This window comes from Carassius auratus, chromosome 23 (assembly GCF_003368295.1).
Source record: "Carassius auratus strain Wakin chromosome 23, ASM336829v1, whole genome shotgun sequence".
Taxonomy (NCBI): domain Eukaryota; kingdom Metazoa; phylum Chordata; class Actinopteri; order Cypriniformes; family Cyprinidae; genus Carassius; species Carassius auratus.
Window position 1 is genome coordinate 4,419,588 of NC_039265.1, and position 121,785 is coordinate 4,541,372.

The 121,785-nt window shown below is 38.2% G+C and overlaps 4 protein-coding genes and 2 long non-coding RNA genes across 8 annotated transcripts; 2 read left to right on the forward strand and 4 right to left on the reverse strand.

Moving 5' to 3' along the window:
- Positions 1-1,933: 1,933 nt before the first annotated feature.
- LOC113041719 (uncharacterized) lies at positions 1,934-3,126 on the reverse strand. The gene is made up of 3 exons (XR_003275446.1): positions 2,869-3,126; positions 2,128-2,251; positions 1,934-2,034 (listed from the first exon to the last, which is right to left on the reverse strand). It is a non-coding gene; the product is annotated as an uncharacterized LOC113041719 (long non-coding RNA).
- An 8,182-nt stretch (positions 3,127-11,308) lies between these two features.
- LOC113041043 (bone morphogenetic protein 7) lies at positions 11,309-68,114 on the reverse strand. The gene is made up of 7 exons (XM_026199322.1): positions 67,393-68,114; positions 25,886-26,078; positions 19,891-20,039; positions 18,205-18,408; positions 16,634-16,710; positions 15,093-15,203; positions 11,309-11,838 (listed from the first exon to the last, which is right to left on the reverse strand). The coding sequence occupies exons 1-7, from the start codon at positions 67,790-67,792 to the stop codon at positions 11,689-11,691; spliced, it is 1,284 nt and encodes a 427-aa protein (XP_026055107.1). The 5' UTR covers positions 67,793-68,114; the 3' UTR covers positions 11,309-11,688.
- Positions 68,115-76,537: 8,423 nt separating this feature from the next.
- On the forward strand, positions 76,538-86,811 carry spo11 (SPO11 initiator of meiotic double stranded breaks). 3 transcript variants are annotated; one of them, XR_003275336.1, is made up of 13 exons: positions 76,538-76,774; positions 76,859-76,972; positions 78,309-78,397; positions 79,723-79,789; positions 80,292-80,400; positions 80,515-80,601; positions 80,885-80,921; positions 81,635-81,744; positions 81,815-81,914; positions 83,095-83,132; positions 84,015-84,125; positions 86,199-86,310; positions 86,392-86,811. XR_003275336.1 is itself a non-coding variant. In XM_026199323.1 (13 exons), exons 1-13 carry the CDS (start codon positions 76,683-76,685, stop codon positions 86,509-86,511), a joined length of 1,152 nt encoding a protein of 383 aa, XP_026055108.1. In that variant the 5' UTR covers positions 76,538-76,682; the 3' UTR covers positions 86,512-86,811. The 3 variants fall into 3 exon arrangements, 2 of the variants coding, with proteins under 2 accessions (XP_026055108.1, XP_026055109.1); XM_026199323.1 differs by having other exon boundaries at positions 84,015-84,091; XM_026199324.1 differs by lacking the exons at positions 86,199-86,310; positions 86,392-86,811 and adding an exon at positions 84,888-86,180 and having other exon boundaries at positions 84,015-84,091.
- A 7,768-nt stretch (positions 86,812-94,579) lies between these two features.
- On the forward strand, positions 94,580-111,457 carry rbm38 (RNA binding motif protein 38). The gene is made up of 4 exons (XM_026199326.1): positions 94,580-95,110; positions 98,604-98,727; positions 103,348-103,402; positions 109,611-111,457. Exons 1-4 carry the CDS (start codon positions 94,901-94,903, stop codon positions 109,921-109,923), a joined length of 702 nt encoding a protein of 233 aa, XP_026055111.1. The 5' UTR covers positions 94,580-94,900; the 3' UTR covers positions 109,924-111,457.
- Positions 111,458-113,376: 1,919 nt separating this feature from the next.
- LOC113041045 (lens fiber major intrinsic protein-like) lies at positions 113,377-115,391 on the reverse strand. Its single transcript, XM_026199325.1, has 4 exons — positions 115,032-115,391; positions 114,622-114,786; positions 114,449-114,529; positions 113,377-114,369 (listed from the first exon to the last, which is right to left on the reverse strand). The coding sequence occupies exons 1-4, from the start codon at positions 115,389-115,391 to the stop codon at positions 114,184-114,186; spliced, it is 792 nt and encodes a 263-aa protein (XP_026055110.1). The 3' UTR covers positions 113,377-114,183.
- Positions 115,392-117,155: 1,764 nt separating this feature from the next.
- LOC113041047 (uncharacterized) lies at positions 117,156-118,965 on the reverse strand. The gene is made up of 3 exons (XR_003275337.1): positions 118,911-118,965; positions 118,621-118,701; positions 117,156-118,354 (listed from the first exon to the last, which is right to left on the reverse strand). It is a non-coding gene; the product is annotated as an uncharacterized LOC113041047 (long non-coding RNA).
- Between the last annotated feature and the right edge of the window lie 2,820 nt (positions 118,966-121,785).

A 121,785-nucleotide genomic window follows, 5' to 3' on the forward strand; every position in this document is an offset into this window, starting at 1 on the left:
TGGACAATAAATATCTGTCTATAATATAATATAACATATTTTTTGAAGGCATGGTTTGAAATAAAAATATCTAAATTAAAATAGCTTAATAAAAAAAAAGGATAAAAAAATGCTAAGTGAGTTATGTCATTAAAAAGTAAGTAAAATTTTAAATGTAATTTTACAGAGTCCAGGTTTACTTTGCTTTGATCAAATCTTTGTGATATATATTTTATTATTATTTATCACTATTATTATTTATCAATATTTTATTATTATTTTTCAAATGATTACTGGTATTATACATATCAATATGGCTATACAATATTAGTAATAATAATCATCTCATTGTCATGGTCTTCATCAGTGTTATTATTAATGTTAAAAATAATAATAATAATAAAGATAAAAATTGTAAATAAAAACAAAAAAATAATATTGTAGTATTTCACTGTAAAATGTAATAAAAAAAAATCAAGTGTTAAAGAATAAATAAGTAATAAAAATATTTTTTTTGATTTGCATTACTGTGAAATTACAAAACTAATATTTATCATATAATATATCTTAATTTCTTTATTTTCAAACATTAAACCATAGTATTTATTTATTAATTAATTTATTTTATTTTGTGTGTGTGTGTGTGTGTGTGTGTTAAACAGCAATTAGCCCTTAAGCTTCTCTTTTGTTGATTTGCATGTTGAATGCATGATTTAATATTTAATAATAAAACTGCACTGAAACAGCTTGATGTTGGCACACACTTTGATAGTGTTACAGTGATACATCTTCCATCAAGCTGGTAATAAGCACTGCTGCCCAGAAAACACATCGAAACAGATGCACTAAACACGCACACATACATGTCCCTCATCAGTAACAGTAACATGACTCAGTTTACATTCATGTGGCATGCTGCAGCAGGCTCCGTCCTGATGACTATCAGTGTTAATTATCAGTGACCGATATAGGCCGCAGCTGCACAGAAGCTTTCTCCTATTACACACCGGCTTCCCCAGAGTCATTCAGCGCTTCGAATCCGACGAGAGCCAGGGATTCACTGTACCTTTCCACTGCCACACATACAGGTTTCGTCCTTGTTCTCTCTCTCCTCCATCTATTGTGTTGCCACAGTGCAGGCTTGATCTTTTTGTTTTATTTTCATTAGTTTCCCTCACTTTATGTGATGTATGAAGCTCATAGTGCTGAAGGCTTGGGGAAATAGAAAAGAGAGGCTGTAGACGGCTGGTTTTGCCCTACATGGTATGGAATGTGAGGATACCTCGCACACTCTTCAGGGGTTCATTAAGGGCGGAAAGCAAGATCGCTTCACCAAACTCAGCTCTGAGCCTTACCATCTCTATACATAAACAGAGGGAAACATTTATCCTGAGATATATATAATGGGCAAATAATGTGAGAATTTAAGGATAATAGATCACTTTAAAACAGATCTTCTTCTCCTGGGCCCAAAAATCTCATCCTATATAGACTACAGACAACTATGCTGCAGTGCCATCTAGTGGTGCGAAAGTGTAATTATTTTTGAAAAGGAAAGGCCAAATTGTAAAGGTTTTAATTGACCTTCATAGGAAATACTAAGATACTTAGGAGATGGAGATTGTGATCTCTCAGAATTAATCAAAAGTACCTTAATTTGTGATCTGAAAATGAATGAAGGTCTTAATCAACCTTGAATAGTTAATGACTGAATGTTTATGGCCGTAAAAATTCAGCCTGCAATTAGCACATACAGCAAAACTGGTAAAAAAGAAGAAAGATTCGTAAAGATCTACAAAACAAGTGCTTTAAATGAAAGGGGTCAAATTTACAATTTCAGTAAATGTCGTTGACATTGCTATTCTTGTGCTTCTCACATAAGCAATGTATAAAATATACAAATATGCTGTATGTTTGAAACGGCGATGACGAAACACACTAGTGGTACCTGAGTGAGCTCAGCGCTGAGATTGCGGTCTTCAGTCTGCTGCTGTGTCACACACACATCCCAGGAACCGTGAAGGATGTTGTCATTTTCATCTGTCCACTCAGACTCTGTCATCGATAGACAAGAAATCAGTATGATGATGACGATGCAGCTTATGTAAATCATTGCACACTTTGTCAGATCTTGAGGTGCAGTAGTACCAATGCAGGAGAGGTGAGTCCTCAGACTCGGGGTGAAACCACACGCTCCTTTAACTGATGATGATGAGAGGCAAAAAGATGACCTTTCAGGTTTGCTTCTTGGTCTTCTTTTCCAGTTTCCTTGCTTTGGAGAACGAATGAATCACTAAATGAATCAAAAACATACTACCACAATAAAAACAAATCTATAAGTCACACTTTAGTGTCACAGCTTTCAGTCAACGGCGGATTATAGGTGCGATGCTGCTTTTAAACAGTTAATAGAAGTTAATAGTGAATAACTGACACTGAACATACTGTAATATTGTATCAAAATCTCCAAGTAACACATGAGGAAAAAGCATACTTTTATAAGCATACATATAAAGAGTAATTATCATGGAAATAAACACACTAGTTGAAATTATAATCAAGTATGGCATGAACTTTAGTATGTTAGTCAATGCATCAAAATAAGTGTACTACAAATGACAAAATATTATTAAACCATTTGAATTTAAAATGTTAAACTTCACAAATCTTTGTAAGTGTATTTAAATGTGTTAAGCAACAGTCGTGAACGTGAACTCTCTTTAAATACAAAAATAAACGCCTTTTTATTTCAGTAATATTATGCCATCTGCAAATATACGTTTGGGGTCACTACATATTATGTTAGGCCTTTGAATAGATGTGATAGAGCTGATTATTCACACCTGTCACTGTTTCACACGAGTATATGTCATATGTTTGTGCTGTCACCTCATCCGGGTGTTCACACGGGTGTCCGTCCCTCAGAGACGGGCTGGGGTCGGTCGTGTCCTCGGGGACTCTTCTCTGGAGACACTGCCCCTCCTCGTCTGCGTGCAGCTCCAGCTTCGACGGGCTGAAGCTTCTCTTTGCCTCCAACAACTCTGAGAGGGTAACTCCCTAAAAATAAGACGATTAAAAATGAGAAGAGACTCTATCTGATGTGTACACACCATAATTCTGAATGATAAAACGCAGCATACGCGGTCAAAACAGCGGTTAAACTAGCAAACTGGCGCCATCTTGCGATCCATAAGAGTTACTGACTTGCTAAAATGGCTTCAAAGGATTGACTTTTCATTTCCTATTGAGAATAATGCATGAATAAAAGACTTTTTTCTTGATTTTAAATAAAAATAATTGCTCAATTAAATGATATATTAACAATGTTGCACTAGTGATGCAAGATATTTAAAGGGTTAGTTCACTCAAAAATGAGAATTCTGTCATTAATTACTCGCCCTCATGTCGTTCCAAACCTGTAAAACCGTTCATTATCTGAACACAAATTAAGACATTTTTGATGGTATCCGAGAGCTTTCTGACTCTCCGTAGACAGCGAGGATCCTACCACGATCAACACACAGAAACTAGAGCATCATTAAAATAGTCCATGTGACAACCAGCGTTTTACAAAGCTACGAGAATACTTGACAATCGACTAATAACATAATTAAACTTAATTTGTGTTCCAAGGATGAATGAAGGTCTTATGTGACATGAAGGTGAGTAATTAATGACAGAATTGTAATTTTTGGTGAACTATCCCTTTAAGCTTTGCATTAATGCCAATTACTAGCTGACTACACATTAATCCTTATTTGAGAGAATATGTAATCCAGTGTAATCAGAGCATAGACTCAGAATCATATTCATCCTTTCCTGTGTGATCTGTGATGTTGACTGTGTCTATGTACATCAGACCTGTGTAGCTCGTCGAGTCTGTCTGGCCTGCCGTGATTTGGCCTTCCTCTGAGACTCTGCCTCCTCATCCCTCACTGGGACCATGTGTGTCCTGAGACAGAATACAGAAACAACTGATGAATCACTGAGAATATATCTTTACTGTGAAAAAAAGGATAGGAAAGTACCAAATTATAGACCAGTGGCCTATAGAATGTTAATTTATTTCTGCCCCTGATTAAGTATGGATTATTTGTTTTAGAATTAACCGAAGTTGCAAATACCATTCTTTACCATTTGTAATTTAAAAATTGTAATTATAAAACTCAGTTTCTTCAAAAATAAGATGCGCAGTCTGCAGGGATAAACTGACATATCGAGCACACAATAAGTCAATTAGGTGTTTATACTGTATATGAATGAATGTTTTTCTTCAGCAGGGATGCATAAATTCAAAAGCACCATCTATGTCAAATATATATATATATATATATATATATATATATATATATATATATATATATATATATATATATATATATATATATATATATATAAACATTCTATTCATCAAAGATTTCCTTAATAATATGTCTCAACTGCTTCATGATTGATATATAAAAAGAAACGTTTCTTCATATTAGAATGATTTCTGAAGGATCATCTGAGACTGGAGTAATGATGATGCAGACAATTCAGCTTTACATTATAGAAATAAATAACATTTTAGATGTATTCAAACAGAAGATAATTATATTTGTTAGAGTATCACACAATATCAATACTGTGTTTTATATATGTTGTGTTTTGGATAAATGCAGTCTTGTTGAGCAAAAGATACTTCTTCAAAAACATTACATTTTACTGACACCAAACTTATGCACTGTAGAGTAGAGTACATACAACACACACACACACACACACACACAGATACACACACATATGCACAGACATTGTAAAACTTTAGATTAGGGAATATTTACTTTAGTTACTTGTTAGCATGCATATTACTAGCATATTGGCTGTTTATTACTGCTATCATTACATGACCTTATTCTACATCCCAATTAATTTTGGGGCAGAAATATAATCTTATGTTCTTGACAGGATTTGTGAGATTCATCCAGTGATGTATGTGCTCTCAACAGATTGTTTCATGCTGCACAAGAAGATCAATATCTATAAGTGTTGAATTTCCCCACTGAAAGCACTAGAGGCCAGACAACATGTCCCACTCAGATCAGCACAAAGAGATGAATAAGCATTCTGACTAATGGCCAAATCGGACCACTTAGCACTCCGCATGTCCCCCACCCTTCCTGTGCAGCAGAGTTATCGATCGACATGTGGCCATGAGCCTCCACAACCATATCAGAGCATTACTGATGTGATGATTCATTTACATTCAGTTTCCTTCAAACTAGTAGCGCTGCAGTACCTGCCGTCTGCTCACTCTCCAGCTGCGTGTGCTGACAGTTACAACCTACATCGAATTACAAATTCTGCAGAAATAAAATAAAAAATGTGTTTCTGAAAACACAATTTCATTTTAGCACATCTGTCTGAACACACTCAAAACATGTCTGATATTATCACCTAGTGTATTATAAATAATAATAATACCAACATTGTATGCATGTGTGTGTATGTGTATGTGTATATATATATATATATATATATATATATATATATATATATATATATATATATATATATATATATATATATATATATATATATATATATATATATATATATATATATACACACACATGTGTATGTATAAACAATATTGTCCAGTACACAATATAATACAATATACTATATCTACAATTTTAATATACAATGGTATTCTAATATACAGTAGCAAATATTGAAAAAATAGCATAATAGTATATTCTTCTTCTAATATAATCAGACTAATAATGATAATATTAGTGTAATAATAATAATATTATTATTAATAATAGCAAAAGTAGTAATAATAAACAATATTGTCCAGCATATACATAATTAGTTTTTAGTTTTTTTGTGTATTTACAATTATAAATCATAATATACAATTATTAAATACAATGGCATTATAATATACAATAGCAAATATTATATGCTTCTAATATCACCCTAATCAGACTGATAACAGTGTTGATGATGATAATAATAATAACAATAATTTATAATATAGTCTTTTTCTGATAATACAAAAATATAGTGCAGTATTGATGATTATAGGTTACCAATATGTTGTGCTTCTTATAATGACATTCACTCCATAACAATAATAAATAAATGATTAACTTTCATGCTAAACTGACCGTTCAAACTGCTCACATGCAAAGAGAACATAACATTATGTATTAATTATGGCATATTTGTATCATTATGAATACCGTGAATGATTTCAAATCTCCTATAAGACCTAATCTCAGAACATGCTGCTCAAGCAGTGTCATAACTCCTGGAAAAAGCACAGTATTGAAGACATCATTGATTTGCTAAGGCCACGGACACAGCAAAGTGATCTTACAAGTGTATCAGCGATGATAAAGAAGGAGCATGCAGCTGTTTGAGGGAGATAAAGCAGATGAGAGATCAGGCTGAATACTGTACCTGAGCAGACAGTCCTGCATCGTCCGGCCTGACACTACACGACTCGTGCCGATGCCAGCGGAGGAGAGAGACTGCAGCTGTGATGAGAAGAGAAGAGGAGTGGAGGGGGGACAGAGAGACAGGACACGGGATCAAGGGAGGAGATTAAATAGCAGAAGAACAGAGCAGTCTGTAACTGACAGAGAGATACAAGCATAGAGACCAGTCGCATGATGCTCTTTTTATCTGGATTTACACAATTCAAAAATACATTAACAATGCAATTCACAGAGACAATGGTTTGAGTTTTTGTCATTTTCGTTTCTGTGGCTCATGTTTTCAATTTCTTTACGTTTTTGGCATATTAAATATTTTATTGCTATTTAAATAATAAATAAAAACTAACTTAAAATAATGTGTGCATTTCAATTAGTAATTCAGGATTTCTTTTTACTTTATACTTACTGTACATAATTTGTGTGTGCGTCATTCAAAGAAAATTTAAGTCGAAATTATTTGATCTAAAAAAATGAAATAATAACAAATAGAGTTAAAAACATGGCATACCATGTCATAATTATGAAATTATAAAGTTTAAATTATGAGTCATAAATTCAAAAATAACTAAATGATTATGAGTTAAATGTCATCAGTTAAAGATTTTTATTCTCAGAATTTTGACTTTTTATCTCATAATTTTAACTATTTATGTCAATTATAATTTACCTTTTTTTCTTTTTGTGACAGAAATTACTTTCCATATTTTTGCATTCTGATACAGCCTTATTTGTGACATATTTTTCTTAGAGACATACTGACACACCTGTATCTTGTTGAGTGAAGCACAAGAAGTTCATGTAGTGACACTTAAATACCTGTAGAGGTCAGCATTATTCTCTCCTCCAAACACAACTTGTTGGTAACATGGACTCGTTTCTTCAGTTAGATGTTAGATTACTTCACAAATAAGACACAGGGTTTCTACTATGTAACGGGAAATGTACAAATATTTATAGCATAATATGACAGCACATGTTTCTTTAGTTTATAAGTCTCTGTGATTTAAAGGTGAGCTAATTCTATGTATGTCATGTTGCAATTACCGAAATTGCAGGGATTTGAGTTACAGGAATAAAACCAGCATATTAAAATGCACAAAGCAGTAATGTCAAATGAATAGGATGTCAGAAAGCTCAGTATTTATGACACAGTAGGTGGACAGATGACCTGCATGCACTGATTCAAACTCAGCTTAAGTGGCTTGTCATGTGTCATTTCTACAGGACAACAATCATGACACTTTACCAATGGAATTAAAAGAAGAAACAGCATAAATCACATATTCACAAATATATATATATATATATATATATATATATATATATATATATATATATATATATATATATATATATATATATATATATATATATATATATATATATAGTTTTTTTTTCAGTTACACTGAATACTTTCACTGAAAATTCAGCTTTACATCACAAGAATAAATTACACTTTAAAACATTCAACTAGAAAACAGTTCAAATACATGCATATAGTTTAAATTGTACAATATTATTTTCACAATCATACTATTTTTACTGTATTTTTTATCAAATAAATGTAGCCTTGTTGAGCTTAAGAACCTTATTTTCTTTTTCTTTTTTTGTAAATTTGTAAGCAAATTATCTGTAAGTTTAATACGTTTATTAATTGATACATTAAAACAAATTGTGTTTGTTAGCCAGACGTGACCACATATGTGTGTGTGTGTGTGTGTGTGTGTCTTTATCTGGACTCGTAGAGGTCAAGGATCAGCACTTTGAGGTGGAAATAAATACCCACCATTTCTCATTCTTCTCATCAGTTTTGGGAGTGAGCAGGAGACCCATGGGTTTGCAGAAGAGAAGGTCATAAAACAACATGACACTGAGAGGAAGTGCTGAAAGATGACAGTAGTTGTGAGCCTGCGATGTTAACGGTTTCTGGGGGTTGGTGAGGGGGGTTAGGGGGGGAGTGTTAATGTAGAGATTTTCCCTCTTAGTCCCACATTACCACCCCATTAACCTCTGACCCCGTGCTGCCGAGAGCAGAGGTTCAGCGGAGGGTAGAGCGACGGAGAGGAGGCCTCTCGGGCAGAATGTGCCCCTGGCCTCAGAAAGAGAAAGTGGGAGTGCGGCCCGTGACCTCACGCACACACACATGGTCTGCATTTGGATGTCTGCGGGTGGCACGGAGCTAGCGCTAATCTGAAACAGCCTCCGCTATAAACAGGATGTCAGAGAGAGAGAGAGAGAGAGAGAGAGAGAAGGTGAGCAGGAGGAAGAGCTCATCTTGATAAAGGTGTTGGTTTGGTCTGAAGTCTCACAACTTTTTTCCATATTTCAACTTCATTTAATTAAACTTATTTACTTAACATAGCTTTTTACTTCAACTTTACTTATATCTCTAAATTGCAAATAATGTTGGCATTATTTCTTATAATTGTGACTTTATAATTTAAAGTGTGAAGATGATATATCTCGCAATTCAGAATTTTACTAATTTTTATAAAGCTATTTGTTACAGTTGTGAAAACTTTTTTGGTAATTGTTCGTTTACCATCATTGCAACTTTTTTTTATATTGCAACTTTTTCTCACAATGTGACTTTATATAATTGGGACTATTTAATTGCAACTTTGTGTTTTTTTTGTAAGTGTGAAATGCATTTCTCATAATTGTAAATATATCTCAAAATTGTAACTTAATTTCAGTAAATTCCAATAAAAAAATGTGGCCTTATTTATCTATATATATATCACACTGTGAATATATCTTATAATATTAACTTTTTTTGTGTGATTATTTTTCACAATTGTGAATAATTCTCATAATTGTTATTATATTTCACAATTACAATTTTAATTTTCGTTGTTGCAATTATTTCTTACAAACTGTATTTTTGCAATGCTTTTCTCATAATTGCACATTAATTTATGCAAATTGCTATTATAATAATTGCTGCATTTTTTCTCATAATTGTGACTGTCACTTCATGTTTTCCTCACAATTATGAGTTATATATTGCACATGGTGTGACTATTTCTCAGAATTTCAAATAATTTTCAAAATTGTGACTTAATTTCTTACAATTACAACTTCATTTTTCATTATTGTGACTATTCCTCATAATGTGACTTTGTTTAACAATTTGACTTAATAGGTGACTATCTATTTTATACTTCATCTTTTTTTTTTTTTATGATGTCCCAAATGTAGGTTCAGGAGGAGCCTAATCATTCATTCCTGTCAATCATCATTATAAGCCTATATAAGCAGCTCTCATTGCGCCGTCACAGTGTCAATTCTTCCAGCATCCTTCTACCTCCCCATCTCCACCTCTATTCCTGTTTTTTCACCCTCTAGGTTGTACCACAATGAGGGGTTAAACATTGGGTTTGAAGGACATTAAGCCAAGTTCATTCACAATCAACCATCAGGACTGAAGACGAACTCATGAAATCATCTTTCTCATACACATACAAAAGTGTAAAAACTTGAAATGTACATATATTGTCTTTTATAATATAGAATTCTTACATATAAACCAATTAACATGTTGCTGTTAACTGTAACCAGTTAAGTAATCAATTGGTATATTTACTACAGTTTGTACAGCTAACCAATTAACTTGAGCACACATGTGCACAATCTGCTGTCAGCACGACTGCTAAAGCCACACTAAAGCCCTGCTGGAGCGAGCTTTCGGTGACAAGCCAGGATCAGCCAGTTCTCCTGATGCTCCACAAACATGCATTTGTGATTAGCACAGGAAACATCTTGCATGCAAATGGCACACGAGTTCTCCCTTAAATTACGTTACCATTATATGTTTGTTAGTGTTTCAAATTTATTTGGTGTTTGTACACCACCTTTTTTTCCAAGTAGATTGCAAGAGGAAAATGCTAAGGGAATTTCTATGTACCAATACACTGAGGAAAAAAGATATAAACCGAGTTTCCTCATTTCAGTTTATCCATCAGGATCTTATTTGCTTCTAAGATACTATTAGAGGATTCTGGTTTGATCCTATAGGAGTTATTGCAAATTATATATGGATAGAAATGCCATTAGCATACCTTTAGGATTTTATGTAATGGGAAAATGTGGGCAGCATAAACTGAGAGATGTTCTGTGTGCGTGTCCTCACTAATACACACACATGTGGCAGCCGCAGGTCTCAGGTCACCGTTGGGCTATGAGGTGCTTGCTGTACTGAGAGAACAGCTTGTGTTTATTCAAACTTATTTATTGGGCTAAGCCTGCAGTAAAACACTATCAGAGTCTGGAATGATATCCTTACCTCAAATGCTCCTAATAAACGCCCCTCTGTGGAAATAACATGAAGGGAATGTACTCTTCCTTTAACTTAAGGCAAGCGAATGCAATGACAATCGCATCTTCTAATTATAAAGAAGTATTTATGGTCAGTACATTTTCTTAAAGACATAGTTCACCCATCAATGAAAATTCTGTCATCATTTACTCACCCTCAAGTCCAAACCTGTATGAATTCCTTTCTTCTGTTGAACACAAAGATACTTCGAAGAAAGTTGGTAGCCAAACAGATGACGATAGCCATTCACTTCCATAGTATGGAGAAAAATAATATGGAAGTCAATGGCTGCCGGCAACTGTTTGGTTACCAACATTCTTCAAAGTATCTTTGGTTCAACAAAAGGAATAAACTCTTGTTCGGAACAACATGAGGGTGAATAAATGATGACAGAATTTCGATTTGGCAGCCGGCAATCCCATATTTTGGAATTTTATATTATGGAAAGATTTTCAAAAAAGTTTTGGACAATGTCTTTTTTAAGACAGTGTGGACACATTAAAAAACACACCAGACGACAAGGATGTTTTAGACTCCATGTTGGAAGACCAGGAAAATAAATACACTTTTGTTTCTTTCATTGAAAAACTATTTACACAGTAGAAAGCACAAGTATCATATAGATGTGTACATGTGAGCATGTATATGTGTGCGTACATATGTTGGTGTATGTGTAAGAGAAGTGTTACTTTCCATTCACTTTTGTGCCATATTTAGATATTAATCTTTGCACACATAATATAGTTTGCATATTGTCCTTGGTAAACAAAATCCTGAAATTGGCCTGAGATCTTCATATGGTTTTGCTGGGAACTTGTTGGTGCTCCTTTTATAAGCAAATGAGGAGCAGTATAACGACTATGTATGTGTATGTGTGTGTGTGTGTGTGTGTGTGTTAAGACTCTAGTGGCAGCCACACGCTCTGACCACCATGTTGCGGTATTTCTTCAGGATGACATTGGAGCTGTCGTCGAAATAGAGAACGGAGATTGCGTGGAGTTGTGTAGGAGCGCAACATGGTTTTGGAACCGTTTCAGGATTGATGAAGTGAACCTGAGAAAAAAAATAAGGTCAAAGTTGAAGGTCTAAACAAATGTGCTTTACTTACTGTAGATGTTAGTTTTATGAATGCCAGTATTACATGGTTTAAGTCAAATTGTAAGAAAGACAGTCTGACTCTTGAAATACTTGATTTAAATAAAAAAAAAAAATCTGTCACAACTTGTGTGCATTTCTTATTCAAAAATTTTATTTAAAATATCTCCAGAGTTATGCTTAGAGACGGCAATGAGCTGGTCTGAGGTCCTGAAGTTTTGTGTCCGGTCTACGCAGCATCTCAATGCTCAGATGGGACAGAGCAAAGCCAGAGCTGGGTCTGCCTCCTCTAGGGGCAGCACTTGCAGGTTCACCACTTGGTCTTTGAAGGGAGTAGTGGGAAACTTGGGCACGTAGCCAGGCCAGGGCCTCAGGATTACCTGGGAGTCAGCCGGCCCACACTCTAGGCACGAATTGTTGACCAAAAATGCATGCAGGTCCCCTACCCTCTTGATGGAGGCCAGTGCAAGTAGGAGCAGACTTTTCAATGAAAGAAGCTTTAGCTCAACTGAATGCAAAGGCTCGAATGGGCCCTGCTGTAGCATTTAAGCACTAGAGTCAGGTCCCAAGAGGGTATAGAGGAGGGCCTGATGATGAGGTCATGCTTACCCAAAGACTTCCCATTCACGGGATCATGGTACACAGCAATAGTGCCAACCCTGGAATGGGGTTGAAGGAGACAGCCTTCGCTCCAGCCCTTGCTGCAGAAAGGAAAGCATGACCGCAACCGAGCATCTTTGGGGAAGAACACCACTCGACGAACAGGTTCCACTTCAAGGCATAAGCGTGTCTCGTAGATGGTGCTCTTGGTAGTGATGGTGTTCACTACCTCCTGAGGTAGGTCACCTAGAACCTCCACGTCCTGTCCAGGGACCAGACATGGAGTTTCCAAAGGTCTGCATGTGGGTGTCAAATGGTGCTCTGTCTCTGAGTCAGTAGATCTTTCCTCAGAGGGGCTGCAAAGGAGGGGCTGTAGCGAGGAGTACTAGTTCGGGGAACCAGGTCCGAGTGGGCCAATATGGCGCCACTAGTAAGACTTGCTCCTCGTCCTCCCGGGCTTTGCACAGTGTCTGTGCGCGAAGGCTCACTGGTGGAAATGCATAGTTGCATTGGCCCCGCGGCCAGCTGTGTGCCAGTGCGTCCGTCCCGAGAGTTCCCTCGGTCAGGGAGTAGAAAAACTGGCAGTGTGTGGTCTCTGGAGAAGCAAACAGGTCTACCTGAGTGGCTCCGAACCGTTTTCAAATCAGCTGGACCATCAGGGGATGGAGTTGCCATTCTCCCGGGAGCATTGCTCGAGACAGCTCATCGGCTGTACAGTTGAGCAGGCCAGGAATGTGAACAGCATGAAGTGTCCTCAGAACCTTCCGACTCCAAAGGAGGAGGTGGCTGGTGAGTTCTGACATGCCACGGGAGCGCAGACCACCTTGTCGGTTGATGTACACAACGGTCGCTGTGTTGTCCATTCGGACCAGCAAATGCTTGCCTCGTAAGTGACCTTGGATACTGTTCAAGGCAAGGTGCACTACTAACAACTCTAGGCAATTGATGTGCCCCTGCAGCTGAGGGGCCGTCCAAACCCCTGAGACTGCATGCCCATTGTACATGGCCCCCCAGTATCCGTGTAAACCACAACATGCCTGGAGATCTGCTCTAGGGGCACCCCTGCCCGCAAAAATGCAAGATCTGACCATGGGGTGAGGGTTTGGCGACAGGCCGGTTTAACTTGGACCTGGTGAGTGCCGCACTTCCACACCCACCTCGGGACTCAACCATAAAGCCAGTGCTGGAGCAGTCTCATATGTAACAGGCCAAGTGGTGTAAGTGCTGCTGCGGCTGCCATATGCCCCAGGAGCCCCAAGTTTCAGTGGGACCGCTGTTCTACCCTTGAACGTATTCAAGTTCCTCTGTGAGCCGTGCTGTCTGTTCGGCTGAATCAAACTCCATTCTGAAAAAAAAGAGATCCTCTACATCAGCGAGAGTTTGCGTTTTTCATAGTTGACCCGAAGGCTAAGGGTGCCAGAGCACTGAATCTCTGTGCTCACACAACTGATCCCAAGATTGTGCTAGATAACGCTGAACTTGGGTGGATGCCGGGCGACCTGAATCGCATAGCTCAGCAACTTCCACGACTCGGTGAGCTCATTATGCACTTCCGGGAAGAAAGGCACTTGGGCGGGGTGCTGAGAACCAGCATGGGCCATCCCAAGAAACCAATCATCCAGCCTGGATGGCTCAGGACACGGTGGATGGTTCCACTCGAGCCCTTACCATCTCGGTGGCCTGGGAAAGCATAGCTGCCATCTCTGGATCTGACTCAGGCTTCATCAGAAAGCTCTGGATACCGCTGGTATGCTCTTTAAAGAAGGCCCAGCACGTTCCATGGGTTGCTCCACTGGATCGGAGGTGCAGGAGTGATGGTCCCCAGAGGGTTGGTTCCCTGTGAGGTTTGCCACCACTGTAATCCTCAAACCACCCACGCTACTGCTGGAAGTGGCGCTCATCTGTCGGCCGCCAGAACGAGCCCCAGATCACGGCAGCGGCAACGGGACTCCACCCCCCAGAAGGTAGCAGAGCCTGGTTCGCAGCTCCGAGATGGTCATCTTCCCGCAGTGAGGACATGACTCATCCACGAAAGCCACCTCAGCGTGCTCGACACCCAGACACGTGAGGCAGCGATCGCGACCATCACCCGTTGCCAGGTAACGATCGCACCCAGAAACGCATGGGTGAAATAGCATCCGTCGTCTTTATAAAGACGCACCCGTGAAGCTCTTTTAGAGAAATTTACTCTTTAGGAAATGCTCTTTTAGTGCTGAGGTGCACAGGGGAATTGACCGCTTACAACATGACAGGGGGTAGTGCAGCCTGGAGTGTGCAATCCACTCGACACAGGAACGACCGCCGCTGAAGCACCGTCTCGCCAACACACAAAGCTTCCGAGATTGTGCTGAACTCGTAGTTCACAGCAGACACGGCTGAGCAGAACGGTACTAACACTCGGCTCCGAAGTGAAAAGCTGGTATGCATTGCACCTGCTGCCTTCTTATACTCACGCTGTGATCAACGGCAGCTGGATGCAATAATTGCATGCCAATGTGCATTGGCTCGTTTAGTTTACACTCAGTAGATCGGTCTATAGAAGCGATATCCCATTTTACGCCGGACAACCACGTGGCATTGAGATTGACCGACTGAAAGAGAACCAGACTTACCAAAGTTTGTACAATGGCATGGTTTGTGGCATTCATGTAGGAATTGAGAGGAAAGGCACATTCTCCCATACAGTAATATGCAGCGTATCCTTCAGGAGCTATAATCCAGTCCTTAAAGATGAAAGACAGAGCACAAATCTGTTAACATGACATCCACCTTCAATCATAAAACTTGAGCTAGATCTTTCCCAAACAGAAGGTCTTCAATTTCATAATGCATTGTGCAACACTCAGATAGTGAACAAAAAGATCATGATAAAGCATAATTTTATTCTGCACCCATGTTAAAGTATGTGTAAAATGTTATGATTAAAAAGGGAATTTGAGGGTAATATAAACCCACATGCTGGAGCCAGGGTCTCAGAGTCCTCGCCAGCTACTCTGAGTGACTGTTTATGTGCTATGATCCAGTAGGAGAGACAGATATGCTACAGGTGGCAAGATTATGGGTGTGTGGACAGATACAAGGCTCTCCTATCTCTGCTTGAATGCTGGTGCTTGTACTCTTGAGGTAATGCAGCCTAATGGACAGACTGACTTGAGCTAAACAGACTCATAAAATGGTTTTAGCCATAAACACAGTAAGAGATAAAGTGGAATGTCGAGTGAGAAAGAGAAGGGACAGCTAATGAAAAAAAAAACCTGATTTAGCTGGGTTTTTTTTAGCAAGTTATTTGTTGGTTCTGGGCTGGTGGTTTATTCATCCTAAGCAGACTGACTAAACCTGCTACTGCCAATACATTCATAACATGGTGATATAAGCATGTAGAAATACTGCTGCTGCACATATGTGACCATATGGACCACAAAGCCAGTCATAAGAGGGCCACTTTTGAAACAGATTTATTCATCATCTGAAAGCATAAATACGTTTTCCATTGATGTATGGTTTGTTAAAATAGGACAATATTTGGCCTTGATACAACTTTTTGAAAATCTGGAATCTGAGGGTTCAAAAAATAATAATCTAAATACTGAGAAAATCGCCTTTAATTTGGTCCAAATGAAGTTCTTAGCAATGCATATTACTAATCAAAAATTAAGTTAGGTAGGAAATTTACAAAATATCTTCATGGAACATGATCTTTACTTAATATCCTAATCATTTTTGGCATAAAAGAAAAAAAAATCGATCATTTTGACCCATACAATGTTTTTTTGCCTATTGTTAAAAATTTACCCAAGCGACTTAAGACATACATGAAATAACCCAAAAGCAGATCTATACAGGTGGAGCTGGGGAAGTGGAGAGTTTCTGAAGCACACCTCAACTGCTACAGCAGGCTCTAGCTGAGTATTTGAATGTTGAACAAAAAGATCATTGGCTACTGATGCAAAAAAATTAAAAATAAAATATGATGATGTAATTATATCAGATTGATTTAAAAAATATCGGCCTGCGCCATCTAGAGTTTCATGACAGTACTTCGTATATATGAGGGATATCATTTTTTTAAAAGCAGAAAGTAAGAATGAGAGAGATGACTAACAAAAAAGAGAGATGACAGAAGAGAGAGATGAAGGGGTGAAGAATAACACACCTGCCATCCAAGGTCTCGAAAACTAACGTACAACTCATGTTTCTTACAGGCCTGCTTCTGATCCGCACTGCTGTTCTCTAAAAACAAAGACAGAGAGAGAGGATTGCTGTATAGAAACCTTTTAAAACTCAATGAAATCAAAAGTTTGCATGATTAGATCTATGTCTGTTAGTTTTAAGGTCATCTATATGCAAGTGCAGTGATCTTCCAACAATAATAAAAATATACAAAATAAAACACTATGGGAGTGATATGCACTTTTAAAATGAACCAGGTTTACATATTAATAAATGATCTTGTTCAGAGGAGTTTATATAAAATTATTAAAATAAATTATTATTATGATTATCTGTGATACAATACTTTGTTATATTATAATATATTACGTTATATATTAATATTATAATGATTTTTAATATTATAATATTAATTTAGAATTAAGCATTTGATTGTTTTTAATAAATATTCTCTAAAATGAGAACGTCCTCTTCTCCTAATACCACCAGTCACCAACTGGCAATATCAAGTTGCAAATCATGGCTCATGGCTGTGACATAAACAAAAGGCTGTTTGATACTTTAACAATATTGGAATGTATAGTCCATGTGCTGGTGACATGCTGTCATTGCTCTTAGAATAATTTTTACACAGAATTTTTTCTGCTCAAATAGTATTTCAGATATGGGCACTGTCTGACTTTTAAAATATGTGAAGGGGTGTTGAAGCTAATGTTAAACTGTGAGTGCCATGGAGAAATATGAGGAATTGGTTATTGAAGTCGCCTGGAAATGTTATAACCCTCATACCTAAGCAGAACATCGACCCAGATTCATTTAATATCCATTTAACACTGTAATGCTATTACTGTGCAAAATGACCTGCAGAGAATTACACAGTAATAGGAACCACATGAACACACACACTGACGCACACACATTTAAGCTGGGATTTGTCTTCTCCTTAAAGGGACAGTTCTCCTTAAAATGAAAATTCAGTCATTGTTTACTCATTTCATGTTGGATCACATCCTGCATGCAGGGCCGGCCCGTGGCATAGGTGACATACAGTAGGGAGTTGCCTAGGGAGCAAAATTACTGGGGCATGCCACAGGAACTTAATTTATTTATTTAACAATTTTTTTTTTTTTTTTTTTTTTTTGATGGCTCTTGACACATCGTGTGCTCCTACACCCATATATTAAGCAAAACAATTCTGACAGTTAACATAATTTTATTACCGATCGATGATAAAACTGATTAAAATTAAATTTACATTAAAAAAAATCATATGATTTGACAACATGTTGGCCTAATTTAAACACTTTCTGCGTCATGAGTATTATACATCATCATAACGCATTAATTCTTAATTAATGTAATTAACTGCACTTCTTTTCTACAAGGGATTTCTAGTTTCTAATAATGAAACCATCAAGCAAAAATTATCATGGTATTTTCATGTTTTTTGGAAATGCATCTGTAGTGAGTTTACCTTTCTTTCTGATTTATTATTTCTATCCTTGCATTTGTCTTTCTTCACACTTTTGTACTCAATATATTGAAAACACACACCTGCGATATTGGCTACACGCAGTGCCTCCTGGCCCTTGGCGGTTTTGGAGCGGTTGGGATTGCGCTGCTTGTTGCCACCCTGTGCAGAGCGGATGCTGCGGATGTGGACCTCCGTGGCTTTGAAGAAGGCCACCATGAAAGGTTGTTTGTTCTGTGGGCCGCTGCGGCCCACCAGCCCCGCCACCCATGGGTTCACACTCTGACCTGCAGGAGGAGACAGAGAGACTTCAGACACAATGCATCATTCATTTACAGTTAATTACTCTTTACTGAGATCTGAGAGGAAAGAAACACATTGTTAGTAGCAATGCTGACAGGTCTCTTGAAAGACATCTTTCACCTTTGTAACAGGAGGAAAATTATTACATTTGTGTTTCTGTGAATCGGTTCCTAAGAGAGACCCAGATTTCACTCAGTGGGACAGTTTAGCAACCTTTTTTTTCAGAGCCCTGTGGCCTAATAAATCGTGGAATATGCATTATATAATAATCAGTTTGTGTTGGACACATTCTTATAAATCAAGAGGATTGTGTAAGAGAGAGAGAGAGTGTGTGTGTGTGTGTGTTCTCCAAGAATATGCAACTTCTGATGTTTATTTTGTGTAATCTCTCTCGCTCTCAAGAGCACTTTTAGTTTGCTGTTTACTCAGAAAATTCCTGCACTTACATCTGTTTCTGTCTCTGTGCCATTCTGGAGTCCTTTTACCTACACACCGGCTTCAATGTGTGTGTGCATGTGTTTCTTACAAAAAGGAAGGAATGCTCTCCCTGTCTCTGCGCCGAGGTAAAGCCGGGTTGCCGGTTGCCTACAGCGACAGGGTAGGCATCCCGCAAGCATGTCTCGACAAGCTCGTTGATCTACGTGAGCCCCATAATACACTGCACCTGTTTTCATGCTAACACTTAAAACCTGTAACATCCTGTACACACACACACACAATGTCCTACTCACACAGATTCAGTGCAAAACACACTCCCACTGTGGCTGGCAAGAAAGTTTGTGAGTGAAAAACAGAAGATTTAAATCTGCATTAGTTAGAATGTATGTAGGACATCCAGACCAAGCACTGACCTTAGACTAAACTACAGCATTAATAGTGAATTCTGCTGTAACTCCAGACTGAGCATTAGTGATCAGCGCATCTGAATTAGGACGGATCAGTTCTGTGCATTATCTTTTATTATTGGTCTTGATTCTCAAGGTTAGTTGAGGAAAAGTCAGATCTACCATTAGCGCTTCTCTAGGTTCATGTTTGCACATTTGACTGGATCTTCCTATTTAAGGTTGTATGTATACAGCCGGCTCTAAATGTTTGATACTACACTGAAAATCAAATTGAATTCCAAATTTGGGAACGCTGATGCGCTTTGGATCTTAAATAATAGTAGTAGTAATAATAGTAGCATTTCTCTCTTGGTCTCAGACTTTTGGATCCCCACTGTAGATGTTTTCTTTAAATGGGCTGTAAATGCATTATAATAAATTGCCCTTCAAAGACACTGTAAACATTTACTGAACTGAACTACATTGAACTTAACAGCGCAAAAAAGCAAAACAGACTGAGTACTCAGCAGTGTGGCCTCAGAAATGGTTTCAATTCTGCAGCCTCTTTTCATATGATAAAACACAATGTACATGTTTCATATTATGACCCCTGTGACCTGAACCATGTGCACATCCACTTACCGTCCAAACTTTCCAAAGCGAGCTGCAGGCCCAGATTCCTGCCTGGGTTCAGCACCCAGTGGTTACTGATGGCTGTGATGTCGAACACCAGCCAGCCCTCTTCTGCTGCCCAGATCACCCGCGAGTCCAGCAGGAACAGATCTGAGTCCCTGAAGGAGAGAGAGAGAGAGCATATGAGCCTGCTGAAAACAATAGCCTATCATACATCTCATGAACAGCTGTTTGCACAAGAGAAAAGTAGCATATTTTAGGTTTTATTTAATTTCTTTTAAATGAGGATGTGGGGTTTCATTGTTAAGCGGTGTCAAAACTAGATTTATTACTGTTGTAAAACTAAAACCAAACCCATCCATCCAACCATCCATCATCTTCTGCTTATCCTGGGCCGGGTCGCGGGGGCAACAGTCTAAGCAGAGACGGCCAGACTTCCCTCTCCCTAGCCACTTCTTCCAGCTCTTCCGGGGGGACCCCGAGGCGTTCCCAGGCCAGCCGGGAGACATAGTCCCTCCAGCGTGTCCTAGGTCTTCCCCGGGGCCTCCTCCCGGTGAGACGTGCCTGGAACACCTCCCTGGGAAGGCGTCCAGGAGGCATCCGAAATAGATGCCCGAGCCACCTCAGCTGGCTCCTCTCGATGTGGAGGAGCAACGGCTCTACTCTGAGCTCCACCCGAGTGACCAAGCTTCTCATCTCTAAGGGAGCGCCCAGCCACCCGACGGAGAAAGTTCATTTCGGCCGCCTGTATCCGGGATCTTGTCCTTTCGGTCATGACTCACAGCTCATGACCATAGGTGAGAGTAGGAACGTAGATTGATCGGTAAATCGAGAGCTTTGCCTTACTGCAGAAGCTGATCCGTCTGTCAATCTCACGTTCCATCCTTCTCTCACTCGTGAACAAGACCCCAAGATACCTGAACTCCTCCACTTGAGGCAGGAACTCTCCACCAACCTGAAGTGGGCAATCCACCCTTTTCTGACTGAGAACCATGGCCTCGGACTTGGAGGTGCTGATTCTCATCCCAGCTGCTTCACACTCGGCTGCAAACCGTCCCAGTGCACGCTGAAGGTCCTGGTCTGAGGAGGCCAACACGACAACATCATCCGCAAAAAGCAGCAATGAAATCGTATGGTCCCCAAACCGGACACTCTCCGGCCCTTGGCTGCGCCTAGAAATTCTGTCCATAAAAATTATGAACAGAACCGGTGACAGGGTGAAGGGCAGCCCTGCTGGAGTCCAACATGCACCGGGAACAGGTCTGACTTACTGCCGTCAATGCGAAACCAAGCTCTTGCTCCAAACCTCTTTTTTTTTTTTTTTTTTACATTACTAAATCTTACAAATGAAAATCTAATTCCAAAACATTCACAAAAGCAAAAAAAACTATATATATATAAATAGCACAATATATATATTAGTGCTGGGCAACAATTAAAATTTTTAATCACGATACTGTCTGCGATTAATCACAATTAATTGCATTGTTATGCACAAAACTAATAATGCATTCAAAATTAGTGTATTGTGCACTTTTAAAAAAAAGTAGGCCTACTGCTTTATGAACAAAAGAGTAATAACATTTAGTTTGCAAATACTTAAAAAAATAAAGTGCTTTTAAAGCAGTATTCTCTTTACATATTAGCAGTTAAAATATCTATTGTAGCCTAAATCTCAACTTATAACATTAATGTAATTATATTAAATATAAAACAAGCTATTTGTCACTGCCAGGACATCAAAGCTTTTATAGAAAATTACAGAAAAACTAGTTATGCTCAGAGTCCAGAGCCTCGATCATAACATTATAACAGGCATCTTCCTATTAGAGACCTGCACAATCACAGGACCCATCGCAGCAGAGTGTGGCGCGGGTTCAACACTTGATGGACGGGTAGAGACTCCTGTGTGCGGGATGCATTAGAATAATTAGGATGTGCTCACACTAGGCAATCTTAACCCCCAAAGCCTGGTTGGAAAAGAGGTGGGCAAGAGCACGGTTCAGTTATATATAGATCAGTGAGTATCTTCTGATATGTGCTGCATGATTGCGTGAATATTTCTGAGCAGCAAAAGCTATATGACTCAAAATAATAAACCACAAAGTTAACCAAACGATTCACTCCACTGTATTGAGCGAGAACACTTCTTTGCTGTCTTCATGTGTTATCGGAAACTTTTTCCAACTTATCATGATTACGAGCTTGTTGCATTCTTTTCTATTAAAAATAACAGTGGACAGTGGTTTGTGAATGTTGATGCTTAGCCTAAATAATTTGATCGGGAGCATCCTGTGACCCATGATTTGTCTGTATGTGTACTCAGAGCCAGTGAGCAACGGACTTTCATAATAATAAAAAACTGTGTTAATCAATTGATGCGTTAACGCGATAATAACACTTTAACTTGCCCTGCTCTAATATATATACAATGGGTATGGAAAGTATTAAGGCCCCCTAAAATTTTTCACTCTTTGTTATATTGTAGCCATTTGCTAAAATCATTTAAGTTGTTTTTTTCTCATTAATGTACACACAGCACCCCATATTGACAGAAAAACACAGAATTGTTGACATTTTTGCAGATTTATAAAAAAACAAACAAAAAAAGTAAAACTGAAATATCACATGGTCCTAAGTATTCAGACCCTTTGCTGTGACACTCATATATTTAACTCAGGTGCTGTCCATTTCTTCTGATCATCCTTGAGATGGTTCTATACCTTCATTTGAGTCCAGCTGTGTTTGATTATACTGATTGGACTTGATTAGGAAAGCCACACACTTGTCTATATAAGACCTTCCAGCTCACAGTGCATGTCAGAGCAAATGAGAATCATGAAGTCAAAGGAACAGCCCGAAGAGTTCAGAGACAGAATTGTGGCAAGGCACAGATCTGGCCAAGGTTACATGTCTGCTGCACTTAAGGTTCCTAAGAGCACAGTGGCCTCCATAATCCTTAAATGGAAGACGTTTGGGACGACCAGAACCCTTCCTAGAGCTGGCCGCCCGGCCAAACTGAGCATTAGTTATTGCTTGGGGGAGAAAAGCCTTGGTGAGAGAGGTAAAGAAGAACCCAAAGATCACTGTGGCTGAGCTCCAGAGATGCAGTTCGGGAGGTGGGAGAAAGTTGTAGAAAGTCAACCATCACTGCAGCCCTCCACCAGTCGGGGCTTTACGGCAGAGTTGCCCGACGGAAGCCTCTCCTCAGTGCAAGACACATTAAAGCCCCCATCGAGTTTGCTAAAAAAAAAAACACCTGAAGGATTCTCTGGTCTGATGAGACCAAGGTAGAACTGTTTGGCCTTAATTCTAAGCGGTATGTGTGGAGAAAACCAGGCACTGCTCATCCCCTGTCCAATACAGTCCCAACAGTGAAGCGTGGTGGTGGCAGCATCATGCTGTGGGGGTGTTTTTCAGCTGCAGGGACGGGACGACTGGAATCGAGGGAAAGATGAATGTGGCCAAGTACAGGGATATCGATGAAAACCTTCTCCAGAGTGCTCAGGACCTCAGACTGGGGCGAAGGTTCACCTTCCAACAAGACAATGACCCTAAGCACACAGCTAAAATAACGAAGGAGTGGCATCACAACAACTCCGTGACTGTTCTTGAATGGCCCAGCCAGAGCCCTGACTTAAACCCAATTGAGCATCTCTGGAGAGACCTGAAAAACTTGTTGCATCTTTCCCAAAAAGATGAATACTCATAGCTGTATTAGATCAAAAGGGTGAAGATTTCAGTTTTTCCTTTTTAATAAATGTGCAAAAATGTCAACAATTCTGTGTTTTTCTGTCAATATGGGGTGCTGTGTGTACGTTAATGAGGGGAAAAAAATGGCTGAAATATAACAAAGAGTGAAAAATGTAAGGGGGTCTGAATACTTTCCGTACTGACTGTATAACAAGTATCCAGCTCCTTCCCTAAGGACATGACCCCCTAAACTTTGTATTTGCCAACGAAACGCCTCTGGAATGTCTGTGACCAGCTAACTGCTCCACTATTTGTGCGAGACAACTGAATCACAGTGACAGATACCTAGAATGACATTCATATTCAATAAAAGAGGTCCATAGATGGAGCGCTAATTTAGTGAACCACAAGAAAATTACAATCAGTGGCATCCTGATTATCTGAATGATAAAAAGATTATGATATAATGATATAAAGTCGATGTGATGTTTGATTTATCCTGTTAATACAACAGTTTGAATACTGTTTGTATTTACAAAGAATACATACAATACATACAATACTCATAATAGCTGTGAATATCATTCAGTGGCTTCATACAGTAACCGCACAAAGTGATACATGTGATACAAACACTGACAGCCAATCAGAATCAATCCTGTTATAACAACCTGGAGAATTTAAAGCGGGATACGAGCATGCACTTAGAATAACAGACAATATCATCTGATGGTGTGGACGCAAATATCATTATCTTCATAGTTATCATTCTTGGTGTGAACGCGGCTTTACAGTGAAAGACGGAAAAGGTTGCAGACAAACTGAAACAGAGGGAAAAAGTTAATAAAGTGGAAGAATGGGAGAGCGAGAAACAGAGCCTTCACTCCAGATGGTAAGACCCTGGGGAGCACTTCATTTCCTTAATTGACAATAATGGCTTTATAAACGGCTGTTGATCTCAGTGTGGCTGCCCTGCTCTAAATCAAACAGAGGAATTTAGAGAAAGAAAAGACAACAGCGTAAGAACAAGACTGAACGGCAGTATACAACAAAAGACACAGGGATCGCTGCAGGGAGAAAAAGCAGAGCAACTGGGAACACATTAACACACTTCAGACGTTTCAAAGACTCAGAGCAGTTCAGGTGCTCAGTGTGTGTGATCCAAACACCTGTTCTGCTAAACATCTGATGCCTCAGCCTAATCCAGTATCATTTATCCCTCCATTTGTGTCTCTTCTCTTTTCCTGATGGGAGCACAATGGGCTGTGTTGTTCCCCACAGACCTGTCGAGACAACTGAGGCTTTCAGTAGGGGTCAAGCAGTACGTAGGAGGAGCAAGATGTTCTTGAACCCAATTCACAGCATGGGTCACGCCAATATTCTAGAAGGTCCCAAATGTGTGGTGAAGGGAAGCCCTGTGGCGCACAACTGATTCTTTGAGAGGAGAGCCGCTGAGTCGGAATAGGAAACATGGTGTGGTGCGACAGTAAAGTTTGCATTGGGATGCTTAGATAGAGTGAGCACTGTGTGTGCGGCAAAAAGAAATAGAAGGAAAGGAAACACAAATCAAATGTGTCCAGCATTAACAGCCCTCAAGAGGAAAGGATTTTCCTTGGAAAAATGTCATAGACAAGAAACACCCACCATAAAAAACAGTAAAGTATATCCAGACCCAGATGAAAACTGCTGACATTTTCCATATTTTTTATTATTTTTTTTTTGGGGGGGGGGCAAATTCTTGTTTTTGATGTTAAATCCAATCACCTTTTCTAGTGCAAATTCAACTGTCACTTGGTAGAAGTGTACAGGCTGAGTGGCTTGTCTGCAACCTCATAAAATATGAACAAACCTATACAGTAAACTAATAAACACGGAATATTGTTTCATTGCCAATGATCTCCAAATATATGTAACAGTAAAGAATGAAGGCAACTCCTTAGGGACTCTTCTTGGATGCTTAAAGGACTTGAAATCATGGTTGGCTGTGAATTTTCTGCACCTAAATGAATGTAAAACTGAGACTATTGCATTTGCACCCTCCAATGCATCTGGGTCCATTAATATTGATTTAGGCCTTTTATCTACTTATGGTAAATTTATAGTAAAAAACAAAAAAAAAACAATGAAAGTGTAATTTTTGATGATGCCTTGAAATTTGAGAACTAAGCAAAGGTCAAGCCATTTTTATCATTTTGTGATTCTGAAAGGGTGATGCATGCTTTTGTGTCTTCTTGCGTGGACTATTGTGCTACACTGTATGTAGGGTGATTAGTTCCTAGACTGAGACATAACGTATATTGTGTAGATGTACCTGTCTGAATGTTCTTCCAGCACCTGGTAGACGCTGATGCGGAAGGTCTCATTGTCAAAGCGTTCTGGAACAAAGTCCTTGTAGATGCGGAACTCTGCAGCAGTCACTGCTTCACCCTCCGGAATCTTGGACAGATCAAATCGGAATTCTCTGTGATGGCGCCTCACAGGCAAAAACTCCTTATCATGTTCAACTGTATGAGACAAACAGTGAAAGAGATGCATCCATGTTATATCAGTGCTTCAAAACAGTGTCAAAATGTTCAGTGAAAGGTTAGCTTGACATTTACACCGTTAATTCAAATGTCATCTTAATTTGCACTATTGCCGCCCGCAGGCAAGTCAAGCCGCCCCTTTCTGTTTTTTCATGCATAAACAGAGCACATTTCTAGACAGATGTCTGAACTCTCCAGAGCCACTGATTGAGACATAGTCCCGCAGACAGCTTTATGTGATTTTTATTCTCAAGACCTTTTACACTACTTCCTCCATCATCTGGACTCTGTGAGGCAGTAGGTATCTCTCACATTTTGTAAGCTTGGGACTGACCGAATTGTGTTTACATTTTATCATCTTGAAATCTCTGAATGTTTTTCGCAAAGAGGGCAGATTCTGACAGTGTTTTGGTAGACTAAGAACTTGAATTAAAGGGATCATTCAACCCAAAAAGAAAATTCTGTCATCATTCACTCACCCTCATGTGTTTATAAACGTATATGATCGTCCCTCTTCTGATGAAGTCAAAATATATTTTGATGAATGTTCACAAGCTTAGTGGCCTTTCCCTTTAAAGTGGAATCATTACTGATTTATCCTTTCTTTACTTTACCAACACTGTACACTTAAAAATAAAAGTCCCAAAAGTGTGGGTTTGCAGAGATGCCATAGAAGAAGAACCATTTTTTGTTTCCCAAAGAACCAGCCTTTCAGTGAATGTCAAGTTTTTTTTTATTGTAATTATTATTCTACTGGTTGCACACAGTGGCGGCTCTTAGGGGGCGGTACAGCTTCGCTAAAATGTTGAGGTGAAAATGGGAGGAAGACGATTTAATGTTAATAAAATTCACAATTCATTTCAGTTCATGTCTCAGAATTTGTATTTCTTGTTTATAATTTCACAGCTGTAATACCATAGCATGTTACTGTAGTTGGAACACGCCTCTTTTCTATTGTGAAGGTACCAAATATGCTGATGTAATTACAACCACTAGGTGATAGAAAAGGGGAGGAGGAGGCCAGGAGAGAACTGAGCTCTCGTGCCACTGCTGGTAAAAATAAATACAAAATTAGCCAATCAGCATCAGTGTTCACTTTCAGCGCTGAGGAATGTTGAGAAAAGAAACCTTGCAAAGAAGGCTAGTCTCCCTTCTGGTATTCATAGCTTTCAGTCACGTGACTGACTCGAAGACATGGAGGGCAAAACATCCAGAGAACTGCAGCACAAGCCTATCAGTTGCAACTTTGCAAATTGCGTTTATATTCCGCCTTCATCTGCTTGCCTGTACAAAGTATCCATAATCAAAAAGGTGTTTACTGAATTTCTGCTTTTAATATCTGCGTTTTAATACATTACTACCTAATGTAAACTGCATAACAATAACTGGCGTTCAGCGGGGCAAAGTTTCGTTTTGCCCTCCACGTACTCCAGGTACTCCAGGTAGGCGTTCCTATAAAGTTGTGACATTTTTATTGCAGCTTTATATGCTGTACAGGCTTAATGTATTTGGTGTGCAATGTGTATACTGTGTATGTGCACAATAATATTTCAGATTTTTGCTGAGATGACGTATGAAGACCGTGTCTATGTATACAATGTGTTGAACTCTCACTTTTCAGTGATTGATAAGCTCTGTCAGGGACTGAAGATAGCTTTCTGGCTGTTCTTCTGTCCTTTATCACTGTGTGAGAGTGCTACACACACACAGAGAGACAATAGCAGCCTTGTTGACTCTTCAGTCAGTGCATCAGAGCCAGAGAGAGCAGCTGTCATCCTCATATCTCTACTGAGAGCCGTGAATCATGGTTTGAAGAGCCTCCACTGTGTGAAAATTAAGCTGTATGTTTCTCTTTAGACAATACCACAGAGTGTGATCTAGGGCTGGGATAAACGATTATTTTTTAAACTATTAATCTAGCGATTATTTTTTCGATGCATCGATTAATCTAACGATTAATTTTTTCAGACCGATTCGATTTAGATTATCTCCCCATTAATTGACTACTAACAATTTATACATGTTGATTAACATATTTGAATGAAAAAAACATGAATTCCTTAACATTGCAATATATGTTTATTGCTCTTAAAATGACAAAATAAAAGACTGACTAAGAATGCATTACTTTGCACTTGTATAGAGATAGCATTCAATAAAACCTTGAAGCCTTAAAAACACATAGCTTACTGAAACAAGCTTACTGAACACATAGGGCCTAGCTTACTGAAAAAAGTTCTTTCAGATGAAAATAACAACAACTTGATGTCTAGCATGACAGCCTGTCATGGAGAAAAAAAAAATCTCTGAATGCTCCACGTGAAACTTTGGCGTTCCGCCCTTTTTCTATTGTGTCTAATGATTTTGGTTAATATGCACGAGGGGGAGAGAGAGAGAGATAGAGAGAGAGCAAGGCAGCGCTCGTGTAGTTTAAAGACTGTGAGTGCGCGTGAAACTTTGGTGTTTCGCCCTTTTTCTGTCGTGTTTATTGATTTTAATTAATATGCACAAGGGAGAGAGAGAGCAACAAGCGCTCGTGTTATTTGAAGACTGTGAGTGCGCGCGCACAGACGGGGCTCTCTCTCGTACTGTCAGGCTCAGCAGTCATTCTATTCTACATCACTCACCGATCAAATAAGGCTTTGACAGCCGCCAAAAAAAAGATCAATGCAGAAAAACCCCTGGATTGGTTATATAACGTTGGACAGAATGTTGATCTGGCCATCGCGTATATTCAGCGCACATAAGGTAAACGTTTTGTAAACGTTTTTTAGAGAAATAAAAACAGGTCGACGAATCAATGCGCATATTTTGTGTCGACGTATTTTTGATGACATCGACGCGTTGTCCCAGCCCTAGTGTGATCTATTCTGGTGCTTCCCAACTGCATTTGCTCCAGGATCAAGATTTTACATTGGTCATCAAGTGGTGACCCAACACAGTACCAAAATGATTTGGGTCAATGGCATATAATACATACACACACAAACACACACACACACACACATATATATATATATATATATAGTAGGGATTAGGTAACTCTAGCTCCCTGCCATGCTTCGGACACAAGATTCAGACAAAGAAGTAAATGATGTGTTGTCCCATTGCTTGTTTATAGTCGCGCCGGTAGTGACGTCAGAGGCTGTCACCGGCCAACAAGTTGGTGTTTTTTCAATGTACAGTATGCTTCAGAGACGGGTCACCACGAGGTGTTCCCCATAGCGGCCCCTAAAGGACGCAGTGTCTCATTCCCTACTCAGGGAACTATGGTTACATTCGTATATATTACCTATACATTCGTAAATATTACCTATAAAGCCACAGCAGAACAGCTGTGCTTAGTTTCTGAATGAATCCTAGTCTTGAATGAATCATGTGAATCAATGACTCAAAGACCTATTCATAAAAACTAATTAATTTACTTTGTTCCCGAGTTGATCACCCGTTTCAACGAATCGTCTCAAAGACATTTACCGCAACCTGCTGGTAATTTTAGATTCTTCTTAAGAGTATCATTTTCTTTAAAGGGGTCATATAATGTTGATAAAAATAACATTATTTTGTGTATTTGGTGTAATGAAATGTGTTTATGCAGTTTAAGGTTAAAAAAACACATTATTTTCCACATACTTTACATTATTTTTTCTCCTCTACGCCCTGCCTTTCTGAAACGCAAAGTTATTTTACAAAGTTCATCGGTCTGAAAAGTGAAGTGTGTTCTGATTGGCCAGCTATCTAGTGCATTGTGATTGGCCAAATGTCTCAGGCATGTGACGTAATTGTTACACCCTTCACCATACTGTGATGAGTGTCCCTGTCAGAACACCTGCGCTACAAGACAAAAAAACAAACCATTTCCGTTTTTACGCATTGTATCGCGCCGCATAAACATAAAAACATTTTTGGTTTACATTTTTGATCGGAGAAACGACAAACAACAAGCACTACTCTGTACCAGCAGTTCTTAATTTCAGTCCTTGCGCACCCCAACTCTGTATATTTTGCGTGTCTCTCTTTGTGAACACACCTGATTCAGCTCGTTAGAAGTGAGCGCCGTGCATTTACTGTGTTCCTGTTGACATGTAAATACCTCTGTGTTGCACTATTCCTTGCTCACCTCATTTATCCTCAGTGACTTTATATTCCTCCATCCATTTCTCTCTTCTCCTACTCCATATCCTTTCACCATCTTTCCACCAATCCTTTGCCCTCTCCGTCCACCACTACCTGTCCTCATCCTCCTTTCATAGTGCCTTTAGAATGGCAGCAAACAGCACAAAGACCCTACTGTGCAGTAAGGTGAAAGAGTGCGCATGGATCCAGTTACCCAGCAGTGACGATTAGCAGGGGGCATTCCGTGTCTCATTGTCCCGCTCTTCCCAGAGGACTGGAATTGTTTACACACCGTTCTAATTCAGAGCTGCCCTTCCATTGAACCCCCAGGGTGCCCCCTCACAGGGCAGACGCAACACCAGGGCCACCTGTGCCCGCTTGGCACACAGCAACGCCTCTCACAGAGATGCCCAGACCTCTACAGCAGCACTTAAGCTCCAAAACAATGATGGCTCTTTCTTATTATGCAGTACTTTATGGGTTCAAAGCCAGAAGAGAATAAAACACTGTATAGAGTTATTGCACATCTGACAGCTGCACTATAACCTGTACCATTCAACACATGCTGAAATGGATTCTAAGGAATATGGATTTACACATTCCCCATAGTTCAGCAGTTCACACCTACAAAAAGTTTCATAAATAATTCTAAAGGCCCGTTCACACTAAGAGCGAACTAAAGTTAAAAACACTGACCAATCAAAGCTCAAGCATTTAACCCTTGTGCTGCTGAAACTGTCTACTTCCTAATTTGGTGTCAAAAATGAATGGCCTTTTAAAATATACTTGTAAATATATTATTGTGCTATATTATCACCAAACTGTGGATTAAATTGTTTTGTCAACTTGTTTTCTTTCAATAAGCACAGGTTTTGGTTTTCTTTCTGGAACTGATTGACTGAAGACTTCATTTATCTGAGATTATGCACTTCGGTTTTTAATGTGAATAATGCACTATTTATGGTTAATTTAATGAATAATTTTATGTATAACGGATCAAATTTGGTAATAACATGAGAAATTTATAAGCAATTTTTGTAGCAGTTATTTCTGAAAGGGAACACCACAAGTGTAACCAATCTGATAAACTATATAACTTTTTTTTTCTTTTCTGTGGGGTATTGTTTGATGTATTTATCAATATTTCTTTGGAAGTTTTTTTTTTTTTTACCACAAGGAGTTGCAAATTGAATTTTGTTGTACAAATCGTGCAATGACAATAATTTTTATTTTATTTTTTCTGTGGTGTATTTTTTGATGTATTTATCAATCTTCCTTTGGGAGGTTTTATTTATTTATTTATTTATTTATTTACCAAAAGGAGTTGAAAACTGAATTTTGTTGTACACATTTTTTTTTTAATTTACGAATTTGTAGTGCAATGACAATTAAGTATTCAAATTCAAATTTACTCGCATTTTCAACAAGAAACAATGAACACAAATGGATGGTTAAAGTGGCAGATGAGATAACTTTAGCACATGCTCTTAATAAATAAAACATTAACAAACTTTGGTGTGGATGCTAATATAGCTATTGATATAATTATTATATATATATATTTTTTTTTTTTTTTTTAGCTGATCAATGATACAAAAATTGACAACTGACATTAAAGCAAGAAGTGGTATACAGAACATTATCCTCCACTGGCATGAATGCAAATAAAATCCCTTTTAACTGCTAATTTCTTTTCTTTTTTAAACATACAATATTTCCAAATGTTTCTAAATACAGATTGTTCTCATTTACTTAAGATTGTTCTCGAGACATCTGAATCTGAGACAAGCTCTTATATTTTCTTGGACAAGGCTAATTAAAATCATGACAATCAGTAATAAACTCTTGTCAAGCCAGTTGCAAAAAAAAAAACGTATGCAAATGCAACCTTATCATTATAATAAGGGCAATTTGCAGGCAGAAAAAAAAGATGAACTGCAGAGTATTTTCAGCATCATCTGCCATACAATCAGATAACACCAAAGCCTGTAAAAGGATTTTAAAGAACGATTTAGATTTTCTTGAGAAATAATTTAAGAACTTCTCAAGAATTTCACTCCTTATGAACATTCTTACAAACTTCGAATAATTTATTTTTCATAAGAAGACTTGAAGAATGTGAAACCAGCCTCAGAATGCTCTATTGACATACAGTAGAGTGTGGTCAGTTGACAACTAAGAACATGTTAGAGACCACATAGCAATGCCCCAAAAAACACCCAGAACTCCTTAGCATTGTTTCAGTCAGTATTGCACTCACATTTTCTTCCTAAAGTCTAAACATTTTGTTATTGTAGAGAGAAGAGAGAAAATTATTCAAGATTCAAACTCACTCTGCCCATATGAGCACCATGGACTAACATGAATTTTGGAACACATGTTTACTGCTAAGCCACAGATCCAAAGGATGCTGGCCAATTTAAGGGGGAGAAATGGGATAAGAAAATGTTGCAAGCTATAATTGAACTTGATTTGCTTAAATTAGGCTATACTGATTTAGTAGGTGCATGCAGATTTTAGCATCCTTTTAACCAACTAAAGAACAGGGAAATAAAATAAAAAATATAGTTCATTTACAGAGCTTCTTCTTCTTACTTTTCTTTTTACCTTATTTATTACATTCTGAAGTCAATATTTAAACTTGGGATTTATATTTTATTTGTGCATCAAAGGGACACTTTTTTAACAACTCTCTCTCTCACACACTCTCTCACACACATCTCTCACTTCCTGTTTTCCACTCTCTGTCTCTCCCTGAGTCTTTCTGTACTTCTGTCAGGGAAGATCAAACATTTAGCTCTAAGTGCTTTTCCATTTCTCTGTAGATTTTAATGGACGGCGTGTACAAAGCTGTCATTGCTTCACCCTTACACCATTTAAACATACTGTACCTCCAGGAATGTGCTTAAACAACACACACACACCTGATAATGTAGACCAGAGCACAAACACCGCTGCAGGAAGCATGCATGTGTACACCAATACAATCAACCCAACAAGCACTGGAACACACTAACAGTAAAACACAATTAAAAGTATGATTTTAAATGGATTTTACTGATTAAACACAAAACAAACCATTTAACATAAAATAAGTTTGTAAAGTCTTAATGATAAAATGTTAAATATATTGTTCAAAACTAACACAAAAAGTGTTATAACGTTGCGGTTGTCAAATGTTGTGGAACATGTTCAAAGTTATTATGACTAATGCTCCCTTCAGTTATTTTCTGCTTCCCGCTTCTAAAGTCATAATTACAAGTCTGTCACATTCAAGTGCTTTGTTGTTCGAAAGAGTAGAAATCATGTACCAGGTTCATTCTTGCCTATTTCTTGAAGAAATCATTTTAGACCTAAATGCGCAGAAGATAATTAGTCGATATCCAATGTATTTAAAATTAAATTTACTGTAGAATCCTTTTTGTTGACAAACATATAAATGTATACATTTATCGCATCTTTACTTTTGGTTCAACGAATGCTGTTTTGTTGAAAATACATACAGTATGCATTATGTCTTACAATATATAATCTGGTAATTTGTATACATAAATATAAATGACTAACACAGTCTCCAGAAAGTTTGTAACTTTTTTTACAGTTTTACAGAATTGGTGACTAATTCATACAAATGTGCATGATCTCAGTCATTACTTTTTGTACATAAAACATCATACGATTTCATACGAAATCGCCACCTCACAAAATATTTATGTTTACATAAAATAATACGTTTACGTTTTCTTTTGACATGGGGTTGAGAGTGTAATGGCAAGAGAAAGCAATGTTAAATACAAATAAAACTTAACAGTAACTACAGCAATAGTTCTCTTGGAACTCAAAATGAGTTTCCCAGTTATAAATACGAATTGTCCAATTTCTGACTAGGAAACTATTTACAATAATTCTAAAGAAAAAGACAACATAAGTACTAGGACACCTGTGTGAACTTGTGGAGAACTGACTTCATACATCCTCTAAAAAAACCATCCTGACATCAACTGGAGAATATGACATTAATTCTGAGAATCATTTGCAGATGCCACATTTTGTCATCTAATTCTATTCATTTTTAGTGTGGCCAAATACTTTTTGGATCCACTGTGTTTATGCATTTCTAGAGGAGGTCCCATGAGAATTGGAATCTAGGTGACGCAATTTGGCTGCATCTTCAAAATTACACAGTGTTCTGAATGCTTTCGACTGAACCAGAAACAAATGATTTAAATGGCCACCTGTTCATCAATGGCATCAGCAGAGTGAGACCAGAGGGGTGTCATAGTTGAGATATTTAATAAGAGCATCTTTGCATTTTTCCCCTAGTTAATTTGGCTTCATTGTCTCTGCACATGTGAGGCTTAACAGTAAATGAGATCACACAGACATCCACACATGGCTAAAAACACAATGCACGTGGCTACAGATACATCATGACAAATCTACTCTAAGAAACATCTGCAAACATGGACACACACATAGAGTGAATGATTGCAGCAGTTGTTCTGTTCCACCCTGTAACCAATAAATAAGATCTCCAGGCTCAGAGAAGCCAGAAGTGATGACACAAGTAAGCATGCGTCGCCCATCCATAAAGCCCTCAAAAGCCAAAATCCAGGCTGTACCCCAAACACGTGTCCCAGTGCAGGTGCGCTCCCACTGCGGAAAAACACACCCTCCCTGAGCTTGGTCCACGGCAGGCCCTTAATCTCTCTGTTAAAGCTTCCACATTAAAGAGGACTTTATGGACCGTGTGGAGCAGATGTGAGGCATGATGTGACTCCTCTGCAGCCTCCTTCAGTTCTTTCACAGAAGTCCTGTGATGCTGTTTTGTATCATTTTAAGACTTTAAATTAACATCAAAAGCAGCAGAATTAAAAATGTGTAGGTTCAACAAATATTGACTAAAGGCCCATTCACACCAAGCACGATAACGATAAAGATATAGTTCTAAAAATCATTCTCAATATTAAAGAATAGCGGAGTCCACACCACAACTATAACGATAAAGGCATAGAGAAACGATATCGTTGGAATCACTTTCAGAACGATTTTTCTTTTCTGATGAACAATAAAAACATTGCCAACCAATCAGAATCAATGTGTGTGTCAGTCACTATCTGTTTGAGAATCTTATTTAATGTTGTTTGTCCACTGATAAGCTCCATTATGTCAAAGCTTCAGTGAAGAGAAGTTTGGGCGAGAACTTAAGGGAGTTGACGCCCCGTGATACGAACGTTTGTTACTGCTCTGCTTCACTCTCAGAAAGCTTTCTTTAAAGCTGCGGTTGGTAACTTTTGACGCTCCAGCGGTTAATAAACAGAACTGTTTGCATCTTGCGGAAGAACATCGTAGCCGGAACTACTTCTCTCTGTTTATGTCTATGAAGAATCACAAAGGGACTGGGTTACTCCGCCGCGGTACCCCCGAAGCAATCTAAAATAGTCCGAATATAAACACTTATTATACAGTATGTGCACCCTAGTGATTCAGGACAAGCTAAAAACACGGTTTAGAAAATGGATTCATGGTGTACTCGCTTATTATATAAATTTTTCTACATTTTGAACACAAACAAAGTTACGGACCGCAGCTCTGATTGGTCTGGCGTTTCTCGCGGTGCCGGTTGTAACAGATTTAAGCTCAAAAGGGAAATGTTTAGTAATAATTACAATTAATTATGATTAATTACAATTATTTATATGAGGTGCCAGTAGTTACTGTAGCAGAATTAAATTGTATTAAATTAGTATTAATACACTAGAGCATGTAGCAAAATCTGAAACGTAAAGGGACATTTATTTGTAAAGCAGAATCAGAAACTCATATAATTTGTGCACAAAAGTTTTATTAACTAAACACTAACACAAACTAGTCTAACAAACAAACAAACATACAATCAATCAGGGGAAAGGGCAAATGAGATTTGACAGATGATATCATCAGGAAAACTAGAGAATTAAGCTATGAAAAGAGTCAGATAACCACCTGAGAAAAACCATCAGCGCCATTTATTCTTCTGTGGCTCTCAGCGAATTTTCTCCCTCTTACCTTCCCTGCTTGCGCTCTCATCACGTCTATTGTCTAATACTTCTGAGAGACTCTTTCTGCACTGCTCTCCAAACTGAAAAATCATGGATTTGATCAACTGGTCTCTCAATGGAATTGACACCATCTTCTCAATGAGAAGCATGGGTTCGGGGAAACCTGACTGCCCTGCTGGAACATTCACAGCTGGCTACACGATGGACGCTTGGGAGAGGTGGTGGATCGTGTCTTTGGCGGCTCTTTCTGTGGAGGACATTGAAGACGGAACCATGATAACAGGTCTTATGCTGATTGGATTAGGCTTTGCCCTGGGTTATCAAAGAATTCAGAAAACGGGAACAGCTGTCCAAAGCCTCAAAAGGCTGCCAGTTATGATTGAAGCACTGAGACTGAGACTATTAACCGCAATATGGATACCATCACAGAGAAGCTCACGGCTTTACAAAGGAAAATGGATGGATTTGGAGACCAGAATGGACAAAGAGAGTAAATGGCAAATTAGAATGCTACTTTTCACCCTAAGACCAAACAATCGCAATCTTATCTTCTTTCGGCTCCCCTCTACCAGCACAGGTCTAGGCTAAGGGGAATGTTGGGAACAACAACCCCTGGAAGAGCACTGCAGCAAGACGCTCTTGCGTTCCTCCCCCACACTCCACAGACACCTGCAGATTGTTAACTTTGTCTAGGACCTCACCAAGGCTGTCTTCATGGCAACTTGCTATGTTGCTATCACAATCTGCGGACTGAGGCACCTAGATTTGAATGCCAGCTCTCCAGGCCTACAAATCCACAAACTTTTACATACATACACACACACATACGCACATATTTACAGATATGCAGCCCCCATCCCTCGCCTTTGCCGCTTTGTACCACCAGTCTGACAAGCGGGTCTGTGTCCAGCGCCGAGAATGGCTGCTTGACTGTGCTGGATTACCTCGACCCCCCCACTTACCCTGCCATGTTGCAAAGTTGTGTGGTTCTGCTGTATTGATTATGTGCTTTTGTTGCTGAGGTGTTTTTCCTGTTCTCACACTGTACTCCCAAAGGAGCATAGTCTGGGTGCTGTTTTTTATTCCTCGCTTCCCTAATGTTATGCTGTATTTCTTCCTCAATTCCCTGTCTTCCTGTCCTGTCTACCCCTTTGTCATATTGTATGTATGTTGTGTATATACAGTATTGTTCAAAATAATAGCAGTACAATGTGACTAACCAGAATAATCAAGGTTTTTAGTATATTTTTTATTGCTACGTGGCAAACAAGTTACCAGTAGGTTCAGTAGATTCTCAGAAAACAAATGAGACCCAGCATTCATGATATGCACGCTCTTAAGGCTGTGCAATTGGGCAATTAGTTGAAAGGGGTGTGTTCAAAAAAATAGCAGTGTCTACCTTTGACTGTACAAACTCAAAACTATTTTGTACAAACATTTTTTTTTTTTCTGGGATTTAGCAATCCTGTGAATCACTAAACTAATATTTAGTTGTATGACCACAGTTTTTTAAAACTGCTTGACATCTGGGTGGCATGGAGTCAACCAACTTGTGGCACCTCTCAGCTGTTATTCCACTCCATGATTCTTTAACAACATTCCACAATTCATTCACATTTCTTGGTTTTGCTTCAGAAACAGCATTTTTGATATCACCCCACAAGTTCTCAATTGGATTAAGGTCTGGAGATTGGGCTGGCCACTCCATAACATTAATTTTGTTGGTTTGGAACCAAGACTTTGCCCGTTTACTAGTGTGTTTTGGGTCATTGTCTTGTTGAAACAACCATTTCAAGGGCATGTCCTCTTCAGCATAGGGCAACATGACCTCTTCAAGTATTTTAACATATGCAAACTGATCCATGATCCCTGGTATGCGATAAATAGGCCCAACACCATAGTAGGAGAAACATGCCCATATCATGATGCTTGCACCTCCATGCTTCACTGTCTTCACTGTGTATTGTGGCTTGAATTCAGAGTTTGGGGGTCGTCTCACAAACTGCCTGTGGCCCTTGGACCCAAAAAGAACAATTTTACTCTCATCAGTCCACAAAATGTTCCTCCATTTCTCTTTAGGCCAGTTGATGTGTTCTTTGGCAAATTGTAACCTCTTCTGCACATGCCTTTTTTTTAACAGAGGGACTTTGCGGGGGATTCTTGAAAATAGATTAGCTTCACACAGACGTCTTCTAACTGTCACAGTACTTACAGGTAACTCCAGACTGTCTTTGATCATCCTGGAGGTGATCATTGGCTGAGCCTTTGCCATTCTGGTTATTCTTCTATCCATTTTGATGGTTGTCTTCCGTTTTCTTCCACATCTCTCTGGTTTTGCTCTCCATTTTAAGGCATTGGAGATCATTTTAGCTGAACAGCCTATCATTTTTTGCACCTCTTTATAGGTTTTCCCCTCTCTAATCAACTTTTTAATCAAAGTACGCTGTTCTCCTGAACAATGTCTTGAACGACCCATTTTCCTCAGCTTTCAAATTCATGTTCAACAAGTGTTGGCTTCATCCTTAAATAGGGGCCACCTGATTCACACCTGTTTCTTCACAAAATTGATGACCTCAGTGATTGAATGCCACACTGCTATTTTTTTGAACACACCCCTTTCAACTAATTCAACTAATTGCCCAATTGCACAGCCTTAAGAGCGTGCATATCATGAATGCTGGGTCTCATTTGTTTTCTGAGAATCTACTGAACCTACTGGTAACTTGTTTGCCACGTAGCAATAAAAAAATATACGAAAAACCTTGATTATTCTGGTTAGTCACATTGTACTGCTATTATTTTGAACAATACTGTATATATATATATATATATATATGTATATATATATATATATATATGTATATATATATATATATATATATATATATATATATATATATATATATATATATGTTTGGACAGGTTGATGGCTAATTTCGCTGGTACTTTTGACTAGTGACAATAAAGGGCTACGATGAATTCCAAAGATGTCCTGACTTGACAGTGATTGGGAGTTTCTTCTCAGTGGAAAGTGAAAAGAGCTAAGAGAGACATCAGCTGAGATCCTAAGATCTTTGGTGAATAAAAAGTCAAGGGATGAGGCCTGGTGCAGACTTAGGGTTCCAAGAGAGATCATCCTCCTCATCCCCTTAGGATCGAAAAGAACCACAGACTGAAGGTGGGTCACTGATGTGAGCCCTTTAAGGTCTGAGAAGGATACAAGCAATAAAATGAAATATTTATCTGACTATGAGAAGTTAGACATACAGGGGCTCTTGGGATAAAAATGTCTTGAGTGAGAGCATTTGTTTATATCTATATTATATGAGGAGGTTGAGACAGTCATCAAGGGCTGCTTCGCTGGAGCAGTCCCAACCCTACCGTGTTCCAGCCCCTCGTGCTGGGGGTGTCACTTCTCATACTCCGTCTTGATTCAGAGTGGCGCTCCCTGGCCAAAGGCTTCTAGCGGAAGGTGGTTTTGAAGAGACAATTCAACCGGCAATTCAATGGGGTCTTTCCCACCTTGGTGGGCCCCCGAGCCAGCTTTGGTAATAGAACAGAAGTAGATACTCTCTGAGGCCATCGAGGTGGTCCCTCCACACATGCAGAGTCTGGGTCCTACAGCCAGTACTTCACCTCTCCTCATCATTGTTGACGTTCTTGATGTTTGCGTTTGGGGCAAAAGCCTACTAATACCGGTTATTCCTCTGGCCTTGCATTCTAACCCCACACTTTCATGACTCAACCACATTGACGATTGTTTGATATTAGCTCCAGCTGTATTTGACACCCCTACAGTGGTGGCTCAAGACCAAGTGGTTCTCCGCGAAGGGAAACCCACTTCGCATGCTCAAGGTCACACGGAGGTGCCTACGTGCATTAGACATGTGGAGGAAACCTTGGTTCTTGTCTCAGGGCCCGGTGCTGGGAGCTCCTTGTCACTGCATAACGCTAGCGATGGACGCGATCCTCACCAGTTGGGGTGCAGTCATGACTGGCCACCCTGCCCGCAGTCTGTGGAGTGGTCGCCATATGACATAAACTGCCTGGAGATGCTGGCTATGCTTCCAGCACTAAAAAACTTTCTGACTTGAAAGACATGGCACTGTCCACTATGGTTCTCTCTCTGACTCATTCAGTTCCACTGGGGCTCTGGTTACATGTTTCCTCCACGGTGCGCTAAGGCTGAGGCCTCCGGCCAGAAGAAACTTATGCCAAGTGGTGGATCAGGATGCTTTCCTAAAGCCTCAATTCTTCTGATCTACCCTCTCTTTGGGGTCAATACTCAGTCCTTCTGAAGTTCGGCCATTGTGCAGGATGTCCCCGATTACTTGTCAGGCCTCTGACTCCTTCTCGCATTTAGCAGGCTCTTCCACAGTAGGCAGAGATTTGAAAGTCTGGCGGTGTGGGCATAGTCATACCAAAGCGTCCTCAGATGCAGCTTGAGTTCATGAAGAGGAACGTCTCAGGTTATGCATGTAACCATGGTTCCTCGAGGGAATGAGACGCTGCGTCTCGGGACCATACTTCCGGCATTTCTGCCGGTGCTTGCTTCATTCCTAGAGGCTTATGCCAGTGTAACGGAAACAGGTCAATTTAGCTCAAAGGGAATGATTTAATAATTTAAAGGGAATTTGAACAGAATCACTGTTTCACGGCTGATCACTGAGACGCCCTGCGATTTACTGAACGAGCCGTTTAACATCAAATCTGCGCTGGATATTAATATCCAAACTATAGTGAAACACTATCAATTGGCACAGTAACAAGATCGGCAGTTTAAGACATTAACTTGTACGCACAAAACACAAGATACTTCTCTTTTCAATATGAATAAGGCTTTATTAGATAAATCTAAGACATATAAACTAATCTAACACATAAACGCACGCACTCACACATTCACACAAGTTGCAGGAAGATCGAAAGTTAGGGAAAGATGAGTTTAAGAGAATTGAAATATGGAATCCCAAGTTTACAGCAATACGTTAAATTGCATAGACATGAGCAACCATCAATCACTTAATTAACACTCGCATTTAGTTCCTCAATGGGGTTAAAATTATATTAGATACACCAGCACAAATGTCTGAGGGTACATTGCCTTGGTTTCCTGTGAAAGGGAGTCCCGTTGAAAGGGGTATCCCGGTGTCGCTGATTGGCTGGAAGTTCAGTAGTGGCTGAAGTGACGTCTTGGGAAGCCCGTGGTTGTTGGGCGTTGGCTGAAGGTGCAGAGTCGTGTGTGCTGGTTGAAGTTGAACGGGCACCCGAGGTCAGGCGTCGGAGACTCGACGTTACAAAACTTAACTCAGAACACGAAACTCTCAAACGGAAAAGAAAAGAAATAAAGTTTGACGAGACAAGGTTGTGTTCCTTCTCATCGTCGCTAAGTAGCAGCAGGCTTGCAGGCCGAAGCATGCTGGAACCGTGCTCAACGAACAGTGATGACTAAACAGCATGGCTAGAGACTAAAAAGCTGGCATGACCGATAGCAAAAGCAAGGCTAGAACTAAAAGCAAAGATTTTATTGTGTCCTAAGTATTTAAACTGGCCTTTTGGCCACACCTCAAATGTTGTCTTGACCAATCAGATATTGTCTTGGCTTGGGGGTATCATAAATCATATGTTTATCTTACCAAGCATGTGGTCTGAATTTTCCTGCCTTGCAGGGTCTAATTTTGGACATGATTCCTATTACAAGGTTATGATATATTTAACAAATAAATGATTGTCAGGACAATATCAAGCAAGCAGATTCAATTAAATCAATACTAGACATGACTATGTATCCTATAGTTATCAAAAGACATACACAATAAGTGATTATACATGATAGTCGAATGTGTAGGTTACATATAAATGAATATGGAGTTAAGCGATGGAATGATATTCATTTAGAAGTCATTTTGGAGTTCATTTTTGGTCCATATATATGTACAAAAGACAGTTTCTTTGTCATTCTCTGACATTGGAGACAGAGGTTACAAGTCCCCCCCCCCCCTTAGGAATTTCAGTCTGGTCCTGCTAGGTGGGGGGAAGTCAATGGAAGTGTTTAAATCGATCTCATGGGTTTACATGTGATGTCCAGCGTTGCATTTCCATTACGAACAACACATTTGACACCAAATTTCTCTTCTTCGAATTGAAATTGTAAATAATTGTTCTAGTGGTGTTAATGTTGAAAGCTGTTGTGTTAACAAGTTGGTTGCTCATCTTGCTTGGGACTTGTGGCACAGAATGTTTTATGACTTTCTGAGGAATTCGGCTCCGTGTTTCAGACACAGCCCTGATAGACTCTTTAATTCGTCTGGTTCGAGTCATTTCTGATACACCAGTTTCACCGCAGGTGCTTTTAATCTTCCTGGTCGCTACGTCACCTCGTCCTTGATGCCTCACCCATCCACTGGACTAATTAGACACATGGTTCAGAGCTGGTCACGCTCAAGGGCATTTTGCAAAGTGTCCTCCAATGCAGCATTTCATTCCCTCAAGGATCCATGCGTAACCTAAGATGATTTGGTCTTAAAGCTGCAGTTTATACGTTTTGCCTCTTTGTCGCCGTCTCTGTTTGAAAACCTGCAATTAAAATTATTTGCGCAATTTAATACTGTACATGGGTTGTGCTTCGGCACAGCTCCAAATCTGAATCTAATGTTTTTTAGTGCCGATTTAAAGTCAGGCACGTCGGCGGGCAGCCCCGTGTTATTGGTGCGGTGGAAAGTGCTGCTGCTGCCACTGCATGTGAAGCACCACAAGACAAAACTTTTGGAAGATTCAACAAATGCCCTGGGAGATAAAGGTAGTCAGAGAATTTCACTCTGTAAATGGGGTGGAGAAGTTGTCAGCTCTTACAAACACTGCAGCGTGATTGAAGGCTCCGTTACTCCGCCTCGCTCACAGACAGCACCGCGCTCGGAGAGACAGCTGTCCTGGAGCTGCCCAGAACGGTGAATGACATTTGTTCGGAAGCATGGTTTGATGCAGACAATAACCATTTTTCCATCCAACTCATTTGTATTTAGGGATGTCAATATTCGATAATTTCCATGATAGATCGTCTTTTAAATTAACGATCAATTAATATGCTGCAAAATGTGTCTGCAGCGGTATAATTATTATGTGCAAAAGCCACTTGGAAAAAAAGCTTTCTCATCCGAATTAAAGGGGTTTTAGTCTGAATAAAATGCTAGTAGCAGGACTGTAAAATGAATAGATGTTATTATGATAATTTGATGAAATGAAGAGAGCGTGCCATACGTTGGAGATCATTTATCTTTGTTGACTGTTTCTCATCGAGGAGACCGCTGAATGCGCTTCTTTAAATGGTTTTGTGGTGCTCGTTGTTGTATTTTAAAACGCAACTGCAATGTTTTCAAATGACACTGTAGTAGTGGTGCAACGGGTCATCATTGATCCGTGATCCGTTCGGATCAATATCTTCGGTTCGGCACAAACGTGACCCGCAAATTCATTTATAAAAAAAATAATAATAATTGCACATGTTCAGTCCACACTCAGCGGTCATGGCGAGCGGAGGAACAGAGGAGCTTGAACGCCCTGCGCATTTTGGCTTCCCTGTCAGATATAATGATGAAAGAAAGACGTTAGAGTGAAAAGATTGTGCCAGATCTTTATGAACAAGAGAAGAAAAAAAGTTGTGGATAAACTATCCCGAGCATCCTCTGTTGAGCTCACGACAGACGGGTGGACGTCCAGGGGACGGAGAGCTCTGTGACGAAAACTGCTCAGACTGGAAGATGAGAAGTCCGGCTATTATTTTAGAAAGAAGATATTATGCCATGTGCACTTTAAGTTGATTTCATATATTTGAATTAAATAATTTAATGTTAATAAAAAAAAAGACAAGACGTATGTTTATCTTGGCCTTTTTTTTTTTTTTTTTGCTGATCCGAAAAATTATCCGATCCATACGAGGACGAGCGAGCGCAGGTTTGATTAGATGTATTTGGAGGTTATTGCAAAGGTCTCGTTCTGCGCATATCCAAATGTTTCCACATTCGCAATGTATCTGAATGTTACACTATAATATTTTTTTTATTTTTTTAAACTTTACGGAAAATGTCATCCTCTTCACAAGAGCAAAAACGTCCTTGGAATAACAGCAGAGTGGACTGGTGTACTACGGTCTATTTAAAGGGTTAGTTCGCCCAAAAATGAAAATTATGTCATTAATAACTCACCCTTATGCTGTTCCAAACATGTAAGGCCTCCTTTTATCTTCGGAACACAGTTTAAGATATTTTAGATTTAGTCCGAGAGCTCTCAGTCCCTCCATTGAAGCTGTGTGTACGGTATACTGTCCATGTCCAGAAAGGTAAGAAAAACATCATCAAAGTAGTCCATGTGACATCAGTGGGTCCGTTGGAATTTTTTGAAGCATCGAAAATACATTCTGGTCCAAAAATAGCAAAAACGACGACTTTATTCAGCATTGTCTTCTCTTCCGTGTCTGTGTGAGAGAGAGTTCAAATCAAAGCAGCTGGATTTCCGGTTCGCGAATGAATCATTCAGTTCACCAAATCGAACTGAATCGTTTTAAACGGTTTGCATCTCTAATACGCATTAATCCACAAATGACTTAAGCTGTTAACTTTTTTAATGTGACTGACACTCCCTCTGAGTTCAAACAAACCAATATCCCGGAGTAATTCATGTACTCAAACAGTACATTGACTGAACTGCTGTGATGAACACCGAGCCGAGCCAGATAACGAACAATAGACTGACTCGTTCACGATTCAGTTAGATTTGGTGAACTGGTTCAAAAAGATCCGGTTACATCGAATCAGTGTTAATTTCGTTGACTAAATATTTTCGTCATTATTTTCGTCACGAATATATTTTTGCGGACGAAAACGAAACGAAAACTAAAATAGAAGGCACTGATGGAGACTAAAACTATGACTAAATTGATTGACATTATCGTCAACGAATAAAGGACGAGACGAAAATAGACTGTGCCGAAAATCAAATCAGCAGACGGGAGAGATGCAAGGAATGAGCAAAAGAACCGGCAAAACAGAACAGACTGCATGAGAGAAGAGAACCAATCCGAGCCTGACTTATTGAGACGTGAAGCGAAGGTTTTCAGTTTTTAAATGAGCTCCCGGGAAGACGGCATTCGAAGAGGTGATGTCTAAAAGAGCGACAAAATGTCCACAGCTCACTTCACGTTTGACGACGAACAAAACAAAACAAAGTGTAAAGCACGCGGAGCGCTCATTCGTGGCAAGAACTCAACCAATTTGAAAAGACATTTACAGACGAGCCACCCGGACATTTTCTCAAATGTAATTTCACAACGATGTTCTTTTGTTTATTGAGCTAAGCAAAATTGGAAGACTGCAGTGCGTAGATGTTGTAGCATTAAATATTACGAACTGAAAAGTACTGTAAAATAGCCCCTTCTTCAAATTAGATGAGAGCACAATACTAATACGTAATATTATGATACATACATTTGATTAATACTAATGTTTAGTATATTTTATAATGTTCTACTTGTTGACAATATCACAAATATTTCTATATTAGTCATGTGAAACATGAATGTTCACATCCTATCATTATACATACAAATCTAGCAATATTGTAGTATTTAAAACATACAATATTGCTAGACAAATGAATACCTTATAAAATCTTGTTACTTTTTTTATCCACCTAGCTGCCAACTTATTAAATATTTACTTTAAATGTATGCACTTATTGTTCAGCTCAGCTGTAAGCTTTAAGGTCCTGGACCAAAAGTTATTTTTCTTTTATTGATGGTCAATTGGCAGCTAGTTATTGTTTACATTATCATGACAGTGTTTGTTGCTGCATAAAAGCCTTTGAATCGAAATAAAGACACAGTTGTGTTGAAATAAAGTTGAATTTGTGTTTTATATATTTTGGTTAAGTTTGTTTCCTATACCAGCTGTAAAAAATTGTCTAGTAAATCTGTTATTGATTTTAGTCTTATTTTAGTCGACTAAAATACCAAGCAATTTTAGTCGACTAAAATAAGACTAAAATTAAAACAAATCAGATGACTAAAACTTGACTAAAACTAAAAAGAATTATAGTCAAAAGACTAAGACTAAAACTAAATTAAAATTTTTTGTCAAAATTAACACTGCATCGAATGATTCTTTCGCGAATCGGATCTCACAAACTGCTTTGTTTTGAACTCTCTCACAACAGACACAGAAGAGAAAGAATGATGAATAAAGTCGTAGTTTTTGCTATGTTTGGACCAAAATGTATTTTTGATGCTTCAAAAAAATCTAACTGACCCTCTGATGTCACATGGACTATTTTGATGATGTTTTTCTTACCTTTCTGGACATGGACAGTATACCGTACACACAGTTTCAATGGAGGGACTGAGAGCTCTCGGACTAAATCTAAAATATCTTAAACTGTGTTCCAAAGATAAATGGAGGTATCATGGGTTTGTAACGACATGAGGGTGAGTAATTAATAACATAATCAGTGTTTGGAATAACGGTATTTAAAAGAACGGCGTTAGGTAACGACGTTATTTTTTCAGTAACGCGGTAATCTAACTAATTACTTTTCCCGTCGTTACAACGCCGTTAACGTTACTGAACGTTAAATGCGGTGCGTTACTATGCATTGATTTAATAAACTATGCAATCCAAACACACCCATGGCTCACCCAGCGAGTGTGGAGGTGGGTTAATAACGAGATAAACGGTTGTGATTGGCTAAGGCAGAGTCATGTGTTTCATGGTAGCCAATCAGAGCCAGTGTTTTTACACACATGCCGGGACACGCGGCTGTGCCAGAGCCATTGAAAGGGCTGCGCCAGCGGCGCCAAACACACACACACACACACACACGCAACAGCTACACAGAGATTCACAGGAGAGATGGCGAGTCAGGAGCAATCCAATGAAAAGTTGGCATTTTCAAGGTGAAGATATAAGCACTACTTCAAATTCATTGTGGTCAAAGGCAAGAACGTGCATGTAATGTGTACATGTAATGTGTGACACGCATCTACAAAGCTAGTGGCCAATAACACTTTTCTTACAAAGATAATACCAGAAGTGCAGGATAAAACTCTTGCTGTCTGTTGACGTGCAATAAATATAGAAAGTTATGTACCTGTCTGTCCTACTCATTTCAACTGACTTGTGAAAACTGCAAAAAAAAAAAAGTAAAAAAGCTAATATCCTAGTGTACTTCGGTTTTGATGCAAATGCATAATATAAAAGTATATTCTATTCAACAGCATATGCAATGAGATGGAAGAGATGGAAAAAAAATACCAGGATCTGCAACAAAAATACACACAAAACTGCTGCTTCAGAAAAATCTGGATGTGCCAAAACAGTGTGTGTACTATGATGAAATTTACTTCACATGTACTGTATGTATACCTTACTGTACACATAAAAAACTAAGTATAATCTTAATAATAATCAACAGGTCAAATTTTGATCCATTCATTGACCTTTTGGTAAACCCCGCCCCCTTTGGTTACAGGTACTAAAAAATATCACATAGAAATGAACTGGAGATTACCTTGAGTTTTCCAGAAAGTTTGCACATGCATGCTGTTTCAAATCACAGAAGCGAACGCAAAAGTAAGCTGTCTTTGTATAAATTTTGTTCAAAATTATGTCATGCATTCAATTTCACTTAAGGTATATCAGGTCCCTTAAGTGACTTCTCCTTCTAGCAAGCATGTTTCTTCTACCTAAGGTAAACTGAATGATTTGTTGTGAACTGGGTAAACTCTTTAAATTCCCCTAGACAAGTTAAAAAGCCTGGATGAGAAACTGGTTTAAAACCTTATGTTGTTTCTGGATGGAGACCAGAACAAATCCCTGTGAATAATCTCCTCACCTTTCTGTGATGGCAGCAGCTTCCAAAACATTGGCTCTTCATGTTTATCATCCCTGCTTTTCCATTTCTTTCTCTATCTCTCTTTCTCTACACATATATGGCAGTCATTAGCAGTGGGGCTGGGCGCAGTTAAACCCAAGCGGGCACATTTATGACTTCCTCTGGGAGGAAACAAGTGGCTAACGGCATGTTCACCCTACCTGTGTTAAATAAATATTACTGAGAAAAAGAGAGAGACACAGCATTTATAAGAGCAGCTAGGAAAACTCAATCCACAGGCATCTGAACAGCTGCCTGTTTCCAATGCTTTTCCTTTTCATCCCAATACACACAAACACATAACAATCCCATTAGCACTCATGGCCTGCATCACTCCTGCTTCTGCTGGCGCACACACGTGCACAGCATACACACTGTTTGCATACGAAATAATGAAAGTGACCCCGCAGGCCTGCTGAACCTGTCGCCCACCTGGAGCTCTGCAGATTGAGTGCATGTGGTCCTTACCTATAACATTTATATGTTTCATTCCTAAAAGAGCACTGTACAAGTCCTGCGTAGTTCTGTAAAAGTAATAGTTGTGGATATGGTTTCATTATTCTGCCATTGTAAATGTCAGCGATTGTCATAAATGAAAAAGATGTGATTTATTGATTTGTCTATAGTCTTTTGATTAGAAAGAGCAGACTACTGTTATGTCAGTGTTAAGATGTTAATGTGTTAATACTGGATCAAAGCAGGACTGAATTATGCCTACTCTGACCCACTTCAGCCCCTAGTATATAGAATACAGTTGCAACTGCTGTGTAAATGCATTCATGCCATCTCAGAGCAGCATTAAACAAACTGTAGACAGACACCTAAATTGCACTTCAAAATCACTTATTTGCCAATTTTGCAGTGTAAAGGCCCATTATGATAACTATAAAGATAACGATAAAGTTATAGTTCTATAAATCGTTCTCAATATTAAACAATAGTCCACACCATAGCTTTAATGACAAAGGCACAGAGAAATTATATAATTGGAATCACTTTCAAAAAGTTTTTTTTTCAAGTTGATAAACAATAAAAACATCGACACCCAATCAGAATTAATCTTGCTATCATGAGCTTGAGAATTTAAAGCGGCAGAAGAGCATGCACTAAGAAAAAACAGACAGTAATATTGTCATCTTTATAGTTATCTTTATAGTCATTGTTCTTGGTGTGAATGGGGCTTTCATGTGCCATACTAGATAAAAAAATAAACAAACTTGTTTCAGAAAAAAAACAAACAATGCTACAGCTTTTCACCAAACTATAGCCAAATTTACAATGCAAAGGTGGCACAGAAGCGCTTCTGAAGTGGCATTTAGGTGCCTTTACACATTTTAATGCTGCTCAGAGGTGGCAGGAATGCATTTACACAGAAGTTACAACTTCAGTGGGAAGTCGTGGCCTAGTGGTTAGAAAGTTTGACTCCTAACCCTAGGGTTGTGGGTTTGAATCTCGGGCCGGCAATACCACGACTTAGGTGCCCTTGAGCAAGGCATCGAACCCCCAACTGCTCCCTGGGTGCTGCAGCATAAATGACTGACCACTGCTCTGGGTGTGTGTTCACAGTGTGTGTGTTCACTGCTGTCTGTGTGCACTTTGGATGGGTTAAATGCAGAGCACAAATTCTGAGTATGGGTCACCATACTTGGCTGAATGTCACGTCACTTTCACTGTACACTTTGATTCTAGTGGCTGAGGTAGGTCAGAGCAGGCATAATTTAGTCTGGCTTTAATCAGACATTGTGTATTTACACTGAACTTTGAGCAGCTTTAAAGTGTTCACCCGAGAATGAAAATTCATCCATCTTCTACTCACCCTCGAAGAATCCTAGGTGTATGTGACTTTGCTTTTTCAGAATAATGCAATCGAAATTGGCCCCCTGTAGCGAATCAATTAGTTTTTGTAAGATACATTTCCAGATTTCAAATGTAATAAACAATTTTTTCTCACTTCTGTTGACTGTTGTTGGGAACAGGAAGATGTGCAGGCAGAAGATGGAAGACGTATGCGTCACACGTGCCTCTGGGAAATGTAGCAAAGGTAACAAAGTTTCCTTACTTTAGCAAAGGAAAACCAGTCTCTCCTTGGCTTATTTTGAAATCCTCCAACGTTTTTCTTTACAAATCCTTGTTTTGTGCTTCTAATTCGTGAACAGCGTTTTGTTCTCTCTCAGCGCTCGTCACTAACCACGCACCACTGACGAACTACAACATCCGCCTGCACGTCTTCCAGACGTCTTCCAAAAAATTGATTTAATACATTTGAAATCTGGATATTTATCTTATAAAACACATGGATTTGCTACAGGGGGGGGCTTTGTTTACCCTCTGGAGCCATGTTAGGCAATTTTATTACAGATGCACGCACTTTATTTCACGTCTTCTGAACAGTTGACAACAAACACCCGCTTACCTCCATTGAAAGGCTTAGAAGAGCAAGGACATTTTTTTTATATGACTTCGATTTGATTATTCTGAAAGAAGAAAGTCACATACGGCTAGGATGCTTCGAAGGTGAGTAGAAGATGGACCAATTTTCATTCTCGGTTGAACTAACCCTTTAACTCAGCTGCGTTTAAATGCCATAACTTATCCTTAGCAACACTTTTCGACATGATGTATAATCAACTCATTTGTACAAATTTTAAAGCATTTACATTTTTAGTAGATGTATAAGGTTAGTTGTCCTCAAATTAACACAGAAAAAAAGTTAAATTATCGTTTGACAACCACAAAGTGTCCAACACCTCATTTTGGGAAAAACAAATAAACAGTATATTTATAATTTTATAATTTTTTTTTTTTTTTATATATACAACACTGTCAGCTGAATATTTTTTTTTATTTTTTGTTAAAACAGATCTAAATAAATTAAAAGAAGAATCAAATAATCCACCTCGGAGTAAACAGTACTGCTTCAATCCTGAATGAATCAATATGTTGCCATGAATTTTTGCGTGAATGATTCAATGATTCTCATTCATTATATATTCTATTGTCACCACTACTGGTTTATCAATGTATATAACCTGCAGAAAGAATTCCTGAAAATCCCCACCACTAATGCACAGAAATCTGAGGACTGGAAAAACAGATGTGAATATAGCATATCCAAATTCATAGTTTTCACAAAACTGTAGACCGAGTACCTGGTTGATTACTAATGCAATGACTTTCATTCTTGTTCAGTGTACTGAAGAGAAATTCTGTAAATAACAGAAAACATTTTCTTTTGGTTTTATGTTACAAATTAAATTTTCCTGTAATGTGCTGCATTTAATTACTATAGAAATCAAGCTTTCCTTCCTCCACTGAACCACATCAATACAGCCAAACCAAAACCCACTGATTCATCTATGTGTGTGTGTGTGTGTGTGTGTGCGCGCGCAAAGCGGTTATGAGATGAATGTGACCCCTAATTGGAAACACACCATCAAATGTAGACAAATGAAAACACATTATTTATCCCTTGTGTCTTTCTAATTCTCTTTGTCTCTTTCTCATACACCGGCTTACATTCCCCTCGTTGTAAATTACTGTCGCTACATTGTTTTTGTTTTATAAAGTATGAGGTAAATTTCCTGTCTGTGTTTTTTTCTGCCGTAATAAGCTGTTCTACACGGCACATGCTCAAACGGCTCAATTTGGCAGGCACTCTCAGTCTCTCACATGTGTTGGCCACAGGAAAGAAGCACTGGGGCTGTTGAGCATCTCACCAAGCGCTTCCTCCATACACACATGCACACTTTGTTTAGTTGTGGGATTACGAGCGGACCTCTCACATTTAAACTTAGCGCAGCTGCTCTTGATACACACACACACACACAGAATAACCGTAGAGATGATGTCACTCTTCATCACTTACAACCTACACCATACAGCTCACCAATATCCTCCTGAGCGCCCGACAACAGCGTATTTCAAATCCAGTTCATCACAAGGCATTCTGGGGCAGTCACTTCTGTACTGTATCCTTATATCATTAAGTTACTTTGTAATATTGTGTTTTCCTGTGGATCAGTGGTAGAGCATTGTGTTTGCAGTGCAAAAGGTTGTGGGTTTGATTCCCAGGGGAACACATGTTAGGTAAAAAAATGTATAGCCTGAATGCACTGTACTGTAAGTCGCTTTGGATAAAGGTGTCTGCTTAATGCGTAAATGTGCTCTTTCAAACATTTTCTTTCCCTATATACTGCACTTTTCACCCATAATGCATGCTGGGTGACAAGAATAGTTTACCCAGAAATTAAAATTTGCTTAAATTTCACGGTAACACTTTATAATAACTGCATGCTATTAATCATTAGTTAAGCATTAGTAAACAGATAGTTCATAATTTATAAAGCATTAATATACAGTAATAATCAGTTTATAAATACAGATATAAATGCTTTATTCTTGATTTAAAAGCATATCTATAATGTGTAATTTCATACTTTATTCATGATCAATTTATCATTTCTCAATGAAGTATAGCATTATTTACAAACCATTTATTTAGGAGTTGCCAGTGATTCATAAGATCATAATAAATGTAGTAAATTCAGGTAGTTATAAAGCATTTAGTAGTGGTCAGTTAACTATTTATGTGAGCTCATCAAAAGTGAGGACGAGTCATGCCTTGTAAAGCATTTATAAAGGATATTTAAAGGCTCAGTTATCTTCTAAACAAAAAAACCGAACCAAACACAACACAGTGATACAGAACATAGAAATATTAACAGCCTTTAAATCTCATTTGTAAAAGCTTTACAAGGCATAAATAGTCCTCACTTTAGATGAGCTCACAAAAATAGTTAACTAACAACTACATATGTTTTATAACTACCTGAATTAACCCTGAATTACAGTAGAAATTCATGTTAATAAACCATTTATTAACACTATAAGTAACTATTACTATATGTCTGAATAAAAAGATGTATGAATGCACATTTAAATAGTTTATTAATCATTTACTTACAATTTCTAAGTGATCTTATGAACCACTGACAACTCCTTAATAACTGGTGTGTAAATAATGCTATACTTAATTTAGAAATGATAAATTGATCATTAATAAAGTATGAAAAAACAATTATTAAATACATTATAGATATGCTTTTAAATCAGGTATAAAGCATTTATATCTGTATTTATAAACTGCTTATAAATGTCTATTAATGCTTTATAAATGATGAATTAACTGTTTCCTAATGCTTAGCTAACTAATGATTAATAGCATGCAGTTATTATAAAGTGTTACCAATTTCACTAACCCTCGGGCTATCCAAGATGTAGATGAGTTTGTTTCTTCATCAGAACAGATTTGGAGAAATGTAGCATTACATCACTTGCTCACCAGTGGGTCATCTGCAGTGAATGGGTGCCGTCAGAATGAGAGTCTAAACATCTGATAAAAACATCACAATAATCCACACCACTCCAGTTCATCTGTTACCATCTTTAGAAAGATGTGATCAATTGTTTGTCTGCAAGAAGCAAGTTTATCATTAAGACATTTTTTTAACTTCAAGCTGTTTCTTGTGGCTAAAATACAAGACCTCTTTCCACAATATTGCTTTTTTCCAGTGATAAAGTTATTTAAATCAGGAGAAAAATATGCACAGATCAAGCACTGTATACAAATGAAAATGTACCTACCTAAACAAATAGACAATAGGACAACAAGAGATGGTCTTTTACACTGAACGAAGCATTATTATGGATTATGGACTCTGGCCAGAAGCGATGGTTAATAATGAATTTGTTTCTTCCTAACACAGCTTTTCGTTTCACAAGAAGTTAACTGATGGACTGGAGTGGTGTGGATTATTTTATTGTAATGTTTTTATCAGCTCTTTGGACTCTCATTCTGACGGCACCCATTCACTGAAGAAGATGCCATGTAATGCCAAATTTCTCCAAATCTGTGCTGATGAAGAAACAAACTGTGTGCTTATGCAGTCACAAATTTCATTTTTGATAACAATATTGATGAGAAATTATAAAAAATTAATACTTAGCAATGATGCATTAAACTGGTCAAACGTAACAGTAGAAATATGTATAATGTTATAAGAGATTTATTTTTCAATTAAATATTTTTCTTTTTAACTTTCTATTAATCAAAGAAGTATCACAGTTTCCACAAAAACAACACAACTGTCTTCAACATGTATAATAAAGAGACTTTTTTGAGTAGTAAATCATCATATCAGAATGATTTCTGAAGGATCATGTGACACTGAAGACTGGAGTAATGATGCTGAAAATACAGCTTCGATCAAGGGAACAAATTATATTAAAAATACATTCACACAGAAAAGCTATTTAAATGTGATAGTATTTTTGATCAAACATGCCTTTGTGAGCATTAGAGCTTTCTAAATACATTAAAAATGAACAGGGGAACAAGTGAGTAGTAGTTATTTGTAGCAAAGCATTGTGGGCCATGGAGTAGAAGGGTCAAAAAGTGCCTTGTCAAAGTGTGACATGTTTCAGGAGGTTGACACCTCTGAGGCAGGATGAGAAGAGAGGCCGGTGACACAACAGATTAGTGCACACGCCCGTCACCCGCTTCACACCCCTCGCCCCAACCGCTGTTCTTCCTCTTCTCAGCAGGACACCTGAAAACTCCTTCTCCATCCATCTTTCTCAGCTTCCATGTTACATTCATCTGCTCTTGTATGTTAGACTCAGATCAAGCTCTGAATGAATAAACAGCAACAAAATCGCATGCTATAAACCATGCTGAAAGCAAAACATCGCCTGGAGACCACCGATAGCCGATACATTATGTACACAAATCTACAGATTAATGAGGTAAGTTACACAGAAACGCAAAATAAACAACAATCCGCATCGTCGCACACATCACAGTCTGTCTGTTTGCATTGTACTGTTGCACTGCTGTTTATTTACTTTAATTAGATCCAGAAACTCTTCGTAAATGAATGAAAGAATCCCGTTTAGCTCCAAGCTGCCTGTGGTTTAAGCATTTCCTAAATAAACTGGTGTCATATTTTTCCGTTTTCATTTTCCAGACTAATTTGACACACGATTCAGGGTCCTCATAAACGATGGTTTGCACTTATTGCTTAACCTCAAAGTAATAGGCTTTCATTTGGCTCATTAGCATGTGCTAATGCCCTGTGATGCATTATGGGTTTCTAGGTACAAAAAGATCCTGTTTACACATACACATGCAGAAATACATGTAAATACATGGACACTATGTCACAATATGCCACACAAAGTTTTTTATAGTTTTTTTTTTTTAAACAATTGATCTTTTCTTTTGTTTGAGTGCTGATGGTATAACAAAGGTTCTCTTTGTGGAAGTCTTTTAATTTGAAAAAGTAAATTCTTCTAAATGAAGTGCAGATCGCAGGGTTTGGTTTGGCATCAGTTAAAGGAGGCAGGCATCTGAGCACAAACAGTGCTACTAATACATCCTTTATCTCTGGCTCTCTGCTCCTCTCAGCTGTGAAGAGTCGAAGAGTTATGTATGTGTGTGTGTGTGTGTGTGTGTGTATTTATTTTTTGAAATGCCTGTGATCGGTTATCGGGTCACTGGCTGGGTTTTAGCCATATTCTTGACTCTCTGCAGTGTTGAGTGAGTCTTAACCCTGCAAGTCTGTTTGGAAACTAAAGCAGCCATGTCAGGCTGAGCCAAATATCGCATTTCTATTTATTCAGGCTTATGAGATAAGTTATATTTATGAAATGACATCAATTAAGACAAGTAACAATTAAAAAGTAACAATTAAAAAGTAAAAACTATAGCTTTGCCAAAAAGTCAAAGATATTCACATTATTAAAAGTTGAACTTTTATGAGACAAAAGAATAATAATTAAATCACAATTATGAAAAAAAAAAAAAAACATTTTGTTGTAATGATGGCTTTTTACGTCAGTCAATTTAAGGGTTATTGCATGATTGTGACTTGGTGTCCTAATTTATCATTTTGACCTTTTTTAAAATCTCAGAATTATGTGTCTCATTAATTTTGTCTTTTTATCTCATAGTTGTTAACCAAAAGCATGTTTGTTTGTTTGTTTTTGTGTTAATGGCCATCCGTACATTTGGCAGTCCCAGCATATCAGCGGGTTTCAAATAATCAATAATCAATCAAATAATCAAATAATAGACATCGCAAAAGGTGTTTATGTATATAAACATATAAAGTAGCAAGATAATGTTTTGTTTGATTTCCATTTTATTAAATGTATGTCTATGTTGTAGTGTTATATTTTATTATTTTAACTTCGCAATATCATAAGGGTGAGGAAGCAATGCATTTCACAACTGCCATCAATACACTGATATTCCTCTTGGTTGTTCTCCACTTTCTTCCTGTCCTTTTTTGTATTGTGTCAACTGGACTAAAGAAAACAGCTGAGGAATCTCTCGTTGTGCTTTTTCTGATATTTCCCAGCACAGCAAGATCTGCGGCCTGCTTCTCTGTAACAATGTTACACAATGTTGATGCTCTGGAGCTGTGTGAGGGCTAAGAAAAAACTGCACTCGGACCAACAACAAACAGGCAGGTTGTGCTTGAATTTCCTCACAAAGAGAACAGGAAAAGCATCCAAGGTGATAAAACAAAAGCAAAAAGAAATAAACTAATTAGAAAGCAGCGATTATGATCTCCAAGTGGTAGAAATGTAACACTTTGTTTACACAAGACAACATGTCAAGGCATGAGTCCTAATCAAACTCAACAAGAGGAAACAAATTCTGTCAAAAACCTCCCTTTTATCTGGTGCCAAGCAGACCGATGGGAACATTTTCTCCTAATTAGATCTCTATAAGACTTGTCCATCTGCACCAGTCACATCAACAACTACAGAAGGAACTGACATGTCTAGACCTACAGTTTGTACGCTGAGAAAATAGTGCTGGAAAAGCAAGATTGTGTGTGTGTGTGAGGAAACAAGGACAGAAGGAGGTGGGGGGTATGAGTATGTGTGTGTGTGTGTGTGTGTTTGGACTTTGAGCAGATAAAGTTCCCCGCCACACAGCTGCTTTGGCCAGCAGATGCACAGAAACATCTGTATTAACCTCTGGCAGTGTCCCAAGGGCAGCCCGCTGAGAGCAGGAATGCTAGGAAGGCCCTTCCACAGACCCAGAGACAGAAAAACAACAGAAAGACACGGAAAAGAGGCACAAAGAAGAAAGGAATTAAAAGGAAGACACTCTCCTTGATATTTTAGCTTTTAGCAACAACAGCTATGCCATAACTGACCGTCTCACGTGGCGCTTTAATCATTTCTCTGAACATTTATGAGCACAGCTGAAGGGGGTAAAGACTGGACGGGACGGGACATACATGACTAGCCTGATAAATCAGCGATGCATTTTACCGTTTTCTCTGGCGTGCTTGGGTTAAAAACATTTGTAATCCTTTTAAGTGGAAAAATGGAAAATCACATATAAATGGTCCCACATGATTCTGTGCTGAAAGTGTCCTACATTTGAGTGTCAGCGGTTTGACTCGCTGTGGAGCTTTAGAGACACATGAGCAAAGACTGAACTAAATATAGATCTGTTAGTCTGGAATCTTTACTTACTGACACACAGCTGATTCAAACATGCAACCCTTCTGTCGTGACAAATAAGTACTTATCAAAAAGAGTACTTATTATGGAACTAATGTTATTTAAGATACTGATTATAAAGTTTTTTAGACACTTAAAGGGATAGTTCACCTAATAAAAAATGAAAATTCTGTCATTAATTACTCAGCCTCTTGTCGGTCCAAACCTGTAAGATCTTCGTTCATCTTCCAATCACAAATGAAGATATTTCTGATGAAATCCGAGAGCTTTCTGACCCTCCGTAGACAACAACACAACTGACACATTCAAGGCACAAAAAGGTATTAAAAACATAATTAAAATAGTCCATGTCACATCAGTGTTTCAACGGTACTGTTATGAAGCTATGAGAATACATTTTGTGTGCAAAGAAAACATAAACATTAAAACATAAGAAAACTGAACTTTTATTTCATTAATATTATGTCATCTGCAAGCACAGTTTCTAAGTGAACTTCTTTTTCTTTTTTAAGTTTGGATACAAGTCCAGATCTTTAAAGTGAAGGAAAAACTGAATATGTAAATTTTGTCATCATTTATTCACCCTCATGATGTCCCAAACCTGCATGCCTTTCTTTTCTATACGACAAAATGAAATCTTTAGGAGAATGCTGAGCTCCAAAAAGAACTAAACGCATTATTTAGTCATCATGAAAGAATCACAAAAGAAGTACAAACAAGTCATTCAGTAGAGAGGATGAACTGAAGTAAATCATTTCAGCCTTCTTGCACCCTTTGGAGCTCAACAGAATGAATCAGCTGCCATTTTCTCTCTGTGGAAGAGAGCAGCACAGACATGCTGCAAAACATCTCCTTTTGTGCTCAAAGGTCAAGAAGGTCAAATGGTTTTAAAATAACATGAAGATAAGTAAATGATGACATATGCAAAAACCCGACACATCGGGAGCTGTATTTAGTTAATTCATAAACAGTTGTCATTAAATTGAGATTCAAATTTGTGACATCTCTCTATCTCTATTTGGCGCATGATCACTTTAGGACTAAGGTCTCTGTTGGACTTAAATTCTTCAGTCCCTCCTGAATGGTGCGTCATTTATTTTCCATGACAGAGACTGTTAATAGTCCAGGACAAATGATATATACAAGTTTATTCCTCCAAAACTAAAACACACCATGTTAAAACAGCAAAACAATGGTGTGATGTGTTCGCTTGTGAATGTGCAATGAGTCAGACGCCTTAAATTAATGACAGCACATTGCTAATCTTAACAAATGTACCTATTACATCATGCTTCCCCAACTAAGCTCCTTATTACCAGCAGCTATAAAACATTACTCTGTGAGATCTGTGTGTGTGTGTGTGTGTGTTATTTTAGGGCATAACATTAAATAGTTAATAATATAAGTGATTATATTATTATTAGTGATATCATAATGAAGAAAAGCCCAACTAAAATAATAAAAGAAAAGTTTGTTAAGTAGTAATTAAGCAATAATATTTTGTTATACCAAACTATAATAAATAAAATTATTAATAATAATATTTGAAAAACAATTTCAAAGTCAATATGTTTCTTCAAATATCAGAATTGTTATGTTAAAACTGTTTAAATTGTAAAATGTGGCTGGTGTGACTAAATAAAAAGAAAACTTAAGCAGTTAATAATCATATAGTTTATAATCTTATGGTAAAATCTTTTGTTTATTTATTTATTTATAATACTAATACTAGTGCTACTACTAATAATAACATTTTAACAACCTTAGTTAGTTTAAGTTGTAAACTCCTCAAAATGTTGTGAATTAATTGTTATATTTATGTAAAAAATATTTAAAACATTTAAAATATAATATGATAATAATAATAAATATTATTATCATTATCATCATTATTATTATTATCAATAACGGTAGCAAAAACATATTTATGGTGTGGGGAAACATTTGATTAATGCTTTGATTTGATTACACCACATGACATTTAAAGAGACGTTCTCTTGAAAAAAAAAAAAATTCAGGAATATTATCAACTTGATGGCACACTTTAGATGCAAACAAACATTGACCAGGATAATAATAATGAGTAGTTTTCTGCCGAGCTTTATTTCATAATCGATGAACACTGACTTGAGCTCAATAAGTACACTATTGGAATGCTGTTATTTTCATGTTTATGACTTTGAATCCGCTATGAAATAAAGTATCATACAAAGCGCTGTTTAAATAAATGTTACCTGACTCTTTCTTAATCACCATTGTCTGTTTCCTCTAAACATCTGCTAAGTATTAATGGTAATGCACACACATTCATTCACCTCTATTCACCGTGTTCGGTTGTGTGGCTCATAATGCCAGGAGCACTGTTTCATTTTTATGAATCCTCCAAAGACTGTGATGTACATGTGACCTATTACCAGAACAGGAATCAATTAGAGGCGTAATAACTAAGAAGTCCAATAAACGTGTGGTATTTAGTCTCTCTTCCTCCCTGTCTCTCATCTATCTGTCTATCTATCTATCTATCAGAGATTCCACTCGCATGCTAGCCAGAGGATCGCATGAGAGCGAGCTGTGACTAATGCTCTCAATAGCGCATTAGTGAGGCTGAGAGACGGAAAACAGACCCATAAAAAATTGATGGGGTAATGACGTCTCTTTCTCGTGGCAGGTAGCAGACAGGCCATTTCCTCAGCCGACGGGACTCTCAGCAGTGTTGGGGTGCTGTTGAGCTAACGGCGGGGGTGAGGTCAGGTCAAACGCATTTCACCCCTCTCCATCTTACTCTCAGACTGCTGGTGGTCTGAGCACTTATAGAGAGAGGTTTCATTCGTAATAGACGAGATCCAGTTAGATCATCAGGACTAATTCCTGCTGGAAGAATGGTGCTGACTTATAGTTCACTCTTTGGACGTGTTTGTATGTGTCCTGACACACTACAATGGGGACATTTCGCCTAAATATGTAACTTTAACTTCTTGAGGAAGGAACCCCAAAGTGGTCTGACTCAATTAAAGACCCTGTTATATCTATAACATTAATCAAATAAAATGCCACTTAATGTACTCAAACAGATTTTACTTTAATGACTGTTTCTTAACACACTTAAGTACACTTTTAAAATGTAAAAGTTGACGTCAAATATTGACTTAATGGGCCTTATTTTAAAGATCGTGCATGGTCAAAAGTGCATGGCGCAGGTGCACTCATGGCATGTCTGAACCTTTTTTTTTTTTTTTGGGGCATAGCATGCAATAAACCAATCAAAATTTCATCTCACATCCCCTTTAAAAAACAGTTTCGCTTGCGCCATGGTGGGTTCACTATTTACATGGCGGACTGTAATTTTTTTAAGAAAACCCATTTTTTAAAATGTTTGTGTTTCTGTGCATCCCTGTTTGTGTAATAAGCAAAGTGTACGTGTGTTGTGCACCCGCCTATAGGCACATATTACTAACTCACTCTTTAAATAACAAAGAAAAAAATATTGTGCCATACTTTAGACCAGGTTTGAGTTGGTCTATGGCGCAGTCTATTTTCAGTTCCTCAAAATAGTAACACATCAACAATGCACCTGAACACACTTCGTTTTTAGACCAGCATGACCATGGGCGCAAATGCATATGCTATTTAAACAATGCAGCGCAAGACGGGAAAATGAGAACTGCATCGGGCTGAAACTAGCAAAAACACTTGAGCCTGATTAAATGAGGAAAAAATTTCACATTTTAGGTGAACTGTCCCTTTAAGTTGGCCAAACTTAAATGCAAAACTATTTATATTTTCATAGAAATGTAATCTACATTTCAATTTAATTCCATTTAACATGCATTAACATGCAATTAAGTGTCTGAAAAGATTTTGTCCTTTAAGGTACTTGATAGTCACTTCCACTTTAATTACATGGTAAACAACAGCCTAAACATTCAGCTAGAAATCAACACTGATTAGTATTCCTCCATGTGGTTTTATTTGAGTAGTATCTTGCCAATATCTGCATTTCACACACTGAAAAGCATGTTCTAGATCCCTGGAGCGTTCACACGCCCTCCGCAGTGCTGACTCGTGTTGCATGTGGCGTGTTGCATTTACATTTTACATACATGCCGTAAGCCATTTACACAGCTGGGCTTTTTACTAAGGTGACTCAGAGACAAAATGTCCCAGTGCCCCACCCACTTACTCTACACACGGCCAAACTAACAGATCTCTGTTATCATTAAACCTAATAAAATAAGACACTTTTAGGGGCAGAATGACATGACACATCTGAAAAACAACTAGAACTTGGATATCAACTCAATATTACAATGAATTACATAAAAACACCCATTGAATGTCATCAAAACTATATCCTACACATAACAAAACTCCGAAACAGCTGGCTCTGTTAAACTCTGAACTCAAGTACAAAGATATTGCCTCCAGTTCTACTACAAACTGTTTTAGTGAGTCACACCTGTGCTGGAATTGAAACGCACTTCATCTGCAAGACGGAAAGATTCATTCTCTTGGATCAGCGAGATCTGTCCGTCGTAAATTGTGCCCCAGCCTCGCGAAACATTTGTAGGAATGAAGAGGGTCCATCCATGCCAAACAAAGCTTCTTTAGAGCCTGTCGTTCAGCAGACCTCCCCACTGTGCTTTAGACGAGTATCTGCGAAATCAGATCCACAAGTGTTGGCATAATATTTTAGAAGCAGCGAATGCCACCCAGCTTCATTCAGGAGGAACGAGTACAAGTCATCAAGATGGAGGGCACAAGAAGTACACTTTCTTTTCATCATTTATGAGAAACACTTGAGTCGCTTCATCTGAAAATGTTGCATGTGTTTGAAAAGTTGAAAAAGCTTCAGATAGTATATGTAGGTAAGAAGACAGTAAGACCTGGTTTTGAAAAGAAGCAGTTAAAAGTAGTAGGCTACATCTCTTTTAAAATGTCTATTCAGACATAGACAGCAAGGGTACTACCACGTTCACAGCCCAGAGGACATCAGGGGTACAACTTTTATTTCACGAAGCTACAAAAAACTTTTTGTGTGCAAAAGGGGGGAAAAAATAATGACTTTATTCAACAATCCGTCTCCTCAATGTCACAATATCACCATTTTAGAGAGTATAATTTCATTTAGATTAAATCACAACATCATAGGAAACAGATCCGGCGCGACGCAGCTGACACAGAACACCATACACTGTTCACATACAATTATACAATTTACATAATAGGGTGTACAATTCACATGTGAGATTTTTTTATTTAGATAAAAAGGTCTAGGAAGAAGGATTTTTGATTGAAACATTGATTTATCTAAACTTTGAAATCTGTAACAGAATGCAGGAGCTTTTCTTCACTGAATGGATCTCTACATGTAAAAAAAAAACAAAACAAAAACAGCTTAAATTATACATTTCTTCTTAAAACCATTGGTAACATAATTGGCCATTTCACGATTTGGGGAAAATTATATTCCAGTAAACATTAAAAACTCTTTAGATGTTACTGGATCGCATGTGGTTTCTGTGTGAACTCTTTTTGTTTTCCTTGTGTTTATTTTGCTTATGTAAAACATCTTTGTTATGATTAACTGTCAGGTTTATGAATCACAGATTCAGTGAAGAAAGCAAAACCATTGTATCGTATGGCATCCAGGCAGTGTGCTCTGGGCCTAATGCAATATAGCAACTACGTAACCACCACGGGGAAAATAAAGCAAATATATACAGGTGCATCTCAATAAATTAGAATGTTGTGGAAAAGTTCATTTATTTCAGTAATTCAACTCAAATTGTGGAACTCGTGTAATAAATAAATTCAATGCACACAGACTGAAGTAGTTTAAGTGTTTGGTTTTTTTAATTGTGATGATTTTGGCTCACATAAAAATTAAAAAAAAAATCTCAACAAATTAGAATACTTCATAAGAACAATAAAAAAATGTTTGTGAATTGTTGGTCTTCTGGAAAGTATGTTAATTTACTGTACATGTACTCAATACTTGGTTGGGGCTCCTTTTGCTTTAATTACTGCCTCAGTTCGGCGTGGCATGAAGGTGATCAGTTTGTGGCACTGCTGAGGTGGTCTGGAAGCCCAGGTTTCTTTGACAGTGGCCTACAGCTCATTTGCATTGTTTGGTCTCTTGTTTCTCATTTTCCCCTTGACAATAGAGATGGGGTTCAGGTCTGGTGAGTTTGCTGGCCAGCCAGGCACACCAACACAATGGTCATTTAACCAACTTTTGGGTCTTTTGGCAGTGTGGGCAGGTGCCAAATCCTGCTGGAAAATGAAATCAGCATCTTCAAAAAGCTGGTCAGCAGAAGGAAGCATGAAGTGCTCCAAAATTTCTTGGTAAACAGGTGCAGTGACTTTGGTTTTCAAAAATCACTATGGACCAACACCAGCATTGCACACCATATCATCACAGACTGTGGAAACTCAACACTGGACTTCAAGCAACTTGGGCTATGAGCTTCTCCAGCCTTCCTCCAGACTCTAGGACCTTGTTTTCCAAATGAAATACAAAACTTGCTCTCATCTGAAATGAGGACTTTGGACCAATGGCTACAATCCAGTTCTTCTTCTTAGCCCAGGTAAGATGCCTCTAATGTTCTCTGTGGTTCAGGAGTGGCTTAACAAAAGGAGTACAACAACTGGAGCCAGATTCCTTGACACGTCTGCATTCCTTGACCCCAGCCTCAGTCCATTTCTTTTGAAGTTCACTCAAATTCTTAAATCTATTTTGCTTGACAATCCTCATAAAGCTGAGGTTTTCTCGGTTGGTTGTGCATCTTTTTTTCCACACATTTTCCTTCCACTCAACTTTCTGTTAAAATGCTTGGATACAGCACTCTGTGAATAGCCAGCTTCTTTGGCAATGAATATTTGTGGCTTACCCTCCTTGTGAAGGGTGTCAATGATTGTCTTCTGGGCAACTGTCAGATCAGCAGTCTTCCTCATGATTGTGTAGCCTAGTGAACCAAACTGAGAGACGATTTTGAAGGCTCAGGGAATCTTTGCAGGTGTTTTGAGTTGATTAGCTCATGGGCATGTCACCATATTCTAATTTGTTGAGACAGTGAATTGTTGGGTTTTTGTTAGATGTAAGCCACTTTGAGTTCAATTACGGACATAAAATTCCACAACATTCTAATTTATTGAGATATATCTGCACATTCTTCCTGCAAAATGCAAAAGAGCAAAGTCTCTGTTGACACTGTGTTTAATATAAACGGTGTGCTGTGGCATTCCAGTTTGGTTGAATGGAGTGGCTACAGCAGGTTCTTTTATTTAAAGCTGGCGGGAAGTGCGAAAGTGAAGCAAAAAGAGAGAGAGGCCCTTGATTCTGCGAGCCTCTGTGGTCAAATCCATCTGTGTCAGTGCTTGTCCAAAATAGGCACAATACAGCAGTCCTCTGGATAATTACACATTTCAGAATAAGAAACACTGTCACCTCCCTCCCTAAAGTCATACACTTACTTACACACACATTAGCCTTTCTCAGATTACTCATTTCTTTTCATTATAATAAACACAATATGTTTTTAATTCTTGATCAGTATTTAAAGGTATTTAGTATTCTGTCATATCATTCCAAACCTTTAAATCAGCCCAAATATCTTCTTTTGCATCCACAGAAGAAGCCTTGTTTGAGATGTCATAAAGGATTTATAGCTTCAAAAGAATTCAGATCATCATCTTACCAATAAAAAGTGATACAAATCACACCCTTTACAACATAATTGCTCTTATCGGACAAATAAATCACACTTTGCATGGCAGTGTTGTGCTTGCGTGCAGATGATGACGCTTTAATGAGGAAACTAACAGGCCTGCTGATAAGACGAGTCAGGTACTTATGAAACATTAAGGCAGGCAAAGTTAGGCGGTGTCAAAGTTTATACATTAAAGGTGGATGACTAAAAGCTGCTTGAATGGTGGGAAAGTTCATACTGAACGATGTGTTGCCAAAATACCAAAGTTATTACAGTTATTGTTTTTATAATAAAATAGTGAACTGTAGCTACCACGGTGCTGAACAAAAGGCATTAATCAAACTGACATGTATATATTATGTGTCATGGTTTTACAGTAGCAACAATAAATGTTATTGGCTAAAACTATGGTTTCCATAGTTAAGGGCTATTCCATTGTTGCTTTTGAATGCAAGAATATACTTGAGTGGCCCCATAGGCTTTCTCAACGAGTCATGAGACGTACTTTGCACTTAGCAAAACACTTGTGCCTCTGTCAGCTGATATCATTACTGCAGAGAAAAAAAAGGAAGATAAAGAGACCGTTGAGCTCCCAGACGGCCAACTCTGAACACCTGAACATTAAGCGGGGGACACAGCTGGCGCTGAGACAGCAGACGCTTGGGAATGCAACAGCGCTTTATTATCACTGCCCAAAACACACAATGCAAATATAGGTTTGCATTCACCAGCATTAAGAGTTTGGAAATCACGCCAAGGTTAAGACTTTGCACAGATAAGTGGCCTAATAAAATCAAACAAACAATGCAGGATTGAACTATGTCTGCTATTTGGCCCAGGAACAAATAAAACATCTAAGACTCTCGGGGGGGAAAAAATCCCCATTCTTAGGCCAGTAATTATTCACTCAGCCCTGTTATTATCTTATTTCTGTGGCAGGTCTTTCCTGTCGATGCCAAAACATGAAGAGGCAGAGGATCCATCTGATTTTTGACTTTTATTTGAACTGACTATCAGATAGAATAGAGATGCAATCCCCATCATGATGTTTCACATTCATACGCTGCAATTTCATTAGCCGCTCTTTGTCTTCCAAAATAAACCACATTTTGGAAACCAGACTTTGTGACATTGTCAAGAACATCTAAACAAACACTAAAAAGCAGAGCGTTATGCATGGTATGCAGCTTAAAATGGTTTCTTGTAAAGCTGTCAATCAAATTTGACCCAAAATATGTTGTTTTCTAAGTTTTAACACACATAATGTTCTCAATGATAGGGTACAATGGGAATCAAACCCCAAGGATGTGATTTTCCATCATAACCATAGCATGGTCTCATTGACTTTATCAAACGTTTACGGCATATTGAAAATACTGAGGGCACGAATTGTTTTTAGAATGTTCACTTTTCACTTTTATTAAGCAAATTCATGAAAGGGCCTCAATAAAGTATAATATAATGATGTGATTGGTGAACAGGTGTTTCGCCTCAAGGCTGTTTCAACAAAAATGTTGATCAGAGTGAAATGAATGGTTCAAATTAAACTTTGATGCTTGCTATCTCATAATTAGATTTTGACACTTTACAAGAAGGTTACATATTGTAGATAATAACAGGCTGGATGGCGTAGTTGACCAATCAGTGGCACAGACCGGAACTATCCGGTTTATAAACAAAGATTTTTAACTGACGAGTTGACCAATCAGAATCAAGTAGGCTATCCCAGAGCGCCTTGTAATAAAATTAATTAAATGGACACTTTTGTCAAAATTCCAAATGTCCAAATTTTCTATAGTGCTTCGTTTACCTATTAACTCCATTTTAGTACACAACATGACCAAATAAGAGCTTTTATGTAGATCATTTGCACTGGTTTAAATGTAAGCATCATAGGTGGGTGCAGTTTCACTTGGCAGGTTAAATGATGACATTTGCCATCCCAGAACTGTCAGAGCATCTTACCTAGATTAACAAAACTCATGACCATGTCCGCGTCGTTCAGAAAGTTGTTGTCCTGAAGGGTCGCGATCGGCGGTCCCTGAGTGGTGAAAACGGGCTTGTAGGGGTACGAGAAGCCCTCCTCGTCTCCCTCGGTGGACATGGCATTGTACAGATCCAGCATGAACATCGGCGCGGCGTTGTGCTTGCCGTGGAGGTGCGGCCGTGGCCGGTGCGGTAACCCGAGGATTGACAGGATCTCCCGCTGCATCTCCCGACGCTCCTGGCTCTTCAAGCGCCGGTGGATGAAACTAGAGTGGACCTCGTTGTCCAGAGTAAAGTTTGTAAAGCCCGTGTCCGCCAGGACGCAATATCCCCAAACCAGCGACAGAGCAAGAGCGCTTAAATCCAGCAACGAAACCATGATGAACTTTCGCGCAGAGTTTCACACTAATATAAATGAGAGATTCCAGATAGATAATGACTAAAACGTTAACTTTGGGTTAATTAATTATTGTGTTCCAACATTTCGCCCACTTGAGAACGCTCTTGGATTCATTAACGCTCTTGTAACCTGCTTCTGCGATAGTTTTAAACCAATCCTGGAGACGCTCAACCTGGAGACGCACAGCTCGGAGTACAGATGGCAAACTGGAGGAGGAGCGAAGCGGAGCCGCATAAACTCCGCTAACTGAGCGGAGAGAGGGAGGTGTGAGGACGCAGGCGACTGAGGACGGCAGGGCCGGTGGGTTACCTCCACAGATGCTTGTCTTTGAACTGTAATGATGGGTGCAGGCTGCTTTAAGCGCTTCATGGATGCGCGCTTTCAGAAATGCACCTGCGGCGACAAGAAGGTGTCCCGACGCGCGTCTCACTGTGTAAAGATATTGCAACATGTCAAGGAGAGTGAATTATACTGCTGCTGTTACCTGTAGTGCTGGAGATCTTACATGAGGGAGGAGATTACAATCAGATGTCTCAAAGACGAGTGGAAAACGTTAGTTTCACGCTGGATGTAGGCTAAATTATGAGAGGTTTGTCTGACCCCATGTTTCAAACTTGTATAAGTAACCTATACGTCTAAATATAATTAATTTATAAGCAGATAAATACAATTAAAGTGGTATTGTTCAGTGCTTTGGGCAGAAAAACGTTATAGAAATAAAGGCCTACTGTTAACATTTAGCAGACGCTAAACAAATGAGGACAATTAAAGCAGTCAAAACCAACAAGAGAGCAACAATATAAGTGCAAATGACGAGTCTCGTTTCGCCTAGCACAGAACACGTAGCAAGGTGTATACAGATATACAGGAAAGCAAGAACTGATAAAACTGTGTTGAATACAGTTGAAGTCGCTTTGGATTAAAACATGCCAAATGTGTAAATGTAAAACATTGTAAAGAAATTCCTCTAAAAAGTCTACTATACGCTAAAAGGTACTGAATAATTTCCACACTGGTTGCACAGCTGCATGTATAGCTCATGCCTTTACAGCTTGATCCTTATTGAAATACATTCTGTAAAACAAACTGGACTGGTGGAGATTTTTGATTCTTCTGTTTTGATTGTTATGGTGAAACTTCAATTATTAAAATCTAGACATCATCGGATATAATTACCATAAACAGAAATTGATTTCAGTTGTATTTACATATAAAATTATAACAAGAAAACAGAGAAAACATTACAAATAACAGCATGTCTGCCTTATTTTTATTTATATGTTTATTTGTTTATCACCAAAAATACCCAAAGAAGTCACCAAATATATTTAAATATCCCCAAAATAGCTCCTTGTCACAAAACATTAATAAAAGTGTATTAATGTTTTGTGACAAGGACCTATTTTGGTGATATTTAAATATATTTGGTGATTTTTTTGGGGGGGGTATTTTTTGTGATAACAATGGGAACCAAGAGAATGTCACAAAATCCCCAAATTTGCAACAGCAATGCCCACATCTCAAAATCTAACAATCAATTAACCAAGTCATAACCTACAATTTTTTTTTTCGATAATCTATTACAGGCGGATGTACATCACCATATACGGAATTAAATATCTGTCACAACACTGAAAAAAATTAATTTACTTAAAAATAAGTTTTCATACAGACATTTCCAGTAAACAATTGCAAAGGGGTTGTCAAGAAACAACTTGCATTAAATGCCAAATGAAAAAATAGAAAAACTTAAATAGAATTTAGTTCTATTTACAACAAAGAGGAAATTAAGGAATATTAGATCATTTGGTTTTAAATTGGTTCAAATCTTCAACAAATGAACTCATGAGAATGTGTTGATCGCATGATCATAAAAACAACTTGCTTTAAATAAACATAAGATGTAAACTTCACCAATAGCCTTTTTCTCGGGAGAAATATAAGACTCAGAAGGTTAAGTAAAAGTCTCCTTTTATTCTTATGGCTGAGAAACAATGAAGGCACAGAGAACTCCTTTGTGATTGCTATAAATGCTCATAATGATGTAAACAGCCAGATATATAGGGACTCAGATGGAGGACAGCTGTTGTGTGAGGCCAGTCACACCTGCCCCATACAGCTCAGCACCTCTTAAACACAGTCTAATGCGCCGCTTCTGAAGCTCACCTGAGCTGTTTATTCTGTCACCCTGACACATTAACCCTTCAGACGCTCTGTACAGCTAAGAGCCACATGTAAAAGGACTCAGTCGCAGAGATATTGCAACAGCTTTGCCTTGAGCACAGGTGTCAGGTACACTCATTAAAGTGGCTTCAGCACCAGGGGAACCGGGCAGTCCCAGATGTCAACAGCAGCTGCTTTGATTAAGGTTTTGGCAAGATGGATGGAGAGGAAGCCACTCTTTGCTTTACGCCCTTTATTGTGTGCATTTCTCATTTAAGGATACTTTCAGTCCTTTGATTTGCAATGAATATAAATGTGCTTAATCTGCACAGAATATCCGTTTATGCCTCGATCAGTGTTAAATACCTATTAGTAGAAGCCTGAACCATGTAAATTTAGGTAGAATCAGTGCTGCAGGTGTTTACATTGAGGCAGCGTCTGATTCAGGGCTTAAAAGCTAAAGACATGGTTTCGGTTCCTGTATGTGGGAGTCAGGGCCGCCCTGTCCGTCTCTCGGCCCAAACAGAGAGCTGTCATTCTGGGGAAGGACAATGGGAACAGACCCCCCTTTGTTCCAGCTCCGGCGGTGGCCCTTGTGACCGACACAGTAAACAGCGGGCACAGGCTGATTTGCCGGCCTGGATAGCCACACTGAGGAGCTTTTGACCGGGGGAAGTTAAGCAGAACAGCACCCTGAGATCTCCCAATGACTCTCTCTTTCAAGCACAATCTCTCTCTCTTTCAGCCTTCTCTGCTCACCCTCTTGAAATCAAACTTTTATTAGCAGGGAATGTACACAAAAGCCAGGCATTTACAAAATGTGTGTGTGGGGGGGGGGGTGTAATAATGTATGGGTGTTTATGCGTATATATGTTAAAAGGGCACCATCACTCATGTACTGAATAATAGGGATTTACAGGGGTTGGACAAAATAATGCAAACACCCGTAGTGGTACATATAATTTAGGATGCAGTGGAAAAACAAACATTGTGATTATCTTTTAATTGTATATGTGTAGTACACTTGTGTAGAGCAGTGCCACGAGCGAAATGGGTGACTTGTTAGACTTTCAAAAATTATTATTGTTAATGTCTGTAACCTTGACAGTCCAATTTGGGGGGGGGGGGGTTGTTTTAAGAACAACAGTTTTGACTACGTAAAAACAGTGGGCAAAAAGAGAAAATGAATAATATAGGGATCACTAAACACTAAAGGATTGTGTCCAAACATCACAGAACTACTGATGCAAAGAGACAGCCAACCTCAATGTTCACCTCGAAGAGCCTGTTTCCTCAAAAACCACAAACATTCCCTGTGTTCAGCCAACGTCCATGAAAGAGCTGCAACTGTTAAAACTTTAATCAAAAGATAGACTCATGATCATAACACTTAGCTGGAGCACCAAAATGAACTTTAGCATGTGCCCAGGCCAGACAAATCACCTGACAGTGGCCTGACTTGAATATTATCAAATAGATTTGGGCAGAAAGAGGGAGAAAACAGGATTCCCTCCTTCAACATCTGAAAAGCAACTGGCAGTTGATTTTATAGACATTAAAGACAACATTTCCCTGAAAATGATTCAAAATTTGTGTGTAGCTATTCTGAGTTTGGAAACTGGATTAAAGGCAAATAATGGTAGAAAACCTGCCAAGAGTTCACATTATTTAGTCCAACGCCTGTATATGACTTCCTTTCTTCAGATGAGCACAAACAAACATTTGTAGAAATATAAACCATTTCTGTAAATTACAAGTGAATATTAACTTGAATAAAGTTGATGTTTCAGAAACTAAACAAAGTGCATGTGATGGTAACCCACACAACCCTAGTGTATGAATCAGTGTCTTCTGAAGCGAAATATTAATATTTTCATTCACTTCCAGCCAAGTGTCACGTGCACATCCATGAAGATTGCATGAGAAGTGATGTTCCAACATGTTTCCACGTTACTTCACATCACCATTGAAAGGGTGTATGGAATTTGTCTGAAAGCAACGGATCATAGTTTAAATTGGTGAGGTTTACAAAATGTCATTTCCTGGGTTACTATCCACTTGCATTATAAAGACTGAAAGAGATGCATTGGTCCTCTAAAAATCTTAATTTGTGTTCATCTGAAGAAAGAGAGACATGTACATCTTGGGCAGCATGAGAGTAAACGATGAGAGAATTTTCATTCTGGGCTTTACCCTAACCGATTAATTTGGTCATCATTTACTTGTTCTGACCCTGTACAGTTTTCTTAGTTGTGTAAAACACCAAAGGAAATGGTTTGGCCGAACTTCAGAGCAGCTCTTTTCAATGCAGTGGAAGTTGTATTGATATTTGTTTTTATGTTTTACTGCTAAGGTCCAAAAGGTACAAAAACATGGTTTTACACCAGGTTTCATTTGACGAAACATGACATGGCAAGCTTGAAAAGCACGGCCATAAATGATATACAAGAGCTACAACAGAGGGCATGATTGTAATTGAATAATAGCTTAATTAGCTTGAATTTCAGCCTGTTCTTAATGCAAAGCTATTAAATTGTTATCATCCACATTTGTTGTATTGAAAACTCAGCCAGCTGGAAATACAATGGAGGTAAATAAATGGCAATGAAATGACAATATTCTCATATATTAGACATTCTGTATATAGCTGGGCATTGAATCCAGCTTTTCTAAATGAACATGTAAATGAGTCTAGTTAGACATTTTCCTGACACAGCTAGGTAACTTAGCCACCCAGAGGCTTTCCTGATTGTTTACACACTATGGAGGACTGACATTGCATCATGTCTTAAAAGCCAGATAAAAAGGGTCACAGTTCTTCTCAGTCTAAACAAGTTCAAACCACACTGCAAACTGCTGAGTGATAGAAATTTGAGTAATCAAGAGAAGAAAGAATGACACTTTTCCACAGCCGACGTAAAACGCTACCACACAGCCACAGCAAAAGAGATCCAATATTATTAATAAACATAAATTATTAAATATTTTATATTAAGCTTTGAGACTGCAGCATTTGCAGTCAAATATACAATGATGTTCAAAAGTTTGGTAATTTGGGGTAATTTTAAAGATGTCGCAGCATTTATTTGATCAAAAATACAGTAAAAATAGTAATATTGTTAAAAAATTCAATTTAAAATAAAATCATTACTCCAGTCTTCAGTGTCACATGATCCTTCAGAAATCATTCTGATATACTGATTTGCTGAAAACAGTAGTGCTCATATATATTTTAGTGGAAACTGTGATACATTTGTTTTTCTTTTTCAGTACTTTTGATGAATAGAAATATAAAAAAACAGCATTTATCTGGAATAGAAATATTTTGTAACAGCAAAAATGTCTTTACTGTCACTTACATTATCCTTGCTGAATAAAGCATTAATTTCTTTCCGAACCCATCCCTCTGTCTCTTGAATCTGTCTGCCTAAGTTATAATCAGTTTAGCTCCTGCAGGTTGGAGCACGATGCTGAAATCAAAAGACGTGCTAGTTCCAGTCTGAAGAAACTGACACGCAGGCTAGCGTTCACACTCTCCCACACCACCTCAAAGGCCTTCTGAAGCTCCTCTTCTTTTTTTCCTTTTAACTCGCTCTGTTTGACTCTGGCACCAAGAGTTGGAGACATGGGTCAGAGTAATATTTATTTCGCATGTTGTCTGGTTCAAGGCGGGGGGCGGCCTTTTGAAGGCAGCGGGATGGGAAACAGTGGGGCGGCCCTGTGATGGATACAGTAAAACTCTTTCAGGGTAAACTGACCCTCAAATGAAGATTTGGGGAGGGTCGAGTGGGGCAAAGCACGTTCTTCCACCCGTTACGTGCTGTCTAGAGTTTCGAGACACCCTGAAGGTGAGCACCGAGCATCAAGGCAGGCTGTTAAAACAATGGCGGGCAGGTGGGACTGAGCGATAGCAAAGCTGACGCCGCGAGAGGCCACACGAACATATGAGACACAGCTGTGAAAAAGGGGAAGGAAGAAGAAAGAAAACGGGCTTCAGATCTCTGTCCTTTGGGTTTCTCATGACTGGAGCACTGCATTTCTGCCGTGTGTTTTACATATTTGTGCAAGATGGCCACTCGTGCAGCTGTTTGAAAGCTTGAAGGGATTCTTGTTTCCGCTCATGTGTTTGTATGTTATTGCATTAGGTCTCTGATCTTTAGTTTGCCATACTTTTATGCTTTGACAGCTTCTACAAAACGATTTGGACTTTGTATAGGCTACTCGTCCTTGAGTCTGAACCCTGCACTTTTAGCTCTTCCTGGCCTTCTTTGTTTCGTAGTTTTTTTAAACATTGCGTTTTGTGATTTGACAAGTCACTTACATTACTATTCCTCATTTTTACATTCCTTTTTAATACATGTAAGAGTAATGAATAAATCAGCCAGTTATTCAAATTTACTGCCATGTTGTAATAGCAGAAACATTGCCAAACACAGCGGCCAGTTCAGAATGCCAAATTAACTCTGCAAAGGTGGCACAGAAGCGCTTCTGAAGTGGCATTTAGGTGCCTCTACACAGACTGTTTAATGCTGCTCAGAGGTGGCATGAATGCATTTGCAAAGCAAATACAACTGTATACTTTGATACTAGTGGCTGAGGTGGGTCAGAGCAGGCATAATTTAGTCTGGCTTTTATGCAGCATTGCATCTTTACACAGAATTTTGAGCAGGCACAGAGCAGCCTCAACTTGGCTGCGTCAAGACACTTTTATTTCATTGAAATTTTAACATTTCACAAATTCTTCAAGGTGCATGACCACAACTATACATATTATACAAAGTGGAAACAGTAGGATTACTGGCCCTGGACCTGAGGGGCTGCACAGCTCTCATCGCTAATGACAAAGCCCTCGCACATTCTTTATCTCATCGCTCTGAGAGGCTATGCAGAGCTGTCCATCACTGTCAGGGCCGATCAGTCACTTCCTCTGAGATGCTTCTCTGCGTCCTATTAACAGGCTGAGGGCAAGCAGTGTTTGGCAAAGGGCAGATGTGAAAGAGATGAAGAAGTAGTGGGGTATGTGCCAAATGAGAAAGAGAAGGAGGCAGAGTCAAGGTAGTTCTGTTTTCTGTTTGTGGGGATTAGACTGACAGATCTGTGTTTGGTTTCTGAGAGGCCTCTGGCATCAGCTAATCCTCATCACCTGCAGGCTGGTGCCCTCCTCCCTTCAAAAAGTCTCAAAAACTCCCCCTTTTGCGGCCTTATAACCCTGCACTTCGGCCCATTACAGCAAACACTCGGCCTCAGACACAAGCCTTTACACTACGTGATGTTGACTATAACCTCAGCCCAGAGGAAGAGGGATAAGCTTTCTCTTTGAATCCTTTCACAGTCTATTAGAGCCGGCTGTGAGGTGTTTCTGTGTTGGTTTTGGAGAGATAGCAATTATCTGTAGATTATACTCAAGTGTTACGGAAACTGCTTGTCAGTGTCACTCAAGAGAAGAGGAGAAGATGCCCAGATGCTCAGCGAGGAGCCGTAAGGAGGTTTTCAGGTCAGGTCAGGGGCAAAGACCTCTGTCTCCTTTAGTCTCACAGATTTTCACACAATGTCAACAAGATCGGATTCCTATCTTGGCATAATAATAACATAAAATTATTCTTCTAATTTCAAAATAGCTTCATGCATTGCTCAGTAACAACAAAACACGAAATAAGAGTTGTATTCAAGTAATTGTTTTTTTATGTCTATTATGATACTACTGTATGTAATAAAAGACCACTTAAGTGTACTTAAAGTACATTTAAGTACATTTTAAATCTTTTTTTTTCTTGTATTACTACACTTATGTGATGATGTGTTGAACACATGTGAAGTACTTATAGTGTGCTGTTAAATATTACCTTTAAAGTAAATGTATTTTAAATGTACTAAATGTATAAATTGTTATTACACGGCACACAAGTTCCGACAGAAGTAACAAACAGTTTTACCTTAACATAAATGCCTGTCAGTACATTCAGCAGTACACTTAAACCCTAACTAAAGACAATAGAAATAATTATAGAATTACATATACTGTAGCTACTGTAGCTAATTGAGTCCAGAGGCAAATTGCATAGTCCACCATATTAAGACTGTGGTTATCATCGTTACTTTTCATGGTTCAATGGTAGCTATGTTTGATGGTAAGTTTAAATCAAGTTAGATAAAAAAAAAAAAAAAAAAGTAATCCAAGTAAGGTTAGTAGTCAGAATACATTACCTCTCTCCAATTCGCTACCAACTGATGTGCTGCTTGCTTGGCTGAGCTGTTCAATAGTTACTTCTTTTTGTGTGGTTAATAAGAAAAATGCATGACTTTTTTAACTTATTTTTTTATCATTTGAGTCTCTTTTCACACGCTGATAAAAGTTGCCAAACACTTTTTAAAAAGATCTAAATTTGTCGCAAGGTGCTTTTTGGGAAAAATAATAAAGTTGCCAAATATATTAAAAATAAATTAATAAATTAATAATAATAATAATAATAAAAAACCTTGCTTGGCATCATTCCGTTTCACTTAACGTTAGATGATTCGAATCGCGCGCGGCAGTTATTATCTGAGCATCACAATCCGATGATTAGCATCATCACTTCTGAGGCTAACGCGCTAACTTGCTGCTAACCGCTAAACTGTTTTCAGCTTAGAAACAAACAACAGCTACAACTACAGCGAGACAAAACATCAGCAGCCATCTCGAATACTGTTCTAATTCTTCATTTAAATGGCTTGCCAGTTTATTGAGGTAGATAAGTTAAGAGACACTCTGCGCGAGAGTCTGGGAAAGGATGACAAACGCCAGGAGGACATCAGCAGGTGACAGCAGCAGAAATAGCAGGTTTAATCGTCTCTGGTCTGTTTGGTCGGTATAATTGTGTACGAACTCTCCCCCATCCACAGACCGGATGTTTTGACGCGCATTGAGAGCGTCATCCAGACGATAGTCATCAGTGTGTCTGAAGGAGAAGCTCCTGTGCTGAGAGTGATGAATAGATCCAGCTGGGACAATGTCAGGTGTGTGTGTGTGTGTGTGTGTGTGTGTGTATGTATTTATAAAGCCTCATTAAAACATTAAAACATGCATCTATCTTTCTATCTATCTATCATTATATTATCTATCTATCATTATATTATCTATCTATCATTATATTGTTTATCTATCTATCTATCTATCTATCTATCTATCTAAATAGAAAATCCCATTAGTTAAATAAAAATAAAGTTTGCTTAATTTTCAATTATTAAAGATAAATAATAAATTAAATTTATGTTTTATGCCTTCATTTGATAACCGGAATTTCTGAAAGGGAAAACGAGAAAATCATAATACTACTTTAAGAAAGCAACAAAAAAATGTTTTAATTTAAAAGCATTTTAATCAATTAAGTTGTTTATACATTAAAATAATTAGACATGCTAAAACAGAATTTGGTAACAATAAAACAATATACACAATGTAGTAAGAAAAAATAAAACATTTTATAGGACCCTAAACTTATTTTTTGTTAAATGTTTAAAAAATCTATCTATCTATCTATCTATCTATCTATCTATCTATCTATCTATCTATCTATCTATCTATCTATCTATCTATCGTTCTGTCTGTCTGTCTGTCTGTCTGTCTGTCTGTTGTCTGTCTGTCTATCGTTCTGTCTATCTGTCTGTCTATCTATCTATCTATCTGACTGGAGTACTTTGTCTGAACTTTTATCCTCTCTAATGAAATAACTTCCTGGCTCTAAATAGGTGTTATTTCATAAGAGGATTAACCCTGCGCCCCCAATCCCCCCCCCCCCCCCCCCCCCTGGACATAGACAGACTTTAAATCCTGAAGAGGTTTTCACTGTGCACGCTGTGTAATAGCTTTTGTGCAGAACAAAGAAAACTGTCCGGTCAGATCTACATCAGCCCTCCCTAAGGCTTAAGGCAGGTTTCCTCTGAGGCCAGGGATTTTGCCTTATTGCTGTTATAAAGGTGTCCTTTGGGTTAGCAAAATGACTGATAGTTTTAATAGCAGAAAAGAGAATGAAACACTCATTTAAGTGAATTATTTCATCACGCGTAACAATAAAACCTCACAGGAATTTTTCCTAGAGCAGCATTTTGTTATGATCATCATAAGATTTATTTTATGAGACATCGAGATGTTTTCCCCAAAACATTTCACCTGTACACCCAAACATGAAGTAACTCCTGAAGTCATCTTCATCTGTCATCTTTATTTGTGCACATTTCAGAGCATGCTATGACTTCAGTGATCTTAGCCAACAAAAACAAGTTTTCAGAAAATAAATAAGGAAATGGAAATAATAAATGATAAGAGAAAGACTGATGTTGCTATTACTTTCAGATTTCACGAGTCTGTTGGTTTAGTTCAGAAGACAGATGTCCCTGTGAGGACTCTCCGATGTGACTGCCCTTCATCAGCCACCAGATTTGGTAAGATCGCTCTGGATTACTTGCTTTTACATATTCATATTTACAGATCATTTAAAAGTAGTCACATTAGGGATGCAATGATACCACTTTTCCAGTACTCACTCGATACCTATACTGATATAATGTTTCTCTTATTTCATGGATTTTACCCTTTTTTTACCTGGTATCGGGGCATTTTTAACAAGTATGAATACGAGTATGAAATGAGTACAGGAGCTCAGTATCGGGCCCGATACCAATACTGGTTCCATAAATCACATACCACGCAAATCAAATAAATCAAATAAATATGGATATATTCAAACTTTTATTTGTAACTGTAAAGTAATCTCACCGGTGAACAAGACTATAGAACAAAAAATCCCATATACTTGCATTTAAACATGGACCAAATCCGATATAGAGACCAAAACACAATGTAAGTAAGAAATCTGTAAAAAAAAAAAAAAAAAAAAAAAAAATTACGAAGTACTTGACATTATCTGTTAATTCAAAAAAGGTAAAACAACTGTGAACACTCAATACAAAAATATCTTCTTGTTAACGCAGTACACTTGTTTTTGTGGACTTTTCTTGGAGTGTATCATAGAGGCTGTTTTGATTGGGCCTAACCACTCACAACATACTACATAGCAACATCCCGAAAACCACTAAGAACATCTTGAGCCTGATTCAGACGGTAATTGTTTCTCATGTGGATGTCTGTAAAAATAAATGTACATGGCACCGCAGTGAAAAAAAACTCATGAATTGGGATGGCGATTTATTCACAGTGGAGAAGCATGTTCTGTGATCCGAGCATCTACGAACTCATGAACGCGCTGCTGCTTACATGGCTAGTCACATGATTTTCTGCAGTAATTAAATGAATTGTATCTACCAAATTTATTTTCTTATGATTGTGTAAAATGTATGAAAAATCACTTATTATGATGTGAAACGTAGAGTGTTCAGCCGTGGTCAAAAATAATTTAAACACTCGATTTTTAATTGATTTATTTTTGTAAAGATATGGTTTCTGACGGCAATTAAATTACTACATGACCCTGGTGTCTGTAATTCAGCCAGGGATTTTTCTGCGTGTCGTGAGTGAAAAACACAGACATTCTGGATTCGGGCAGCAATGAAATCGCAGACTACCCTCTTTAAATGGTGAAAATAACTTGCGTGCCCACGAGAAATAATTAGCGTCCGAATAGGGCTTAAGAAACCATACAGCAGCCCTCTGGCAACCTTGCGCACATAGCATTGTGAAGGTAATGACATATTCTAGTTGAGCTAACATTGTCAGTTATGACCGTATCTGATATGTTTCTGTTTCACAGCCCTAACTTTGAAGCTCTTGTCTGTGATTTACAAACTTGTACAGAGTGACTCCTATGCTACTAAAAGGTAAGTGATATTCAATGCAAACATTATGTTGAAATTTGGGCAACGTTTGTATTTATTACGTTTTTATTAACTGTTAACCATCAATGGTTCACTTTATATGGTTTGTGTCGAGACAAATACATTTTTTAAAGTACAAAAAATATGTGCTCGATATTTACTTGCATAAAAAAAATAAAAACGTTTTAGATGGAGCTCAGCTCGTCGTACTGCAGGACTTCTTAGAACTATTTCATGTCAACTACCCAAGATCTGTATTTTGGCAAGTTTTCCTCCAGTGCCTTTTAGTTATTGCCTGTTTCGTGTCTAAATATTTAACATTTTTGTCAGCTTTTGCGGAGCGTTTCATTGAAACCACCTGTGGATGTAAGTGATGATCTGATTATAAATCAGCAAACAGCATCATAAATCATCTGATATAGGGAGCAGGTGGAACCTTTGATTTTTATGACGTGATTTGTCAAGTGCACCTGTGCACTGAAATGTTTTCTTTTCTCTCCGTCAGGGACATATACTATAACGATCCACAGCTGTTTGGGTCCCAGACGACCTTGGATTCCATCCTGGATGACATCTCGTGCATGCTCAAGGTTCCTCGCAGGAGTTTGCATGTGGTACGTGCATGCGTGTGAGATTTGAAGTTCTCAGACTTTTATGCACTGCTTTTTTTCATAAGCACTAAAGAGAATGTGTTCACAGTAAATCATTTCTTTTAATAATCCTCACAGTGTGCAACATCCAAAGGCTTCATCTCAGGTGATCTGTGCTATTTGGAGGAAGATGGCACAAAGGTGGACTGCAGTTCCAGCTCCACTGTGAGTCCAGATCGCCAGCCAACCTTTCTGTTAACTCACTTAATGCTCACTGTATGCCAGTGCATGATTTATATAATCCCCTTCTGCCCACGAGCATTCATCTATAATTCTACTAGCGATGTTTTTAAACTGTATCTGTCAAACATCAGCTTGCTGTTCCACCATTCTGAATCTACTCAGTCATTTTATTTCTTTGAAGTGAAGAGTTTGTTTTTCCATGCAAGACTATTTTTGCTGTGAAATATGAAATGTTTTTTATAATTCTGTTCTTGTTTCCCTTTAGGCGGTTCCGGTGTCTTCCAATGTTAATGGGATCAGAAGTATCCTTCCTGTTTACTTTAACCATGTCATTAAATGAATGCCACCCTACGCCCTTGTGGTCATCTATCTTTCGGTTTGTCTCTGAATCCCAGTGTGGACTGGTGTTTGGGCCAGTTGTGTTAGTTTTATTTATATGCTCTTACAGTATTTATTAATATTTTAAATTACATTTTCTTTTTTAATTGTCATTTTTTTCTTTCTAATTTTAGTACCTTTTATGTGCTTTTGTCATATAGGTTTAACTTTTACTTTTAGTTTTCATCTGATACTTATATTTGATTTGATTTCAGCTTTTTTTCAATTACTAAAAATAATTGTTAACTGTATTAGTCAACACTGGTTTGGACGGTAATTGTGTTACAGAGGGACCAGCACCCGAGACACCGCTTTAGAAATATTTTCTGACCATTGCCAAGGGCCTTACAGTTGTTCTGTGTGTTAATGTGTGGATTTTTGGCACAATAGAGGCCTGTATCAAAGAATATTTGAAATGATTCACATTAAAGTTACGTCACTGCTGCACAAAATGAATGGGAGCTTTTTAAAGGGATAGTTCACTGAAAAATGAAGTTGCAAACCTGTATGACTTTTTTTTTCTTCTTCCATGGAACAGATTGTAGACTTTAATACATACAAATATAAACATTTTAAAGACTGTATGATCATTGTGCTTTCTGCTGTATCATCGGTTACATTCCTCAGCAATGTGAAGACATTGTATCATCTGCGAAATTCATTCTGATAGTGGAGAAGGATGCGACTTTCCAGAGATTACTGGATGATGCCTTTTGCACCAGACTTTCTCCCTGCATCATCATAACTGTAAGCATCTTTGTTAGATCAGTGCTGTGTGTTTTCAAGGCCTGAATGTTTGTTCTTGTGTGTCTGTCAGGGTAAAGGTGTGCCTGATGTCAACAGCAGACTGATGGTGAGGAAACTGTGGGACACGCTTAACATCCCTGTCTTTGCTCTGGTGGATGCAGATCCGTACGGTACAAACACACACACGGGGTCTGAGATGATTGTTAAAGAAATCGTTCACCCAAAAATGAACATTTGCTGTAATTGTACTCAGCTTTAGGTCAGTCAAGATATAGATGAGTTTGTTTCTTCATCAGAACAGATTTGGAAAATTTAGCATTACATCATTTAATCTTTAATAGATCCTCTGCAGTGAATGGGTGCCGTCAGATTGAGAGTCCAAACATCACAATAATCCACAAGTAATCCACACCACTCCAGAACATCAGTTATTGGCCGGTGAAGTGAAAAGCTGCATGCTTGTAATAAATCAGTTATTATATAAGATGTTGTTTGTTGATTCATGCAAAAATATGAATCCTCTAACTATAATATTGCTTGTCTGAATCAGGAGAAACAATATGCACAGATCAAATGTCAGACAAATGTTTCAGATTTTGATATTAGAGGACAACAGCGGCTAGACTTTTTCACTGGAGGAAGCTAATATTTTGACCAGTTTGAAATTAAAAACCTCTTCACTTCACTAGATGTTTACTGATGGACTGGAGTGGTGTAGGTTACACTTGTGGATTATTGTGATGTTTTTATCAGCTGTTTGGACTCTCATTCTGACGGCACCCATTCACTGCAGAGGATCCATTGATGATCCAAGTGATTTAATACTACATTTCTCCAACAAACTCATCTACGCATGGCCTGAGGGTGATCACATTTTGAGCCAATTTTCATTTTTGAGGGAACTATTCCTTTAATTGTGCTTACTATGTCAAGCAAACCTCCTCTCAAGGTCTCAATGAAAAGTCTTGAATATTCAGTGTTCAGGTCACTTCACAAACATCATGTTCCCTGCAAAATGTAATTTATACTCAGTAAAGTCAATGAACTATGAACACACAAATGCACTTAATGCAAAAACAACAAGCATAGGTGCACTCAGAGCTGATGGTTTCTTTGAGAACAAGCAGACCTGCAGTGGTCTTCATTTGTGGCAGGTCCAGTACGGTTTAGCATGAGGAGCATTGAGGCCCCTGCTATTTCTGACACTGTCATTATCAATCACTCCAGCGCTCTCTGTGCATATGTAATGCTTGACTTTGTTCTAGGGTGAATTAAGCAGTCCCAAAGGATAATTGCAAGGGTATGTTGGTGGTGATTGCAGAATCAGTCTCTCTCTTTTTTTCCCCCCAGGCATTGAGATCATGTGCATCTACAAGTACGGCTCACGGGTAAGTCCTGTTTCTTGCTATTTCTGTGCAATTTCCAGTAAGGCTTTTGCATTGCGATGACGTGTAATTATTCTTCTCTCTTTGTGGCAAGACAAAAAAGAGGAGGCACTCATTCATGAACTTAAAATTTACCCTTAGGAAAAAGTAAAGCGTTTCTACATGTGTGTGACACATCTGCAGAATATGTGACTACAGTTTGGCTGTTTAAGCCGCTTTCATGTACAGAATATTCTACTGTAAAAATCATTTTCTTAATGAATATTTTAGGGATGTTCATGTAGAACATATGTTTTATAAGAAATTTTTCTAATGGGTGCAGGACACTATAGTTTATTTATGTAAGTTAGGATGGCAAAATAAAGAAACCTGTGACAAATTATACCCCAAAATTCTTCAAACAGTGATCTATCAGTAAAATTTGGAATAAAAAAATATTCAGACACTTTGACCTGACCATGTATTGCTTAAGTGTTTTTTAACTGCTTATAGTAACTTTTTACACTACAGACTGAACAAAATTATACATCCCTTGGTAATTAGTTGATCTAAATTGGTATTATCTAATTGTGTCCAGCTGAATAATTTTTGGTTGACTGTATTCCATTACATACCTTCCTATCAAAGTTATCTGATATTATCAAGATCAGTTCATTCTGACACAGTTTAACTCTGAGTTCTTGTCATATTTTATTACCATTTTCAAACTATAGCAAATTAACTGTGATATAATGTTGCAAGTGTCTGAATGCATTTTGGCTTGACTGTGATTTACTTAGAATTTTTCTGCAGAACTCAACTGCTTTAGTAAGTCATGTGAGCTCATTTAATGTCCAAAATGAAGTCTGTCCAGCTTTATGAACTCTAACTGTCATCTGTCCTCAGTCTCTGGCCTTCGAGGCCCACAGTCTGACTGTCCCCAGTGTGCTGTGGTTGGGCCTCCTGCCTTCAGACATCCAGAGGTTTGGGAACGTCAACTCATTACTCTGCTTTGTGGTTCGTGATTGAGGCTGGGCTCGCTCTGGTTTCCGTTTTCTGGGTTTTTTTGTTTTGGTTTTTGTTGCTGCTGCTGTTTGTTATTTCCTTCCTCTTGAAGGCTATTTTTAAGTGGATGTGTCAACTGTCATGGACCTCAGAAACCAGAAGCTCTTTTTAGAAATACACAGTAGAAAGAAGCCTTAGCTGCAGTTGTTGGCACCACGTACATGATATGTGCAACACTGGCCACTTTAAACGCTTACATCACTTTTGTGCTTTTAAAAGGGTTTTAGTGGCCACACTACCAAAAAATAATTATCCCAGTTTGCAGTTTTCCATCTTCCAATCGGGATTCAGCAGACTACCTCAATCTGGCATAGTTTACTGGATCTGTATATTCATCTGTACTTAAGTCAACTCTTTCAAATTCTGTCCACTTAATTTAGTATATGCCAAATTACCACTGCATCTGATGATTTTAATTGGATTAATGTCATCATTCAATAAAGAACTGCTGCCATGATCCATAGAAAATACACATTTTCAAGGCAAATTCTGTTTTCTGCCAGCACAACATTAATTTTGGTACTTGATGAATCTATATAATAAACCTCGTTTTCATTGGAAAGTGCAGTAAAAAGAACGGTTTAGAGTCTGGATTGTGAATAAGTTGCAATTTTTGTACTGAAATGTACAAATGGCCAGCTGTTTAGTGAATTTAGCATGCATTCAAATAAGCACTGGAAACATCCTCAGGTATTTTCGTTCTGATTCCAACAGCATCAGCACATTCATGCGGCCGGCTTCCTGCTCCACCTCATCCCAGAAACACAACTGGACCGAGATCCTGCACGTGTGCATGCGATCGCAGCACACTGATGTCATGTTTGAGAAAACCGCTTGAGAAGAAGCATCATTTGTAGATGAAATTACAAATGCATTGGACTTAATGGACTACGCAGTAGTTTTAATCTGCTACAGCAGAGTATGATAAATGATCAGACCTGCTCTTAGCACAATGCTAGTGTTAAGCGAGCACATTTTAATATATGTGCCTTCTGAAATGTGAAAATGTCAGCACATCAGAAGTTTCTCAGATGTGGGAATCAGCACATGGTGTCTCCGAGTTCACACGCCTTCCCAATTCTGATGTTTTGTTCAACATCTGCGACACTTTAGGATCGTGTCTGAGAGCCAGAAGGAATGATGACCACAAAAACTAATTTAGATTTGTCCTTTTCTTCATAAGAAGAATAGTGAAGCGTATCATTTTATAAAAACACGCATTATACTGTTAAAACATGCTTTATTTGAGGTGTTAAGCTGATGTCAAGTTAAACGTTTGACTTCAAAGTAAATTTTAAATAATTATGTTTTAATAATGTTTGGTTGTGCTTTAAAGAACTGCACTTGTTTTGATGTGTAAGTAAATCACACGTGAAGTACTTGATTATAGTTTCAAATGTAGTGCATTAAATACTACATTTAAAGTTAATATATTCTAAATTGCACCTTCATCATTACAAATGTGTAATTATATCTAAATACATGCACGTTTCAACAGAAGTGACATTCAAGTATATTTATCTTTACCATAAATGCTTGTCAGTACATTCAGCAGTACACTTATATTTCAAAGTCAATAGAATTATGAAATTGCATATTAAGATGCGAGAGTCCTACTTAAGTGGGTCAAAAGCATTCTAAAGTTCAACTAACTGCATTTAATTTCAATTTAAACTGTAATACATTTTCATTTAATTGCAGTTAAGTGTCTGAAAACGTTACAGTCAGTTCTGACTTAAAGGGATCGTTAATCCAAAAATTTTAATTCCGTCATAATTTACCCTCAAATTGTCCAGATGGTTTCTGGTGTATTTTATAGTATCAACTTAACACTTAACTTGTATTAAACCTAGAATGAACCCACATTAGTTCCAGTCACATGCTTATCTTTAGTAACTCTAGTACTATGTACATTGGGCAGAGAGTATACGTAGTCTTAAGTGTAAATTGCTTAGATCATGTATAATAGATTATTATCCGTGCATGAGTTCTCATGGTGTCTGGTTATGTATATGGCTGTCACAGGTACAGAGTCCCAGAGGAAACGCTTATTCCATTTTCTCAAGCAGATGAGAGCAAAATCAACAGCTTGAGGACCAGAGACTACATCAGCTGCCAACCTGCCTGGGAGAGAGAGGTGCCATCTCACTAGCTACAGAAGATAAGCCCAAAGATGTGTCCTCTTAGAATGTGATCCAAGAATGTGTGTGTTTCTCAGATAGAAACAATGCAGAGACTGAAGCAGAAAGCTGAGATCCAGTGCCTGGCATCCATCGCCCCACACTTCCTCACTCGAGTCTACCTGCCAAATAAACTGCGCTACGGAGGCTGGATATGAGCATCTGCTGCTCTCTGCTGGGTTGTTTATATCTGCATGTTCTTGAATACTGTGCAGATATTCCAGTGTGTTCTTACTGAATGTCTGTTGAGCTGTTATGTTAGATAAACTTCACCATAGACTGAGTTGTGAGTAAATCATTTGAGCCGTTATGATGAAACTGCTCTGGAATGTTACAGATTTGCTTTGGCTGTGAATATAATGCAATGGAATAACCTCAATAAATGAACTCTTCCCTTTCTTTGTCAAACTCCTTATGTAACAGACTAATTAATTTAAGTATTAAAGGATTAAACCATGCAATGGCTGGTGTGTGACATTTGTGCAAGACAGTATTTACTGATGGCATTTTTTTATTTTATAGTTTTTTTTATTCTTTTTTTATTGATATTTATTTATTTTCATACGATTTTGTTTTGCAGGTAAATAAATGAGTGTGTACGGTGTTTCAGGTGTTTAACAGTCCTGTCGTAATGACTCCTGTTTAGCGCCAGGGGGCGGGGTTTACTAAGTTTTGTTTAATTCAGAAAACATTTACGACCCCTTAGGTTTTGAGGTGGAAGCAAATAACAATGACAGTCCTCAGGATCATTCGTTATAAAGCTGCGTGCAGTAAAAAGGTGGACTGCAATACTTTTTGCAAAACTTTTCCAACTATTTACTAATTACATTATTTTTTTTCATGAATGCTTTATACTCTTTCGTCCTTTTTATTATTTATGCATGCTATTAGATTAATTTGATGACGTTGATGTCTCGTGTCCTCCAGATTACATTATGTGCCTGGCCTTATGTGGTCCTGAGCCAATGATCTGATGAATAAAGAAACTGACACTCTCCACAAAGAAGCTACAAAATCAAGCCTGCAAAAGTTTTTTTTTGTTTTAGTTTTTTTTGTTTTTTTAATCTCTCTCAGCAAAAGATCAGGTGCCTAACCTTCAGAAAGGCATGATTGTCTCACCAAAACAATTCAAGCTATTATATAAACGAGGACTCTGATTAAATAGATTTTTGGTATTTTCTTTCTCTAATATGTGGGTAGTGTTGTGTCACGCTGTCAGTCTCTAGGTGTTTCTCAATGTCAAGGAAGGATCCTCGGAAGCCAGTATTTCGAGGATGCTACGTCATCGACATCCATCGAGGACTGTTCCAATGTCGAGAATCCTCGGAATTTCAACCAAGGACTGAGTCCTTCGTTCGAAGAATATCCCACACACAGGAAAGGATGCATATGAGTATCCTTCGCGCTCTCAAATCAACCACAATCCTATTCGCGCAGCTTTGCTATCTAACGTCAGTTCAAAAATTACTAACGTTAACGTAGTCTGAGCGTTAGCTGTTTTTATTTACGTTACCAAACATTTGTTATAACTGTAGTAAATATAAGTAAAGTTTTACGTTTAAATGCCAGTACAAATTACTACCGTATTGATATTGCAAATTATACAAATACCAATGGTTAACTGAACCGGACCTGTCATTTAACAATTGGTTGCGTCATCGTCATTTATTTTATAAATAACTAGTTAAGTTGTCCAAAGTAATTTAATGAGACCATTCACAGCGTTATTCAAACTGACCTTTTCACTGACGTAATGACGCAATTACGTGCACTTGCTAGCCTGTTCCATTTACGTGTTATCCGTATGCTAAAGAGGAGTCTCACCTAGCCTCTGAAGGAAGTGACTGGAAGGATCAGTCCTACCAAAGAAGTATCCTTGACATTGAGAAACGCCTTCTGTTTCCCTGGGTGTCCACTAGTGAGCTCACTTCTCCTTAGGCACTTCACCATAGGCACTATAATTCCTCTAGTCTGGTCCTGTCTTCACAGTAATTGCACTCCAATTAATTGCACCAGGTGCAGGCAATCTATTGTCATTAGTCATTACTCTAAAAAAGTAATTAATTACTAGTTACTAATTACATCGTCAACCGATTACTGTACAAATTACTCTCTCCAAAAAGTAAATTCAGCCTCGACAAGTTGATGATACAAGGATAGACTTGAAATGGTTCTTTTAATTCTTTCAAGTAACTATAAATTATTCTGGTCACACTTTAGTTTAGAATCCAATTCTCAATAAATACTATCTATTAACCATGACTTTTGCCTCAAAATACTACAGCTTATAAATACTCAGTAAAGTAGTTAAGTTTCAGGATTTAGAATGAGGTCGTGTAGAATAAGACATTAATATGTGTATTAAATAATACATAATAAATAAACAGCCAACATCCCAGTAATATTCATGCTAATAACCAACAAGGTAATACTGAGAATTATTACCAGTATTCTTATTAACTCACCAAAGTATTTAAAGTGTGAAGTTTACATAAAAAGCAGGTATTTTAAGGTTGGATTTTAATTTTGATGTTAAATCCACTACAGTATTGTGTGTAAATCTCGACGGTTTGTATACAGTATTAAGTTCAATTACAGAAGAAGTAACTTTAATTAAATTACAGAAAAATAAGATCATTCCCTTACTTTACTTTTTCAGGGGAAATAATTACTTGGTAACTAATTACTATTTATGTGAGCCCATATAATAACGCTTCCTCCAGTGGAAGATTTTGCAGGTATAAAAATGGCTTGATGGATTGTTGTTGTTTTTTGTTTTCTTTTGTTTTTTTTTTTGAACATGCAGCTTTTCATTTTACAAGAAATTAACTGATGGACTGGAGTGGTGTGGTGTGGAGCTGTTTTTATCGGCTGTTTGGACTCTCATTCTGACGGCACCCATTCACTGCAGATTATCCATTGGTGAGTAAGTGATGTAATGCTATATTTTCAACAAGTTTTAATTTAAAAAAAAATGGGTGATAAGGTTGCAAATTTTACCTACATAAAACTGATTAATGGATATTTACTACCAAGAAAATATATAAATTTAGCTTTAAGAATGATACTTTTGATAAGATGGTGGAATGACTGAGTTTGACGAATACTGTACATCTGATCAGGGTTGAAGCAAAATATCCTGTGATAAAACAGTCAAGGTGTTGGACCTGAACAGTAGGTTTCCTGGGTAATAAATGATATGACCTTCTAAGTAATAAGTATTATGTAAATCTAATTACTAATTCTAATCTACATGCCAGAAGACTAGTAACAATTCAGCCAAGCCTCACGTGATTATTGTCCAGTACTAAACAAGACAACAATACTCTACAACCAGTGGAAGAATAAAATAATTTGATCTTTTGAGATGAGGGTTAAAGTCATTGGACAGAGACATTTGTCTGCAGACAAGGGGTCTTTCAGTCCCTTTCAGGTTTGAGCGGTGTGAACAACTGCAGGCTGGAGAGTGTGTGAGGTCTCCATCAGTGCTCAACACCAAAGCAAAGACGTGCCAATAAAGTCACTCCTCTCACTCTTCTCATGTTCTCAACAAATTTGCCAGCAGTCTTACTGTGTACTGGACGTATAAGCTCTAAAGTTGTTTATTGTGCTGTCCGTCTTCAAGAGCACTGAGGTCAAACTCAGCTGTAAGACACAGTTGCTGAGGCAGAAGCGAGGAGCTGAATGCAACACAATGCTCTGGAGCCTGTCTGCGCCTCGCTCTGACTTGCACCATTGTTGCTGTGGCGTGTTAGACTGATAGATGTCTTGGACACTGGCATTTGACATTGTGGGTGAAGTTTATCCTGATACATAGAGGGGAAGATATGTAAATACACATATTTACCCAGAAGATTATTTCACCCAAATGTATTTAGCATTGTATTTTCTTTCTGTCAGAACAGACATGAAACCATCTCACAACCCACCAGCTGAGAAAACGTCTTCCTGATATGAGTGTTTGCATATATACAGATACTGAATGCAACAATGTGACTGGTTAAAACGACCAACTGAAAAATGATGCTTCTTTCCTTCCCGCAACTATCTTTAAACCTTTGTTCCCTTTTCTTTGATCGCCCTCCCCTTCAGACTTGTAGGCTGCAGGCGTTAGAAACGTTTCCCTCACTAGCCTTCAGACCAGAGCTGTTGTTCCTGTGTTTCCTGTGAGCAGCGATTCGGAGGTGTTAATGTTCACATAAGACTGCACTGTTAATTTAAATGACAGTATGTGAGTGACTGAGAGGCTGGTGTTGAGTTCTGTGATAGTGAACCCTTGATCAAGGATAAGAAACTGTCACCTAGCAGACAAAGAAACCATGCATATGTCCCTGTACCTGTATGTACCTTCCAAAATCTACATTCATAAATCAGCTGTAATAATTGGGTGTGGCAGGTTTTCATCTCCTGCTTCTCCTGCGTTCACTTGCTGCTGGCAGGTCACTTCCTGTGTTCATTTGTGGCTGGAAGGCCACCTGCTGGCACAGACAGATCCCGCGTGACCTGAGCCGCTACCTTACAGATCCCCGCTGCTGCCACCAGCCAGGCCAAGGCTGTGTGTCAAATCTGCTATTGTACTGAGATTAGTGACACACCTATCATAGCCTGATTAACAGGCAAGCCTTTGGCCATTTTCAGATTATCTGCATCGACCGATAAATGTACCAAAATACCTAAAATCCTGGTCAGTAGTTCCCCCTAAAGATATTTAGTCCTAGAAAATGACATGTCAGACATGTATGGCACACTGTTAGACCTTACCGGGTTTTTTTACAGCAAAACACTGGCTATTTTACAGTTATTTACCCTAGAAAATACAGCAAGGGTTAACAGTGCAGCCATAAATGTAAAAGTGAAAAGTGACTTGACATTCAGCCAAGTATGGTGACCCATACTCAGAATTCATGCTCTGCATTTAACACATCTACAGTGGAGATGCAGAAACTCATAAGACCAACAAAACCAACTATTCCCTTCAGAGCCGAGGAACACGTTTCTCAGGAAGGCCAAACGCTATCTCAAGAACAATTTGCACCTATTTTACGAGGTGGCTTATTCGTACGAATTTCGTAAAATACCTACAATTTGGCAACAATCATATTGTTGTGGTCGTACGAATTCGTACGAATATAAGCCACCTTGTGAAAAATTTACGAATTTACGAATATTGTGAAAGGCTCAAGGAATGACTTTGGAAGCATAATCACTAAGAACATCAAAGAAGCAAAGAAGAACCATGATGACCTGGCAGTTCTGTGGCTGGATTTAACAAATGCATGTGGGACAATACCCCATAAATTGGTGGATTTGACATTGAAGATCTACCATGTCCCAGAGCATTTGCAGAAGCATTTGCAGTGCTACTATGACAATTTCAACATGCGCTTCAGCTGTGAAGATTTTACCACCGAAAGGCAGAGGCTAGAGGTGGGCATTGTCACGGGCTGCACGATTGCAGTGATCTTGTTTTCAGTAAGCAATTAACCTTCTTGTAAAGTCAGCAGAGAAGTTCCAGTGGGGTGCAGTGTTGACCAGGGGCATCCAGCAGGTACTCATAAGAGCATCTATGGATGACCGCACCATCACAGCAAAATAAGTACCCGAAGGGAGATGGATCATGGAGGATCTGTTTGAGCTCACCGATTGGGCAAGGATGGAGATTAAACCTGAAAAGTCCAGAAGCCTGGTATTGAGGACCGGTTCAGTTTCAGGATAAAAGATACCATCATCCCAACTGTAAAAGAGAGACCAGTGAAGAGCTTGGGCAAGTGGTATAGGGCAGACCTCAATGATAAGCAGAATGTGAGGGACAACCATAGAGACTACCCTGCAAATATAAGGCCTGGGGGTACCAACATGAGGTACTTTCTAGACTGATCTGGCCTCTGCTTGTTCATGAGTTACCTGTCTCGACTGTAGAGAGACTGGAGAGAAAGATTAACACCTATTTAAGGAAGTGGCTGGGTGTCCCAAGAAGTTTTTGCTTCATTGGCCTGTACAGCACAGGCAGCAAGCTGCAGCTGCCAGTGACATCAGTGCTCAAGAAATATGAGGCAGCAAATGACGTGGGAGGAAATTTGGATAATGAAAGGATGCCGGGTAAAGTTTTTGATGTGTTCTGTCTACGGTGTGCTGCCTACTCCATCAAACCTCCATATTTTGGGGATGGCAGAGAGTGCCAGCTGCGCATTGTGTGGAAAGCAAGCCAACCTTGAGCATGTCCTCTCAGCATGTCAGTCAAGTTTGGCAGATGGGAAATTCCAGTGGCGTCATGATAAGATCCTGTCTCAGTTGGCAGATGTGGTGGAACAGGCAAAGAAGAAGGTTAAACTTTCCAGTGGGCAGCACTTTATTCAGTTTGTCAAGACAGGAGAGAGCACTGCAGCAGGACAGAGGAGTACAGGGGCCTTGGCCTCAGCAAATAACTGGAAGATGCAGTCAGATCTGAAGAAGCAGCTAAAATTTCCAAAGGAGATAGAACACACTAGCCTCAGACTGGATATTGTTTTCTGGTCTAGAGGCACTAAGCAGGTGGTGCTTATAGAGTTAACAGTACCCTGGGAAGAAAGTATGGAGGAGGCTCATGAGCGTAAGTGCAAGAAATATCAAGACCTTAACATTGAGAGTCAGCAAAATGAAGGGAAGGCCTGGAATTTACCAGTAGAGGTCGGCTGCAGAGGTTTTGCTGGGCAATCACTCTGGAGAACCCTTGGGCTGCTGGGTATTGAAAGGATGGCAAGGAAACAGCTGGATGGCAAGGTTACCGAACAGGCTAAAACAACACCTAGGTGGATCCAACCTATTAAAGGGCAAGCAACGGCATAGAGTTGGTGGTGTTCAGCAAGGGTAGATCCAGGATGCTGGTGTCATGGGCTTAAACTGGTGAAACACCATTGAAGGGTGGCGCCCATCTGACAGCCAGCTGTAACTACTAACTCTTTAACCTGGTGCTTGAAAGGAAGAGAGCAGGAGAGGAGAAGTGGTGCCACTGGCACACAGTTGGTGCAGGGCTAAGTATCTGTAAAGGTGAGCCAGTTGCATCGTGTTTTGCATATGCATATGTGTGTGTTTGTGTGTGTGTGTGTGTGTATATATATATATATATATATATATATATATATATATCAGATTTACCAGATTTACATATTTATCATCAATAAATATATAATTTATTTACAACTTACTTTTTAATTAAATAATAGCTGTACAAATTTTACACCATTAACAGAGTTATGATGGTTCCAACGATTTGAATAAATTTATTTTAAAAATATGATTATTTAAATAAAATCAAATATAGATAATAAACAAAGACGATGCAGAAATTTTACCCTTTTTATTTATGACTAACAAAAACCTTATGGATTTAGTTTATTTGTTTATGTTTAAACTGTTTAAAATGGATGGAAATTTTATAAATAAATCAAATTAAATAAATCTTAAATTTAAGCCTATAATTATTTTTATGAGCACAGACAAGCTTTTCCATTAATAAGTGCATATTTGCTTTCAAATACATGATACAAGATTTTTTGTTTTATTTTTGGTAAATATTTAGTAAATAATTTGTTAAATATTAATTTCAGAGCTTCTATATGCAAAACACAGACAGTAAATGCTTCTACAAAAGTACAAATGTTAAAATCAGCAAAATAGTGCTCAAGTAAAAATATAATTGAAATCTAAATCTGAAAAATTATTTATTCCAATATTTATATTCATTTCACAAATCAAGACTTTGAATTCCAGATTTTCAAAGTGAAGCTAACATCAACTATTTAAATACACTTAATTTGACATCAATAGCATTGACTTACAGCCCTTAGAAACATTAGCCATGGTTATACATTATAAATAAAACCAAAATACCATGGTAACTATAGTTAAATCATGGCAACCACAAATTAGTTTAACCATGGTATTTGTAGTAGGGAAAAAAGGGGTTATACAAATGGTAGCTAATCAGTACCAAAGAAACATAATCACTACACTTTTAATATAATAAAACCATGGTTAATTTTCCTAAGGGAATGGCTAATATAGACTATGGGTCATTTCAATGCATAAATCTTCTGCTAGCTGTATAAATAAAATATTAATGCGATATGTTGTAAGAATTAAACCAAGTGTTCACATCAAGCGTAAAGAATACAGTAGCTGCCATGAAAAGCACACCTAAGACTCTTCAGAGTCCCAGAACAAAGACAGGTGCAGTTTGGAGACAAGGTGAGGAGGCAGAGGAAGGGTCTGTGCGCGTCACTGATAGGAGGGCTGTATTAGTCTGTATTATGGGTGTATCGCACCGAGTGCTGTGCTGCTGTCGCCGAGAGAGCTTCACCTGCCGCCGCTGTTTCTCCGCTCATGGACTAGTGGAGTAGTTCGGCACATGACGGAGAGCAACGGGAAGCACGAGCCAAAGCACCATCTACCTCGCTGCCTCAGCAACCACTGTAGAGTCGCTTAAGAGACGCTCGTTATTTATGTGTATTTATATTTATTTGTAACGCGCGCGTTTCGTATCTGCATTGCACTGAATTTGGCGCCCCGATGCTTTTACATCAGTTCGTGAATGGGACGCTGGAGACCATGTATCCCAGTGTTCAGAAAGACACGACTCTCACCAAGATCTTCGTCGGCGGTCTGCCGTATCACACCACGGACGCGTCGCTGCGGAAATACTTCGAGACTTTCGGCGACATCGATGAAGCCGTGGTGATCACGGACCGGCAGACGGGCAAGTCCAGAGGATACGGCTTTGTGAGTGAACGTAAAATAAAAATACAGTGCATTGAGTGTTGTCTTCATATAAATCTCAATATCTTTTCAAATTAATAAAGTTAGGCTAACGTTACTTTGTTTTTGTTGGTTTTACTTTAGCTACGCAGTTCTTTGCGCAAACTTTAAGTATTAACGTTAAATCGGACGAGTTTGTCACTATCACTGAAGTTTTGAAAGCACAATTAATTGCTGGGCCTACAAAGAATAAAAAACGCGATAGACAGCAGTTGTGGACATGATTATGACCGATTCGTCGGTGAATTGTTCTTGAGAGTCGGATCGTTTGAACGATTGGTTTGATCCGGTTAACAAAACTGTAACGTTACTGAACTATTTGTTTTCCGGTCAACTCACTGAACCGAGCAGAGGACTCCAATCCGTAATGAGCTTAAGAACTGTAAGTGAACTAAGATAATATTTTATTGACTTAACGACGAAACATTATTTGAATAGCAGAAATGATACAAATATTGTTCTCGACTTTTGTAGCCTATGAAAGCTTTTTATTAACACGCATACAAAACAGAGCTGGGTTTAATATAATAGCAAGGGACAATGTTTATATAAAAAAACTATTTCTCTGAACCGGATCTTTGAAGCGAATGTTCAAAAGAGTCGATTCGCAGAAGTGTGTCGAACTTCACTTGAATGAATCGCTCGTGCGCGTGCGGTCTCCAGAGGACAATGCGATCGTCGCATGTCTTTGTTACAGTTGTGAAGAACAAAAGCCAGTAGATGTACAGTAGAAACTCCTTTAATTGCCCTTAAGGCATATGCTAGTCATAAATGATGATCTGTATGCTTACTATGAGCCTTTTTAATAGGCCTAAATGTTTTCCTGCTAGTCCGATTTAGTGCTGAAGGATCTTAAATGTAATCCGTAGATATTGCGAGCTTTCCAGGAGCACAATGTGCTCTTACATCGCATTTCTCCACAAGTGTGTGTGTGTGTGTGTGTGTGATGTTGAGAGTCACATGTGAGACCACAAGTGGATTATTTGTATAAAAGCATGTCATCAATTATCTTCTTAGCCTCTTGGATGAAGTTAGAAAGCAAGGTCTCCGATTTCTACGAAGTGGCCCCTTTTAAATACTTCTTTTCAGCATTGTAAGTGGAAAGCGAGGTCCGGTCCAAGGTCAAGGGTTTATCTGCTGTGATATGCTGCAAGGCCCACCTCTGCTCACTTAATAAAGAGGTTATGAGTGTTCAGCCAAACACATCTGACTGCGATTATAATATCAAATGAGTGGCTTTCCCTGTATTTTCATTATTTTGCTTTCACTTGACCTCTTTGCATAGGGATTGTGTGATAGCATGGTGATGTTATCAAATGGTAATATCACGGTACTTTGATATGTGTGCGTTAAAAGTACACCATGGTGCATATCAAATCAATCCCTATACTACAGAATAAATACTGTAATAAAATACATTATTAATTGAAATCAGCTTTAAAGTCTACTAGGAGGTTTTTATTTTTTAAAATATAGAATTATAAAATATATTCTACAGTGGAATATAAAAATAAAGGTAATTGTGACTTTTTTAAATCTTTTTTCTGAAATCTTTTTTCCAAAAGTAAAATATATTCTTGAATTTTTTCTTTTGGTTTTGAGATGAATATGATCTGCACTTGTTTTGAGTTTTGCTTATATAGATCTCTGTTTCTCGGCCTGCGTCTGCTGTGTTCACTGGTACAGAACTGTATCGCGGTTTGCCTTCAAAAGCAGTTGGAAAGCACAGATAAGACTGCACAGTTTCACTTCATGCTTTTATATTTAAGTTTTTGGCATGTCATCTGCCAAGGTGTAAACATGCACACAGATAAACCGGAGGAGGCGGTGGAGGGATCTGGGGGGAGAAGGAAATAAAAAATAAAAAAACAGACGAGAGGGTGACACATTTTGGTGGCTTTGTTGTAAATGATAGTCTTTAATATCCTGGCTGATACACTCCCTGTGTGGGGGGCCTCGTCTTAAAGCTGAATTCTGGAATAAGAAAAGAGGGAGGGTTCCCAGAAGAGTTCCCAGAAGATTACAACACAACACTAATGTTTTCCCAACACGCTCACTGAGGCTTGTCGCCTCATTTACTAGCCTGGTTTTGTGACTACTGAGATAATACCATGGTCACAGCTATGTGTGTGTGTGTGTGCTTGTTTTGTTCATGCTCAGTCCGAGACACTCTCCACACAAGGGCACTACAGAAACGAAGTATACACTCTGGTGTTTACCTGACAGAAACCAGATCCCATGAATCCTCCCGCTAACCGCTCACTCCACTACTGCTCTGGCTGTCTTTCTCGTTCCACCAGCCCTGGGGAGCACAGCTGCCGCTGGGTCCACACAGGGTGGGGCGTGCGTGTGTGTGTGTGTGTGTGTGTGTGTGGCCGTGAGCAGCTCAAACCTAATATTGCAGCGCACTGGAAGAGCGTTTGTCACAGAGAGCCGAGCTGTGAAAACAAGTCAGCAGTTGAGGACTTCACAGAACACTTCACAGAAATAACCATAAACCCCTTCTACTTAAGCAAACTGGCGTGGTATTAATGCCATGCTTGTATTTGTTAGATTAGTTGTAAGATGAAACACAACTTAAATGGGTTAAAAATACGAATTTTTGGCAACAAAAAAATCAAGCTGATAAGAAGAACTGCATTGTTCAAAATACTGGTAAATCGTGTCTCAGTTTATTATGACACAGTTTTATGAAAACAATGGGAACAGATTATTCTTTATTCTTAAAACTTAAGAATGACATAATATCTGTCAGTGTATAATGAGCTGAATTAGTTTGAGTGGGTTTATAAATTTGGGGAGAAATGGCAACGTGAGACATGAAGAATGGAAATGAAAAATAAACTATTAGATAAGAAATGAATGCATTTTTATTAGACAAGTTTAGGTTTATTGACTACTATATATCAGGGGCGTTTCCTTCGAGGAGGCAAAGGAGGCAGTGTCTTCTAAATGAGAAAAAAAAAAAAAAATTGTGGTACGAAAATATACTTTTTAGCTGAAACTTCACAGACACATTCTGGGGACACCAGGGAGTGAAAGGAAAGTTTTTTCTTAAAAGAAAAACAAAAAAAAGTTGTTCATACTGAAGGCAGTGTTGCCAAAATGATCCCATTTAAACAAATCTGGAAGAAAAAAAAGACTAAAAATGCTCTATTTTCAACCAGGCCAGTAGGTGGCGACATATGAAGAAAAACTATGTGTCTCTGCACATACCTATAGACTGAACAATACTGTTTTCAAAAACATGCACTTTGAAACCGTTTCAAAAGTTTGCATTTTCAGTCTCCCAAAACGCCATTGTCGTGTAAATAAACAGTCAACGGTTTTCAGTTTTCATTTGAAAATAATGTAATGTAAATGCCCCCTAAGCTTATAATACGGTCATATAGAATTATAAAAATGAATGCAGTCATTCATAATGTGTCTGTACTTCATTTCTCTCTTTCTTCTTCAGGTCACTATGATAGATAAAAGTGCAGCTGAGAGAGCTTGTAAAGATCCCAACCCTATTATTGACGGACGCAAAGCTAATGTGAACCTGGCATACCTCGGGGCCAAACCACGCAGCCCACTGACAGGTAAACACCTGACACAAGATTTAAACTTACTCAAAATTGGGTTCTTATCTTTTAAATCCTATGGTTACCTACCGTTCTGTCACTTTCAAAGGCGAAGTGTGTAATTTAAGCTCGACAAAAACGTAAAAATAATGACTGTTTTCAAACAGGTTTTCTCAACATTTCCCTATCTGCCATTAGTCTGTTAAACAAGTAAGTCTGTCCCAAACTCAGATAGTGTAACTGTGTCAGGATAGTGTGGGACACAACAGTGTTTTGAAAGTGAATCATTCTGTTTATTAAATTCCTTTGTGATTAATAAATTATACACTTCCCCTTTAAGAATTCTTAAGTTTTTTGCCCTTATATGGTAAAGCAACTGTTGCAGCTTTTTCATGTTGATACTCTCGCTGTGGATGATTCATACTGGCATGTATCATGTATGTTTTCATCATATCATGCTCTCTATATCATAATCATTTTTGTACACTCTCACACACACACAGCTTTCTCTGGCTGTCACACACACAATATCACACTTATTTTAACTGTCAAGAATTTACTGCCATCCTACATTTGCATCTATGCATGTGTGTGAATGCATTGGCAGAAATGAATATATGTTCAGTCAGCACATCTGTCTGCTCCTGCGACCTCCAGCTTTGCATTTCTGTTTGTGTGTTTTGTAGCTAATATGTCAGAAAAGAGGAAGGGTATTGTGGAGGGAACCTGAAGCATGTACACCTGTCCTAACACACCATATTCAGTCAGGACAAGAGGATATTTTGGCCCCTGCTCTTGTTCTCGTCCAAACATGTTTGAAACGGCAGTCCTGTATCACTTTGTCTCTCTCTCCTCTGTCTTTGGAGCCATCGTCATGTGACTCAGGCCTCAATTTACTGTTTTTATTTTTTTATTTTTTTCAGGCTTACATGTTACTCTGGGAAACATACTGTTCAAGCACATTCAAGAGTGAATGACAAATAAAGATCATTAAAAGAAGAAATCTTATTTTTTTTAATCAAGTTAAAATATAATGGCAAGTAAAAAAAACATTTATATGACATTGTTAAACAATATACTTTTTAAAAAATGTTCTATTTAGCTGTAAATTATTATTATTTCTATTTTAGTTTTAGTGATTTTAGTAATTCAACTTAAACTTATTTTAAGTTATTTTGCTTTTTTCCTTTTTATTTCAAATATTTTGTTAAAGTTAAAAAGACTAAAGTCTCAAATCCAAAGAGATATTCTTTGTAATAGTTAAGAGTCACTGCACCCCCTAAAACGGCCCGTTCAAACACACCCCCACATGCCTACATCACTATGTGGGAAGATTTGCATAACACCACCCAAATATTCACACAAAGAATGAAGGCGTAACTTTGATTCTCGTTGTAGTATTGTTGCAGCTGTCGCCATGTCGTATAGATGCTGTGTGTTTAGTTGTGAAAGCAAAACATCCCTTTAAAATCAGTGTTGAAAAGTAAAACAATATGTATATATTATTAGTAGTATATTATTTCTATTTCTATTTTAATTGTAGTCTTTTCTAGAATTTTAACTTTAATTTATTTCAGTTAGTTCTTTGTTCTGTTAAATTATTTTATAATAAATATTTTCAGTTATGTTATAAATTATAAAGACTATTTTTATAAGTTATGATTTTATATATTATATTATATATTTATATTTTATTTCAGCTTAAAAAAAACAGAATAAAATACAATTATTGATAGTTATTAAATAATAGATAATAGTTTTAATTTTAGTTAACACTTCTGATTATTATACAATGATTTGCAGATAAATATTTTTGCAAATTATAATACTAATAAAAAAAGCCTATATTTATATTTAAAAATGATGCCAAGCTATACTGGTTCCGAAGCCTTTTCCACAATAATTTCAGACTATTAAAACCAGTAATTCCAGGTTATTCATATTATTAATAGCTATTAATTAATAACTTTTATATTTATTGAAATACTTGAACCACCTTTGTTAAAAACACCAAAATTAAATTTAAGACAGATTTAAAAGTCAGTCATTTTCTTATTCAATATGTATAATGAACATAAAACAGAGAAAAGAAAGTGTTTTTTTTTTTCTTTTTGATATAGAAACAGCAAGTTGAATTATGTTCACCATAAGGTTTGTGTAAAAGGTAAAGTGTGTTTATGCAAATACAGCAGTGCTTCAGAAGAGGCTGTTGAGCATGCCGGTCATGTGTGTGTGTGTGTGTGTGTGTGTGTGTGTGTGTGTGTGTGTGTGTGTGTGTGTGTGTGTGTGTGTTGAATGTGCATCCAGGCGAGAGATGTTTCTGATCTGTGTCCAGGCAGATGCACTGTTACACTGCTGACAGCCTGGAGTTTTTCACATGAATGACTTCATGAAAGCGTACAGACAGGACGAGAGGAAAGAGAAAAAAACAAAAACAAAAGTGCATATAGGGTGAATGGAGAGAATCGGTGCCAATTAAAGCCTAAAGAGTGTGCGGCTGTGAAAGACACAGAATTACCAATGTGCGTCATGAATGTCAAACACAGGGCAAGCAGGAAACTGGAGAATGAAAGAGTCTGTTTGAGGACAAATGTCCAGAGATGATAGTCACATAATTATGTAGCGTTTGTCATCTATTCCATTCAATATCTGCTGCTTAACAACCAGAAACCTTAGATGTCTTAAAGGAGTGTTCTGGGTTCAAAATGTTAAATGAAGCTCTGTCGATAGCGTTGACTCATCCCTGAGTTTGTAACAAACAAAAAGCACTTGTACAGTACTGGACTTAAAATAGAAATCTATGTGGCAAAACTTACTACTGGGGTTAAAAGCAGAAATGTGCAGCTTGTATTTTTGTACTTATTAATGGTCAGCCAATATGCATTTTTTTGATGGCTGATCTTAGAAAGCAGGGTAGTCAAGGGACCATCATTGAAAATGTGTCATTTTCAAAAATAAATAAATAATAATAATAATGTTGTAATAGATGTTCTCAGGGATGTCAAAATAAAAGTCATGTTTCTGACACTTGACCAAACAGAACAACTAATCAACCAATGCCAGTAATTAATGCTGATACATTTGCCCTGGTGTATAATAGTGTAATAATATACATTTTCCCATATGAAATGAGTTGTTTTAGCTATAAAGCTCAATAAAACTGTCAACTGTTTCAGGCAGATTCATTTTCTGTCCTTTGTGTTCTGTCCTTGGGTTTTATGTTGTCAGATTTTGAACGGATGGAATAGTTTCATGATAACTCGTAAAATAATTAGGTTTTGTGGCTATAATTTTCAATATATGTGTACTGCAATGTCTTGACCCTTAAACTTCCATTATAAGTTCATTACTGTACAAATAATATTTGTTTGTTTTTACAAATTGGAGGATGAGTTGAAATTTGAAAGGGATCATATTATGCGATTACAGTTTTTCCTTTCTCTTTGGAGTGTTACAAGCTCTTGGTCGATGAAGAAGATCTGTAATGTTACAAAGACTAAAGTCTCAAATCCAAAGAGATAATCTTTATCAAAGTTAAGACTCCCCCTAAAACGCCTCATTTAAACACACCCCACATGTCTACGCCACTATGTGGAAATATTTGTGTAATGCCACCCAAATTTTCACTTGACACAGTCAGTGTTGAAGCAGTCATGTCAGGGAGATGCTGTGTGTGTCTAGATGAAAGCTAAATAACTCTATTTGGCCTTCAGAAAGTAGATCTAGGAGAGGAGAGAATTCTGACTTTGCTACGACTATCTGGCACTTCTGAATCAGATACTGGAAGTATGTTTTATTAGTTTAAGTATTTGCTATTGAATGTTCAAATGCAGAGTTTTGTGCATTGTGTGTGTGTGTGTGTGTGTGTGTGTGTGTGTGTGTGTGTGTGTGTGTGTGTGTGTGTGTGTGTGAGAAAGAGAGAGACGGTCACACACTGGAGTCAGCTGTCTTTATCGTCCGTGTCTTGTGTACTTCAAACACATACGAGCTTCATCTCTGTTTCTGTCAAGCAACTCTGTTCTTCTTTCAGGCTTGAACTAACTGTAAAACTAAGGACATTATTAACTGTCTTTACATTTATTTTGAAAGATGAAGCTCAAGATTATGGAAAGGGTTGTTACATTTCTGAAGAGTGCTTTCAGTGTTCGTCCAATCACAATACAGTCTGCGCTTGTCAGAAGGAGGGACTTTGTAGAAAACGATGCGTTTGAGAGAGACGGGGCATAGCATGTCAACATATTCTGTTACACCAAATACACCAAATAATGATCTTTAAAAAAGCATCATATGACCCCTTTAAATCTGGGTCATTCCTGTAAAGGAATAGTTTACCCCCGAAAAATATTATAATTTTCTAAACGACAGTTCATAGTGAACTTTCAAAATCCAAAAAAGACAAAGACAAAAAACAAAAGAAAACACCTAATATAAATGGCAATTTGTATTTAAGACCTGCAGCTTGAGCAAAGCTTGACATATGCAACACATATTTTTTGTCAAAATGTCTTCTTTTGGGAGCCACAAAATAAAGTCAGTCCTACAGGTTTGGGCATTTCCCCAGCCTCCTTTCTGGGTGAACTGTCCCTTTAAGTCTCAGAAGCAGATCTCAATCTCTTTTTTCTGCTCTTGTTGTCACAGGATACTCGACCGGCGTACAGCAGGTTCATCCAGCCCTCATCCAGAGGCAGTATGGGTAAGCATCTCTTCTCTCTCTGTTAATGTCAGGGGTGAGGGAAAAACATGAGCACAACCCCTCAGAAACAGTCCTGTCAAAACTGCAGTTTAATTTAGCCCCAAACTCTCCGTTATTCTTCTTCCTCTCACACATCTCACTCAGATCTGAGGACACGAGCCTGCTCTTCCTCACTATTTCTTCTCATGTGTTTACAGTAGTGTCTGCGGTTTATTTGAATCTCTCTGCCTCCTTCCCATATTCTCTGTCATACTCTCACTCAGTCTCGGTTTCTCTCTTTTTACTCTCTTCCTCTTTCTGTATTTCCCTCTCCGTCTCTTTCTGACAGTGTTTCTCTTTCTTTCACTCTCTGGCCTCTCTGTCTCTCTTCTCTATCCTGTTTGACCTGTTTGTCTGTCAGTTAGGTCTCCACCTGCCTCAAGTCTGCTAACCAGCCAGGTGTCATGCAAAACAAACCTCTTTCTTGTTCCCTATCCCACCCACACATCCTCACCAACATCTGAATCATATCTGACATATATTTCAAAGAAATTGTTTAAAATATTGTGAAACGGTGTTTTCTCTGCACATTTATGCTACGTTTATGATTGTTTTGATTTAAGGTTCTTCGAAAAGCTTTTTGGAGCATGATAAATATCTGTGGAAAATATAATCTTGTATTTATGGTCTGAGATGCATGATTTCCTGAAGATGCTCAATTTGAATTGTCAGTTAATATAATAATATACACTACTGTTTGGGCTTGGTTACATTTAACATGAAATAGTTAAAATTCAGTAATATAGTAATATTGTAAAATATAATTACAAATTTGGGCTAAATGTATGACTTTTTATGGTACTTTTTTGTTGCTGTTCTGAGCTTGACAACTTTCATTGGATAAAAAAAGGTGAAAAATGTTATGATGTATCGTTTTACAGTAACAATGATGAATACATTACTGTACAAAAGTCTGGGGTCAATAAGAGTCTTTTAAAAATAAATGTATATTTTTATACTGCAAGGACACATTACATTGATTAATAAAGACATATTGTTATTAAGATACCTAATTTAAATAAATGTTTTGATCACAGGAATAAATCAAATTTTAGAATATATTCAAATAGAAAATAGTTGTTTTAAATTGAAATAATATTTCACACTATTACTGTATTTTTGATCAAATAAATGTAGACTTCTTTCAAAAATATATAAAAAAAAAATCTTACTGACCACAAATGGATGTTTGATTTCTTCTTATTAGCAAAAATAACTGTTGTGGTCATTGCATAAAATAAAAAATAAAAAACAAGCAGTGCCTAAGTTCTGCAAATTGGACATTAAATATACAGTCAATATTTAATGTATTGATCATAAAATGAAATAGAAATACAGTTTATTCACTAGCTGAATTTGACAGATGTGAATCAGGTTGGATAATGAGGTTGTAACTCTTGTAAACAACTGTCCTCTGTGTACAGAGTCAGATTTAGCGTTTAGTGCTGAGCCTGTATGTTAAAGGGTCTTGTCCATATCTGTGGGGGTCTCTATTTAAACTCACTAGCTTTTGTTTGAACAGGTGTCCTGTACCCACTGTGGGTCTGTATGCATTGTCAGTTAATAGTGCTACTGATCATTAACTTCCTCTTTGAGACGGACAATGCTAATAATGAGAAACAGATTAGAGGTGAACTTAACTCCACTAGAGTAATGGCCAACAGACTGCAAACAAACAGACCTACCACAGTATGTTAGCTAAAGGCTATGCTAACAGTTAGCATAAGGCCTGATCAAAGAGATACTACCGTACATCCAAAAATGTAAATTCTGTCATCATTTAATCACACTCATGACGGTTCAAAACTGACTTTCTATGTTGTGGAAAAGAAGAATGAGGTCCAGAAACAGACTCCATTGGCTTTCACTGTATGTACATTGAAAGATGAATTTTTCATACAGGTTTGGGACGACATGAGGAGGAGTAAATGATGGATTGAAATTTTTCAGTGAACTGTATCTTCAAGGAAACTTAAGAGATTGTCTGTTGTGATTAGGAGATAAAAAGTCGCAATTACCTTTTCTAATTCAGTGTCAGAAACAGACATACATTCCTGAATACAAGTAATTTCTTTATTTTTATTTATTTCTTTCCATTTTTGGGGGTTGAAAAAAATATATATTTTAGATTTTTGGCACATTTGTTCTGTTGTTTATGGTTATGCATGTTAATTTCAGACAGCTGTGAATCTCTGTGTCCTACAATGTCACACAAGCACTCATTTATCAGCGCTACATTTAGTTAGAGTGACGTGAAAAGGGTGGCCCTCTCCTTCACTACTTCATCAGTAATTTAGTGATTGCACTGTTTGTGTTAGTGTTTGTCTGGTAAGAAATGAGCTTTAAAACCCCCTCTGTCTCTCTGTCTCTTCCTGTCTGTGTCCCACACCCAACAGCTGGGGCAGCTAAAAGTGATATTCTGCTCTGGGCATTACGGCACGACCAAAGATCATTCGTCCTTCCCCTTTGTCGCCATAATTTGCTCTCACTTCCGCATCTCTTCGTTTCTCTTTGTGCTTCTGCTCTTTGTCACTATAATGCACAAAAGAAAAGGCTTCCCTCATCCCCACATCAGCAGAACTGTCTAAATATATTACAGATAAACACTCAAACATACTAAAATATCACAGATATTGTGTTTTTAACACTGATAAAAACATAAGCTACAAAACCTAGTGAGCTGTCTGAGGACACAGCATTTAAAGTCACTATGAAATCAAAATGGACAATTCTTGAAATGTAATATTGTAGTGTTTATTATAAATGATTTATCCATGCACATCATTACTTGTTTTTAATTTCATGTGCCATTGTAATCTTTAACTAAATATATTAAGGTCAGAAAGCTCACGGATTTCATCAGAAATATCTTCATTTGTGTTTTGAAGGCCTTATGGGTTTGGAACGACATGAAGTTGAGTTATTAATGACAGAATTAAAGAGGAACGCATCTGACCGGAAGACAAGCCACTTTAACCCTTTAACTGCCGCTCGACCAAATGGTTGAGCACATTTTGAGTCACTATATTTTATTGAGAGGAGTACCTAACTTTTTTTAAAATTAAAGCTGATTGAACCATCTCTACCATCTGATAGAGGTATGTTAAGCCAAAAAAAATCAATAGCATTTGTCACAACACTTCTTCTTTGATGGATGTCAGAGAGAAAGAAATCACTCCTGCCATGTAAACTGTTTTTGGTGAAATTTTGCAAGGTAAGCATATTTTTTTTTGACATATTACACTGTAAGAGCCCTAACTTTACAAAATTATTTTACTTGGTGCCATGAAAAAACTTTAGTATGTTTTCAATAATTTTTCAAAAACGTGCTTAACCAAATGGTTGATTTGTCACTTTATGGTAAACGTAGAAAAGCTAAGCTAATGTTTTATAAATTATGGGACGTGTTGGAAAAAAAATACATTGAGTGTGGTAACTAATGACATAAGGAGATAAGAAATGCAAACAAAAAATGCTTTTTTCTTGGTGGGGCAGTTAAAGGGTTAAACAGCATGCTTTCTCGCATTAGCATTTTCAAAAAGCTCTGTCTTCACCATATCATTGTGGATAAAGACAAAAACGCATAGAAAAAGATGAATTTTTCAAATGAATTTGGATTAGTGTAGATATAAAGTCTGTCATTACAGACAGGTTACAACTTCGTTAGCAAGCAGTGGTTCTCAATCAAGTCCTGTACTACACCAGCACACCACATTTCAGTTTCTTCCTTATTTAACAGTTGTAAAGTACGAGGGGAGCTCTCGTCTGTATCGATGAACATCTGAGTGAAACAGACTAAAAGTAAAAATAAAAACGGGACTTGGTTTTGTCCATCAGATTGTTGGATGGAAGCAGATCTGAATGTGAGGTCAAACATTTTAAAAACATGCCTAATTTAAAGAAAAAGATAAAGAAGACAAGTTGAATTTTAATCGACCCTTATTTTTATTAAGTCAACCCACTACGTTTATCTAAGGATTAGATGTCTTCTACACATAGGCAGCACAGAGCTAAACACACACACTCATTTACAACTAATTTGTAGCAGTCATTTGGCTCTACTACAGTCGTCACACCCTTGTCAGCTTTGGTCTTTTTTTATTTTGCCTTGTCTCTGTTTCTCTCTCTCCTCCTCCCTGTCTCTCTCAATCCCTCCGTTTCTCTGTCTGCATTAGCGTTTGCTAGGATGAACAGGGTCAGTAAGGACGCAGACTCAGTTGATTTGCTTACTCCACAAAGCCTATGTCAGACCCTATAAATCATGCTTGAGCGAGGGACTGGCAGACGAGTGACACTGCAGCTGTGTGTGAGTGTGTGTGTGTGTGTGTGTGAGGGGAAGTGTATGCTGCTGCAGATGTGTGAGGCTGTTTTCAGTATTTTGAGCTCCGTGTCTGTAGCCCCTCTGGGATCCTCTCAAGGGTCTGAGCTGTGGGTAGCAGCCTCCAGTCTCTCTTTCTGTCTCTGTAGTGCTTCAGCTTGTTGTGATGTTTGGCTGTGATGTCATCAGACTGAAACTCATGAGAAATATTAATGAGGTCAGTTAGAAAAGTAGCTGCGCTTCAAATAATATGCTGTTTATTTGTTACATTACACTACTGTACCAAATTATGGGTTCAGTAAGATGTAACAAGTAACAAGGATGTATTATATTAATCAAAAGTGACATTTATAATGTTACAAAAGAGTCCCATTTCAGATAAATGCTGGTTTTTTTTTTTTTTTTCAACTTTCTATTCATAAGAGAATCCTAAAGAAAATATATCACCAGTACAAAAGTGTTAAGCAGCTCAACTGTTCAACATTACATTTTTCTAAGACTTTTAAAAATGAAACATCAAAGGTCATTCCCAAATCCTTAGTTCTAGATTTAAAAAAAAAAGTTTTCTTTGTAAGAAACCAGATGTTTCTGTAGAAGGGCCCATATAGCCCGATTGTCAGTAAGTAACTATATAGTATAGCATTTACATATAAATTGGACAGTTGATATATGTAGACAGATATATACTGATGTTTCCATGCATTTAGGTAGTAACAATTTATAAAATAATTTGATTATTAATAAAACATTAATAATAATTATTAATAACTGATTATATGAAATATTGACTTGATTTTATAAAAAAACTATGAAATAATAATAATACTATTATTATAACAAAATTAAATTAAATGTAAAAAGAATGATATGTAAAGCAGCACAATGCACTTAGCAGATATATTGCAAACCAGTGAAGTAAACAAACAGTGCAGATATAATTACTGTAGTGCAAAAAGCTTATTCAGTCTGATTAAAGTGTCAAAAATCTCACAGAGCTATTCTTTATTTAAACTGACAGAAGAGGTAATTGAATGAGGTAGTGAGCAGATCAATGCTGCACAAAGTGTCTGGTGCAGGTCCCGGTGTGTTAGTGAAGGGTTCGGAGTTCAGTGGTGCATGGGGAAAAAAGGGGAGAGGGGAAAGGTCAGGAGGGAATTCAGCTTCCTGACAGCTCACTAGTGGCTCACTAGTTAATGATTGACATTTACAATGAGCAATAGCTACATTTGCTACAGTGGTTATCGATCTTTGTTAAAAAAAAATACAATGGTTAGTTCATGTTAGCTTGGGATCAGAGCAGCAACTTTTGATTTGAATGTGTTATTAAATATTAATATTGATATTAACTAAGCTTAATAAATATTTCTAACAATTTCTCATTAGCTCTTAACTAATGGAGCCTTAATGTAAAGTGTGACCAAACTATAAGCAATCAAAACATTTTCAAACAATATTGTGGTCCAGATTAAAATGCTGAGAAGTTCATATAAATCCTAAGTATTTAAGTATTTGGCAAATACAAACATCACAATGGATATTAAAATCATTTAAATGTTTCAGAAAGTAGCGCGGTTGCTTCATTTACTGGGTTTCCAGTGTAACAATGCATTTCAAGCTATATAAGTGCCCACAGTAACAATATTGTGCATGTATTAAACATCGCATTACCGAATATCGGCACGTCTAAACACGCAGCACATATATTTAATTAACCAAATAGCAGCCTTTGTGATCTGATATTTGCACTAAGCCAAATTGTGATTTCAGTTTTTATTTTCAAGAGATTCCTGCAGCCCTAGTTAATAGATAACTCTCTCTCTCTCTCTCTCTCTCTCTCTCTCTCTCTCTCAGACTCAGCCAGCCGTATGTTTACCCTCAGGCCTTCCTGCAGCCCAGTGTGGTTCTGCCCGCACAGGTCACCTCCAGCGCCTCGACCCCTTATCTTGACTTCAGCACTGCCTACACTCAGTACGCCTCCTCGGCCTTTGAGCAGTATCCCTACGCCCCCTCGCCAGGCTTTCTGAGCTACATGTACCCTCCAGGCACCCCCGGGCCCTCTGCCACAAACAGCCCGGTCCCCACAGCCCTCCCCTCCATCGGAGGAGCCCCCAGCTCAGCCTTCATCCAGATCCCCCCTCATCAGCTCCACGCCGACCGCCTGTAGGTCAGGCCACAGGGACCCAGCGAGTAAGCTGAAATTGCACTAGAACATCATCATTTTGGGACAGGGAACTATGACATCATCAGCCTGAGACTGGGGTCGAATACAAAGGGCTTCAAGTTATTCTGCTTTTCATCATCCCTAAGTTTATGGACTTTTACTCTGACTGGTTACTCTTTATGATTAATATTGATATATTATTGGTAGAATATTGTTGAATTACCAATATTAGATGAATAAATGGCAAATTGAAGGGTTGTAATGCAGACGGACCAATGAAGGAGAAGAAACGAGAGGTTATACACACACAACCGTTCAAAAGTTTGGGGTCTATAAGATGTTCTAATGGTTTTAAAAGACGCCTCTAATGCTCACCAACCCTGTATTTATTTAATTTAAAATACAGAAAATATTGTGAAATATTATTACAGTTTAAAATAACTGCTTTCTATATTAATATGTTTTAAAATGTAATTAATTCCTTTGGTGCAAAGCTGAATTTTTGCATTTCTAAATATTATCATCAATGTTGGAAACAGTTGTGCCGTTTCATCCTTTTTGTAGAAACTTTTCTAAAGCATTCTTTAATGAAGAGAAAATTAAAAAGAACAGTATGTTATTTCATATAGAAGTGTCTTTCTTTCAATTTAATGCATCCTTGCTGAATAGAAGTATTAATTTCGTAAAAATAAAAAAAAAAGTTCCTGACCCCTAAAGTATGAACGGTAGTGTGTATATATATGCCATTAAGTGACAGTTTTTTAAGTTTTGATGGTGTGCATCTGTGCAGGAATATCTGTTAAGCACAAAGCCTTAGAGACTTCTCCAGTTTATATATAATATGTGTGTGTCTATATATATATATATATATATATATATATATAGCTGTTCTTATGATACAAATGTGCTTCCCTCTTTCTGAGCGAAAATATGTGAATTTTTTTAACCAGACTTTTTCCAAAAATAGCTAACTTTTCTAGAAATGTAGCATTGCCAAGGATTTGTAATTCAGCTTCTCAGTGTCACCTAAAGTCTCTTCCATCCGAGCAGTTCCTTTCCTTCTGATTCCTCGCAACTTAAGTATCTCCACGTACATTAATCCAGCATTCAGTAACACACTGATTCAAGATGCGCTGTAGCTCGCCTGTCAATAATCCTGTGGAAATAGACACAGAATCACAGAGTATTAATCATATCCTAATTCTGCTTCATCTGTGATGCTTTTTAGCCTCAGTTTTGGTCTGCTAAAAGGACAAACGAAAGAGTATTGTGACAGATGTCCGCGTGGTTGCTCCACGAATGACACTACAGGACAACAGACCATCGGGAACATGCAGGAAAACCTGAGAAAGGTCTTGACTGATGAAACGTTTGGACAGCACAAGTGGACATTGCCAGGACAATCGGTTTGTTTTCACAAGAACAGTGTTGTCATGAATCTGCCCTGAGACACTCGGCTCAAAATATGAAAATACCTTACAGTGAAAGCCATAAGACCAGAACATGCAAAACAAGTAATAAAGTCAATTTGCAAAAACAGATTTCCACTTGTGTGGTTATTTTGAAGTCTGTGTATGTTTCTGTTTATATTCTTAACTTTTTTTCCCCCACCCTGACGATGCATTATTATATAGTCCATATGATTACTGTCAGTTTGTCTGTTTTACACTTGTCAGTTGACTTTGTTTCTCTTCTTTGGAACTAGTTTTTTTCTGCCAACAAATTGATTGAGAGACAGGGAAGTATACATGTGCTTACAATGAATAACCGAAGGCAGTTTAACAACCATTTATGACTGCTTCAATGGAAGTGCTGGAGTGAATCCAAGAGTCCGTGGACGAGCATACAAACCTATGCAAATGAAGGGCATTAGGGCTTTATGCAGGGCTTTATATATTTTTGTGAGTAGGCAAAGTATCACTATGGAAACTACTGGAAGCTGTATGCATGAGGCCTCAGACATCAATCCAAATGAGCACCTGTGAGCGACTTTACAAACAGACAGTCCTCCCTCCAAGCAGATGAAACGTTTATGCGCTGTTGCTCCCATTTTATTGCGCAGATGTTTTTTTTGGGGGGGGGGGGGGGCAATTCTTTTTGGGAAAATAGGAGTTTTTTCTCGTGCACCACCTGCATGTCAGTTTGGAAAAATGAATACTGGTTGATTTTGAACACATTTTAAATCCTGACCTTGACTGTATTTAAGGAAATCATGGCTGCAGTTAGAAATATATAGTGTACTCTATGTCTGTTATTCACTTTCACCACAGTAAAACTCTGCTTTGACCAAGAGTTTAGGGTTCATCTGGTTGGCTCGAGATGCTGTGGACGAAAGGCATTTTTCTGGATGAGTGTGAGATTTCCCGCCCCTGAAAGCTTACTAAAAGTACATTTTAACTTCAGGGAATTATGTTTGTGTTTTGTCTGCCCTTTAGTGATAGTTTTACCACTGCATTTAATTCTGTTTTACTGTAAACAGGTACTGGAAAAATGTCTTGTTCCTATTTTCTATTCCTAAATGTCTTTATCTCTAACTCAGTAGTTCTCAGCTGGGGGGAAACCCCAGTGATAGATGACAATCAGGGTACAGACGATTACAGTGACACACAAGAGTCAAGCTATTTTTGATGCGCAACCGAACCGTGTAACGTTATGATCACTAAAACATTATGTTTCTGCTTGAACACAGTTTAGTATATTGACGCAGTTGTCAAAATGAATGTACAGCAAGTGTTTTATAATGGATGATCACCAAAGATGCATGTTTTGGTTGAGGATCAGTGCCGTTCATCTAGATTACACAATCGCTTGTCCTGACAACATTTGAATCACTGTTCACTAATAACATCGAGCTGCCTTCAGACCGCCGAGTCTCCACACATGCAGAATGTTTTCACTTTTTATTTTGATGTGTTTAGTGATTCTGAATAAGGGCTATATAATAGTCTATATGTAGTCCTTCCTGTGGCCTTGTTTTGTATGGCAGGTTGACTTGTGCTTATTTGTTACAATTATTTTATAATTGAGCTTTAGGTACTGTTAAGTTATTTTAAGTTGTAATGAATACCTGAAGTGACATTTTTGCAAAGTATGCAAAAAAAAAAAAAAGAACACTGATTATTTAAATCTATCTTGAATTTGTTTTATTTTAAAAATAATTAAATGGAATTGAAAAGTATTAACACGAGAATGCAAAGTTTTTTTGTGAACAGAGAATGTGTTGCAGTTTTGAATCGGATTGGAGGGGGTTGAGAACCACTGCTCTAATTAATCCTCCCGTAATGAAACTCGAATGGCAGCTGAATATTTTCAGCTCAGAAACTGTTGTACAGCGCCGTCTAGTGTTTATAGTAGTTCCTGCATCATTCATGCTACAAGCAAAATAAAGCATGTGCGTATGTGATATATACAAACACTTTCTTTTTCATGTATTTATTTGCATTCAAATATGATTCATGTTGCTTTTTTATTTTTTATTTTTTTTCCCAGTCATGGGTGTTATCCTCAAACAAGATTTAATGAAAGGCACAGACACTGTAAACTTGAGAAGTAATTGCAGAGACTGGCGACTAAGATCGGCTGTGTTTAGTCAGCTCAGTCCACGGGTGGTTTGTGTGAACCTCAAAGTGAATGGAGTATCATTGCAAACAATACAGTTTGGGGTGTCTTCGAGTCCCGTAAAAATAATAATAAGAAAAAAACATAAGCATGGTACAAACACGAGCGAGCTGTAATGATAAAAACCCAAAATAATTGCTCAGCTGACAGACACACTCACACATACACTTGATCATCTTGCACAAGCTAAACACACAGTAGCCTACATACCTGGGCACCTTCTCCCTCACACACACACACAAAATGACCCACACGTTTGCACTCACTTGCACACTCACGTGAACTCTCACAGAAATGAAAAATAAAAAGTGTGAAACCCTGGTTAAGTTGCATACATCCACATCGTGGTGTTGTAGAAAACGAAATTGAAAAGGAATCGTGAAAGTGAAGTCAGATGAAAAGTGAAAAGCATATGCTTATATAAACAGCTCTAGCCCCGCCCACATCCACCCAGACCCTTCCTTAACCCCGCCCCCTGCCCTGCATTGATATCAGCAACAAACCTAGAATACTAAACAAAATAGTCTACTCAATTCATCTCCCTTAAAGATTTTAGCATGGATATGCGACCCCCAGCGCAGGATTTTATAGCGAGATGGTCCAGTGAGGTAGAGCCAGATTTCGGTCCACAGGTTCTTAGCAGGTTTATAGGGTTTGAGTCTTCAGCTCGATGGGCTCCCCGCGGGTGTCCTGCTGGTTCTCAGTCTCTGGGGATCGGCTGCCCTTGAGGGTGGCTAGCCGCTCGGAGAGACCCCGCATACGGGGAAACAACATGAAATCATACAGGATGGCACCCATAGCTCCACCAATCATGGGTCCCACCCAGTACACCTGTCAGAAGAAGAGGGTCACTAAATACTTTATTCCTGTTGTGTGGGACAGTTTCAGTACTTTACTTTGCGTTTCTTACCCAGTGGTTGACGAAATTCCTCATGATGATAGCAGGAGCGAAAGATCTAGCCGGGTTCATGCCAGCTCCAGTGTAGTACATCTGGTTCAAAGACAAACAAGGTATATGTCTGGTGTACTGCACACTTCAAATACTCACAAATGTTTATTCTAATACTAAAATATCCATCTCACCCCCATCAGGTGGCCCATGGTGATAGAGAAGCCAATAGACAGAGCAGCAGAACCCAGACGGCCGCTTCGTCTCTCGTCTGTGACGGCGAAAACACAAACCACCAACTGCATGGTGAGAAACACCTCCACTGTAGTCGCCATGCCGAGACTCATGCCAGGCTGCAGCTGTGCGGACATAAAGTACAAAAGAACAATTAATGAAAAAATATTTAAAAGCCTGCACTATATATATACAGTTCTGTAAGGGCCTATTAGCACAGTATGTGTCCTTCTATAGTACTACATACAGTATGAATACAATAAATACCATTTCAATACATAACATTTATTAGATAAATGGATTTTCAATTATATTCTGACTCCTGTAAACTCAAAATTACATTAAAATGTTTTTTTTGCGTCATTTTTACCGTGTTAAGTGCCAGTGTGCCCCTCATGTTGTTGGGTGTAACTCCATACAGGGCCGCGGCTCCCGCCATGGCCCCCAGGCACTGAGCGCAGATGTAGAAGAAAGCTCGGAAAAAGGACATCTGAGAGCCGATTAAGTACGCGAAGGTGACGGCCGGATTGATGTGTCCTCCGCTGATGTGGCCGATGGATTGGATGAACGTGGCAGCAGCGAAACCGAAGCAGAGGGCAGTGTGGAAGACATGGTACGGCCCGGAGGTCCAGCGTAGAGCTGCGCCCATCCCAAAGAAGACGAAGAACATGGTGCCGAAAAACTCAGCGAACACGGCCCGCCAGAACATCATCGAGCGGAACTCCCACATCGTGATTTATGAGATCCAACTAAAATAATAAACTAAAGCTTATTTACAGTTAGCAAAAATGGCTAAACGAAGCGTCTTTGAGGAAAGAAATAAGTGTCCTTTTTTAACAAGTACAAAAAGTAAAATCCTGAACTAGTTGATCTGAAGCTGCCACAAAAAAACAAACAATAAATAAATCAATCGAAGGCGAACAGAGTGATGAAAGTCCACCTAATAGATCTAGCCGTTAGCTAAGGCTGTGTGGGAAGCCGCTAGTAAATGGTCACACATGTAGCTCACACACAGGTCGTCTCTGCCACCGTCGTTTCTCTTCACCTGCTCAACACCCAGACTGCTAAAGAAACATGAGGTGTGTGTGTGTTTTGCACGCACGGAAGGTTTGGAGGGTTGTGTCAGAGAGACCTGAACATCGATGCTAAAGGCTAAATCTACAGGGCTAATTCTAGATGAGTGACACAGAAGAGGTTACGGAGCATATCCTGTCCACACCTAGTAGAGCTGGTCTGACGGACCACAAAGGGGCCATAGGGGGCATTTATAATGGCCTCGGGGCCCAGCGTGACGACATAATCCCCCCCGAGAGGCAGAAGCTGAAGGGGGCATCCCATATCAAGCACACGCCATTCACTTCTCTCTGCATTAAACTCAAAGACGGTGAGATTAAGACAGGAACACCAGGACTCAAAGTGAAGGGGATGTATATTTTTGAGGCCTGTATTGGCCTAAAGTGCAAAAGAGATCCACCAGTCAGATTTTTGTGAGGTCATGAAATGTCTCATTAAAACATGCATTCCAAATGCTCGTAAAAATCAGGAAAGTTGTGGATTTGTATCAGAACTTCAGGTGGATGTAGGCTTTGACGGGCAAGTTAGTGCTGACCTGAACTCACACACAGGCAGAACACACACACACAACGCACAATGCCACGCATCTGCACACACACAATGTGCGTCCGGTCCGGCGGCTCAAGAGAGGCCCTGCTCTGGCAGATACGATCCACCAGTGCTCAGATACATGCAGAGAGCACAGGAAAGACATTGTTGCTCAAAGCATGACGCTTACATGAGAAAACATCCTCTAGCTGTCTCTCGGGTTTGAGTTGCAGTCTGGATCACACTCATCCGTCCATACATCCATCCATCCATCTATCATTTTATCTACTGTTAAAGCTTTTTTTATGATGTCACTAACTGTAAACATGATGGTGTCGATAAACGTATTTCTATTTTTATTTATTTTTCTTGAAAGAAATCAGTGAAGTGTGGTTTATGGATATATGTTTGAATGCTGTTGGTGGTTCTGGTTTGTTCAGGGCAGAAGTGATTAGGCAGAGGTTTGTATTGTGTGTGGAGCAGTTTGGTTGGGCTCATAGCCGGATAAAGCCTGGAAAATCCCTCTGTTAGAGGAGCTGATGGTGAATTAGGATCGCTGAGCTCATCTGTTTTACTCCCTCACTTACACACACACACACTCACACTCATACACATGTATGCTGAACAAAACAAAATGCTTACTGGCACTGTGTGGATGTTCTTTATTGTTTAAGTGCATGTGTGTGTTATTAATAGCTGCTATGTAAGATTTATGCATGTATATTCTAGCATGAATGTACACCAAAGCATAGTAGCTATGCCCATATGTAAACTTGAATGTGTGTGCACATTTATATGCATAAAAGGGGTGATATAGGGGTGAATATTGGCACTGCACATCGTACATTAGCATGTTGAACATGCTCTCTATAAGAACACAGAAACAAAACTATTGAAAATTAAAGTTTATTAAATTTTGCTACAGTAACAAGGTGAAATGTGGAGTCATTTGTAGCATAGCAATTCTAAACGTGAGAAAACATTTTCGTGTTGTGCAAATAAATGAAAAGCAGGTTATTGTATATTTATGGCTGTGCTTGTATTCCCATTTGATATCATTAACAGAAGATTAGGGCAAGGTTAAGGGCATGGACCAACTCGCAGCATCACAGATGTCCCGCATAGAAACAGCCACAAAGAAGGGCTTAGAGGCCGCCACACCTCTGGTGGAGTGAGCCTTGACCCCCCAGGGAAGAGGGGGGATCAGAGGACTCATAGGCTGTAGAGATGGCATCTACTATGCACTGACTGAGAGTCTGCTTTGGGCAATGCCAGAGCCTTCAAAGACGATACCGAGCCGGGAGACAGATAGCTCACGAGTGTCTGTTCAATCCGTGGCATCGTCGTCCCGCCACATTGCCGTAGTGATCAGAAGCGGGAATGAAGAAGCGGGAGGAGAAGGACTTTGTCCACAATTTACACACCAGTGTTCATCCAAACTTCTTTTCTGAGGTTCAGCCTTTTTCTCGGCGTGCCAATCGTTGCTCAACTTGGCCACAGCATGAGTTACCACCTCAAACAGCTCCTTTTACTGAGGTGGGAAATCCTCATCGACACCTATCACGTCAACCTCCTCGAAGGAAGACAGGTGAAACACCGAGCCTACTCCCCATGGGGAAGTAGTGCCAGAGTGCGGTTCCGATCCCTGAGAATGGGTACTGGATCTGGCACGTGAAGAAGAAAATAGGGACTTGCCTGTCTCCATTCCCTCTGCCAGATCCAACCGCTCCGCCTCGACAGAAGCAGGACTAGCGCCACAGGGAACGCTAGTGAAGGCTCCCTCAGCAAAGAGAGCCTTCCTGGAGTGAAGAACATGCAGGGGAAGCCGCTCGCAGTGCCGACTCTGCATGCTCCACTCCAAGGTAGACAGCGTACAAACTGTGTGGATCCCCACCTGTAATTCATGTTTCATGAATAAGAGCCATTGATTGGTTGTTTGTGATTAAATGTGAAAACCTGCATTCTGAAAGAAGTGAGCATGAGCTTAGCTGCGCTCCAGTTTGCTGCTTTGTTTGTTTCTCATGCCGCTCTGTGTGACAGTGGACAGGGACGATCGAAACACGCTGGCCATCTCCACAATCTTAACAGAACCTGAAAAAAACAAAAAGCATAGACACATAGCATTAAAAACTGATAAAAACATCAGATAAATCTACATTTAACTCAATATTTGTATTCAACCATTGCAATTAACTCTTTTCAGATTTCTAGGCTCTTGATTGCAGTACAGGATCATGGGAGACCATGGTAAATATTGTTTTCATGCTGACATTTGCTCCAGCAGCTAAAGTTATTGTTTTTGTATTTTAGATTTGATTAGTCAACAGAGCAGCTTTAAATAGATTTGCTTTGCTTACCCAGTGATGTTCCCAATATCCAAGTATTGTAGCGGGATCAAGAGAGCGAGCTGGGTTCAGGCTGGCACCAGAAAACCTCCCCTAAATCCACACACACACACACACACACACACACACACACACACACACACACACACACACACACACACACACACACACATTTAAATAAATAAATAAATGTAAGTAGGTACATATGTATGTGTATTTACAATAATACATGCAGGTCAGAACAAAGGGATCATTATTCATAAAAAATATTAGAAATAATAACAACATCAAAAATAGCTGACCTGTAGCTCGACTGGTAGTGTACAGCACTAGCAATGCCAAAGTCATAGGGGAGGCACATACAGTACAATACTATATATACTGTGTGTATATATATATATATATATATATATATATATATATATATATATATATATATGTACAGTATTGTTCAAAATAATAGCAGTACAATGTGACTAACCAGAATAATCAAGGTTTTTCGTATATTTTTTTATTGCTACGTGGCAAACAAGTTACCAGTAGGTTCAGTAGATTCTCAGAAAACAAATGAGACCCAGCATTCATGATATGCACGCTCTTAAGGCTGTGCAATTGGGCAGTTAGTTGAATTAGTTGAAAGGGGTGTGTTCAAAAAAATAGCAGTGTGGCATTCAATCACTGAGGTCATCAATTTTGTGAAGAAACAGGTGTGAATCAGGTGGCCCCTATTTAAGGATGAAGCCAACACTTGTTGAACATGCATTTGAAAGCTGAGGAAAATGGGTCGTTCAAGACATTGTTCAGAAGAACAGCGTACTTTGATTAAAAAGTTGATTAGAGAGGGGAAAACCTATAAAGAGGTGCAAAAAATGATAGGCTGTTCAGCTAAAATGATCTCCAATGCTTTAAAATGGAGAGCAAAACCAGAGAGACGTGGAAGAAAACGGAAGACAACCATCAAAATGGATAGAAGAATAACCAGAATGGCAAAGGCTCAGCCAATGATCACCTCCAGGATGATCAAAGACAGTCTGGAGTTACCTGTAAGTACTGTGACAGTTAGAAGACGTCTGTGTGAAGCTAATCTATTTTCAAGAATCCCCCGCAAAGTCCCTCTGTTAAAAAAAAGGCATGTGCAGAAGAGGTTACAATTTGCCAAAGAACACACAGGAACATTTTGTGGACTGATGAGAGTAAAATTGTTCTTTTTGGGTCCAAGGGCCACAGGCAGTTTGTGAGACGACCCCCAAACTCTGAATTCAAGCCACAGTACACAGTGAAGACAGTGAAGCATGGAGGTGCAAGCATCATGATATGGGCATGTTTCTCCTACTATGGTGTTGGGCCTATTTATCGCATACCAGGGATCATGGATCAGTTTGCATATGTTAAAATACTTGAAGAGGTCATGTTGCCCTATGCTGAAGAGGACATGCCCTTGAAATGGTTGTTTCAACAAGACAATGACCCAAAACACACTAGTAAACGGGCAAAGTCTTGGTTCCAAACCAACAAAATTAATGTTATGGAGTGGCCAGCCCAATCTCCAGACCTTAATCCAATTGAGAACTTGTGGGGTGATATCAAAAATGCTGTTTCTGAAGCAAAACCAAGAAATGTGAATGAATTGTGGAATGTTGTTAAAGAATCATGGAGTGGAATAACAGCTGAGAGGTGCCACAAGTTGGTTGACTCCATGCCACACAGATGTCAAGCAGTTTTAAAAAACTGTGGTCATACAACTAAATATTAGTTTAGTGATTCACAGGATTGCTAAATCCCAGAAAAAAAAAAAATGTTTGTACAAAATAGTTTTGAGTTTGTACAGTCAAAGGTAGACACTGCTATTTTTTTGAACACACCCCTTTCAACTAATTGCCCAATTGCACAGGCTTAAGAGCGTGCATATCATGAATGCTGGGTCTTGTTTGTTTTCTGACAATCTACTGAACCTACTGGTAACTTGTTTGCCAAGTAGCAATAAAAAATATACTAAAAACCTTGATTATTCTGGTTAGTCACATTGTACTGCTATTATTTTGAACAATACTGTATATATATATATATACAATAAGTAAACAAAGGTGTGGATAGTTTTCTTTTTTATTGCATACATGTTTTATGTTTTGTATCATATACAATCAGGCTTTTATGGCTCGTATAGTGAGAATATCAAGCTCATACTTGAGGTGGAAAATAACACCTATATTTTATGTTCAAAATGAATGAAATTATGCAGTTTGGTGCAGATGCTGATATTTCTATGAACAATTATAATGTAAGACAGTGAGATATTTGTAACAGTATAACACATCAAATCTGTCTTGATATCAAAGTTGTCACTCTATATCTTTTATAACATGTCTTATGAGATAATAACATGTCTTATGAGATGATATTTAAATGTTTAAATGAGACACTAAATAAAAGTTGTCAAGTCAAATTTATTTGAACAGCACTTTTCACATTAAACATAGTTTCAAATCGGCTTTACGGAAAATCATAACATTAATGACTGTTTTCATAAATACATTAAAATAGCATGATGTTAATTTTCATTGTTTCAATCGTCTAACTGATGCATTTAGCACATTAAATAAATAGTTAAATACATAAATAAATACCTTTTTGAAATCCAGATGTAACGTCACCATAAAATCCATTTATTCATTTTGGTCAAATGCGGGAAAACCATCCAATTAAATCAACTGATGCCACCATTTCATCCTAAGTCCACTGTAAAACCTGATCATCCACGGCAAACTGAATGCAAATGAAACGGAGTCTAATTGAAATCCTTGCCTGTCAATGACTCTGATATTTGTCCTTACCTCCTTTATGGCCATTCCAGGTGTATTGGTTTACAGTCTGTGTGTCTGTGCTGATGTTGTGTGTGTTTGAGGACATGGGTTCAACTGAAGGGTCTCACTCCGTCCCGCTACACACTGACAAACCTCACCACAGCTTGATCATGAACATCAATTGGACACATGAAGCTTTAATTCACTATAACAACAAAAACCCTTGACAGCAGCCCTATATGCAACAGGTCCCTCACCGCTTGATATGCAAGCTGAACTGTGTTTATCATTATCTGCCAACATCCTTCAATTATAAACCAATGCAAACCCGAAGTGCACACATATATTATCCACCGTTTCTCTCCTTTCATCCTCC

What these genes read in the sequence shown, in the direction of transcription:
- LOC113041043 (XM_026199322.1), bottom strand. Translation starts at nt 67,792, where the DNA reads ATGGTTTCGTTGCTGGATTTAAGCGCTCTTGCTCTGTCGCTGGTTTGG. An exon ending in GCGTGTAGCCAATATCGCAG is followed by an intron (nt 16,711 to 18,204) that starts GTGTGTGTTTTC and finishes CTTTGTTTTTAG; the next exon opens with AGAACAGCAGTGCGGATCAG. An exon ending in ATGCCATTGTACAAACTTTG is followed by an intron (nt 11,839 to 15,092) that starts GTAAGTCTGGTT and finishes TTTTTTTCTCAG; the next exon opens with GTTCACTTCATCAATCCTGA.
- spo11 (XM_026199323.1), top strand. Translation starts at nt 76,683, where the DNA reads ATGGCTTGCCAGTTTATTGAGGTAGATAAGTTAAGAGACACTCTGCGC. An exon ending in ACTGCAGTTCCAGCTCCACT is followed by an intron (nt 80,602 to 80,884) that starts GTGAGTCCAGAT and finishes GTTTCCCTTTAG; the next exon opens with GCGGTTCCGGTGTCTTCCAA. An exon ending in CTGCCTTCAGACATCCAGAG is followed by an intron (nt 84,092 to 86,198) that starts GTTTGGGAACGT and finishes TGGCTGTCACAG; the next exon opens with GTACAGAGTCCCAGAGGAAA.
- rbm38 (XM_026199326.1), top strand. Translation starts at nt 94,901, where the DNA reads ATGCTTTTACATCAGTTCGTGAATGGGACGCTGGAGACCATGTATCCC. An exon ending in AGTCCAGAGGATACGGCTTT is followed by an intron (nt 95,111 to 98,603) that starts GTGAGTGAACGT and finishes TTTCTTCTTCAG; the next exon opens with GTCACTATGATAGATAAAAG. An exon ending in ACCACGCAGCCCACTGACAG is followed by an intron (nt 98,728 to 103,347) that starts GTAAACACCTGA and finishes TTGTTGTCACAG; the next exon opens with GATACTCGACCGGCGTACAG.
- LOC113041045 (XM_026199325.1), bottom strand. Translation starts at nt 115,391, where the DNA reads ATGTGGGAGTTCCGCTCGATGATGTTCTGGCGGGCCGTGTTCGCTGAG. An exon ending in GCACACTGGCACTTAACACG is followed by an intron (nt 114,787 to 115,031) that starts GTAAAAATGACG and finishes ATGTCCGCACAG; the next exon opens with CTGCAGCCTGGCATGAGTCT. An exon ending in CCATGGGCCACCTGATGGGG is followed by an intron (nt 114,530 to 114,621) that starts GTGAGATGGATA and finishes TCTTTGAACCAG; the next exon opens with ATGTACTACACTGGAGCTGG.